General features: G+C 39.1%; 2 protein-coding genes across 2 annotated transcripts; both read right to left on the bottom strand.

Annotated features, from left to right (window-relative positions):
* Window positions 1-9516: 9516 nt before the first annotated feature.
* Window positions 9517-82380, bottom strand: fbxo41 (F-box protein 41). The gene is made up of 14 exons (XM_084715255.1): window positions 82251-82380; window positions 60251-61049; window positions 57563-57792; window positions 34831-35038; window positions 27835-27908; window positions 21420-21808; window positions 17211-17449; window positions 16968-17083; window positions 14346-14498; window positions 13050-13145; window positions 12810-12928; window positions 12260-12418; window positions 11885-12000; window positions 9517-10213 (listed from the first exon to the last, which is right to left on the bottom strand). Exons 2-14 carry the CDS (start codon window positions 60797-60799, stop codon window positions 10151-10153), a joined length of 2511 nt encoding a protein of 836 aa, XP_084571381.1. The 5' UTR covers window positions 60800-61049; window positions 82251-82380; the 3' UTR covers window positions 9517-10150.
* Window positions 82381-111868: 29488 nt separating this feature from the next.
* On the bottom strand, window positions 111869-114672 carry LOC146329871 (uncharacterized). The gene is made up of 2 exons (XM_084712820.1): window positions 114221-114672; window positions 111869-113987 (listed from the first exon to the last, which is right to left on the bottom strand). Exons 1-2 carry the CDS (start codon window positions 114375-114377, stop codon window positions 112618-112620), a joined length of 1527 nt encoding a protein of 508 aa, XP_084568946.1. The 5' UTR covers window positions 114378-114672; the 3' UTR covers window positions 111869-112617.
* Window positions 114673-127491: the final 12819 nt, after the last annotated feature.

Below are 127491 nucleotides of genomic sequence, written 5' to 3'. Positions count from 1 at the left end.
CAAATAAAATCTTCTGTGACCACTCTGTGGGTCCCGATGCAGTCTTTGGGAATAACTGTTAAAAAAACACATAAACAAAAACAAACAAACAAACAAACAAAAAAGACAAATCAGAACCTGATGGTGCTTTCAGGTGGTCCTTGTCAATTTGCGTTTACCATGAGAAAGTTTCACTCAAACAACCTACAAGAACATTAATAACCTATAATAAACTATACAAATTCTATGATACAATTAAAAAGCTATGTTTTATAACATTTAAGCATCTTTATTATCAATTAAACTTTAGAAGCAATTACCAAAATAACTGAAATTTGTTATTAGCTAAATTTACATATTGACTGCTAATTTATTTGCATCTTTAGTATTGTCTCTTTTCATAGGGATTATTTTTTGTTATACAGTGCCGTGGTTCTGGTGAAAACGGATCAGTGAAATCTATGTATTATCTAGTAATCAGGACAGTATTTCTGAAAAGACCACAAAGCAATACCAAAGGGGAAAAAAATCCCTAATATGCATGTATCTATTTATTTTCAAGTTTTTATTTATTTGGGTCGATATTTAAAAATCTGTCAAAATAAACCAAAGCTATCTGCACAGTTCCATGTGTAGAAAAGAGATAAAATATGTTTAGAATTAGTTAGCCAACGATTTAATGTACTTGATGTTGAAATACACACATTTCTAGTGTAGCTTTTGTGGGGCCTGTGCTAAATGTGACTTGAGCTCCTCATTATTTCCAGTAAGTTGTGAAGCCATGCATGCAACTCTGAGCATGGATGCCAAAACAAACTACCAGCACCTATTCCACAGAAAGCAGGTCAACACTCTGTCACCTTGCTCGCCTGGTTTTGCATCACTGCACTTATGATTTCAGTGCACCGTCGTTCATTATTGTTCTTTTCTCTCAGGTGAGACTGAACGCTCAACACAAACACATACAAACAGGATTCAGGGAAAACACTGTGACTACTGAGCAGTTATGACTTAAATGATTTTAAGATATGTAAGTTTCACACTATTTTTGTGTAGTATGTCTTTCAAGTGTGTGTGCGCATACTTACCATTCATGAAAGATCCCCATTGTTCCACTGTTGGGCAGCAGCGGCGTTACAAGTAGCTGCGTTACTAATTTAACTACATTTCTCAGTAACATGGTCGTAACGTCGCTGTTTTCTTCATCAAATGAAGTTTCTTAGTGATCAAATAACGCGGTAGTGTCCACAGAAGCTACATTTCCCCACGCATGTCTAAACCTTAAATCCGTCGCTTCTATGTGACGTCACGTACCTGCCCTCCTGCTGATGCCCGCCATAAACTGGGTAGAATGCTTATATATTGTCATGTTTCCTTGTATGTCTTCAACATGACAATAACGTTTGTTTAAAAAAAAAAAAAAAAAAAAAAACTGGGTAGAAAAAAATGCCGGGACAAGATGGAGCGCGCGCAGCAGGAGACAGTGTCAGAGGAGGGGACAGAAACGCGTACGCGTCGTGAATCTCCATGGCCAAACCTTAACAAGTTCATGTTACTTATCGAGTCCTCACAGAACAGTTACACGTTCTGGTGTTTACTGTGGAACCACAAAAGGGAGCTCCTGTCAACATCCAAGACGTCCAACACAATTTTAAGGACACACATTCAGGTATTTCCCGAAGTTAACACAACAATCGCTAGCTAAGCTAATCATCACAACTCCGTCAGCAAACACCAACAGCTAACATGGCGCTAGCTAGTAACATGTCCTTTGGCAGCAAAAGAATAAAACGCGTGTGCATGTGTGTGAAGGGAATTTAGGCAGGAAGAGGTAGAAAAAGATGAGAAGACAGGAGAAGCTGAAAAGTATAACTTTAGGTTATGTTACTCAAATATTACTTGTAGTATAGTTGTAAAATAGTTTTTACAAACTTCTCTACAAAACCAAATTGTTGTGGTCAGTTTAAATAAATAATTTGATATTTGTGTACAAAAGGAGGGTAATAAATATACTCCTAAACACACACACAAAATAGATTTGATGTAGTTAAGCTACTTTTGTCATTTTATTGTAGCTTAGCTTGCTACATTTCTCTGGTGGGTAGCTCCATTTAATGTAGAATAACTTGTAGCTTAGCTCACTACATTTTCCAAGTAGCTTGCCCAACACTGGACTTTTCTTTCAGCAATAACATCTTCTTAATGATGCATTAATCAGTTTCTGGCCACTTGGGACAGAGCAACTTCAAATTATCCACAGACACACAGCCCTGATGTGTGTGTTTTAGATTTGTTATGGCTAACATGTTAGCAAAAGATGTTGACACAGGGGGCCTGTGGCTTAAAAATACAATTTGAGTTACTCATTATTTCCAAACTTGAACGCATGTGACTGCAGAGTACTCTGAACAGTGGGTGAGTGCCAGAATAAAGAAAACAGAAATAGATCAATGTTGTGTCACCTTGCCCGCTTGGTGTTTCGCACCACTGCACTCATTATTTCAGTAAAGCGTCCTGCATTTGATCTTTTCTCTCAGGTGAGACTGGACATTCAGTGCTGCCTTCAAGTGCAGATATAAACAAACAGGATACTTGAAAACTAAGCAATGCATGTCTAAGACTGTAACACTGACAACTGAGAACTTGATTTAAACAATTTTAAGATGCAGATAGATTCATGAAGTATGTGTGCAATATTTACATTATATACAGATTTTGTTTTCAGTAGTGAATAACATGCTTGCGTGTTTCTTTACATCTTACTGACAAATCCATCATTATAAACACATTTGAGTTGTTTCACTTCTCTTTTTACACTCCAGCTTCCATTAGTTGCAAACTTTGTTGTGTGATGTTTTATGCATGAAGTGTGTTTTGCACGACTTTTTGTAACGGTTTCCAACAGAGTATGACGAAAGCTGCTGTGAAGATAGAGAAGACCCTTTTCACAGCAATCATTTCCGCTTGACATGGCAGAAAAAGGACAAGTGTAACTGCTAAAAACTGCTGCTTTCTGTTGAAGTGAGCCAGTCACTGTCACGGTTTTTTTGAAACTGAGTTATCAACAAAATTTGTTTCACCCATGCATTTCCTGCTGAGAGAAGCCAAGATGTCATTCATGCCATGTAAAAACAAAACTGAACAGAAACAGAACCCAAAAAGTTGTTGGCTCTGCTGCAGAGCTGAGTAACTATCATTTGTCACTACAGATGTTTCAGTCTATGCCACAATATACAGCACATACCTGTATGAACTCCATGGTTTGAAATGCTCGATGAAGCCTTAATCAGGGAAATGCTTTACACTTAAAGGACCAGTGTGTTGGATTTAGTGGTCTAGCAGTTAGCTGGCAGATTGCTAACATCACCTCCTTTTCATAGCATGAAGAAGAATATATGACGGCTGCAAAAACTGCAAAACATGGTGGTGCAACATGATGGAAGAAGTAGAAGAGACATGGATATAAAGGGCTCATTCTAAGGTAAAAAGTCTTACTTTCAGGTGATTATACACTTACATATTATACACTTACATACAACATATGTATGAATATTATATTGCATTTCTGCACTACTCTGCCAGTAAATCCCTCTAAATCTTAAACACTGAACTTTCAAGTCTTCTGGTATCTATCATATAGTTTTAGTGTCATATACCCAGGTTTTAAACAAGTATAATTCCTTATTTTATCCAACTTTATTGCATTCATTTTCAGTATGTAGGATTGCCTTCCCCATATACTGATGATACTTTTTGGCCTTCTTCCACCTCAACATTGTGTCATTTGTGAAGAGACTTTCTCAGAAGCTGCTGCATTGAAATGTTACATTTAAGGAATTCAACAGCAAAATGTCTTTAAAGACACAATGTCAGACCAGACAGACCTCGCTGTGAACTAGTGTTATTGAAAAAATACAGCACAAAGAAGGAATTTGATCCTTTAAAATGTAGCCGAAAGCACTTGAAAGTACAAACAAATACAATTTAAAGCAATTTTATTGATGACAACAGATGAGTGAAAATGAGTAGTAAAACATTTCCATCTATTGCAGTCATCGTAGAAGGCTGATGATCATCTTTTTGGGAAAGTTTTTTTTTTTTTTTCGGCAACAGAATCCATTGTGTTGTTAGATGAAGTTCATGGATCACAACTGTCGATGGCAGTCAAAAAAATGAGAAAAGTACAAAGACAAACTGCACACTTAATTGCCCAGATAAGTGTTGAGGTAATGTGTAAAATACTATTCAGATGGATGGGCAGAGTACAATCATTCATACGTAAAATATGTACAGAGAGGTACATGAACACTCAGACACTGGTTTTCAAATTGCACAGTATGATACATGGTTGTAACTGCAACAAAAGAGAAAAAAACTTGATTCAAAGTATTAAATCATGAGATAAACGTGGATGAGTAACTTTATAAGTGATGTGTTGGTTTTTTGAACGAAAAACAATAAATTAAAAATTATTCTGCTTTATATTTGAAGAGGCAGAGAATGGAGATGTAAGCCAAAAGTTATTCCGGCGTTACTTGGCACCTCGAATCTGCAGTTTCAGAGCGTACAGGCTCTGTAACATCTTCAGCAGGTCCATTTTCACAATAAAGCAAATTGGTATGAGTGTGAAATCTACAGTAATAATGCAAAGCCAAAACAAAAGACAAGAACAAATGATCATCAAATACAAAGGTGAGCATAAGGTCATATTGGCAATGAACCTAAAAGAAGCACTTCAATCAGTTTCAACCTTTAACTTCCCAACCTATGAGATATGAGAGATGGTGTAAGAGAAAAGAGGCTAACTGTATGTCTGTTCAGACACAGAAGTTCATATGTAATCGCTGTATTTTCCAAAATCTTCTTCCCATGAAATCGAACATGTGAGTCGATTTCATTCCACAACAGAAGACGCCGCCATAAAGGCATCCCGCTGACAGAAGCCAGAGACCAACGGGGCTGATTAAAAGTGTTCAGGAAAAAAAGTGCATCATATTTTGTCAAATACTGAGAAATAGCTGAACATTAAAAACAACACTCTTATAATAAACATCTGAAATATATTTTTTTATGTCTCACTAGTGCAACAACAGACTGGATCAAATAAAGAGAGAAACGTTATTAACCTGCAGGCAATCAAAGCTCTTTAAACATCTAATAATTTTCTCGTCACAGTAGCAGAACAGTTAAGAAGGCAACTTAATGATTGATGCTTGAACACAAACATGCCAACATTATACACATCGCTCTTTTTTATAGAAATAAATAGCTGAATTATCATCTTTAATCCTCTTCTTAAATAATTTCCATCTCTATATGACTCTGATGCACATTTAATATAAAGTATCTAATACACAACTGCAATTTCAACACTACTGTTATACATAATATAATTCTCTATATTTATCTTTCATTCGACTTTGGAGAGAAAATGCTTACAGAATGAAGACCTGTAAACTTCAACTGTTTCCACTCATAAGTATGACCTTAATATTATATAACATCAAATGTTGGTCCTTTTTTTTTCTTGTTTTTGTTGCTGTTTTTCTTACAAACATTATGTACAGAGTAGCTGATAGCGAAGGCAGGATTGTCTAAAACTCAAAATCAACAAGTGCTTTGTGTTTTCTCTAAAAGCTTTGCAGCTTTTCCCGCAGACATGTTTCCCTCAACAGAACCGAGCGGACAATCGGTACCAGTGTAGGAGAATAATATGCAGTAACTGGAAGAACATGAAGAGAAATGGACATCCACGACCTGGAACATCATCACTACAATATGCAGCTACACACGTCCTCAGAAACAGTTTTGACTATGAAGCAGAGACCCAAAAAAAAAAAACACAGCAGCTCTCCTCGTCAGAGTTTCTGAATTTTTACAGAGCCCACATGACACTTTGCTCTGTTACTCACTCGGGCCACAAGTGTTAAGACGTGTGCTAAAGTGTGCCAGGTAAAATGACCAACTCGTTAAGCGACCTGCTGTAAAACATGTCATGAGGGATTAGACATGATGTTCTGTCTGATGTGTGAATCATTATCCAACCTGTTTCAAAACGGTGTGCACGATTTCTTTGAATCAAAGTGATTGTAAATGTTTAATACGAGCTCTGTTTAAAGGGCTACTCCGGTGATTTAGTATTGCACTTTGTTAATGTTTGGAGACTCAGAGATGGATTAAAAATATCAACGCGGCAGAGGCAGAAAAATCCTGATTTTGGTCCCCAGTATGGGTCAAGCTCCAGAAACTGTGCCCAGTTGCATAAACCAGCTTAAGTTTGTTGTAAAATACTTCTCTAAGCTACTGGGTTCATTTAGGAACGTTGCATAAAGCCTCTAAGGTTGTCTCCTTGCCTAAGTGTTGAAGCTAAGGCTTACACAGCAGTTAGTCATAATACAGGACATGGGCATTTCAGTTACCATGGTTATGCTTCACTCACATCATCCTAATAATAATAATAATAATAATGTTACTAGACATCATTATTGTCAGTTATTAGCAAGCTTAGCTAACACACTTAGTCTGTGTTAGCAAGCTTCTCCACAACAAAGAGAAAACAAAAAGACAAAGAAGATGAGAGCATTGTTCTCCTCAGAGAGAATGGAGAGAACGAGCACATAATCCAAAATAAATTTAACCAACCTTAACAAATACACAGAAGCTGAAGATGTGGCAAGAAGTAACTGACAAAAACAATGTGAAAAATCTGCTGTGAAACGAAACTTAGTTGGAGTCATGAAGGAGTATGAAAATATTACTGTGAGGGCAACACAGGAGGAACAAACATCAACAGGAGTCAACAAAAAGTGATGAGTTTCAAAAAAGCGATATTGCTTATGTAAATATATGAGACAGTTGTGTTAACGTTTGGCAAGATAGCTACAAAACTACCAGCGTTAACTCCAAATCTAGAGTAACAAGTTGGATATCACCAGCATTCAGTGGGTTTTCCCTCTCCTGTGAAACACATCTCAGAAGCTCCTCCTCCTCTTCAATCACTGTGAATTCAGCCAGTCTTATGTTCCAGAAATTATTTCTCTTTTAAGAGATTGTTATAGGTCCCTTAAAATGTTCTGAGTTACTATGACTCTTCTTTCTTCTCATAAGTGAAAACAGCTGAGGGCAAATATACTAAGGAAACCCTTAGGGTGATCTTATGCAACTCATTTTTCTTAATACATCCTTAGTGAAAATTTGAGGGAAAGTAAATTCCTAAATTCTTTTATGCAACTGGGTACTGGATCCTGTCCTTCCCATAAATAGTTGTTTCTGAAGACCCTCATTTTGAATAGTTTTGTATCGTATTCCTGCACCTGCCAGGGCGCCATCATGATAAGAGTAGACACACTAATATGTTAATTCCAGTGTAGGACAGACTTTGATGTTCTTTGCAATCAGGTGTAAATAATATGTGCATATATCAGTATTGGCATTGATCAAAATGAGTTGGAAAATTTCAGATATCTGCAAAAATCTGCAAATCTGCAAAAATCCAATATTGTGCATCTCTCGTCATTTCCAAACTTAACAATGCTTTTGCTGAGCTAACAGTTTTCATAGGCTGAGTAGTGCTCCTTATGAATTATACATTGATCTGAATGAGTAAAATTTCTGAAAACCCTCCTTTCAGTTATCTGCAGCACAGAAGAGTATTGCTACTTATACTTCTTAAGAATCTCTGCAGTGTACACTAAGCTAAACTGTGGCCGTAAATGCACCAAATCAAATACCTAATTTAAATATGACAGTGATGACCTGATCCCTCGGCTTTAGGACTGGGTATCGTTATTATACTAGTACCAATACCTGTACCCTTAAAGTAATACAGATACAAATAGAGAACTTCATTTCATACCTTTTTTGCCTGCTTCATTCTGTACCCATCACATGAGTTGAAGCATTCAGTTGTGTAAAATGCTGCATTTTATTCATTTGTTTTTTATCAGACCCCGCAGGTGTGTAGTATAGCCCTATTTTAGAAAGTTATAGTGTCATCTTGGCATGCTGGACAGTCAGCTCAGTCAAATACACCATGCTCAACTTTACCACATCACAAACTGTATGGGCCGTAGCTGCTGTGGTAGTGGACAAATCACGTGTTGTATTAAATCGAAGAATGCTTACATGCACACTCATTTTCTACTCTCATTCAAATATGACACTATTCTGAATTTGTTACAGGTCATGTAAAATGCATATTCTGTTTGGATATTTTGAGTATTCTTTGGACATGTATACAGTTTGGTCAAAATATGCATCAAAATTGGGTTTTTTGCTGTTTTTTACCGGCTGCTTGCCTGTCAGCTCTGTGCAATGAAAACAAAGCAGCTAGTAAACCATTTGCAAGGCTGGGTCAGAGATGTATGCACAAAAGAAAAGCCCACATTTCTGGTTGGAGGGAGAAACACGCCTACTTTTAAACATTATGAAAGACTTGAATATTAACAGGTTTTTGGATATGCACAAATATCGCAACGCCAACCTTTTCAAGGAGGCAGCTGAACATGTGTCCTTCACTGGAGTATGGACAGATGCATGTAAATAGGAATATCAGTGGGATATTCTTTTTCATTAGCCATGTAAATAGCTCAGGAGAAATACTGTCTTTTTATAAAAAGGGCAAAAAAAAAAATCTGTATTTTGTGCATGTAAGTGTAACCAGTGATTGGCTGTGAACAAAACCACACAAATAGTCATTTTCTCTAGATCTGGGTACAAAAAGGATCAAATCCAGGTAGCATTTGACTTGAACAAGTGTCAGTACTGCTCTGGATGAGGTTATTTCAGTCGATACCTTTAAGTACCGATACCCAGCCCTACTTGGCCTTGACTTCTGCAAAACAGTAAAGGTGACACATGCTGCAGAGAGTACAGTGTCACATCACACCAGCTGGTCATGGCTTTGTAAGTGCTTGGAAAAACCAGCAGAGGGAGCCAGAGGACATCAGCTGAGAAATATAAACAAGGGGTTTTCAGGGCCTTAGCCACGACAAGCACTATTAATACTGCAGGAATGGCACAGTTTAGTATGGTAAAGTATGAAACACATGATATATAAACACTAACACGTGTACACACCTGGAGACCATGTTCCATATGAAACACAACACCCTTATCCACCCACAACAAATTCCAAATTTGATTTAAAGAGATTAAACATCTGCCTTACATGGTCCCTCTTTCCTCATTAATGGCACATTGGAGAAAACGCTCACTGAAATGAGGACAGACACTGTTACAAATGGCACCAGTTTGTTTGAGAGAAATGCATTATGGTTGATCTTCCGTCTAGAGATACTACATCGAAAACACTGAGTCCAGGTTTGTGGCACGATGCTGTTGAAGCAGAGGATGGTAGAAGAAGAGACTATATGCATCAATCGCTGCCATGCAGTGGCTAGAAGACTGTCAGGGTGTGTGTGTGTGTGTGTGTGCTGTCCTTGCTCTGTCCACTGTGCCTGGAGCTGGTGCAGCGTGTGTTTCTGTTCAGCGTGGTGGAAGCAGTAAGTGGCGAAAGTTGTCCCGCTTCGACGTGCAGGACTGGCAGGATGAAAAGCATTTGTTCAGTCCTCATAAATAAAGCTCCTGTCAGAAGACTCTTAACCTTGTACTTCTATTGAAAGTATGTATGCTTTATAATGTGCTCCTTCCCACAAGCTTTTAGTGTTGAAGTTAGTCTCAAGTATATGTCAAGCATTATGTGTATGCAGACAGTTAAATACAGCGCTGTCACCTGGCTCCAGGCGTTTCAAGAAAGGGATCTGGCTCTGTGCAACGACATGATCCTTTTAAATGCAAGAGACGACTGAGGGAGAGGAATCTGACAGTTTTCTTGGGTTATTTGAGTCTGTAAAGTTTAAGACAGGCCCTTCATGTGATTTATTGTCCAAATAAGCCTCCTGACTGGTTTCAGTCATAACCAACATGAAGTGGATATTGATTTCCCCCTCTCTGAAGTAGTAAATGAGTTTTTTTTCTGTTTGAAGGTTGTAATTGTGGAGTATGCACTTTGAGCCTCAGCCCTGGTTCATCATGGTGATCTTCAGTTGTTTCTGTCGGTGCTCCACATGTGTTCATCCCCAGTGAGTGGGCTCAAAACAGCTGGGTCTTTTTGATTGACTGGAGCCGAGATGGCGCCTCTCCAAGACTCAAAGAATCTGCACAAAAGATGTTAGCAGAGACTGTCTGCTTTGACGTGGAGGATTTTGGAGAAGCCAGGTCTCTTCTTCAGAGCCTGAAACAAAACGGCAGGAATGCATGTCAGAATGTCACTTCCCCAAAGGCAAGCTCGATGATTTTCTTCTAAATACCTGCTGGTCAAAATTTCCTTCTGTCATCTTCATGGATTAAAGTTTTCTTCCATTAAAGATAGCTTGGATTATTTGAAGTGGGGTTGTATGAGGTGCTTATCCATAGTCAGTGTATTATGTGTATTATCTACAGTAGATGGCAGTCTGCACGCACTCAGTTTGTAGAAGAAGAAGGGGTTCTGGTGTAGGGAGCTAAGAAACATACTGCTGTGGACAGAGTCAACAGCAAAACAAATTTTAGCCACCTAAATAATCAATATCAGTTGAAATGCACACCATATGTAGAATTTAGGGCCTGACCGATATTGGATTTTTGGGGCTAATGATAATTTCAATAGCAGTGCTGCTTCTCCAAACTGTGGTTGTGTTAAGTACCTCATACAACGCCAGTTCAAAAAATCCAAACTGTCCCTTTAACATAAAGTGTGTGCATTGACTGAGGTATGACAGAAAGCTTTAAAAACTGTAAAGCACTGAGGTGCAGCAGGTGATGGATGAGTGTTTTGCTTTATAAGCTTCACCTCTACAGAACTTCCTTCAAAAAAAAAAAAAAAGGATGATTAAACACTGGGGGAGAGCTTCGTCTTCACAGCCAACTTAAAGAGAGAAGGATAAAAATAAATCCTAGCTGTGCAGAGAGGTTACCTAACTGCCGTGAGCAACCCCACCATCTTGAGTGTAATATCCAAGACGAACACACTGTAAACTGACTCATAAAAACAAAACATAAATAAAGCCTGGGATTTCACAGCTTTTCTATCTCTGTTTGTGTGTGGTCAGCTATAAGAATGACCTGAGCCTCAGTGAGTTAGCACCCGCGCTTCCACAACCAGCCATCACCGGGACCTCAAGGACTGACTCATGGTTTAAATGGTGTGTAGTTGTGATAAAAATAAAAATGTGTCTTATCCTCTGAACAAGCATTGGCTGAGCTGTTAGTCATGTGCAAACAGTGGTGAAAAACAAAAAGGACACGATGGCTGAAAAAAGAAACTAGTGCTTAACAGAGAGCAGAACTCCTCTAACGGAGCTAACCTCCCTGTTAGCCATCACCTTCACAAAGTCAACACTGAAGTCAATGGATGGCAGAGAGGTTATACAGTAAAATAGTAAGTGTGTGGCGCCACTGAGGGGAAACTCATCTCCTGTTTCTTCCTGTTGGGACCCTAAATGTTCACATGAAATGTTTTTTTATTATTATTATTATTTATTTATATGATGAGATCTGCTCTGAAAATAAAAAATATGAAGAAGATGAAGACAACAAAGATGATGAAGAAAAGAAGAAAGAGATGATAAAGAAAATAAGATAAAGATGAAGAGGAAAGAGAAGATGATAAAGAAAAAGAAGGTGAAGAAGTTCAGTTGAGTGAAAAAAAGATATAAAGGAGATGGAGATGAAAAAGAAGATGATTAGGATAAAGAAAAAGAAGAAAAGTTTTATTTCTCATGCAGGGTTTCCCCATGTCTGAGTCGTGGGTGAAACCAATTCGCTCCTTGTCTTTATTTTGTCTGTGAGGTGTGTTACTTGTTTCATCAGCTGGTGTGTGGGTTTCACAGGGTCTGCAGATGTGAGACACAGACGTTGCTGTTACCTGCAGCTTGTTCACCATCTCATCAAACAGTTTTCTAGCTTCAGGGCTGTTGGGGTCCTCAAAGTAGTCCTCTATACCGATCTGAACCACGATGGACTTCAGGTTACGGCAAACACCTGGAGGATTTAGGCAGCATTTAATTATCAGTGTGGTCTCATAATAAATCTTTACTAATATCTGTGAAAAGTAAATACGCCATGATTTTGTTTCTCTTTTTCTGATTTATCAATTCTAAATGAACCAGTTATAACTTTTATGTAGTTTAATCTTAACCCTTATTTTAACTCAGAAATACATTAGCCTAGACACAAGAAACACAGCCCTGCACACAGGATTTCAGACAGTAGGCCTGCTGCAGTCGGTGTTCAGACTCACTGTTGAAGTGGAGCAGGGCTTTTGGGGTGACCGGTGTGGAGGTAAGCACCAGCATCTCCAGACCTTTCAGGCCCTCTCTGCAGACCTCTGCTGCCACCTCCTGGTTGATCTCGCTCACATGATCCAGCTCCAGCACCTGCAGGCGCATGCAGTTCCTCGCTGGCGTTCGGGGAGAAGGAAGAAATGCAGAGATGAGGAAGATATGTGGGAGAGTGTCAAGATAACAACAGCGGAGGTTACAGTTGTACATAAAGGCTTGTTTAAGGTCTCAACCAATCGTGTTTAAAATGCATATTATTATAAAGATTTTTCAAAGTGCTAACAATAAGCAGGTTAAATGTAGTATCTGTGCTGTCCTACTTTATACCCTGATATGATAATAATGCTGTTTAATTATCTTACCACCATATTTATGTTTCTGCATAAGTGATCAGGATTATAATTAAAACAGCAGCATGACAGGATCATCATAAATGAATAATGCATATTTTTCATGCTGTAGATAAAATAACTGAAATGAATCAAATTTTAAAAAAGCTGTTTCATTTACCTAGTGAGGCCAGCCCCTGAATGCCACATCCAGCCCCGCCCACACCAAGAGCACGGAGGTGTGGCCAACATCTTCCAATCGTTTGCAGGCATCGGTTACTGAAGCGAGCGGGTTGTTGGCTGAAAGAGACAAAATAATAGTCCCATGGTCATTCATTTAATAACCCACCGCACTGATATCATCACAGATAGAATATTTGGCATTAATCAAAAGTTAAATAAGTGCAGTATGGTTTATTACCATGGGTGTAGTGGCGCCACCTGTAGGGAGATGATGTCTCTGCAACCTGCTCCGAGGGCCCAAATCACCTCCTGGCCAACTGGATCTGTGGCACTCCTGAAGAACCACAGGATGTTAAATACAACAGGAGAACAGATATTATATTTACATACATGTGACACCATACATCTACAGCATACAACTGAATAGAACAGAATAGAATTAATTTATTGTCATTGCACATTCTTCTTCACATTCCACACATGCACAACACACTCATCATTATAGATAAATGATAACAATAATGAAAATATATTAACAATGACAACACTAATAAAAAAGATAAAAAAATAATCAATAAAAAGAGTTGCATAGTAATAAAAGTAATGGAGGTAATAAAAAAGAATAGAAAACAGAAAAGAAACAGACGTAAAACTGAGTGCAGTCTTATGGATGCATTAACCCTTACAGGTCCAATCAAATATAAATATTCTGTGAAATTGATCTTTTGCTCTTTTCTAATATACTGGCTAAAATGACACAAGTTCATGATTTTCAAATTCCACTCTGTTCCTTCATGAGAAATTAGGGTTTACCTTTAACATCTATCCCTTTTTTAATGAAATAGTTCAAAAGTTTAAAACTTTTAAAACATTTTCTGAACAATTAATTAGCTACTTTCTTTAATGTTTTGCATACAAAGTGTCCAAAAAGTGAAAAATAACCCTGAACAATAGTTGTTCACATTGAATAAACAGCGAGCTACTAACATTTATAAACGTAACATTCCTTTGTTATTGTACCGCTTTCCCTGTGGTTCCCCTGCACTATCCTAATCACAGACTTCATTCGCTCTGTCTTAAATTGTAGAAACTGCTGACAGAAATTCCCTGAAAACATGTGTAATGAATATTTCACACCTTTATATGACTGATTATCTGTAGAGTATAGGCTTCAAAACACGAGTATATCTGTGAGTAATTATTCTACTTCATACCCTTATCTGGACAGATACAGACACTCTGGCAGATGATCAAAGGTGTGAAAATGTAATTCATCATTTTTCAGGAACATATAAAATCATTTTTAATAAACACTATTTTCTAAAATAAAATAAAAGCATGGAAAAATTACAACACAGCTCATAGCCAGTGTCTTTGTCCACCTATGCTGCCATTTTGAATTTTGATATAAATGATGAGTATAATTTTAGTAACATGACCCGAGTAGTTGCCTCATCCCCCTTCAGTGTTTCTCATGATATAAAGTCTCTGCACAGTGAACAGGGAGATTTGGGACCTGGGTGTACTGGTGTACCTGTAGGTTACAGCCTGCAGAGCTCGGCAGTAGCAGCTGGCCAGCCAGAGGGAGCGATCGGTCAGCAGGTTGGGGCAGTGTGAAATCTTCAGTATCAGCAGGTTACTTCCTGTGGCCTTTAACAACGCCTCCAGACCTTCCTCCAGACAGCCACTTAGATGGAAACATAACAGAAGATCAACAAAAAAAAGAAAAAAAAAAGAACGACAGACAGAGACAGAGCAGTCAAAGTAATTTGCCTGTCCTTCAGAACAGCACTTCTACCTTTTCTAGCACATAACAAAATGTTCCTGCAATATTTGCAGCAATATATGCAGGAGAGTATGTCTATGCATGGTCTGTACAATTTAAGAGCCGCTTCGAGCTGTAATACACTAACATTTAGACACAAACCACTCATAAAACTTCTATTTGTCTTCTTTCAGGAAATGAGAACTGACATTGTACATTCTGATCATAATCAAACAACATAAAACTGTCAACATTCATCATTTATGTTCCTCTGGTTGGCTTCCTCTAATCCATCACTGTTTGGGGAGTCATTTAGGATGTCAGTCACTTCAATGGTTTGCAAAGCAATCTGCTTATTGAGGCCAAAATAAAACAATGTAGTTAGAAGTACACCAAAGTGACTAGATATTTTTGTGGAAACTGTGTGCAGAAGTAAAATCCTACTGTATGTTTATCAGTCGCTGTATTCAAAAACACCCACTCTACTAGCAGTACATAATGATTTGGCCAATGTGTGGCTTGTAGTATGCAAACAAAAACTAAATCTGCAGTATGCGAAAAAAATACCAAGATCTGATGCTGAGTCCAAAAAATCTCCAGTCTGCGTTGCCTTCTGTATCCCACAATGCAAAGCACTGAAACACTCAAAACAAATGGCCAGGAAGGTTTTTTTTTTATTTTGTATGCTGTTTCATCCCTAAATTCACTTCTGAGAACTTTGAGGCAAGAAATCACGTGTAAAATTTGAATACTCGCCATTTCATGAAAGTTGATGGTCAATTGAAAATGTGTTCCAATGTATTTTAATTTGTAGTTTGTTTGTTTTTTATTCATTTATCCATTTATTCATTTTTTTTAATTCTTAATTTTTGTTTTCATTTCAGTTTAGTTTCCAGAGTGGGTTTGCTTGTTTCAGCTTAGTTTCAGTACTAGTATTAGTTTTTTTTTTAATTATTATACTAAGGGGGTAATTAGTAAGGGGCAAGAATGATTAAGTTTAGAATAGGTATTACAGAATGACTCACAGTCAAGTAGACATCCCAGTCTCATTAAACATTTGACCAAATCAACAAACACTAAAACTGAAGATATTTCCTGTATATCTTTATTTATATTTATTTTATTTAAGTACACAAAATCATTTCATTTAGTTTTTGTTCTTTGTAAAGTCTAACTTTTATTTTTTATTACAGGTTAACTAAAACCCCTAGTTTTAGTTTTTAGTTTAGTTTTAGTTAACTACAATGAGCTTGCAGCGGATGACTTCAGCAACAACAGCAGAGGAAAGTCAGACCCACAACTGTAAGATATTTTTAACTTCTGCATAGCTGTTATTCTGTGATTAATGTTGCAGAACATTTTTCTGTATTTTATTGAAATTATGCAGCTATTGCCAAGTTCACAGTACGACCAACCATGTGGAACAAGAATACCATCAGTCAGCAAGTTTCATGAAAATGCACCCAGTTTGATAAGGATAAAGATAACGGGGACGACATTCTGCTTCCGAAGCATTCAGAAATACCAGGAGAACCAGCTCCAGTACCTGTTACATTTGCGGTGGAATAATGCGACAAAATGCTGGTGAGTCTTTCCGATTACAGCCTGTGTTACCATCTCTCAGGTAAATGTCCATCTTTGGGGAAAACAAGAAAATCCACATTTATAACTTCCTGTTTTTTTTTTTTTTTTAAAGAGTATAAGGGGATGCTACACAGTAGCGGTGGTTTGCCAGTAGGCACACTATTGTTTATTTCCGCTTTTCCAAAACTGGAAACCGACTGGGGCTGTCCTGGCACAGGGCTGTGAATCTCACGGCTCCTCACGATTCCATTCAGTTCCGATGCAGAGGGCTATGATGCAATTATAGACAAACTGCCAGTGCATCTTAATGCATGGAAATGTTTGATTTCTTTACATGATTTATTTTTTCTCACTGTGTGACTACTTGCTATTTTTGAAAGATAAGATATACATGATGATCCATTTAGTTAGTCCACTTAGTTTAGTAGTTGTCATCCATCCTCACTTAAACTCAAGAAGTAGTCTAATTAATAATGTAAACAGGATGCACATGTGTATGTCTGTTACATATCACCATCCAGTTAGTTCAGCTGCAAGGAACGTACAGCCCAGTCTTACAAAATCGATTCAGGTGTTCTTAATGTAGAGAAATGGGTTTTAAATTTCATATTCTTTCAAGTGATAATCACACTGCAGCGAAGAATGATTTTCCCCACTTTCTATCCTGTCATTCTGCAAAATGAATCATTTTAACAGTTTCATACTGCATGCTATCAGAAGCAGTACTCAGTATGTACTATATACTGTATATAGGATGTAGTAAGCTGATCTGAATGTGTTTGTGTTTGTGCTGCTTGTGTGTCTCACCGTGTGCTTTTAAGGTAGTCCTCCTTGGTCTCCTTCTTTCCTCGCTGTCTTGGTTTGAGGTTTTGCAGGATGAGGGAGTGCGTCTGAGTGCACCACTGAGACAATATGCTCAGGAACTAAGACAAAAACATAACCATCAGTGAAACTCTTCATCGTACACAGACAAGCACGATACAGCTAAATGCGCCACCTGCCACGACCAGACTACTGACTGCATACGGTATGTAAATCTTCAGTACGCACCTTGGAAGAAATGCGAGCGTTCTCTAGCAGCACTCTGGTCCACACAGCTGGATGACGAGCCACAAACTTCCAGTCCCGGCAGACCTCAGCAGCTCTCAGCAGGGTTTTAGTGTCCAGGTAGGTGAAGATACAGAAGAGAGCTGCACGCATCTTCAGGATCTCTGGACTGATCACCTCGTTGGATTTGGACGGGCTCTTCTCGTGGCGGCATGGCTTGCTGTAGACCCCGTCAGATCGACCTGTGGGAAGCAAAAACAGGGTCTTTTACGCCTATTAAACCCTTTAATTTTGACATTCTGCATCGTGCATTTTTTTAAAACACTTTCCTGTCTTCTTGATTTGACTTTATTTTAACTTTCTCTTTTGTTGTGCTTTTGTTTAATCTGACTGTTTGGATTCTGTTGTTTTATTGCTTTATGACTATCATGCCTTGCTCTGCCTGTCAAAGCACAAAGTCTGTTTTTAAAAGGTGCTATATAAATAAAGTTATTATTATTATGTTACATAACACAATAAGGGCTGGTCCAAGTTAAACTACAGGGATTATTTTTTATTATTAGACTCTGTGTTGAACTTCAACCTCACTGTTTTTGAGGATTTAAAACAATTTTAGGACGCCAGACAGCTTTGAAGGTAAGAAGGTACCATATTTTTAAGTTTTCAGTATATTTAACCATGTATTGTATTTTGTACCTATTTTCACAGCCATGAGTACCTTCTTAAAATATTCACAATGACAGATTAAAACAAGCATCTAATCTATTGAGACATATAGTATATTCACATAAGTTTTCACAGCACTAGTCTAATGTCCTCCAGGCAGCTGGTAAAAGCTTTAAATGGTGCAAAATTTAAGACTGTGAATATTACACGTTTGAAATCCATGTTATTGGCTCAGACCATCTGGGCCAATAATTGATAATAGCCTCAGTTATGAATTTCGTATAATATTCTTATTAAAAGACTCCAAATCCATCATTCATGCTTTCCTTTCCTTGCACTTGGACTATACTGCAGTGCTCTTTTAACTGGCATAAATCAGAAAACAATCCATAGACTCAAACTGCAGAATGCCCAGCAGCTTCTCAGCTGTGACACTCCTGACAAAAAATAGAAAAGAGAACATAATGTACTCCTCTGTACTCCTCCTCCAAACCCTGGATGCCAGTGTGTTTTAGAATTCATTTTAAGATCCTAATCATTACTTGTAGCACTTTTTCAATCTGTCCCCGAATTACATCTCTTTGTTACATTCTTATCAACCTGCATGTAGTCTGAGGTCCTCATGGCAGGAATGTGTTGGCTCTTTGCATTGGTTTCAGTATAGATTAAAGTGTGCTGTGTTCATTATTTTGAGATATTAAGTTTATTATTTCGAGACAGTTTTTCATTATGACTTTTTTTCATTACATTGGTGGAAATGGACTTCCATAACATTAGCATACATTTAAAAAAGGCTGAATTTAACTCTGTAACTTCAAGCTTGAAGAGATGGGCTTTATTTCACTTCTGTTACTGAGAGGAAAGAAAAAAATCAAGTAAATGCCACTGAATGTAGTTTAATACTGAAGTTCAGGAACTAGACCACGCCACCCTCAGCTGATCAGTATCACCTGCTTCGCTAATTCAAAAAACCCGTATCTCCCATAAATCCAATCACCTTCGTCCTGTGATTACCTATATAATACATCCTACCCTCTCCTGTCCATCTCAGTTCTCACGATCCTCCCCCCCGACCTTGTTTTCTGCCCCAGCAGGTAACACACAGTTGGACAACTAGGACCGTGGTCATCTGACAGTCGGCCACAAGTTCTACCGCACCCAGCTGAGGATCCCTCTACGAGGAGCTGACTCATCCTCCCTACGTCCACCTGTGTCTCCGCCGCACACTCCAGTTCCACTTCAAGACGCGTATGTTCAGCTAATACTTCAGCTATTAGTCATTAACTCGTCTTTCTTTCTCTTTTTCTTCCATAGGAACCAAGGGAGACGATGCCCCAAAGCTCGTCGAGATAGTTCTTTTTCTCGACCCCCCTGGTTCCTAGCTGTTCAGCTCAACAACTGACCTCCCTTCCCCTCAACCCCTATCAACCTGTATCCGTCCCGATTCCCATTGCCGGTCCAAATAAAAGACTCTCATGCTGATCTTATGGTGTGGTCTTGTTGGTGAAAATAATGTTAAAAGATATTCTGTCACATGGTGGCGCCAACCTTCAACAAGCCACTAAATAAGATTACATAATCTTTTTTTCTTCTTTCCATCTTTTCATTCTCTTCATTGCTATCTATTGGCTGATACCATGTGTCCAATCCAAGCCCGTCTTATTCCTCCCAGCTAGATTGCTCCTAGATGACTCATTTCATCTTTGGCCTTGGAAGGCGTCTGCTCGAAACCATCAGGGCTATGAACCATTACTTACACTCTCGCTCTCTCTTCCTCTTTCTCTCTTTCTTTTTCTCTCTCATACACACACCACCTACGCTCAAGACTGCCAAGTGAACTAAAAAAGCCAAGCTGTGTGTTACATGCTGAGAAAAAACTGTGTGCTTGTAGATACATACCATCTGATAAAACCTGGCAGAGACTCTCCCAATAAGGAGAACTACGTCAGAGTAGAGGAATGCCAGTAACATGTTGTGCGTTACGTGAGAGAAATCTTTGAGATAATGTGGCAGGCAGTCATGGTAGTTCACCAATGTGTCACAGGGCTCTGGCCCAGTTCTGCTCCTTCCCAGACCGCCTCAGTGCACCTGGTGTTTAAAAGGAACCCGACAGCAGGTGGAGGACAGAAATGCAGGGCAGCAGCAGTGAGTTTAAGGATCTTGGCAGGGTAGGAAGTTAACAGAGAGATGTACAATCTGTGGTGGATCTGAAGAAATGTGCGGGCATGATTGGCGCTCTGACTTGGCTCAGTCGGAGAAGCAGAGTTTAGCATGAGACAAGGAGCTGAGATGATACAACAGGCAAACAGAGCTCGCGTAAATACAAATATGTTCGATGTCTAGCAAAGACACAGTCACACAGAGACACTGTATAGCAACAAGAGAAATGTACTGTATGTCTTGGTTTGCTCGTTGTCTATAACAGACATACTGGTGGTAAATAAAATAGTGTAAACGCCTCATGATAAAATGACTTTAGCTGAATAAATCAATTGAAATATTTGCAACCAGGATAGATTATATCAGGTTGCATGCGAGCTAGGAGGATTTATATATCCTGAACTGTATTGTTTAAGCAGTGAGAATCACCAGAGACGCCACAATACGATATGATCACAATCCTTAAGACACGAGACAATATTATTGCGATTTTAAACATTTTGAAATATGCTGAGTGTTGCAACATAAATTGCAATATACTGTGATTTATTATCTCTTTTAAAATGCATTTTTTTCATTTATGTTTTCTTTGCCAACATTGGTTTTAAACTGTTCATTTTTATTGCTGCAAAATGGGATTATCAAACAAATTTCAAAAAATGTCAAAAAAAACCTGCCAATCCCGCTGATCGTGACCTCTGCTGACCTCACCAGAAAACAAAACCTCAGCACCATCTAGTGGACTAACACAGCAACTGATTTTTATTATTCTAGTAACAAAAGGTTTAATTCGCTTTTTATTTTTCACTTCTTAGATCGATGTCATTTGGACACATACTTAGAATTTTGGTTTCTTCGGGGCCCTGTTACTTCTCTCACGATGCTTTGAAAATCACTCAAGCGCTGACTGTCTGACCTTTCTCATAGCAGACAATGTTACTAATTGCCATTTGAACTAGTCAAGTCAAGTTCATTTATATCGGCCGACATCATAACTCTGTCTCCAAGGGCTGTGAAGCATAGAGCACCAAGATGTGTACTTGTGTCGGTGTTTGTGAGTATGATGAAGTCACCTTTCAAGTTTTTACATTGTTGTGTCGACACTCTGCAGCAGATCTGGGGCCTCTTTCCTCCCCATATGCTCATGGCTGTCCCATGCTCAGTTTGTAGAGTGAGTTTTGGTCAGTGAAACAGCTCCAGCAACATTACAGTGACTGCAACTCAACCTGACCCAGATCCACATCAGTTACTGCTCTCACAGGAGTCATTTTAGGGCCTTTATCCTGTGAATCCTGCCTCCCAGGTGTCCGAGCTGCTGGCTGCATGTTAAATCGGAGAGTGTGTGACATTTCTAAGAATAAAAACTTCCCAGAGAGCATGTGTTACCTGCGTTGGGGCGATATCCTGCCCTGCCGTGGTGAGGGTAGGGAGCGGCAGACTGCTGCACCTCGGCCACAGCTCTCCTCTCCTGTTCCCACATCTCCACCTCAGACTCGGTGGTCCGGGAGCCCACGTCTGACACGTCTCCTTCCTCGCCTTCGGTGCTGTTCCTGTAAGGTCGCCGCTGCCAGTTCTGGATCGCCTGTTTGCGAAGACCCCAGTTCCTTGATCCACCGCCGCCACATCCGGGGGAGCGCTCATAACCGCCCTCGCCCAGCCGGCACTGCATGTGATAGTACTGAGCCTCGGGACACTCCTCCATGGGATGCATCTCCACGCTGTCACTGTCGTAACCTCCAGAGCCCTGCGAGACGGACTTGATCCGCCCTGACGCTCTGCAGCAAAGGAGAAAGAAGTGTACTATAAATGATGAGCACAGGACCAAACAAATTTCCCCGTGTGAGATAACAACATTGATCTGTTTCTGAATCAGTAACTAAACATAATAAAAACATAATCATCCACATACTTATCAAAACAGTTTAACGAAACAGTAGTTTTAGTCGAGGAGATTGATACCACTCTCGTGTCTATTAAATGTGACACTACAGCCAGCAGCTGTTAGCTTAGCTTAGCACAAACACTGAAAACAGGCAGGAACAGCTGACCTGAAAATGTCCACAAAGTTAACAAAATCTGACCTTTCAAAGTACATCTCGAAACTCATTAATTTACATGTCAAAGACTGAAGTGTAAAAGTGACAGATTGTGGTTTTACCAGGGGTTATGTAAAGGACTATTGGCCAGGCGTTCAGTGACCAGCCACGGGACTCCAAGTCACTGTACCCGGCCGCTGCAGCCAAGAAACAGTCCTTCCTTTAAACTTTGGCAAAACCGCAACCTGTCATTTTTGCACTTGTGTTCTCCTCTCTCTCTCTCTCTCTCTCTCTCTCTCTCTCTCTCTCTCTCTCTCTCTCTATTTTTCACAGATAAAACAAACAAGATATAATGTGTTAATTATGAGCTTGAGAGGCAAGGCACGTTTTATTTGCATAGCATGTCTTAACAAGAAGGCTATTAATTTGAAAAAGCCACATAGATTTTAAGAGTAGAAATTAAAAATAGAACAGTAAAAATTACAGCGCAATTCAAAGCAAGATATGAATAAATAGTCCCAAATATAATTTAATAAATTGCAATAGCAAAACAGAAATTCGTGAGTCTCGATTCTAAAGTACTGAGAAAGGAAAATAAATATTACAGTGCAGATTTAATTCAGTGCAGGATATGAAGGGCAAAGAGGAAATCTGAAGTCTTGACTCAAAAGAAGAGAGTTGAAGACAGCTGAGTTTTCTGGGTATTTGTTTGTTACATGGTGCATCAAAACTGAATGCTGCTGGTAGTAGGTTTTACTTTTGGACAGGGTCAGGCCAGCCGTTTCCCCCTGCTTCCTGTCTCAATGCTAAGCTAAGCAGACCAGCTATGTGGCTATAAAAGAGTTGTATCGATCTCCTCACTTAAGTCTCAGCAAGAACGTGAATAAGGCAAACAAAACGATCCCTTTAATCTGTTCATGATGCACCATCAGCTCTGCCTTTAACCAACAAAATATCACAATCGAACCAAAAGTGGGCGTTTGAAGAGCTCTTGTGGTCTACGAGTAGTATGTTTAATTTAGAAAAGGCAAAACATTTTGTACCACCTCATGAAAGTCAGTTTCTGTGCCATCAGTGCCACATGCTTTCCTCTTTACTATTTCTAATATACTGTATTTACACCACAATTGATTTTAATCATGTCATGTTTTCAGAGAGTTGAATGTTAACTTATCGTGTATGATGCTTGGAGAAGGTAAACCTTATTACCTCACAGCAGATACTGAATTTTAAAGGGATAGTTTGGAGTTTTATTTATAGTTTCCTGAAGTGGGTTGTATGAGATACTTATACATAGTCTTGTACCACCTAGCTCCATTTGTTTGGTTATTTTGGATTCACCAATAACACAAACAATCTCAGCGACCAGCAACCGTGTTCTGTCAGGTAAAATCACTGTTTCTGTCAACTGAGTCTGATGGCTTTGGAGAGAGTGATATTTGGCTTATATAAGGCCATCTGACGGCAAGGTTAAGTGGTAAAAAGACTCTAAATATAGCATACACTTAAATGTATATTGATTTTTTAAGTGGCTGAAATACATTTTGCTGCTGACGCAGGTCTACAGCAGTTCATAGCTTAGCTTCCTACACTGGTACTCCTGCTGCTTCTACAAACCAGGAGTGTGCCGACCTCCATCTACTGACTATGGATAAGTACCTCATACAACCCCCACTTCAAATTATCCAAACTACCCCTTTAAATATGATAAACTAATGGCACACTCACACATGCACACAATACACATAAAAGACTCTCACAAAATAAAAAAAAAAAGCTTCATTACGCCTGCTTTAAATCCTTTGGTGACCTGTTCATTTGATTCTTCTGATTATTCGTCTCTGTGGAGACTTCAAAGTAACATCCATACAGGTCCACTGAGGAAAACGGCAGTATTGGTTTTTAATTTGACAGCAGCGGAGGGACTTCTGGAACCAAAATGAACCACAAATACAGTATGTACTGCATAACTGACATTAACAGCTGCATTTCGGAGGATTTACAGTAGAACGAGGGCAGCTTTTGTACAGACGTACAGCTACAGTCCTTAAAATAACCTTGTAGCCAATACAAGTAATGAGCAGTCACAAATATCAGCCTTTCAAAAAGTAGGACAGTTTTCTCTCTTTTCTCCATTTCTTCCTTCACACTACTCCACTTTCTCACAGCATAATGTGAAGAGTGGAAACATCTGAATACATAATTTCAGGCATTAAAATGAATCGCAGATGACACTGCAGGTACCACTTATCACACTTACAGGGGTAAACGATGCACAGAGGAAGAGATTAATGTTGTGCCACATATATAAATTCAGATTACGTAAAAACCAAAACAGCGCTGTGTGTTCAACGATCTAAACTGGGTCAATGACACAACTGTGATTCAGTGCATCCTAATGAACTGGTTGTAAAGTAGTAACCTGATAAAAAAAAAACTGCTCTAATGTTTTGTCAACAGTAAATCAATAATAAGACATAATGACATGAACTGATCCCAATCATAAGAAGCACATAATTAGCAATTGCTGATGAGTGATTTCAGAGTGTGGATCCAGAATGCAAAGTAGCATCAGAGAGCGAATATAAAACAACTGAATGATCACGGAAAGAAACCCACTCATGTGTCATCTCACCGCTTGTGTTGTTCCCTAATGCAGTCATTCCCAAACACTGGGTCACGACCCACAGGTGGGCCACGGGAGATTTTATTTGGGTCGCCAAATAAATGAAAAGATGACAGAAGGATGTCAGTGGTATCTTAATTATATTGCGATAATTCAGTCGTCTAAAATGTTCGATATCATTTTCCGGATGAGAGGAAATAAAAACAATGAGATGTCCTGTTAACTCAGCCTAAATGCATTTATTTCTCATTGATAAAGTATTTAACATGTGTACATGTTTGTAATAACATGCATCAAGATTAGGGCTGCAAATAATTTATTGCTGATTAATTTGTCCATTATATTCACAATCGATCAGTTGTTGATGAAAAATTGTGAAAAATCGATCTGGCAGTAATTTTTCCACTAATCGATTACTTGTATGGTCCATAAGATTTCAGAAAATATTGATCAGTGTTTCCTATTTTGTTCACAACTTAAAGATCTAATCTACTGTCAGAGAGGAGTAAAGAAACCAGGAAATATTCACATTTAACAAGCTGAAATCATAAAATCTGAACTTTTTTTAATTTAAAAATTACTCCTGATTAATTGATTATGAAAATAGTTGTCATTTTATTCAATTAATAAGGTCTATTGTGGATTGGGTTGTGATGGTGTGTCACTCTTCGAAAGTGGGTCCCCAGGAAAAAATGTACACACCAGAATGAAAATGTGGTTTTATACTTAAAGGTTCCAGTAGTTTTCCAGGGTTTGTAGTCCATATTTTAACTGAGTTTAACCATGATGTTAAAACAGAAAAAAAACAACACAACATTTGGATGGCGGACTGTTTGCAACAGTGCCACACAAGAAGCAACTGGGTAAAAGGAGAAAATATCACAACGCTGTTTTTCTGTATTCATCCTTGTGAATAAATGTTTTGCAGTCTGAATAACGAATACTGGACGCTGAACTGCAAGTGATGTTCTTTTCAAAGCTTTTCCAGAGACCCCAAACTTTTGCTTTTAAAGGTTTGCAGGGGGTGTCAAATGTCAGTCAGGGGGTCTCAGTCCCCCCAAGTATTTCACACCATGAAAACAGGTGAAAAGAAAGTTTTTGTGAGGATCATTTTTAGGTATTTGTTGTTGTAATACTCATTTCAGCCACAAGAGGCTGAAATCCACCACTACCCCATGTTCTAAAAAGAACTGAAGTGTTTTCTTTTAATCTCTTCATGCACTAAACACAAGGTGCATATTGTGTGCAAGCAAGTTATGTAACATTACTGTGATGTCTTTCTTTAGGCAAGGAATGTATTTTAATCTGTGATAATCTGTCAGTAGAATCAAAAAATACATTTCAAGACAAAATAAAGACCTGACAGAGACAAAATTACATCAGTGGTTTCCAGATGGCGTGCTGTGAGGTAAGTGCAGGTGTGCCTTGAGATTTTGTGACATCTATGTGTTATTATTGCAACATACAACATAACAAGTTATGAATTAATTTTTACTTTGTACTTTGTGCTATACCCTAAAATAATCCCACTTTTTGATTATTAGACTGTGACACATCAAAGGCCCTGATTGACCCTGTTTTTTGTTTTTTTTTTCTTCTTTGCATGTGCCCTCTGGGAAGGTTGGTTGGTTATAGATGCTATTTTGCACAGATATGTGTGCCTTGAGATCTTTTCTTGCTCTTCGGTGTGCTTTGGGCACAGAAAGTTTGAAAACCACGGTATTACTTAACTTGGTAACACACAATATATCAACAAATGTAAATGCAAAAGAGAACAAACTGTAGTATTTTGGTGTAAAATTGGCACATATAGACTCATGTTGCATAAATATCTGGTGACATCAACATCAATAGATCACTATCACTGATAAAAATATTTTGAACCCCTGATGAGGAGATATTAATAACCACAAGACAGAAGGCTTGGAGGGATGTTGTTGGGCCACTCTGTGTGTGTGTGTGTGTGTGTGTGTGTGTGTGTGTGTGTGTGTGTGTGTGTGTGTGTGTGTGTGTGTGTGTTGTGCCATCAGTGATTGTGACGTCACATTGGGAAACACAATCACATACCAACTGGGAATGACAGTTGGGTTAGTCACAGTATTATGGCACAGCACAGCCATTGGTCTGAAATCTCCAGCAGGAACCCAGAAATACTTCAGTCACACCTCATGCAGAGAGACGTCCAACCTGCTGAGAGACGTCCAACCTGCACCTCACAAACTATTAAGGAAACCAGAACACTGCTGATACCAAAATCTTGTCCCCAGCCTGATTATTCTGTATTCATATGGAGATATCTGATTATAGAGATATCACAGTGTTCAACAGTATACCACATATTAATCTTAGAATGTGGTTGTTTAAGTGTAACATAACATTATTATCACATCAATTAATTGTTTAGTCAAAATGTGCATCACAAGTCCTCAGAGGTAACAACTTCAGTTTTTGATTGTTTTGTCCACCAAACATATAACCAACAAATAAGCAAATGTTTGGCAATTTTGCTTGAGGATTTCTTTTATGTCATTCAACTAACAAATTAATCTAATAATCTAATCTAATCTTATCTAATCTAATCTTTTAGCCTTAAGTATTGTTGTATAATTTTCTGCACCTGCCGTTCAAGCACATTCACTGTTTTCAGAAACCTTATTTTATATGGTAGAAATTTCTGGATTTTTAAAAAAATGTAACTAATTTGGGGAAGACAAAATAATATGACAGACTGCAACTGTGGCACATTCAACTGTTTTTATTGTTTTTCTGAGGTGGTGTCACCAAACACCCAAAGGCCAGGGGCAGTGAGGGCGGTGGGAGGTGGTTAAAAGCTTTGGGGCTCCAGAGGTTCTGCTATATTTCCACATCACTGTCGGATTGTGTTTCACTACACTGGCTCTCACGAGGTAAGAAAGATGAGGTGTACCAAATTCACTTGACAGCAAAGAGCCACAAAACCTCTAACTGAACCAGAAAAGCGTCTCTCTCTTTCCAAATAAATAAACCGACAGACAGATTGAAGGACAGACAACGTGTCTTCCAGAAAAATAAAATGATGACCATAGACCTTCTAATGGCACAGTGGTGGTTTACATTACATTGCAGAGGTGTGAAATCATCTGTAAATGTGCTGTCTTACCCCGTGCTGGGGGAGGAACGCCGCTCTGACACTTGGTACATGCCTCTTGTGCTCCCGGAGAGACTGGAGTTTCTCTGGAGAGACGCAAACAGATTAGAGGGAAACAAAAAAAAAAAGTGTTACAGTGTTAGTAAAACTTCTCAGTACCCTTAAGCGTCCTCAGAAATCCTCTTGACTCAAATAATGATAATAAAAACAGGAGACTCAAACTAAATCATGAGATCTACAGTATTTCATTTTGAAGTAGTTGGCACAGTAACTTAGCTCTGCTATAAATATGAAATGAGTACAGAAGGCTGTTTAACAAATCCCCTACTGACAAGACAATAAAATCAAACAGTAAATCAACCCTATCTTACTGTTATCCTGGGACTGAAACACAACAAACACAAGCGATTTTCAAATTAAAGATATTTTCTGTGTGGGTTATATTACAGTTTTATCTCACTGTAAGCTGATACAGATTTGAGTGTATGACTGGCGACAGCATCAGGCATAAATCAAGGACATCAACGGACAAATCTTTCCTAACACAGTTAGAACAAATGATGATCAGTCAGACGAGAAGAAGCTTTTTAAGATTGTTCTAATAATTTTGTCCCGAGGATGGCACAAAAATACAGAAGTGAATGTATATTGGAAAGGGTTCATTCACCCGGGAAGCATTAATGAGTAATGATTTTTGTGATATTTCTAAAAAAAAAAAAAAAAAAGGGAAAAAAATGAGCCTATGGTGGCACTGAAAGACTGCTCAGGGGATGCAGGAATTCCCACAGCACATTTTATAGAAATCCAGTTTTTTAAGATCCTTCTTATGAATTAAATGGTTGTTCAACAGTGACACTTTGTCCTGTTGCATCATTAGACATCATCATTTGGGTCCATGAATAACCACAGCAAATTCCACAGAAATCATTATCTTATGTCCAAAGGTGGCAGTACAGGAAGGACTGTCTCAAATGGAAAGGGTTTGTCCTCTATCAAGAAAGAAAATGCTTAATAAATGTAATGCCAAAGTTACACTGAATTTCCATATTTATAAAAATGAAAACTTTTGCCTGATGGTGATGCTACAGGAGGTCAGTACGGCGGCCATGAGAGCTCAATGCACTGCAGCTTAAGAAAACACAAGCAAATTAGGAAAACGTCCTCGCCAGTTTGTGGTCAACACACCCAGACAAAGCTAGGTCATGGTTTTAGCTCCTTTTACAAAACCACTTACAGATACCCAACTTCGACAACTTCATGAGTCACAAACCGTAGCAACAGCAAGTATGTCCTGGCCACGTTCACCCCTTTTTAGCGTCCTCTGAAAACAGTTTCCGCTGTCATCTGCGCTACTTGCAGCGTTTCTGTATTTGGTTGTGTTTTCTTACTAGAGTTTTTTGAGATTTGCTCATCTGGTGCATTAGCCAAAAAGGTTTTCTTCCTGGTTATAAATCCCACTGAACACGCAGCCCGTACTGACTTTACATTGTCAAAGACTTTAGATAAAAAGTTCATGATAGAAGAGAGCTGACCTTGTTTGCACATTTCTCCAGACAAAAATCTTAAGGAAGCATCCACTGGGTGTCATGAATATCCATGACAAACTTCCTGGCAATTTATGTGATCTGACAACACATAAATTCTTCACCTTCCTAAAATATTTGGTTGTAGTTCTGAAAGCATGCAGGTGAGAATTTTCAAGGGTATTTTGTTGTGGGTGTGCAGCCTGACTCTCACTCTCTCTATTTGCCTGAGAGCAAAATCCTCCAAGTCACTCGATATTCATACACCGCTCAAAGCTGCCTGTGCATTGAAGTATGCCGTGTGTAGTGTTTGTACATTTGCGTGTACATCTATGTGTGTGTGAGTGAAGCAGTGCCAGGTGGAACTCTGTGTACCAGCCTGGCGGCGTGCCACAGAGGGAAAATGTGCACAAACACAGACACTGTCGCTCCCTCTCTCCTCTCTTTCTTGTTTCTCAGCTTCTACTCACACAGCGTGTTTCTGGACTAGTGCCACTGAAAATGGACCACGGAGGAAACAGGAAAAACACCATCCATGGCTCTCATTCCTGGCCGGCCGGCAATGAAGGCAGAGTAGGGACGAATCTCCCAGAAATGGATGGAACAAAATGCATTCATCAGAAACTAAAACTCCAATCTGGTGACCTCAGTTTGGTCTTAAAGGGATATTTCTGATTATTTGATGCAGGGTTGCATGAAGTACTATGAGGACAGTGAGAGAAGGGACAGATGACTAGTTTCCTGCTGTATAATGATAATGAATTACCTTGTTACCTTCTTACCTTCCACTTAAACTGGTATTATTTTTTTAGGTGGACTTTGTTTTAGGTGCTAAAATATATTTTTTGCTGATCCTGTCCACAGCAGAACATTGCTTAGCTCCCTACACTAGTACTTCAGCTGCTTCCATAACAGAACAACATGCTATCTACTGTAGGTAATACATTGACTGTGGATAACTACCTCAAATACTACAACCCTACTTAAAATAATCCAAACCATCCCTTTAAACTCAAGTTAAAAGGCCAAAGGTTTATGAAACACTACAGCTCAATTAAAGTATATATTACGTCCGTATCCTGTGAAGAAATGGATTAGATTCAGTTTGGACTGAACAAGACAGAGAGCGGAAACAAGTCATCCATCCCTTCTCTCACTGTCAGTCCCAAAATACCTCTGTGGCTTGAAAACCTGTCTCCTAGGAGACGAGGGCGACCTCGCTGATGCCGTGACAGAAGGATGGAGCACGAGGTCGCGAGGGCGTGTGGCTGGTTTGGTGACATCTCTGGGCTTCCCTTGACAGTGTAACAAGGTGCCAAGCAGTCTGTGGTTCCACACTTGTACTTGTCATGTTGATTATTCACAGTCCCACAATGCACGAGCGTGAAACTGACTGAAGTTTAAGTCCGGAGGGAGTACGTCTAAATATAGGTGGCGGCGTTTCAAGTCAATCACGGGTCAAATTTAGCTCAAGAAAGAAAGAAAGGTATATTTCTTAGCAACCGGTCACTCAGATTGTCGCAAAAGAGGTATCACATACAGTATTTTCTGTACTGAGCCGAGGATGTCAACAATACATGTAATTTTGCACTCAGTGATAGCGACCTGAGGAGATTTTTCACTGAGAATCTTTTCATAATGAGCAAAAATGAAACAGCTACTTTCTCTCAGGCAGATCTGAGCCACATTTCGTGTGATTCAAACTCATGTTGGAACCTTCAGCAAGAGCAAGAACTGGTTTCCATGGCAGCACACAGATTTGTGCAACAACACGGGTCGCCTCTTTTTCCAAGAGGTGTTGCATGATAATTTGAATAAGTGACATTTTTAAGAACATAAAGTGTCCGCTTTTACATGTTTAGCGCCGTGTAATAAGGCAAAGAGGAGAGGGGAAAATGGTACAATGGAAGCTGTGGAGAGCCTGGAGACAAAGAGCTGATCTCCAGTTGCCGGAGCACGAGGCAGCTCTTTATGCGAGTACACTCTCTGGTCAGGATCTCGTCTGCTGCAGAGCTTCACTGTTTCTGCTGTTTTGATGCTGAATGCAAAGCAGATCGAGCCTCTAGTTTCATTTTGCTACAACAATGAGTCCTGACTTTATGATGCTTTGGTGTAGGGCTGCACCGAGTAGTTAGGAGCTTAGTTCATAATGTTGACATTTGAATTATACATCGACATTCATGTTTTTGTTTCAGCAGTAACTCTATTTAAATCTCATTTTTCTTCACGGTCACAGATAAAGATTAGGCTACACTCATATTATTATAATTGTTTGTAGAATTAGATTAGAGTGGTGGCTGCGTACGAATGTTTTTGAGTTATCTGAAAGTCCGAAAGTCTAACTTACTGAGAAAAGATAAGATGTAATTTCTTTCCCAAAATTCAAAACATGTTTTTATCTAACAAAAAAACTCTGCTTCGGTACATATTTGATGACATTTAGCCTTTCAAAAACAACACCATGGTCAGAAAACTATTTGCTCTCCTTTTTGCCACGTACAAAAAGAGGTATGGACCTTTAATAGACGATCTAGTAGCAGTCTAACAGCACGATCATTTATATTTCTGTTAAGTTGAGTTTATTAAAGAACCTTAATTCAATTAAAAAAAAAGACTAACTCCTTAAATACAATGTACCACTTTATTCAAATTTTGGATTTTGTATCTAATTAATTATTAATGATTAATCAATTGTCAGCATTTTCAGTCACTAGTTAAGGAAAATGCACAAAATTTGCAAAAGTGACATCAACAGTTAAAAGTAACTAATACTCTGAGTAGATTTTGAGACATATACTTTGTACTTTTACTTAAGTATATTTCTAACACCAGTACTTTTACTTCTGCTAAGTAAACTAAAGCCCTTACTTCCAATTAAAGACAATCTTACAGCATACACTGACATTTAAGGCAATAGTGTGCTACTAACTTTGTACCAACAGTTTGGGAAGACGGTACCTGTTTAAATATGACAGATTTCTTGCCCAGTTCCATAAATAAATGGATTTTCCAGTTTGGGGTAGAAGAACTTGACTGACCTGTTCAGAGCACTGACCTCAACCTCAGCTGACACATCTGGGTTGCAGTAGACACAGCGAGCCAGATCTTATCAAGCAATATCAATGTGGCAATCTCACTGAAGCTCTCATGGCTGAATGGGAGGGAAAGTCCAGCAGCCAGGACCCAAATTCTTTTAAAAAGCTACACCAGACGAGAGCGGTCTGTTATAGCGGCATATTAATATCAAGGGTGTCATATTCGAGTGTCCGCATACTTTAGGCCAGGTAGTGTATTCAGGCAGTTCATCAAAGTTTGAAACTATTTGCACAGGACTAGTATTACCTGGAGATTTGTAATAATTGTGCAGATTTTCTGTGATCTTATTTCTATGGGAATCTGCCATGTCTATAATTTATAAAGTAAAAATTCCACCTGAAATAACCTGCTGCATTTCACCAAACACAGAGGTCACGTGATAATAGTCCTGGGCATCTCTGTGATTCGGGGTAGTTGTGTTTTGAAAGCATTTTTTGCTGCAAATTCAGGATGCTCATCTCGCTACACAGCATGGAGACCCAATCGTAGAAAGAACCAAGCTCAAATCCATCAGAAGAGCAAAATCTTGAAAGATAAGATGGATAACAAACACGGCAGCATGTGAAAATCTGTATTTTTAAAGGCTTTACATCAGACAACAGAGCCTTGACATTATATCCAGGGATAATACCAGTATATTTAAGTAAAATACAGACTTCGTTTATCCCATGTGAATGCAGTGCATGAAACACAGATGTGGGCAGTAATAAATCACTTGAGGTCCCCAGATAATACTAGTCCCATATGATTTGGGCTTAGTAAAGATTTAAAACATTTGAGTACAGCACAGTGTCAGGGATAAAAAACAAAGTTTAAATGCTTCAGAATAATGAATCTTAAGCACATTTCATATCCACACCTTGTAACTTAAAGTCATTTCACAAAAAACATCTCTTTAATTAAATTCATGCTAATACAGTCAATCAGAAGGTAATGACTGACTGATTCCTGGAACAGGAGGCAGAACAAATGAGCTAAATGACTTTCAAGACCTCGAGCACACGTTCACAACACATTTACATAAACACACTAGTGATCTTCTGTTCTACTAACAAACCCTGAGCCTGAAGATTTGATCTAAAATCTCAACTCAAACTGAACACAAACTCATGGTGAGGAAACGTATCCTGCTTGATATTCCTTCTGAACAATCTGCTCATTAGCTCTGTGAGAAAGAGTGTATTTGTTGTATCGGGAATCTGAAAGTCTATTATGGGTTTGACCTGTGGTGCTTTACAGGGAAATTACTCAATATAATCAATGCTCATGCACTATTCAAAGGCAAAAACCTGCTGTGTCAAACACTGTCAGAGATCTGGAAGAAACACAGAGTCATAAAGTGGAGTCTTGTTTGGTAAAACAAAACTTCTGAATACTTCTTAAAGAATTACAGTACTACTTTTTATTTGAATCTAATTTTAATATTCCAAATGTTTTATAATAAATTAGAATATTCTCATACTGTGAACTATGGTAAGAATAACAGGTAAGAAACACAGCATCATTTTAAGATTATTCCCCTCAACTGAAGGATATTTTTTACAGTAACAAATACTTATTTCTAATGTAAAACAGAATCTTTCTGTTTACAAAACATTTCTTATGTTAAGCTCATTTTATAAAAATTCCTTTAGCAAAAATAAAAATAAAATGAAAAGTGGAATTATATTTTATAACTAATTATATAACAAGATTAAATCAATTTGATACTTTAAAGGCACAACTATTGCATTTCCAATGAATTTTAGATTAGAAAATACAAAACTTCTTTCTTGTAAATTTGTCACTTAATCTCAGAATTTTCAAATTTATGACTTCATAATCTCACATAATATAAGATTTTTTCTTATACAGTATGTGTTTTTTATCTTTTTTGTATATTTAAGTTTTTTACCTAGAAAAAAAATAGCTAAATATAGTATGGTTTAATGTGATCAGGATCAATCCAGCATTTAGAACTATGTGGGCAGATTTCTTTATCTATGGCTGAAAAATTCCTGTTTTATAACATCACACAGATGCATATTGTAGTGTGTGCAGAGCAGTAACCCAATGATGCAACAGGTGATATGAGCAGAGCTGTAGATTTTGGGGAGGATGGAGGGGACAGGTCATTTTGATGAGCCACTTGCCTGAGAACCATGGTGCATTATATTCCATTACATTTTGAATTGTCAAATGGCACAAATTGGGCTATATTAATAAAACTTGAGTTGACTTTTCCACCATAAATCAGTGCAGAAAAGGTAAAAAAAAAATTCACCAGAATGCAGGAAATTAACTTGTTGATGCTCAAAATTTCCCAGGGGATTACCCCCGCTTAATATGTTTCCTCCCCAAATGTTAAAACAAAACCCACGCCTCTGGATACAAGTCATGATATCCTCACCTGGCGTCCATTGCCCTTTGAGGCCTGGAGGCTGCAGCGTCCCAGGCTGCCGTTCGGCGTGGTGCCGCAGCTGCTGATGATCTGCAGCTGTTTTTCGGCGCGGTCCGCTCGGTCCAGCAGCTCCTCGATGAACTGCTGCAGCCGTACTTTGGCATTGGCTTCGCGTGCTGCCGTCTCCTGAAGGAACTGGTCAATCTGGGCGACTTCCCTGAGGGCAGAGAACAGAACCGCAATGTCTTTAGACTCGGGGTTCACTCTCCTCTAGCTTATTTGTAAATCCGTCTCATCAGGGGGCAAAGCACAGATCTGCTGAACCTTGCTTTGGGCGAAAAACTAATATGTGCAGCTCAGATGTTTGTGTATTAAACAAATGGACCTTATGAGACTGCCGGACGCATTTTTTAGAAACTTCTGTCACATTCACACCAGCTGCTGTCCTGCCCTTTTTGCATGGAGACTATGCACACCGAGGGTTGGTGACAGAGATAAATATGCTATAAAAACACAAAGGCAGAGAGAGAGGAGTAATAGAGGGTGAGAGAGCAGCTGGATATTTATACAACCGCAGGCACAGCGGGGCCAAGTTCCCGTCATTTTAAGGGACAGTGTGTTACTCAGACGCAGAGGCAAACAAACCAGGAATTCAGACAGTGTGTTAGTAGTTGTCTGCAGTCTGCTCGGCATACTGTGTATTTCTAGCATTCCCTGCAGTGATTTGGTTCAGTGTCATCCGATCTGATCGTCTGGTGATAAAAATTCCTAGACATTCAGACGTGATTAGTCAGATCATATTAGGTTAAGCTTGGATTATGAATTATATAAGCAGTCCCGAATGTCCAGTGCCGATGAGCGGTTTCTGCACTGATGGAAACCAGCTTTGACTTGGTCAAATTAGCCACAGGGGAAGTTAAAACAAAAAATCCTATTGACTGAAAATGTTACTGATAATCTTATCAACAGCTAGCATAATGAAAAAACAAAAAGATATTTAAATTGAACAGATGAACACCTGACTAATGCCACTTCTGTCCTCATACAATTCTGTTCATTCTTTAAACCTGCAGTAACTATTTTTCTGGCCTCTCGGGGGCTGCAGAAACAAGTTGTGAACACAACATACGACATGCAATCACCTTTTAAGTTGCTTATTTACCGAGCAGCAACCTCCAGGGCAGGAAAATGAAGTCGACTCCGAGGTGCCAAAAACTGCAGAGGCTGCCTCCAAAAGCAAGTGAATCCTCATAGACCCAGATGTTAAAATGCCCAACTTTACAGCAGAAAAAAAAAAACATGTTTACAGCCTGATACAAAAACAGTTTTGGTCTCTATAGATAATTTCCCTGTTCAACTGTACAGGAGGTGAATTTTTATATAACTCACCCAGCGTATATTTAGGCTTTAAGTTGTGCATTATTAAAGGCGTGCTCACTTTGAGCAGCGGGTCGGTCCATCACAGGTATCCAGCCACTGCTTCGTTTGGCTGCCTCACCTTCATCCATGCTGCACTCTTTGCTCGTTTTTGTTTTATCCAGGAATTAAACTGAATCGGGCCCTCCTAACATGACAACCACACTGAGAACTTCAGAAGCCTATGGGTGATGTTACAGAGACTACGCCCGTGTTTAATACAGTTATGTTATGTTATCTACTTATCCAGCAGCTAGAGAGTAACATTATCATTCATTTGTAGTCATGTTTCTGGCCACCTGATTAACATAAGTCTAATACTGATCCTCCTTTTAGCTCTATTTTTGATCTCTAGTATCTCCCGAGGGAAATATCTGGCTCTTTAGCTGCTAAACGCTCCACTATTTTCACCACCTGGTCTCTAACTGTGTCTATCTATCGTTTGGTGCTGAGGGCGTAGTGTACACTGGGATTTTTAGAAAACTTCTGCTTGCTGTGGCCAAAAACAACTCTGAGAGAGGGATGAGACTGAAACGAGGCAGCTAACCCATATCAAACCCATAAGGATAAACTTCACTAAATGTTCATATCTTTTATCTGAAACTTGTAATTAATACAGTATATATAACAGACATGCCAGATACAAGAGCTTTAGTAAATTAGTGTGAAGCTTGTATACTTGTATAATATGGGATCTGTAAGTACCATGACAGTAAATCCATATACAATATCCTTAGTAAATATGTGCAATATCAAAATTCAAATTGTTTAAATATTTAAAGGTGCAGGTCTCAGCTCGACCTGTGCAACCCAAAGCATCAAGGAATGAGACTCAACAACTATTATTCTCCAGAATCACTTACAGCACCTAAAAACTACGAATATGGGTCACCCTGGTATCTAGCCTGGTATAATTAGCCATGCACTTTACTAATAAACGACATACATTACTTGAGTCATACTTAATTCTTATAATAATGTTATATGAAAAAAAAGTAAATAGTACTGCGAGATCTTTAAGTTTTATAATACATTAAATAAGACAGGTCACGGGACACATATGGGTAATGAGCTATACAGATCTGTAAAGCCAGGGGGAGGTGCAGATTCAGGTGAATTATGCCAATGTTTATGTCCGAGCTTCAACTGCTTTGGTCCAACCAACAGTCCAAAACCCCACAGATCACAGATATCCACTGCTTGTATCACTTGGCATGATATAAAGAGAGAAAAGCATGATGATGAAGCTCTGATGAGCTGTAAACAGTAAATGTTTAGCATTATTATCCTAATTATTATTGATTATTCCGTTGACCAACTGACTGTTTTCGCACCTTTCACATCCTGACAAATTCTAACTTAATTAGAGCTTTAATCAGGCTTGAATAGTTGAGCCCGACAAGGCCCGAGCCGTCTAAAACCAACCAGAACCAGACCCTCATGAGAATATTCCTGCACTGATGACCTGATAATAATTATACAGCCAGAACCCATGAAATATGTGAGCGATAAGGTCTGACCAACCTGAACCCATCAAGTCCCGTTGAGTTCAGGCACAGCTCTGATCTGAATATCTTGCCATCTGACCCAACATCCCTCATCTCCCCTTTAAAGAACTTGAAGCTGCAGACATCCTCCAGTCCTCTAGTCTTCTTTTTTTTTTTTCTTTATATATCTCTGTTTGTGTCCTCATAAACAGTCTGGGTCTCTATTGTCTAAACAATGCAGTCAGGAAAGGTTAACAAGAGAATTCAGACGTCTGACCTTGACAAAACCAAAGGAACCATTAAAAGGTTCAGACCGTCGGTGCAGACAGGCAATGAGGCCATAAAAATCTGTGTCCCTCCAGTTTAAATAGGTTTGTGCTCATGAAATAAACCAAGCTGCCCATCAGGATGAACGCTTTCACATCGAACTAATGTCAAACATCCACTACTCCTAACCAACACACAGTCCAGAATCTGTCCCGGAGGACTAACAGTAAATTGTCTTGAAACGAGGGCATCCTGAGATAAAAATAGTTTGTCGTCTGGCACAGTTTACTCCAAAATTAGTCAAGGTGTTCGACCGTAGGGGAGAAATGAAAGCACACGCACTCCCTGTGAGTCTGTGAGTAAACAATCAGTGAATCAGTAAACAACATCATAAATTAAGTGGCTATAACTTCTCTTCTGTGATCTATCTGATTTAGAGTTTGCCTTTAATTGCTCATAATGTGAGATAACATGATTTCTATCGGCTTTGGGCTAAATACAATCAGTTGTAAAGTGGTTGAAAGAGGCCGCACACTGTACTCTGTCTCCACTTCTGGAGATTACGCCGCTTAGAGTGGAAATTTACAGAGAAAACATGAAGACTGCAGTGTGTTTATGTGTGAGACATTAAGTGTCTCAGCTCTGAGCTCTTCCATCCATCTCGTCCTAATCAAACTGTAAATTCTCCTCTGTACTTCTGGAAGAGGAAAAGGGAATTTCAACATCAGAAAGAGTGTTTCAACAGGGATCTCTCAGGGACAAACTGGAGATACAAGCCGTGAACACGTAAACACTGAGATATTATCACCATATAAAGTTGTTATGGTGAAGATACTCGCAAATAGTTACATATTTACACATCCAGCAGACACAGAGCAACAAGGACATCCATTTAAAGGCATTTTCATGATCACCTGGTGAATTAAATCCAACATTACCTCTTGTTTATCTCTGTTTTGGTCTCTGCCAACTCCTGAGGAAAATATCTGTCTCTTAAGCTGCTAAAGGCTCCACTAAGATCACCTTTCTCGTCGCTAACTTTGCCTGTCTGCCGTTTCGTGCTGTGTGTAGGTAGAGTATTATGGGTTTGTGGAGCTTTATCTCTTGAAAACAGCTGCCTGCTGTGGCTGGAAACAATACTGATGAGAGCAGTGAGACTGAACCAGAACAGTAAAGTTACGGGCCGTAAAAAATAAACAATGAGCTGCAAAATGCCAAAATGCTTCATCGCGCTGAAAGGAGCTGCAGAGTTGGGTGATAACTGTTCATGGGTTCATCAGTATGAGAGCCCCTTTTCACATTACACATAGTAAGGCCTTTCTCTATCACTATATAATCACTTGACTGCAATTACTTGAGCTGACTGCAATCATTTCCATTATTGTTACAATCATTTCTATTCACCTGCATAAAAACAGCTGGATGAAACAAACAGAAATGTCATATTTCCATCACTATTTTCATGTCAGTTCCTACCATTTGAGGTTTGGCTGGAACCTGAGTAGCTAATTAGTGCCACCAACTATCCTGAGATGCTTAACTTTTAATATACGCATAATGGTAGTGTATGGAAAGGCACATTTTCTGTAACTTTGTTTAAATCTTCTGCTAAATGGTTGTGGAAAACATAAATATCGCCATATTACATTGTTTTTTTGATTATTGGTACCTGTCATTGTCGGTAATTTCCTGTAGATTTCTTTTGATTTATTTAGGCTATGTCATATGATCATATCTGCGCTGAGTAATTTGTATTTACAAAGCCTTAAAGGTAAAATGTATAAGGCTTATACTATAATAGTGGCGAAAACTGAATAGAAAAATACATAATTAATCACAATTATTTCTATGGTGCCTTATCGTCAACTAAAACTTGATGAGTGACAGCCCTAATCATCCTGGTAGTGATCTGTTGTTAATACAAATATATTATGAATCCAGATTGTTATCCATCTCACACTTACATCTTTACTTCTTTTTAAAAGTTTATTTTAAAAATCAAATTTGTGCGTCACTCTATGTGTGCTCTTTGAATTTTCTTTGTATATGAAATGTGCTGTATGAGTAAAATTTCTTTGCCTAAAGGAAGGGAAAGAAGGAAGGATGGCCGAACTATAAGAATATTATATTCTTTGTGCAGTACGGAAAAAAAGATTTTTCTAGTTCAGAGTGAACATCATAACTGACAGAGATGCAGAGATGAGAAATATGAACTTTGCTCTGTCCAATCATGTAACAATCGTCAAGCAGTTTTTGGTGAATAGCTATAGATGATGATGACGATACTTCTGAGACCATTATGCGCATCAAAAAAAGTACGTAGGAGAAGTTAGCCTTCAGGACATTGTGTCAGAAAGCCGAAAAGGCCCTTTCTGTCAGAAAAGGCTGAGTCCAGGTGACATTATATAAAGACCAACAAAGCACACACTGGGACCAGCTTGTGTTGGATGAGTAGTTTAAGCAGAACTTAGGGTTCGACGCCCATGTGAAGCTTGTTGTTGACTTATTATTTTTAGGCTTAATTGACTTTAATATAAGACGTGTTTTTATGTATATATTCTTTATTCTGTCTATTATATTCTGTGTAAAGAATATTGGCCAATATATTGAAAACAGATTTTTTTTTTTCACTCTCTAACATTGGCATCAGTCCCAAAAATCCAGTATTGGTCGAGCCCAAAACAAAGGATCATTGTTTGGGTTAAAAAGAGATCACATTCTAAGAATAGCTTTCTGGCAGAAAGCCCTGAAGGCTAACTTCTCCCATGTGCTTATAAAAATAAACACACCGAATGTGAAAGAAGACAGAAGCTGTGTGGTGAGGAGCTCGTGACAAAATAACACGGATTAACAAACCGCCTCAGCAGATTACACCGTTGATTCATCTGACTGTACATACGATGCATCTCATTACGGTGCACAATTAATGAGCCCAAGTGTCATTTATTCTGATTTAATGATTAGAGCTGCACCTAACGTGATGTACGATTAAACAGCCTGAAGCGAAAGTTTTGCTCTCATTATTCAAGTTAATAAATGGAAAACAATGAGCTGAGCGGTGTTTTCAGTTCAGCCGCCTGTATGATAACACACAGCTATATCACAGCTGCTATTGATAGAGTGGCTGAGCTTGGATTGTATGTATCTTATATTCAGCCATTTCTGTTTTGGCATGCAGACTGTAACGCATCTGTAATTTGTCTTAGTGAATTATTCAACTGTATGAGATTTTTGTTGTTACAGGAGACAGATCCCATGAGGAGGAACATGTTGGAAGCAACACAGGAAAGCCTTTCCTTCTCTTCCTCTGTGTTAGAAAGAAATGCACGGATGCACCAGACTGCCTGGCAGCCCAACCACTCATCCTTATGGGGAAGGATGGGAATCAGGAGTTTGACTGAGAGACTGTGATGGATGTGTCGGAGGCTGGGCAGATGGGGAGAGAGAAGGGAAAAACATATCTTGACTAGATCCCAGGAGACGAGCGAGGAGAAAAGGGTAAGAGCAGAAATAAAGAGGAGAGAAAAAACAGAGTGAAGCTGATAAAAACCCGGAGAAGAAGAGGGGGGACTGGGCGCAAAGACTGCGAGGAGAAAACACTGCAGAGGCTAAAGCAACAGACAGCAAAAAGAAAATCTGCAGTCATGTGGAAGCAGAAAGCACAGGAGGTTTGACAGACGAGGAGAGAGAAATGGGATGTGGCTGCTTCCTGTTGTCAATCCTAATTTCAACACACACGCTCAGATGTACACACACACACACCTCGCTCTGACAGCGTGACTCACTCTGACACCTCAGAAATAAAGTCTCAAGGTGACAAACATGCCCGCGTGTTTACCCGGACGCCGGGGGAGCGAGAAAAAGGCAGACCGCCATCTTTTCTGGGGGATGAACATGCAGGTTGTTAGTCTGGGGGCATGATTCAGACAAAATGACTCGGCGGTGGTTCCGCGCCGGATTGCACCATCCTCATAATGCCGATTCATGTCCGTGGGTGAGGGGAAACCACATATTTATGACCCTCATGCTCACAGTTTGCTGATGGTGCCTCAGAGTTTTGTCTCCTCTCTCTATCTTTGTTTCCATCTCACACACACCCACACACTGAACATCCAGAAACAGACTTAACAATGCTCACACATAACTTTGCTGTGAAGTTGTTCAGAGCCGACGGCACACAAATTATATTTTCCAAAACAAGTCCAGCTTTAAAAAAAGGAAAGGGAGCTTTTTGTAACAGCATGAAATTTAAATTATGGGAAATATGCATATATATATGCAGCATATGGGAAATAATATTTGCCGTCTTGCTGAAATTTAGGTGAGAAGATTGATACCATATTATTGGACAGAGCAGCTGGTTAGCTTAGCTTAGCATAAAGATTGTAAACTGTAAGCCTGGCTCTAGACCAAGGTAACAAAATCCACCCACTAACAATCCTTAAACAATTTAGGGATAAAAATTACACTCTATTTTAGATTAACGCACAGTTATATAGGGTTATTGATTCCTTGCAGATATTAAATGTATTACATTCAAAGAGTTCACAAGTAGCGTAAGAATCTAAAATCTAAAATTTACCTTTACGTCTGTTACACAGGTCATCAAATTTTAAATCATCAGTTTATCAAATTAAATCATAATTGTTCCACCCATCTCACCACACTGTGTTACTGTTTAGAGCTGAAATTCATGGAACTATGCCAAGTGAACTCGTACTTGACTAGGGACTGAGTGTCTGGTATGTAAAAACATTAATCAAATATTGATTAATTAATTAAATCTAATTTACCTCCAACAGACACATGATCACCATGAGTAATTTCACTGATTACCAAAGACTAACTACTGTAACATAACACACAGATTGATAAATCATCTAAGCTCATATAACAGCTGATTTCAGACACATCAGATACTGCAGATATGTCGGTACTGCCAAATATATATTTTAAATAATTTAGAAACGGTGTTGGCATTACAAAAGTAAAATTTCCAGCTCAGTGCATGTCTTCTTTTTTAAAGGAGTCTTTCTCAGAAATGTTTACTGATGTTACCTTCTACATTAATTCTACTCTTTAAAGTGGCTCTAACTGATATTCTTAAAGTAACAATGTATCAAATGGCATCTGGAATTAAAGTCTGCAGCTCCTTGGCAACGCAACTTTAAAGGGATAATTCACCCAAAACATGAAAATTCAGTCATTATCTACTCACCCTCATGCTGACACAGTTTTCTTGTGAAACCGCGGCACTGTTTTGAGGACAAACAAAATAAACCTGACCCTTAAGCAGCATGAGGGTGAGTAGACAATGACTGGATTTTCATTTTTGGATGAACTATCCCTTTAAAGCAAATTTCAGCTTTTTTGTTTAAATTCCTGATTTGTAGCTTCACTGTTTTGGCTCTCTCTCATTACTCTCATAAACTTGTTTACAGCAACATGCAGCGGGCAGCTGTTTTCAGCCAAAAGGGTCTAAAAGCCCACTGTCCAAAACCCCATCTGCCAATCTGAGCCAATGTCAGAACCCACTGGCTGTTGTTTGATCGTGATTTAGCCTCTGGGGGTAACTGCCAATATTTCGGGGGCCTCCGGTGTAGCCAGCTCATATCCAGATAACAGACGATGGATATCTGAGCCAGGACTTCCTCTTCACCTGTCATTGTTTACAGTCTGATTGGCAACCTGAGACATAACAATAGAGTTGGAGGCTCATGAATGCAAAAACATTTTTAAAAACCTAATAAAATGCTTAATTGTTGTCAGACAATAGCCATCAGGTTCTGGGATTGCATTTCAGCCAGTGTGTTTCACTTTATTTGCTCTCCACAAGGACTGTTTACCTGGATGCAGCTTAGGCCCACTCACTTGTGATTGGTCATACTTAGACAACAAATGGACTACACACAGAAACCAGAACATTTCTGATACAAATTCTGCATTCATATGAAGATATCTGTTACTAGAAATTACCAAATGTCAAGAGACAGACAAAGTTAGTGAATAACTGGTGATGCCAGTGGGCGATTTAGCAACTAAAATACCACATATTTCCCTCAGGAGTTGGTGGAGGCCAAAAACAGAGCTAAAAAAGAAGAATGTACGTTGGATTAATCAGGAATGCAGAAACACGATTCTAAATTAATGATGACGCTCTGTCACTGCTGGTTGCATAAATAAGCAACTGCTTACTAACAAGTTATATCAACTTAAAAGGTGATGATGTCTGTTAGCAATAAAGTCACTTGTTAGAGGTTTAAATATCACTGTATTTTGACTCGTCCAGGACGTTCAGGAGTTTCCGGCCTCCACCTCCTGGCTTCTCTCGACCAGTATCAACACTCCCAGGGGATCCTGTCGTATCTCTTTTCTTTATATTGTTACACACTTCCATTGATCTGTCTGTATTGAATTATATACACAAGCTAAGCTCTGATGCAAACAATGTACCTCGCTAAATCATAACATGAAAACACAACAGTTGAGATACAATCAATACGACTGATTAAAAAGAATAAGGTCATGTAGTTTCACCTCAAATTCCCTCTCAGCGCCCAAACAACAAATACTGGTCCTGATCTCTGCTGCTTTCACCCATGAGACTGGAATAAGTGGCTTGTTTGCCTGATTTGCATTTAAATTCTGAAGCCTTCCTCTCCTGTTAAGCTCTTGGAAATAAAAATATACTCCAGTCTTGCTAAATTTAGGCCTTGACAGCTCGCAAACAATCTAAGATAATATTTTTTTTTTAAATCAAATGAATGAAAATGGGGCTTTGAAGACGTTAATAAATGCCCAGTGCTACTGCACGCGCTCAGAGAAATAATGAATGGCTAAGTCAGCCATGTTTCATTTCCCTTCCACTTAACAGCCATAACAAATAGTCCAGTGTAGCAAAGACATCCAGCTGTAGCCGACATGATTAATAAGGAATGATCTTCTGAAGGATTCTGTTTAAATGTTAATTACAATCACTGGTCAGCCTCCTTTCACAGTTGTCATCATCTCTGGCCATTAATTCAAAATTATGCCTCATTAATATTAAAGAGCAGCGATGATTGACTGAAAGGCTCACATGAAGAAGATGAGGCTGTTGTATGAAGACGAGCTTTCTCTGCTGTAACAAAGGACAGCTGCCCGTGTGTCATCCTGTTTTGACGCCTGGACCAGATAGTGCGTGCGTGTGTGTTTTTTTTTTTTTTAAGACAGATTCAGTAGGCTACATTGTGTCCTCGTGTCATAATGTCAGACATTTGTATGTATTACACACAAACACACAAAGAGGAAGGCAGCGTGAGGAGGTGTGCGGGGAGTTTGGCTACATGAGAGGAGATGACGAGGATGAAAGGGTGAGAGAAAAGGAATGATGAAAGAGACGCAAGATGAAAAGTTCTGTTTTCAAAGCCTCTCATAAAGAAAAAAAAAAAGCATGACTGGTTTCCCAAGAACCCACTAATCCAGGACTCAGCTCTGATCAATCAGGGGAAAGTAAATATTTCAACCGCTGCTCGACCACTCCTCCCAAAATCTAAACTCCAATTACAAATGGAGGTGGAGGTACGCAGGTGGCTGAGTCACCCGCAGATCAAACAGACAGACGATGATGTAGAACATCTCAACATGCGTGACGTGAAATGGACTCATTACTGGAGAAAAGGCCACCTGAAATTCAGCTGTCAGGTTTTCAGACGCAGAAAATGAATTTGTCCTTAGCGTTTGTTTGCAGCGATGACAGGCATGTTTTGTCCTTATTTTCTGAACGACATAAATGCAACTGAAAAATGAGAGATATATGTATTGAAATGTGCAGAATGGGGTTCAATTAGTCAGAAGCATTTTACAGTACAGCTTGGTAAAAATATGGTAATAGTGGAGTTATATTTGATTTATAGATATACAGATCTTTTTTTAAGAAGAATTTGAAAATGTAAATGACAGTGGTCAGGGCATAAAAACAATGGTCTACTGATCTTTGATCTACAAATCAAGACTCCATCGTCTCACAGTGCCATAGCCATCAGTGTTAAAATAGTTTAAATCAAATAAATGAATCAAATCATGATCTTAAAATCAAAAGTCAAAATGAATCATGGATTTGGAGAACTGTGACACCCCTAGTAACAAGGCAAAACTGACAGCATAGTAATATTTTGGTTACAATATGGTAACCTGCTAACAATAAAATATTTATATACAAATGTCTGGATTAAAACATTTTACTATGATGCTATTAATGAGGTAATAACCTGATAATAAGGTAATTTAGGTTGATGTTTTCACAGTATTGTAGCCTACTGTCTGCGCAATTTCTTCAAACTGAAATTAAAAGTCTTTAGTCTTTAGTAACAACCATAATATAATGCTGAAATTCATCCTTCCTAATAATCAAAACATTACCTTTTGTTTCAAGGTAATACTGCAAAAATGATGTGTTTAATGCTGTGACTTGTTACCTGCAGCGCTTGTGGTAGTTTCTGTGCAACAGCCATGAATGTGTGCATCAAAATGCTAAACAACCTGTTTCAATTTCATGGTAATATTACTAATTATTACGTCTTTATCATCAGCGATTAACCCTCTAGTACGTGTCAATGCCAAGCCGTCATGTAAAGCGCTACCAATTAGTACTTAAGTACATTCAGTGTCAGAAAATAGTCACAAAAACGTCCATCATAAGTCTCCAGAGCTCAAGGTAATGTCCTCAAAGTGCTTTTTGTCTGACCAACAGTCCAAAACTCAAAGATATTCAGTCCACAGCAATATAAAGCTGACTAACCACATTTGAGAAGATGGTAGCAGAGAAGTCCTTGTATTTGTGCTTTTAGATTACATACATAATTCATAAATCAATATCAAAATAGTTTCAGATTAGGTTTCTGGCCATCGACTAAAGAATGAATCAGCTTAACATTTCAGCTCTAGCATAGACGTTTGTTTGGCATACAGGCATTTCATCCTATGGACAGCAGCAGCACTCATTCAGCTCTATGACAGCCAGACAGCTCAACAGAGAAAAAAATCATGACAGCATTGTCTCAATATCAGGCTTCCACCGAGGAACCACACACATACTGACAGTATATCCTCCAAGCGTCTTGCACTCTTATAATCAGAGTCCCTCTGCTGACAGTATAACACGCAGTGGTTACTTCAACCTTTAATGTCAGTCTTAACAAAATAAGAGAACAGAAGACAGACGTGTCCACGCTGAAAGGCTGGTTGCAACATCCTTCCTGTTTCCTCTGTGTTCAAAGCGTTTCATACAGCCTCAAGGACACACACGTCAGCTTCTTCCATTTAATGACAGACATGAACAGCCCTACGCTCATAAATCCTGCTCTAACTGAGGGCTTACATCCATACACTACAATCTGTCCTGTATGAGACACTTCCTCATTATAAGCCACTTCATATCGCTGCAGGAAATCTGACTTTAGTCTACGTATGTACGTTAGGTATACAAAGAACATAATTCCCTCTAGGCTGGTCTTATTAGAACTGCATTGTACATTACAGCCTTCATAACTGCAGACATTCAATCAGAAAATGAGCTCTCTAAGTATGTAACAATGCGGATGGGACATTTGAGTATTAACTGCGTAACACTTTATTTGAAGGGATGTGCATAAGGCTGACATAACCCGTCATAACCATGACACAACATCTGTCATGAACATGAAGGAGTCTTTATGAATGTTTTTGTCCTTTAAGTGTCATTCAGTCAATTATACAATTTTGAATGCAAAGTTGACATTGTTAAAGATGTCTTTGTTGACAGGTTATGTCATCGTGGTTCATGTCAAGTTGTCATATCAAAATCATGGACAGGTTATGATACACTGGTTAATGTCAAGTTGTCATAACAAAGACACAGATGGGTAACGTTATCTTGGTTAATGTCAAAACAAAGACATCTCAGACAACGCAAAGTTTGCAATAAAAATTACATGATTACACAAACGTTCATAAAGATGCCTTCATGCTAATGATAGGTGTCATGCCATGGTTATAAAGGTGTCATGTCATTCTTATGCACACCACTTAAAGTGTTACCAATAACTGTGCGGAATTCCAGGAAACTTCTTGTTTATAAACACATTTCACATAAATTCTGTACAATTTATTCTCTGCACGTATTTGTGTGAAAGTGTTTGTGAAAGCATCAGCTCTGCAGTGTTTCTCCGTCATCCAAACAATTAACTGGCTCACATGACATCTGTACCTCCGGGGTTTGGACAAATTATTCTTCTGTCTTGTGCTTTGACATATTTTGAGTCACACTGCTGTAGCATTTCTATTAAAACACAGACACTTGATTACAGCAATATTTATAGCAGATTTCAGACTAAATTTCAAGTCCAAACCCTCCACATTCTTAGCTGTACTGCAGGTCACGTTCTTACTCTGATTCCTTTTCATTAGAAAGCCTTCAGAAGTCTTGCCTGGCTAATACTACATGCTGCTCTCTCTCAGACACTGCCGTTAATGAGGCGAGCTCTCTCTCTCTGCCCCCGTGACAGCTTCACTTTGCATTCAAGATTGCTGCTCGGTGAAAAACGAGCTTGTTTTTTGAGGAAGACACGGTGACAGGAAATAGCAAAGACTCCTCCATGTTCTGTGGTGCCTTCAGAGCTTTCAGCTCTCTCATGCTGCACGGGGCATTCTGGCTTTATCATAGCTGGTTGTAGGAATAAATCAAGCCTCGGGGTTGAGGCCTACTGCAGCAACTGTGTGTGTGTGCTGAATATGATATGAAAACCTGACAGCACAGTTTTCTCTGTACCACTCTACTCCCTTTTCATATACAGAGATCATGAAAACCTGCTCAATCTATACAAACAACTACTTGTACAGTATATGAGGAACAACATTATACAACAGGACACAGCAATGCCAAAACGTACAGCTACAAAATTACCATAATGATCACCTTTCTAACACAGTCTCAACCGAAATGGAACATTATAAGCTTCACAAAGCAAGTTTGTTGCAGCACTGCGACTAATAATTATTTAAATCATCTCCTACTTTGCTGATTATTTTCTCAGTTAATTGTTTTGTGGTTTTGTCAGTAAAATGTCAGACAATTGTGGAAAGTACCCATCAAAATGTCCAAAAGCCAAAGGTGATGTCTTCAAACGTGCGCAAAAGAGCAAACTTCCGACACTCGTGTGTAGAGGAGCAGGAGTACAGTATGGGTTTTGATTAAAGTTCATGACAATTAAAAAAAAGAGCAGTTTTGACCTTGGCAGGCCTTCATCAAGGTTTCAAATGAACCTGGTGGGAGATAATGAGCATAACTCTGAGATTACTTACCCAAGATTTTACAAAACAAAAAATGATTTATATACATATTGTTCTGTATGTGATTTCTATGTTTGTCTTCTGCTTTGCATGTTTCGATTAATGTCTAATAATAGAGCATAATGTTGGCTTGTTTCATTTTTTTCATCGCTCCTAATTCCGTTGCTATGCTTGTCTTGTTTTATGTGCTTTGAACAAATCAATGACGGGATGTGCCAAAGTGTTCTCCAGTTAAAAATGGGGTAGGTAATGTGCAAGTATTTAAGGAGTATTTTTGTTTTATGTGTTGATATTCTCTTCACATCCTGACAGCCACAAGGTTTGGCAGATGTATTGCTAAAGATAGTTTTAAAAAGAAAAAACTCAAAAGATTGTCTTTGGGCAGAAAGAAGAATGATTAAAAGTAAGTTCTCAGCCTCAGTTGCTGACATTAAAGACCACAAACCAGGCCAAAATATGATGGAACTAAATTTTAACATCCGCATTTAGACAATAAAAAAAATCTGCCTATCAGAATATAACAGAAATGAACAGACTTAGAGCAGGAGAGGGGACCACATTCACTTCAGGTGTCAGATCTTCACACTGGTTTGTCAAAATGTTGATTTTAAAATACAGTTGCTTAATAAATCACTGAATGGTTTAGGGCTAAAATATACTTATGTTCTGCTGCTATGTTACGGATCTGGACCTCTCAGATCATCTGAGACTGGTCTTTTTAACGTCCCCAGAGTCAAAACTAAACATGGAGAAGCACTGAAGCAGTTTGCACCTGGAAGAAACCTGTGATTTCCTCCGTCTCTCAGTTCTTTTCAAAGTCTTAAGGCCACTGCTACATTTCAGACTATTTATTCATATCTTGCTGCACTGTAGCCAAATTTTATTCTATTGGTTGACCTGTTTTATTCTATTTTACTCTGTTGTTGAAAGGTGCTATACAGTACAAATAAATTTGGCACACCTATACTTGTGTGTTGAATGTTCTAAATAGTATCTGACAATTTACTACAATGTCCTGTATGATATTTATTAATATTATATTCTACATTAACATTTTATTATTGCTCTGCATGCTAATAAATAAATGATCTGAATAACTTTAATATAATATTCTTTTTTAGGGTGACTTCGTAACATCTGTACAAGGAGTACAGGTAAAAAATAGCCTCTTGCATAACTGTGGCACATTTACAGCAATGTTTATTAGTGTGCACTGCCCCAATAAATAAAGAATTATAAACAACTTCTTACACAATCATTGCTGTAGTCTGCTTCCTTAATTATGTCATCAAATTGCTTGTTTTGCCTGACTAACATGCCAAAAGTAAAAAAAAATAAAATTCACATAAAATCGCAGAAAATTAAGAAAAGCAGAAAATATAAATGTTTTTGAAGATGGGACATGGACACGTTTGTTACTTTAGCTTGAAAAATGTCTTAAATTTTGCATAATATTCTTTTGTCGATTGACTAATTTATTTATCGTTTTAACTCAGGGTAGTTTCTGGGCTGGAGAGCAGGACTGCACATATTACCCTTGTGTAAATGATACTGCATCAACCCCCCCGTTCATCTCATACCAGCTTTCCCCACGAGAGGAGAAACAATTAATATTAAAAGAACAGCGGCTGATAATCTGTCTGCCACTGGAGGACACAGTCTCATGTCCTCCTGCAGGAGCACGCAGTGAAGCCAGCCATCATTTCACTACACTGAAAATGATCTTCTGAAAAACTTAACCACTGAAACAATAATAAGACTATTGGCATATTAGTGATTATAATAATTTTACAGCAGCTCCTAAATAAAGCTTTGCTGCATGTCATCAAGCAATCATTAAAGGTCGGAAAGATTGCGACAATATTCAACATATTTCTGCGACAGACACAAAATGAGGCCGTTTTCCTAATGCAAGTGAATCTGTAGTGTGCTGAAATGATGAAGATAACCGTCCCACCATTCTTCATTTCTCCTCAGGCTCCAGTTTTCTGCTGATTACAGCTGCTCTCATTTATTCCAGCTGCTATATTAAACCACTTAACAACCATGCTTGAGGAACTCTGTTATTCATTCAGTTCTGACTGCTACACTGTAGCGTGATGTTTATCGTTATGTATTTTCTATGACTGTTACAGAGCATGGAGTGTGTTTTTGTGTTTGCTTGTGAATGAATTCTGCTGCAAACTCAAACTGCATGCCGAGATTAAAAAGAAGACCAACTGTACCTGAGGCGCTCTGTGTGCTTTTCATAATTATTTACAGCATCTTTGACTGCAGAATAAATTATTAGGTCGGTGTCATATTTTTATGCATAGCACTGCTAAGGCAGCAGAAGCCAGTTCGTAGGAGTTCCCTCTGGTTGCATAGCAACACACAGTGAGGTGACTCGCCTCTTTAGCATTTGATACCGCTGATGTACATCGTGTTGCTCCTTGAAAGAGTTTCAGAGTCTCCAAAGTCACTGGTGAGTATCAAAGAGTGTATAAGGTTGTTAGGCCACCATGTTTAAGCCAATAAGCTGCTCTGTGTCTGTTAACAACTGCTTAGTCATCAACGCTGCTGAACATTCACTGACTGTGATGCTCTTTTTCCACCTCAGAGCGACTCTGTGTTTTAGAGTCTGAATGAGCTTACTGTTTGACTGCCAGCTTCTCCTCAGAGACACAGACAGAAAAAGTGTGTGTGTGTGTGTGTGAGAGAGAGAGAGAGAGACAGAGAGAGAGAGAGAGAGAGGTAGAGAGAGGTAGACTGAGCTACTGGCATGACTCTGAGGCAGTCACACAACCCAGGCAGGGGATTTTAAGAGTGACCTTCCCAGTCTGACGCTGCCAGGTTTGGGCGAACATGAACACAGCTTCTGTAACCTTTACAACAGGGAGGGGGGACTAAAAAGAAGAAAAGCACACTTGTCTTCTGCTTGTTCAACCCAGTGAAACACTGTTTTGTGTCATTCTATCACATGATCAGCAAAGTCTATTTCTATTACAAGTTTAACTGTCTCTGTCTGACTATGAAAAGGAAAATACAGTAATTTTTTAATGTTAACACCTTCAGCAACCCAGATGACTTATGGGATATGTACATATTCATTGTAATTTAGAAATTACATTAACTGTTCAATTTGCTGTTTGATTGTTCAAAGTCCTGCTTTGTTTTCTACTGTCCTTTTGTTTCACTAAGAAGTGCATAGCACTTTGTTTAGCAAGATAGCAAGAGATATTCATTTTGTAAATATAGATGATGCACAAAGATTGATATTCACATTTGAATCCTTTTGACTAGCTAGTTACTTAGAGAAAGCATGGGAGATGAGAATACAGTTTATTTCAAATTTATTTCAAATAAAAAATAAAAGACTAGAGCAGACAGTTTCTGAATAAATTGCAGGTGTGAATGCTGGCTATCGAAAAGCTGATGTAACCTTCCGTCAACCGTCTTGACACATTGAATAATAATGTTCGAATGATGTGGAATATTTTAATGTTTTTTGAAAGGCTGATGCTAAACTGAATTGCTATTGAATTATACCAATAAGGAGTTGGCTAGTTACTTGGTGAACGCATTGGGGAAATTTTATCTCAGTGAAGTGTATGTAACAGTTCTTTTCAGTGCAAACCATAAGGGGCATGATAGCAGACAACAGGTCAGTTTCAGCTCCACTTTTGATACAAAACTTTATGCTGTTTACAAAATTCATTATTATAAAGCAGGTCAGTGCAATATAAATTAGAATACCCTCTTCTCCCGGCAGATTTTCAAGTGGACAGGCTGTTGAACCAAACTCCATTCTACAAAGAAGTGTTTTGTGATGGGGCCATATTTCTTCACAGTAAAATCTTTAGTTACATCATCACTGAGACTCTTTTCTGATTCACTTAAATCTATTTTACTCAGCAACATCATTAACTAACGTGGTGTTTGCCAAAGACACACAAATATTGACCGTCCCAGCACTACAGAGGTTGTTTTCACAGGTAAGTGACATATGTGCAAATTATTTAAAAAGTGGAGTCAGCTTTAATGACATAATTTACTTGATTTGATTTATTATTTATTTGCATAATTTATTGGAGGAAACAATAACAAGAAGTTGGGGTGGACCCCTCCATCCCCACTGGGATCTGCGCCCAAGTTTATAAATGTATTACCAGAAAATGTGTTTTGTTTATTTTCTAACAGAGACTTGAAATCCCATGTGGGATGGGCCAGACGTTTGGCATGACACAGAAATGAAAAATAAACTAAACTGCAGAAGTTCACAGCACTGAAACTCAACAGACGACAACTAGTTGACTAATGGATTAGTTAATTTCTTCATTTTGCTTGATAAAAGCTTCTCTATTTTTTTTTTTCATTTTATATGACTGGAAATTGAAGGTTTTTGGAGTGCTGGCTGAACAAAACAAGCACTTTACTGTGAAGAATGCTACATCAGTGAAGCAGCAAGGACCCTGAACAAGAGACTGAATGAACACTTGAAACAAACAACATGAACACCAGAACCGAAAACCAAGCCCTCGACTGAGAGGGGGTCAAAGTCATTGACCAGGCGTCAGAGGACAACCAGCAAAAGATCGAGTACATTCACGTCCACCACCAAAGTCATCCTTGAACAAAGACATGGGTTATAATTTTCCCTTGTTTAAAGTATAACCTGTTAACAAGTAACCATCTGCATGACAACTGAGCAAATTCATCTGCTAATGAAGGCCATGAGGTGTGACTGAAAGTTTGGGGAAAAACCAAGTAAGTGGACCAAGTGATAAGAGTTTTCTGTTAAATTTGGTATTTGGGAAAATTATTACCTGTATTTTTACTATCCTCTGACATTTTAAATATTAAACTAGTAACTGAAATTAAACAACAGATTAATGGATAATGATATTGGTTGTTATTTGCAGCCATAAGTGCCCGAAAAGCCTTGAAATAGATATGCAGATTACCTTTGTGACATCGGTGGCTTAACTAAGAATCCATAAAAGGCGCATTCAGAGACACACATACATACAATGAGGTGACATGTGCAGTGTTTGTGGCGAGATTAGAGGCGCCTTTCTGTCTCTGACCTTCTGTTGACACCGGCCTGATAAAGAAACCGAAGACAAGTGATAAAAAGCAAGAGGAAGATAGAAAGACGAGGCTGGCTGTCCCACCAGATAAAGACACAGTACGGGCACCAGATGACTTTAATATGAGCCTTGAATGACACTTATCAGCACTTGCTGTTCACTTTAACAAAGAAAATAGATGCAAAAAGCAAAGCAGCAAAGAGGTTGCATTTGTGGTTGCAGAGGCTTTGAGAAGACTACACCTTAATCTTTACAAGTGGACAGAAATAAATGTTACGATATTTTTACCCTAAATCTTTAAGCACAGGTGGAGCCCTCTACTGGACATTATGGGTAATAGCTCTCTCCAAGCACATACACACTCTCCAATGTGTGTGTGACACAGCAGCATCCTCACTGCATCTACATCTTCATCTAACAGTGTCTATGCCTGCCACTGGACAAAGTCTTTGACACAGCTACACTGCCTGTAAAGTGTACCACAATGGGAGTGTCTTCTCGCCCGTCTATAGGTTTGGGAGATTAATTCACAAATCCGCCTCACCAGACAGTTTTTTGTGTCCATGCCAATGGGCCAGTTTGCCGTTAGGGACAGTGGGGACAGTTCCTTACACACTGTGGCACTCAGGTATTGGTAGCAACATCCTGATTAGCAAGCAATGAATATGAAAATTATTAGTGGGGAAGTACGTGCATGAGGTTTGAGAGCGCTATTACCCATAGAGTCTAGTAGAGCCTCTGTGAGATACAACTCAGTTTTTTAAGACATTTACTTTGCTCTCTGAAAATGAAATGCTTTATTTCACACAAAATGACAAATCTATTTTTTCTGTTTCCAGAGCCTTCTTTTGCCGTTAGATTTTGCTTCATAATTTCCCTTTGTAAACAGTCATAATTAATAATGAATGAGAAATGCTGTGACTCTTTGACATTGATAGAATATGTTTATGGAAATTTCAGGCCATGCATCTTTAAAAACCTAATCAGTGAAGAGAGGAAAAAGGGCATATCGTTTTGACTCATCTTCAGTGACAACAACATATCTTATGCGTTGAAACTAGCCAGTAAAACTAAAAATAGAACTAATGTTTGAAGCGCACAGTAAATTACTCTGGGATTCATTTCAATAAAAGCTCTGAAAATCAGAAAAACAAAGCCTGGTCACTCTGTGTGCCATGTTGTGGGAGAGCTCCAAATCATGTTCAGTGCCAGCTATAACTTGCAACCCCACGCTCTGATTTATATCCAAGCGCTCCTTCTATTTACAGCAGCCGTGCTTTTAATTAGTCCATGAAGCAACATGGCAGCTTTACGGAGGGACCGGCCTGAGAGGGAGGTGGGGGGGCAGGGGGTCGTGAGAGCAACTAGACTCCTCTGCTGCCGACCCAGCTGCTCCCGTCCAACTCTCCATTCAGCATGAGCAGCTAAGCAGCCCTGCAGGGCATCGGTATATGGAGACAGCAGTGGGACAGATGCTGACCACATCTGGTGGGCGGATATGACTGAGAATTACACCATCAACGCAGAGGCAGAGGTGAAGGAGAGGAGTGCGTGTGTGAATGTTTCTATGCATGACAATGTGTTTTATAAAAATGTGAGGAGAGAGTAGTTAAGAGCTGCCTGTGCTGAGATCAAGGGCGGAGAAATTTGTATTCAGTGGTGTTCATTGTTTTACTTCTTCACTGCTACTACTTTTCATTCTATTCTACCACAGGCCATGTGGACTATAACCTCTGTATAAACAAGAGAGATGGATAGATCGATAGACCAACAAGATGATGTAACTCATCATAAAAGCAGCCGTAAATCTGTGAGTTTTCACTTTTATTCTTTGGACGCACAATGAAAATCAGGGCTGTAACTGTGGCCCTGTTCAGACCTGGTATTAACATGCATCCTGGGTGATACGATCACAAACGGACAGCTGTGAGTACAGGTGTGGACGCCCCCAGGATCAGAACCGATCGCTCAGACCACGCTTGGAGGTGGTCTGCGCCACATTCTTTCAGAATTCTTGTAAATTCGGCATTGAAATCGCGTCTTTCCTTGTAAAACACATCGTGTTGCTGAGCAGAGCAGAAAGGAGAGAGGCGCGCTGGGACACACACTTCTACTTTCTCTGACTGTGTCAATAATGACTTTGTCAACCGTGGTGTGAAAACATCCCATTTCCACACAGTCAGAAAAAGTTTAAGTGTGTGTACTGCAAATAGCTCAGGTATAAAATCCCAGCGCACCACCGAACCCTCCTGCTGACAGCGCAGGTGTAATATATCATCTGACTGTGAGCTGATAGAGGAGTTTAGTGCAGCGTTGAACTAAAAATAAAAGTAACTAATGGTCAAATCTTCATATTGAATTGTTAAATGGACAGTAACAGTCATTCAACTGACAAATCAGCCAAACTGTTTATTTGCATATAAAATGGGGAAATGAGATCCGATCACAAGTGATCACTCAAGCTCACTCAAAATATTGTAAGCCAATAAGCTTCAAGCTTGCTTATAAAAGAAAGCTTAAAACATAGCTCTTCAATTTAGCCCTTAACTAGCTATGAAACTTTTTTTTACACTTTGCTTCATTATTATGCACTGCTGCACTTCTTTTAAAATGTTGCATTTTACTTAATTTTATGCATACATTTTATTTTATTTCTATCCTTATTTTAATGCAAATGCTAAATTATGTCTATTTTCATGTGGAGATTTATTCTATTCTCATCTTTATCTGAATTTTCCTGTAATTATCAAGTGTTTATTTCCTTCTTATTTTACATTCATTATGGAATTATATCCCTGTTTTTATGTTAATCCTATGTTTTTTTATGTGAAGTACTTGGTGCATGTAATTTCTTTTCAGTTTGCACTGCATTTCTTGTATGAAAGGTGTAATACAAATAAAGTTAATTATTAATTATTATTATCATCATACATTAAGGTAAAATTGCTTGTTTGTTGTAAACAGTTAAAACCAAAAGGTATTTAATCTACTGTAGTAGAAGACAAAGAAAACAAGCTGCAGCCAGTGTATTTTTCCCATTTTTGCTTGATAAATGAAAAATTGCAATAAATAATCTCTTAATGAAGCAACTGATTAATCAACAATCATTTAAGCTTTAATGAAACCATATGTCTTCACGTTCTCATCAAAAGGCCAGCCATAGCTCAGAGCCAACAGACACAGCGTATCACTTACTGTTGTTTGTGATTGAGCTCCTCCTCCTTGTTCACCAGGTCCTGTTTGAGGTTGGCTAACATTTCCACAGAGACGTCCACCTGCCGGGACAGCTCGGAGGCCTTGTCCTCCAGGTCCTGTTTCTCCTGGCTCAGCCGCTCGCTCTCCTGCTTGGCCCGCTCCAGCTCAGAGCTCTTCCTCTCCAGCTCCGCCTGAAGACGACCTACACGGGCCGCTATTTTCTGCTCCACCTACAAGACAAGACACGCTTCAGCTGCCACATGGCCCACTATAATCACAACATTGTATGAAACATATCTGGTTATGCTAATGAGGTCATTAACTAAGTAATTAACACATTCATCAGCAAAGACTTCTGTCACAAATAACTTCACATAGTCACATTTTGTACATGCATCTTAAAGCATCAGTTTAAAGAAAATAATTTATTCATAAATGTGAAATTAGATTGAAAAGTGCTCAAAGCCAAAATGCACTGATGAAAACTTCATTATGAGAACATTACAAATGAATCAAAACAAATCGGAAATTGTTATTGTGGCCCCGACCAGCGTTGTGCGTGAACACGCTAAAAGTGTGGCATTTATTGAACGTGCTCATATTTTTTGTGACTGGCTAACGGAACAGATCAGTTTGCAATTAATGAATGTGAACGTGAGCGACATTCACTTCCGAGAGGGATAACAGCGCTCACATCATCAGCTGATAAAAAAAAAGCCTGTGCACCACTTACTATGAGATCATTAATAAGACTTCAGTGTCCCTGATAGAAGGAGATTTCAGATTCAGATAGTTCAGATTTCAAAATTGTGAACTACAAATGTGAATTAGTTCATTTTAATGTGCGTGAACCGAACTTTGGGCTCTTTCTAACTGTGAACTTGCACAACACTGGCTTTGACAATATACTTGTACTAAAAGTGCTCAAATTATAAAACAGCGTGTTTTTTGTCCAAAGATGTGACTTTTGTTTGAGTGTGAAAAAGCAGTCCAGTCATGCCTTTAACCACCTTTAAAAACAAAACAAAACAAGACATTTATGGGCTAAAAGCTTGGACACTGTTATTAAAGTCTTTTTCCTTCATTCCTTGATTGATATTGTGCACCATGCACTCATTTAGGTCAGCAAAGAACTTCCTGATTACAATTATGCAGCTGCTAAGCTCCTTACAGGCAACATGGTACTCCTACTTTAGCTCCATTGGTTACTGATAAAATGTGGGAATGATTTTTACAAGGAACTGATCAGATTCGGAGCATGCCTGTGACGACCTCATTAATTTTCTCTCTGCTGCCGAGCTCAAATTTCTCGAAGCAGACTGAGAACACCAGGAAGAGAACTGTGGGCAGTTTAATGTCCAAGCAAAAAGTGATTCTCCTTCAGGGCCTCTTGGCCTGTGCAATAACCCACCTGCAAAAATCAAAACTGGAAACCAGGAGCAAAAAACACACTTTTACGATCCTGAAATGCTATCTAGGCCACCCATCCATTTCAGGGATTAAGAGAGCTGAAAATATAAATATCTGAAATACAGGTTTCCTTATGTACAAGTTCCCTCTGTTGATATTGTTTTCTCTACATTCACAAAAGCAACTGTGTACAATTTATATGTGATTATAACATCTGGGAAATCATTCTCAAAAATGTCTTGAAAAATGTTAACTGTTTTTATCTTATTCATTCTCAATGGGTACATCCCAAGCCTCTTATTTGTTGTTTTGTTGAGGAGCGAGGAGCAAGGAGGGATCTTGGAGGAGCAATGAGCAAAAATACATGAGACAAGTCTTCATGGAAGACTTTTAACCAGCCGACATGCTTCCTTTTTGGGCATCATTTACTTATTGAACGCTGCAGTTAATCTGACTGATCTTTTTATACCGGAGTTGAGACAAATAACAGATTAAACTTAGATGTATCAGTCCCAAGTTTCATATTTTATTTACTTCCTGATATACCATCATCCAGTTAAAAATCTGTGTTCATTGCAGGTCTGTGGTGGTTGCTTCTCTAATCATTAAAATAAATCATTAAAATAAATACAGACTTAAGTACAACACAAAGAAGAAAAAAAAAATCACCTTGAGACTTGAGAAAATAATGGTTCAGGTGGAGGTGGGTGGAGGAGTTCTTCACACAGGAGGATTCAGATGAAATGAAATGAGCTGATTCACTCTTCACTAAAAAATCACCACAAAGGACCTTCTTCGTTTATTAGAAATAATTTTCTTTTCCTGATTTTCCCAGTTATTTTTTCCTTTACTTAGATTATAATTAAAGTCAGAGAGACGTGGGAAGTCTGTGTGTAACCACATGTTAGAAAAGGCTTTCTGGCAGAAAACCCTGGAGTCTAACTTCTCTCATGTGCTATACAACAGGCCTGTGAAGATTCTCAGTCATCCAGGCCATGGTATTTGTAGAAAGGGTTGACGTAGGCAACTGGACAACTACCAGTCCAGTTGCTTACGACAACCCAACAGAGTTAAGTTGTCATTGGTAAAATCATTCTTGAACTTCCCTTTACCACCACCCTGTATATACAACACATAATAACATGGCCACTACGTATACAGATAGTTTGCATCCAGTTTTTGCCTGTGTGATAGTTATGTGTTCAAGTTGTTTATTTAGAGCTAAATAAATGTTTAATCCAGCTCTGTATGTCTGTATAATGATATTGTTGTATTTACCTCTTCAGAAAGCTTCTCCAGCCTTTCGTCCAGCTCCAGCCGCTCAAACGCCCGTGCCTTCAGCCTGGCCAGGCCTTCCTCGTAGGCCGCCTCCACTGCACTGGCCGCTACATTAGCTGCCACTGCTACAGCTGTGCTGGGGTTTCCATGGGGACCTGGGTCTGCGGATGTCATGGCTTTCTTCATAAAAATCTCCCCCAGGGGAAACTCCACATTGGGAATGTACCTGGCTGCAGTGTTGGAGTTAGCCGGGGTCAAACTCAGGTCGTCCGCACAAGGAAGCTCACGGCAAGGGAAGCGGCGCTCCTTTAACGCTGAGGGCCGGAGAGGCTCGAAGGGGTCGTTGTTGTTGGCGGGTGTGAGGAGAGCTCCCTCGGCCACTAGTGGCAGCAGAGCAGCGGCATCACACACACTATTGGACTTGGACAGGACGTAGAGGGTCTCGTACGTGTGGTTGTACTCCAGGTGGGCACGTAGGGACGACAGGCTTCGGAAGCGCTTGTGCTCCCCGCAGCGAGGACAGCGGTATGGCAGGTCCAGAGAGGCCATGCCGTGCAGTAACTGCCGGAGGAGAGGGGGGCGCTCACGCGGCACAACAGCGGTGCCAGTATGAGGGCACAGAGGTCAAACACCTGACAGATCCTCTCATGGTGAAAACGGGGCGGCTAGAGCGAGTCAGTAAGAAGAAGAGAGATCCCATGTGCAGAGGAGGAGCCCAGCTCAGTCACAAGACCACACATAGTGGCAACATTCAACTGGTCTCTTCATTTCATCCTTCATGGTTCCCCTGCCTGAGTTCCTAGAAACAGAGCAAGAAAGATACGTGAGTGAGTGTATCTTTTGGTGTAACATCAGCTGAGAATGAGAATCAAAAGGACAACTGGAACGTGATCAAGTTAAAAAAAAAATGCTGACATAAAGTTGATGACAAAGGTCAAAGTCTTTACTATCCCCGAGGGGCAATTTGTTGCACAGCCAGCAGCAAACATCACACCTTTTTAAGACAATAATTGGCACACAAAAACACAGAATATTTGGTAATGCTTTATTTGAAGGGGTGTGCATAAAACTGTCATTACACTGTCATATGCGGCTGGTTTTGACACTGGCTGTCATGAGACCATTATAAGTGTATTAAGAATATTTTCCCTGACCTCAATGGAAGTGGTACATTTTAGACCTCTTGAAGATGTCATTGAGTTTTATTACAATGTCACATGTTTTTGTGATGATGTGAATAACTTCCTGGACTTAAAGTAAAGTGGTACCATTTGGACTTGCCATAAGATGTCATTAAATGTTATAAGGCCAGTTTGTTAACAGTAGAGTGCAGTACCAAGATGATTTAGCTGACAAAGCTAGCTGATGAACAGACAGTGGTTTGCTAGTTCAGAGCTAAACCATTAAACAGTTTATTTAAATTTGATTATGTCAAGTTGTCATAACAAAGACCTTATTGTCTTGGTTAAGGTCAAATTGTCACAATAAATACATCTCAAACAATGTCAACTTTGCACTGAAATGACAATTAGCTGAATGACACTTAATGACAGCAATCATAAACATTCATAAAGGCTCCTTCATGGGTCATGACAGGTGTCATGACAGTGTAATGCCAGTCTTATGCATGCTCCTTCAAATAGTGTTACAAAATATTTAATCTAAACAGCATAGATTAATTCACACACAGAATAAACACAGAATTATATAATGCAGAATCATGTAACAGTGAGTGTCGTTCCTGCATCTTGGCAGAATATATCTGAAACAACCTGAACTCACTGAACAAAAGGTGACTTCTAAGGTCGGCACAGATTGTCTGGGCCTCCTTTGTGGCTCTGACTTTATACACATGGGAAAGGTCCCATTGATTTGTGCAAGCAACGTCCCTGTGCTTTCCAACGATTCCATCTAACTTGTTCCTGTTTTATAGGATAAGTGACCCAAACCAGCAAATAAAAGAGAAGGTTAGAACCGATTCAATACAACAAGAAGATAACATTCTCATAAATATGGTGTCAACATTAAAAAATCTGAGCTTTACATGCGCTGAAGGGCCTTTGCATAAACAACATCAGTATTTGTTTCAAAGGTTAACTTGTTGTCATTATTGTCCCCAGATAGTCGTACCGTTGACCAACTTCAACATTCTGGCCATGAATAACAGCAGGAAGAAGAGAATAAGTCTTCTTCCTGAAGTCAATTACCATTTTCTTTGTTTTGGGCACATTTATGTCCAAAACAAAATGTTCATCCACCGCTGAACCACGGTCAGTTTCATAATTGCTGAGCAGGGAACACAATAACAAAATCATCCACAAACTAAAACAGGTTAGAAACCAACAGAGCTTCACACATGCACAACCGCTGCTGTCACCATTAGTCTAGCACAATCCTGTATATCTCAGTGCAACTGCAAAACGAAGTACTCCACAGCCTTTTTCTACAAATATGTCCAGCGTTTTCCTGCAACGAGGCCAAGTAAGTCCTGTTACTTTAACTTTTACAGACTCATATGATTAAAACTTTTTGCTTTTCTGCTCTAAGTTATAAAAAAAAGTCAAAGAAGTGCAGAGAACCATTAGTCGGTTGTAGACGAAGAATGAAATCAGACACATTCGCACATTTGTGTGTAATTGCCATCCAACAGTGAAAAGAAATCTGTCATTAAGTGACCCGCATGATATTAGCATTTCAACACAACTTTGTAAAAAATGATTATTGACAGTCCATCTCAATATTTGCTACTGCAGCCGTCTGGACACAGCAGACATCACAACCCGCTGCGTCTGAACTCTCTAAGTAGGAATATTGATCTTAAAGTTTAGTGGTCAAGAAACATGAAACCTAAGTTTACCTAAGGGTTAAAAAGCCAACTCCTGCACTTGTACCCTGAAATACTCAGAGGAAGACTTGGGGAACGGAAATGGTTCCATTAGTGAGAGTGCTTGTTAGCGCCAACATCCATCTTCTAGTCTGAAGTCTCCGAGGTCAGCTGGACAATACTCTTAAGTCCTTGAGAAGAGGATCCGGGAACTTGAAGAACTCTGCTATCTGTTATCTGAGTTGTGTCCTCTTTATCCAGCCATTACCTCGGCAGTTTCTTGCAAGCCTAAAATGCTGCCTTACATTTTCATAATACCCCAGTAAAATGTGAAGAAATAATTCAACATTATTTCTGAACAATGATGAATAATGCATTCATGAGACTGGTGCTTGGCGGTAAAATATTTTAAGATATTTCTAATCACTTAAATCATCATATCATTTATCATTTCTATCTGCTACATACATGCTGAGCAGAGTCAAGTCAAGTCAAAGTCAAGAACATTGCATCACTGTGTTTATCCAATTATCCAGCACTTGAAGCCCCTGGTGAAATACAAATTCGGCATGGTAGCCTCCGTTAATTCCCTTGCATCAGTTCCTCTAATTAGAGTGCAATTCTCTGATCAAGGACTGTACTGTACTGAAAAATATTCTGCTAGGTCTTCAGTCAGTGTCAAAAAGCAATTCACTGAAAACTGATAAAAATCTAGTGCATTTTTTGACTATGAAATGGAAACGAGGTCTTGTCTTTACATTACATAATCATAAGCTTTGGGCTGAAAAGCTTTTTATATCAAGATTTCTATTTTCAGGGTATAAACTTAGCTGGATAAAGTTTCCCTATTACCAGCAGAAACAACAAACATTACTACTCGACTTTCAGTGCAACATCTCATGTTTTATCACATTATATTGGACAGCAAATTTCTTTTCTAATTTTAAAAAAGCCACTTTTCAGTCTATGTTCTTCATACAATTTTACCATTTTAGAAACCATATGGGCTGCTGTCACATGAAATATGTTATTATATGTGTTAATGTCATGTAAAGGACCCGTTATAATACATACGCGGAGGGTATCTGTTAGCAGCTTAAAGTGACACACCAGGCTTTTCAAATTACTTCAGTGTAAATCCATCTGAAGCTGTATAAGACGCCTTTGGTTGTTGATGTAGTATAAAGAGATAGAGAGTCTGTACATAGAGGAGGCGTGGTGGATCAAACAAACACAGGACTTTCACCCAGGACACCAGCGTTCATGTACCACGTGAAACCAACGTATTAAAATTTGTAAGGAACATAATGTTGCGTGTGTCATGATTTTCATCATCATGTTAAAAATAGCTTTTCTGTCAGATACAGCCTCCAAAAAGAACCTTTCCAGATGGTAAAATTCTGACGATCTATCATTATTATTATTAGTCATAGCAGTATTATGAATGATAATAATAATGATAATAAAATTCAGGTATTAGATCAGAACTAAAAAAAAGAAAAATGTGGATTGGTGCATCTCTGTTTAGAATTTGATGCCAGTGTTATGAATGAAGCTTCAGAACTTCTATTAAGATACAGCCCTACTGTCAAGTACTGCTGAATATTGAACATACCTCTTCCAATAAAAAGATGACCGACTGAATGGATATATTAAAGCCCCGAATTTGAACAGTCCAATGCCACATGGTCTGCGTATCAAGTGCCGTCTATGCAGTAGAGTGGGCACAGTCTGTGTTTGAACAAGGACCATTTGGACTCTTACAGCTGTGGTGTTGTCCAATAATCCAAGACTGAAGCTCGAACCAGAACAAACCCCCTCTCAGAACTTTCTACAGCCATGATTAATGAGAGGAGCAGCAGGCACAGACACAGGCGGTGTAATCACAAATCTGAGATGCAGGCTGTTCCTCACAGAGGGCTTATACACTGGAAATCCCCAGAAGTCACTGAGACTGTTATTAGACGTCTGGTGAAGCTGGAACAGGGAGTGCACTGGCAAGCCGTGCCCACTTATTAAAGGAGGAGGATCTCACAGGCGCAGTCACTACACTGCAGACAGCAGGCGTTCCCATCTGCTTAAAATTACCCAGTGAGGTATTTAACCAGGCAGGAAATGGAAGGAAGTGAGGCTGTTTGGTAGCCACATGTCACATCCTGCCAATGGAGCTCAGCTGAGATGTCTCAGAGGACGGCCTTTAATGTTTTATTCTGATCAGTGAATACTGGACGTGCGTGTAGCACTTAAAGACACACAAATATTCACGGCCTTCGGATCTCCTCATTTCTACCAGCATCAAAGAGTGCCAGGAAATTTCATCTTAGGAGTTTATATGTTCAATCTTAATTTTGAACGCTTAGAAACAAAAAATATTACAAAATCACTTTACAAAAAGATCATCTGCCGTGCAACCAGCTGTAACTGTGGTTTTATATTGACATCATCCATTGTGATGGCTGACAGTCATCAACCACCGAACCTCCTACCATCTTACCATCATCTTTTAAAAGGCTTGTTGTTGTCGAAGATCCATATTGACGTGTGAGTGAGACAATAAAAAGAAGTTGTTCTGCTGGTCACTGCACTAATGTTACATCTCCATCTCCTGTTTATTATTTTCTTATTAAATCTGCCCAGTTAGGTGAACTCAGGACGCTCAGTTACTTTGGTGGCAACTCTGTTTTGTTTTTCTGCGAGCTGCTGTTGGTGTGTTTCTTCCCATCATGCCTTTTTTATGTGCACTATTGTTGTCTTAGCTTAGCTACACCAGCCAGCTAACTTTGTTTCAAGATTCAGAGGCCGTACACAACTAAGTTACAGACATGTTTTGCAGAGGCAAAGACCCTCGTAAACCCTGCGTGGGGATATATGTCAGACACTCACCTGGCAGGGATGTCAGAGTTGATCTAATTGCTGGTGATGGGAGGTTTCCCATCTGACTGAGACAGGTGGGTGCTGCCGTCAGAGCAACAAAAACATTATTGTCCATCAGCAGCGTTTCTCTGTGGACAGTCATTTGCCAAAATGGCAGACATCACCAAACCCTACTCTCAGCACTGAATATGTATTAGAGATTTGGTCATGGACCTTTGTCAGGCATTGAATTCACATTATGAACTGGAGCTGCAACTAAGAATTATTTCATCATCATTCAAATGGAAGATTATTTTTTAAACATTAGATGGATAAAGCAAAACAAGATCCACTCCGCCATACTGAGACTGAGCGGGACTCTGCAGATCGAACAGTTATGTAACTTGTTGGACACTACAAAAGGGAAGAGTCTAGCTAGCGCCCTCGGGTCCTGTTGTGGTGGTTGAATCAGGCACCTTTCACTGGCAAAGCACAGCGAGCAGGAGGGAAGTGTAGACCTCAGTGAGGGAGTTAAGGTAGGTGGGAGCTGTTTTTTAGTTGCTGTTTTGTAGGCAAGGGTCAGGGTTTTGAATTTGATTCAGGCAGCAATGGGAAGCCAGGGGAGCGATCTGAACGGCGGGGTTACGTGCTGTTTTGGGCTGGTTGAAAACCAGACGTGCCGCCGCATTCTGGATCATCTGCAGAGGTTTGACCGTACATGCAGGGAGGCCTGCCAGTAAGGAGTTGCAGTCGTCAATGCGTGATAACACGAGAGCTTGTACCAGGAGTACTGCATGCTGCTGCAGGTAGGGTCTGATCTTCCTGATGTGGCAAAAGGAAAATTGACACGAGCGAGCAATCGGGGCCACATGGACCTTGAAGGTTAGTTGGTTATCAATCATGACGCTCAAGTTTCGGGCAGACATGCTAGGAGTGAACTTGGGTGATTCGAGCTGATTTCCTGTTGTGTGGAGGGACTGGAGGTTAATCAGCATTATTAACTCAGTTGGCAAGGGCTTAACTGTAACAGACATTCACCTGTAAAAGTCTCAACCTGCACCTTAATATATAGACGGTGGCAGATCAGCCAGTGGCCAGTCTTATTCTCATACACAACATTAGACAACACTAGAGACTGTTTCAAATCAATCTCCTCTTACATGTAAAAACCATGAACAACCAAAAAAACAACCAAACCAGCTGTGAAATCTGCACCCAGGGTACAGTAGTCTCTACCTTATAATAGCCATCTGACAGGCTGTGTGACTCAACACCGATGAGACATACAAAAGCTCCTTTAAATGAAGGCAGATGGATTGGAAACAGAAAACTCTCAGTGCTTCTGATCAGAAGCACATCTGCCTCAATCTCAAGGCCACATTTTGTGTCTCTGCACTATTTTAGGACACAACTGTGCACAGAAAGCCTCTGTAATAATGACTCTACAGAGCAGCCACCTGGTGCTACGGCAAAATACTACAGAGGTTGGCATAATATTCAGGATTTACTGATAGTGTTTAAAACATTTGTAATTCTGGTAACACTTTATATTAACATGCTTGTTATAAGTGTTAGTTATGAGGTGCTTATAACATGCTTAGTAACATTAATCTGAGTTTATAAGTCTATATGGATGTTAATAATAGCATAATAATAATAATTTAATGAGTGCACAATAAAGAATGAATTAACCTTAATAAGCATTGTTATTAAGTTTTTCTTCATAAGCGAGTGTTTATAAATGTCTGATAATGCTTATTATGTTATTATTAACACTTTTGAAGTCATATTAACACAGTAATGTTAAAAAGCATTTTATAGGAGCAGTTATTACCTATTAACTAACACTTATTGCAAGCACCTTACTACAAAGTGTTACAGTAATTCTTAATATGAACATTAAGAAAATACTGTATGAGTACTGATCCTAAATACTATGTTAATCTTTTTAATGAGCTTGTATGTATTGTTGGGGACTTTTAATGTGTATCTGCTGTGTTTAGTTTGTCTCTGACTGATGTAAGTCCAGGCCTGATGGACACAGTCATTACTAAAGAATACCATTTCATTCTGCTATAGACCACTTTCCTGACTGACATGACAGGCCATTAGAAATATCACACTAATTGGTTATTTTATTTCTGTTTCTCTTGAGGTAACCGTAATGTACAGACTTTTGATGGAAAACTACTTTTTAAAGGCTCTTTGCTGGCAAACAATCTCATTTTTACTGTCTGTCAATCCCATTCCAAGCTTTCAGACAGTCAAACAAAGCATTAAAGTCAGTCCAACATGAGCTTCAATTTGACCGCGGTTCTTTACAACAAGGTCATGACTGAGAGTGAGCGCAACAGGACTAAAAGGCTCTTTATATATTGCTGTTTGCATGTTTACAGGGCAGTAACCCAAAGTCAAAGGGTTTTTAAAAACAGAGTCCAATCTTTAGAGGCTGCCAGTCTATTTCTATCGCAGAGAAAAAAGGTTTCTGAGTATAAAGTCAGGAGTTATTCACAGGAGACTATTCTCAAGTAGACAGAGGGAATGAAGATGGAGAAAGGTGATGATAAAGAGAGAAGAGAAGGAGACAGGCAGTGGGAGCAGAGGTGTGGGTGTGAGGAAGTTGCATGAATGGGAAAGACAGAGACAGTCAAAGTGTTTCTCAGGGTTGAACAGATACTGCAGGGGTTTTAGACATGATAAAGAAGTCATGAAGGGCATATACAATATAAAATAAGTTGAAAACTCTATGAGGTTGTTTGTATTTTGCTCTTAAAGAGTAGAGCTGGGAAATAATACAATGTTTATTAAATGTTTGTTTACTAAAGGCACCCTGTGGAATTTTCAACCACTAGCAGCATCGTGTGTTTTTAGGAGTGGACGCCTGGTTTGTTAGCATCTCCCAAATGTAATAATATAATAGTAATACAGCTGGGCTCAAGAAACCCAACAGCCACCTTACAAATAACTTTTTAACTATAAAAAAACAAAAAAAAAACAAAATGACAATCACCAGTGTAAAACCACAATATTCTGAAAGGAAACTAAAAGTAACATTTACATTTTGGAACATAAAACATCAAATTTAACTAAGTACTCAGTCAAGAATGAAAAGGCATGATGGGACATGTGGGCTTTTGCTATAATACTCTGAACACTAACAGCAGCACATGCAGCAGAGAACATACCGCAGCTGCACAGACGGTGGTGCGGAGTCACGTGGTGTCATCACAGAAAGTTGCTAACTAGATTGTGAAAGATTGTTGTTAAGTTAATGAAAAAAGATCCAAACAATTTCCCTTTTCATTATAACTGTGTTATGTTAGCGAAGTATAGTTTAGTCCTACAGTCAGTGCAGGTCAGTAACATAGTCAACTGAAAGGTAAGTACATACTTATGTATGTAAGTGAATTTTGATCTGTTCTGCTCTGTTTAAGTTTCTGCATTATGCTGTTACTACAAACTTAACAACTGTACACCATCTGTTTCAATTTACATTTCAGTGGACAGAAACCCTTCATCTGTTATCAAGTCTTTTATTGTAAAACATTGCAGGAACATGTTGTAGAGAACCCATTAACATGCAACTGTACTCTCATTATGCTCCACTGATCCTCAGTTGGTGGCCAAAAAATGCAGCGATGCAAATGCAAGCAAGATAAAGACTGCTAGCAAGCAAACATGATTTTAAACAATAAAGGTTTGAAATTCTTCCTCTGCAAATGTTTAATGACAAAGGGAATGCATTCAAACGATACATAATGCGTTTTGATGAGTAAGACTGAATTTAAACATATCTTTGTCTGTTGACAAGCAAACCTCCGTGGCGTACCTTTAACTTTCAGTGTAAGTGTGTTGTGATCATCGTCCAAAAGCCTGTTTCCAAGCACCTTTCATTGCAGACAGTGTATGCACTGATGAATGAGACATTATAAAGTGCTGTAGTGTAAAAAGCACTACAGTATGTAAATGCAGTCCATTTACTATCTGATTACATCCATCGTCCAGCCCTGCCCAAGAATGAATAAGCACTGAATCATAATTTTGAGACATTAATATGTTAATATTGCTTCCACAGATTTTTTACCGCAGCTATTTTGACATAAAATAGTAAACACAGGTGTCATGAATTATACTAATTATGAGTCCATTCCATTCAGGTCAAACAAAGTCAGGGGGCTGTTATTGTGTACACTGGCCCACTGGAAAGGCTCTGCTACACTAAATGGAACAAGACTTAGCATATCATATCAATATGGTTCTCACATTAAAGTGAAGTCAGGTATTAACTCAGGCATAATACGATGCTTTTTCTTATCCTAAATCAATACATACAAACATCTACAGTCATTTTCTCCCTCTCCCTCTGTAACTGCATCTTTTAATCTTAACCACTGCAGGTATGTGGTCACTGGCTAACAGTTTGTGTACACAGCGGTAGTTAAGCACTTTTAATTAGGAGGTCTGGGACACTCAATTGCAGCTCTGCTACAAACACCCTCGTTGTGCCTGCTGTGCTACTGTGTCCAGCATGGCAGCATTTATCTGCTAAAGAGAAAAAGACAGAGGCTAACACCAGTCACATCTGGTTCAAACCACGAGCTTTGCACATTTATGGTGCCAGATATTTGAATATTTTATCGCAACGCTCACTGAGAACTCAACCATCCCAGTGGGTGATCTCTCTCTGACTCAGCCAGCCCAAGGTCACTCTCTTTTTTTAACTTTCTTTCTAATCTGTACAGACTTCTTCTTCTTAAAGTCTTAAAAGTTTTTCTCCAACCACCCACTGGTAAAACGTGGAGAGTGTTTGTAATCTACAGGCAATCTCTCTGTGTTAATTTTGGCACTTTGTGATACATTCTTGATTTATTAGATCTAAGCAGGGTTTTCATTCTCTGTAACATCCTTACTTATCTAAAAGGGCCATATAAGTAAACTGACTTGGATGTTCTGGATGCTTTGCACAGCTGTTGGCACTACAAACAGCCCTTGAGATTTTTGTTTATATGTTTGTCTTTGGATTGTGTTGCATCTGCTTGTTTCTCAAATCATTGTAAAGGCAGTTTCATCTAGTTTTCACAAAGCAATGTCTATTGAATAGAATGAGATGATTACTGAAAGTAGTTCAGTTCAGTCTGGCTCCACACTTGCAAATTCTGCTATAAGGAGAAAAAAGCCCCACCTTGTTTGCATTTCGTTAAACCAAGCACAAATGTCCTGGGATGGATGCAGTGATGGTGCTGCAAAATAGTGTCGAGGAGGAACCTGTTTTGGTGGAACATTTGCACATCGGGAGGTGAGCTCTGGCATTAAAAAGACCACATCACTGCAAAAGAAAAGATAACAGTTGTCACCCTGTTTATTTGTTTGTACCATTAGCATCTCAGGTGCTGATTTGCTGTTTTCAGCATTTAGGGTGCAGGTCAGTGGTTTTTCTTGTTTCCTGGGGACTTTGAAAATGTAGATAGCAGATACCATGATAGCACTGCTGTGTGCATCCAGGGAGTCAGACTACTTAACTAGAAATAAAACTACTGGACTCAAAACATACTCAGGTAAAAGAAAAAAGCATTCTGCTAAAAAAACTACTCAAGAGTATTAGTATCTTTAAATGTTGCATTTTAATGCATTATGAATAGCAGGTATTCATTTAAAAGGGGTTTCTGTTTCTCTAAAACTAGGTCTCTTAGTCTTATTTAACTTCTGCCAGCTCCTGCTCAGTTCTGCTCAGTGGTTACGGTCACCTCTCAAAACCTGCATGTTATGATTTTCATTGGCCCATCTGTGATCAAATTATGCCTGGGCGATAAAACAATAGTGATAGCTAGTGGTGATAAGACATCTCATCAATAGCAATAAGAAAGTAGCTTGATAAAATGTTCAATAGTTTCATTTAAATACACTGAATGCAAACCGCCATGAAAGCACAAGACAACTACGCCCTGCTCATAGACAGCCTGTCCTATCTCTTGATAACGGAGCATGCTACGAGTGACAGACAAACAAACAGCCAATCATTTAACAGACAGACCTCACTTGTGCACCCTTCTGGCTTACTCTCAGCCTATCATATCCCAAGGTGCTACAGTGACATACGAACAGCCAATCATTTCACCGGTATGTTTTACAGTTGCCCCACTGACACGTAAGAAACATCGCAGAGTTACATGTGAGACAACAAACAGCATGAGTGACACGTAAGAAAATGAGTGCAGATGATTTTTTTAAGTCTGACAGCAATTATCAGAGGGTGAGAGGCTTGTTCATACAGAGGGAGCCCGGAGTAGAACCGCAGGACCTTCGCGTAGAAAGCAGCCAACTGAGATGGAGGAGGAGAGGGTCGTCATGCGCAACCTACTGCCATTGCGACCCAACCGCTGATAAGCAGAAGAAAATGGACAGATGGATCAACAACTATCAGACCAAAGACCAGGCCCAATAGAGACCAAGACCAAGACCAATAAACTTCTTTATGACTTCAGCTGCTAACAACCTTCAGAGAACACAACAGGTCATCAGTCACAAGCTTCATGGTCGATATCAATATCTACCGATATGAAACTTAACTATTGTAACATACTTTTTGGCTATATCACCCAGGCCTTAATAGAATACCTTTATTGACTATAAATAAAAACAAAATTGTAGGCCTACTCAGCATTTAATAATGACTTTAAAGTAACTACATAGATTATATAGTGACATAGACTTAAAAAAAATCATAAAAGCACCAAAAAATTACATTTGGTAGGTGAAATCCACACAAAGTCCACACAAAGATGTTATTTCATCACATTTAAGGTCTCATATAAAGTATCATAAATATGAACTCTGTAACAGCTGTGTTCCAGGATACTGTAATGACATGAATGCACAAGTAATTAAGTGTATTGGTTTTAGCTTTGACTCCTCCGAGGATATATGCACCAGGACTTGCTGTTAAAGGCAGGAAGGTGTGGTGGATAAATGAGTCAAACGCAGGCCTTTCTTCTAGAACAGCAGCATTCAAGTCCTGTTTGAGTTTTTTTCTGACGTTCAACTGAGAAACCTGTACGTAGTTTAGACTCCAAACATACAACAAGCTATTATTTGCGCAGCGTAGAGGATAAACAGAACGTGAAATATGGTCTAAATGTAAACATTCAAGCAACATCTTCAAATAGTCTTTGAAAAAAAAACACTCAATCTTGAACCAGTTCTGACCGCTTTTCACCAGTGACCATGGTCATTTTCAAAACATCTTTTCAGCAGAGAAATGTTCTCTGGATTAGTTCAGGCACTGCACTGAGGTCACAGCTGAATTACCTGAATGGCGTCAGCTTCTTCATTCATGCTTCACCATCACTGGCTTATTCCCAGCTGCGTGACCATCAGCTGACTACTAACACCTAGTCAAAGTCATGCAGGTGTGCAATACAGCGCTTCTCACCACTACCCTGCCGATCCGCTCATTCCAACGCTGTTTGCTGCTCCAGCTCCTTCAGCACCCCCTAATTTTAACTAAGATTCATGTGTTTATTCAGAGGGGTTTAGTTCTCCCGGCAGAATCCTGGTTGTTGATCAGATTCTCTATGAACACCCTCAAAGAGCAGAGCATTTTTCACCAAATCTAACTGCAGCCGTTTGCCATAAATGGTCAATTCTTTGAAAATCATGAGAATCAGCTGACATTACCAGAGGCACAGAAGCACAATAACCCGAGTTGCAATAATAACTTATTTATTCCAAACCCCCTCCATTATGTGTATGAGGATACTGTGGCTTGTGCTGCAGCCACTGCAACAGAATTTTTAAACTCTGCACCATTGTGCATAAAACATCAGCTGGCCCTCAGGCTACACTAATGACGTGACTGTTAAAAGTTCAGCTCTAAAGGATGAACACCAACTGATCAAATTGGTCTGAATTCATTCATAAATAATACAAGGCACCGGCTACAAGCAAAATGTCACCCGGCTTCATGGAATTTGGGTTCAGCAGAGCGGCTCAGGAGCTCTCTCTCTCTCTCTCTCACAGTCAGGTGAGATTTATTCCTGTGTGCCTGTGCTCTCTGATAAAGATTTGTTTTGCTTGGAGGTGTGAGGAGGAGCAGAGTGAGTCAAGGTGTATCACAGCAGTCATGCCAGTCCTCTGCAAAGCTTCACCCCGAGATGCAGCAGCACCGAACTCGAACGAGCAGTTAGCATACTGTACTTAAAACTGGAGGTGCCAAGACTGTATGAGAGGTGCGGCACGAGGATCAACCTACACCTCAACAATGGCGATGTTTTCCCAGCTGGTATGAATGTGCTCCTCCCACTCTCACATATCATTTTCACAGTCAATGTCATCATAAAACCGAAACATCCAAGTAAATGAAGAGAAAATGACTGCAGGCGTTGTCACAGCAGCCAACATGGACAAGAACCCTGCAGAGATTCGACACATTCCCCAGTCGGGCTGCATTATAATATATAGACTCCTTTATAAACTGAACAGGAGGGTTAGTGAAAGCTCTTGATGCCTTCTACAGTAGGCTCCTATGAGCATGTCAAAGTGTGATAGTCCTGACTGAGTAATCCACGGGACTTAAGTTGTTCTTTGATGGTTCTCAGGCTGACTTGTAGGCTGGACATCTTCTAACATGAGATTCTGTGACTCTGTATTTCCTGGCAGCTTGGCAGATTTGTAACTTAGCTTAAACTTATTTGCAGATGCTTTCCACTCTTTGGGCCTCAACATGAGCGCAAAGGTAACTGCTGTGGTTTTTCAACATTTTCAGGCTTGTCTAACCTTAGCAGACACAATGGAGAGGGATGTGTTGAAACCAACTTAAACTTGCTCGCCTAGCAACATTAAGGCAACAAACAACCTACGATGCAACACTAAACTACTGACGCTAAACTATTTTCATCCTCCTAATGCTTCCCCCTATAATCACCCAAACTTTTTTACATTTATTTGTTAGTTGCATACAAAAAAATCCTCAAACTCCAATTGGGAGCTGCACCTTGTCATTTTACACCTGGGATGAAAGTATCAGGGGTTTGTCGCAACATTGACCATTTCTCTTGTAACATGGAAATCACTAACAATATGAGGAACTTGCACTTAACTGAGCCAGCGGAGCATCGATGTTTGTTTACAGCACAAGCACAGGAGCTTTGAACCACTGTGCGGATGAGGTTTTCAGGCCCAAGGAGGAGGAAACCACGTGGGGGATTCTGGACAAGAGCGTTGCTGAAATGAGCACCAGTACCAGAGCTGGGGAAGCAGCCAAATGATACCACTGCTGCTAATAACTGTCCAGTAGCTGCAATTAGCTAGTGAGCTCAGTTAGCAGTCCTATTAGACTGGGAAACTCAAAGACGGCCGGAGGCCAGATTGACAAGAGGGAATACAGTAGCAAGGTGCTTTACAGCAGCTCGTTTTAAAGAGGAAGCTCTAAAAAACCCAATGACAACCTCTTACTCAGCACAAAACAGTAAGCAGACACCATTAGTGATTAGTTCTTGAACAAAGTCGGGATGTCGAATCGGTGGACCAAAAACAGATAAAAGAGAGCTACTAAAAGAAGAACTGATATTGTACTTGGACTATTAAATGTTGTTGACTAATGTATGGTAACTATGTTGTTTTAACCATTATTTAATTAATAAAAGGAGAGACACTGAGCCAGGCAGCACCCACTGAAGCAGCATTAACATTCAGATGCCACACTGAGACTGAACACAAACAGAAAGCTAAAGCTGCACAGCTCTCGCTGCAGTGACACTGAAATGAGTGTCATTATTGGAGCTCAGGCCAGGATGAGGCTGGGATCGTGAGTGAATGAGATGGATGGACTCTCACAATGTGAGCCGATAGACGGACCCGATCCCCGCCTCACCACTGTCTACTATTGATCCACACGGCTGTTCACAGAAACACTTATCCTCCAGTATACATACATCAACAATGTATACTGGGAGGATGTTGCTAAACAGCACTGACTCCTGTTGTGATCACTATGTATGCAGGTCCACTGCTGATCAAACTAATTGACAGCTAACAGTTTTCTCAACAGGTAATAAGATCAATTAATAGTTCATACTGTGTGTGTACCTAGTGGCACTAATCTAATCTACTGGCATCTATGCAGGGAGCCCTCTCACATGTGTTCGACACATTTGTCATCTCCACTGAGCAATTTCTTATCCAATCAGAAGTGGATAAGATACTGTAGTTCTTCAGTATCTCATATCCTCTTAAAAGAACACAAGTAAGCTTCTTATGTACGTACGTTAAGCCCCACGTGCTAGCCAAAACAAGACAGGGGACGGAGCTTCCATAGAGGACGTCTGTGGGAAATGATGCAGAAAATGGCCTCTGTGATTTGTGGCCGCATTTTGAATGTCTCAGAGGTCTTCTTATACTCATTAATCCTGAGCCTGTGTTGAAATGATATTCGAGTTTCTGTTAGAGTAGTGAGAAAATCAGTGCAGATTAAACATTTCCTATTAAGGCTGGGCGGGCATATAGCGCTCTGTCTAACGAGACTCCACATGAGAGACCGTTTAATAAAATTTGATAGCATGTCAATCATGAGGCAGATGTCGTTATCCGATGGTTTGAAAAACAATAAAGAAGAAATAGTCTAAGGCAGTGGTGCCCAACCCTGGTCCTCAGGGCCCACTGTCCTGCATGTTTTAGATGTTTCCCTGCTCCAACACACCTGATTCAAATGATCAGCTCATCATCAAGCCTCTGCAGAAGCCTGACAACAGCCTGATCATTTGAATCAGGTGTGTTGGAGCAGGGAAACATCTAAAACATGCAGGACAGTGGGCCCTGAGGACCAGGGTTGGGCACCACTGGTCTAAGGGATAGTTCAGATTATTTGAAGTGGGGTCGTAGGAGATATGAGGTAGATATTCACTGTATTACCTACAGTGTCTGGTTAGTTTGGAGACAGTGATATTTGGCTTGTGTAACAGAAGGTTCCTGTTGGAAAAGGCTGTCTGATGGCAAAGGTAAAGTGATGAAAAAACATTTAAAGTAATACAGATTTTTGTTGCTGACCCTGTCCACAGCAGGACATTGCTTGGCTTCCCACACTGGTACTCCTGCTGCTTCTCCTTCTACTGTAGGTAATACACTCACTATCAATAAGTACCAGTTCTGGGCAGTAATAAATTACTCAGCCATACATTACTGTGATATCAGTACTTTACCAAGTGATATGTGGTGTTATGGGGCAGCAGTAGCTCAGTCCATAAGGACAAATTTAATTTCCCCCCATGTGAGACTAATAAAGGACATTCTACAATTTCCAAAACAGTAATAATATTACAGTAACTCTGAGGTGCTGAGTTAGTTCTGGTGACTTGTATGTGTGGGAGGTCAGGGCAGGTCACTACAGCTGTTCACCAAAAAACTAAGGAAAGGCTGGAGAGAGAGAAGTATACTTTCACAGGTTAAAGCCAATATTTAGACAGCTAACAACCAAAGTTTCTGGGTGGTAACAGTTTAACTTATTACTTAATATAATGAGTAATGAAACGTATTACTTTTGATACCAAGTTATTAGTAAAGTAATATTATATTATATTAAAAGGAGTAATAAATAAAAAGCAGCTTAGTACACTTCCCAAGTAACTTGCCCAACACTGATAAGTACCACCATAAAACCCTGGACTAATTTGCACATTAAGGCCTTTCAGTATTTTTCCACTGCCAGTCTCTGGCTGTCATTGGCTGTCAGAAAAGTTTAAATGCCCTAAAGCCAGAATCATGAGTCTGATCCCTGATCTCTAAGTGATGGTTGGATGAACACCATTTTACTACAACAATAACAGAACGGCCCGGAGATGCCTGAGCCAGCTGGGCATGGGCACAACACACACACACACACACACACACACACACACACACAGCCTCGTTAAAACAGAAGTGAATACCGAGACAGTCATAAATTAATGATTAGCTAAAGGGAAAAACAGTCTGATCACAAGAGAATGAACACGAAACTTGATAACGATGAAATAACAACTTTCAAATTAGGAACAAAACTGGAGACTAGTGCAGAGGAGAGAGTGCCTTGTTTGTTTTGAAGGATAAGGCTGGTGATATATTTCACTTTAGAGCTGAAGTGATTAATGGATCGACAGAGTATTAATTAGTAACTATTATGATGTTTGATTAGGTCTTTGAGTCATTTGAGAAAAACTGCAAATATTTAATGGTTTCATCTCCAGTCTGAAGATTTGTTGCTTTTCTCTGTTTTACATCAGGTTCTCTTTGGATTTTGGATTGTTGGTCAGACAAAACAAAACTTTTAAAGATCTTTCTGATATTTTACTTACAAAATATGAATCAATACATGGAAAAAATAATCGGTGGATTAATCAGTAAGGAAAATAATTGTTCATAGCAGCCTTATGTTTGTTATTGTCAGCAAATTCTATAAGAAGACCAAAACCTCCATTATATTACTAAAAAGTTTTGACTTTGCATCCAGAGTCTGGTTTAGTTTATTACAGTTTTCTCATTTGCTTTGGTCCAATTCTTTATGAGAGTGACAAGTTCAAATCTCTGGACAATTAGTTTGTTGTTCACAGCAGATTGGAATTTCTCATTCGACATTTTGACCAGTACAAAACAATTTTTCATTTTGTTGGCAGTGGCCAATTTACTGACACAATAACTTGGCTTTGAAACATGAATGAAATGTTTTGGGTGATTTACTACCTTTTGAAAACATGCAATAGAGTTTTGATGCCCCATGAAACAGTTGTGACAGTTTAGAGACTGTTAAGACTGTTTTGAGAAATGAGCCAAAAAGAAATCCTGTAAATATCTGCAGGATATGTGCATCCCTGTCTGATCTATGAACCTCACACCAAGACATCCAGAGAAGTAACCGTCAATCACTCAGTCAACAGACAGACAGACAGACAGACAGACAGATAGATAGATAGATAGATAGATAAAAAAAAAAAAACATATATTGTGTGACAAAAGAGACACTCTTCAGAATCAGTATGTAAACAAAAATTTCCTTACTGTCCCAAAATGGCACGAAGACAATATTGTAAACAGACACTCATACAGTATGTCTGTTTGGAGGATTGGAGGATTTCTAGCTGCTGTGGGATTATGGGTAATGAATATGCGATTCACTGTCACAGTTCTAAGAGCCATGCACACATGCATACTGAATACAAACACACAAACACAAAGTAACATAACCATACACACACACACACACACAGCAGTAGGAATATGCGATGCTAAGCACTGCACAATAAAAATATTCTGCATCAGGATGAATTTCTGCCTCACATGTGATCATTTGGGAAACCATTTGCCTGCAGTGACATTTTCAGAACAGGCCTGCTGGAAACTGCAGGTGTGCTATCAGGCAGTCTTTGACCAGTGAGTGACAAAGCTGTCAGGTCTGCACACAAGCATGTAGCATGTTGTATACTGCTGCAGTGCAGGCACAGAGGCCAGTTGTACAAAACACCTTGAGTTGAGATTTTCCTTTAAGTCCATGTTAAAATGACAAACAAAACAAAAACACCCTAAAGTCTTCTCCTAAAGCAGCCATTCCCAAACTGAAGAATGCCATGACCTTTAATCACCGCTCTGATCACATGAGAGTAACCGTGCCAAAGATGAGATCTAAGATAAGATGTTCCAGGGTTAATGTGACGGGTCACCAAATAACAACACCTGTTACCCTAGAATGAAGAATAACATGTGATTTATATCCCATGGTTTTGTTTTATTCGTTCTGAATATTTTCTTTAGTTAATCAGAAATATTTCATGGTAATTTCAAACTTAAAAATTTGAAACTTAAAAACGTTTTTTTCACATATTTTTCATTACCTCTCAAGGCCCACCTACAGAGCCTTCACACTTTGACCCGCCCTTTAGGAATCAGCGTTCTAAAGGTTTCTTCTTTCAGGTTTCTAAAGGCCTATACCTACAGAATCCCTTAAACTTAGTTTAACTGTTGGACCAAAGAGCAACCAAAGTAAGGATAAAAAGGTCACGTACGGTAAGGCTCTTACTATTTTAACTGCAACATGGCCATGTTTATGGGAATAAATGAATAATGTATGGAATAAATTCTGTTAAACACTGATTTTTATTGCACATTAGGTTACCATGTAATTGAGAATGCTAGTTATATGATTGAGCCTACTTCATGTTAGCTGGCTAGGCTACAATGTTACCTAAAGTAACCATCACGGTCTAGTTCATAGCTATAGCTTAAATGCTTTAATGTGAAATGAAATTTAAAAGATAAATAAATACCTGGTTAAAGAAGATGTCATCTTTATGTTGCACGACTTTTGTCAAGAGATTACTTTCACTGTCAGCTGTGCAGACTAACAGTTGGTCTAACCTTAACAGTTACTTTAAAGGTAAAATCAACCTTAACAACCTTTAAAGGTAAAATCAATGTTTTTTTTTTTTCCTGAGTTGTTTGTAAACGCACCAGAAATATAGTTTATTGTGGAGTCTCATTCTCCGGGCAGCGTTTAGGGTTGGTAAAACATGCCAAGCATTGCAAAATGATGAGAAATACAGGCAGAGGGTAGGATCTGCAATTACAGAGACCACCACACACTCATCATCATAAGTGATGATGCAGAGGAATTATATTTATATGAGCCCATACATTTTCTTCTAGAAAAAAGTTGCATATTATGTCTTCAAGTAACCTTAAAGTTAACTTTAACTTATTCTTACTAGTTTTGTTGGCTTTCTTCCTGTAATTAGACATATTTTTTGGACTTCTCTGACGGAGCTGGTTACAGGTAAAACAAGCATCAGTGCAAGAAAACAAATGGTTTCCATGGAAACTGCAGAACTTTACTGCTGTAAAATCTTTTTCAATGCAGGAAATGATTTTAAGTTTTTCTTTAACCAAAGAAGCCTTTTAAGGGAGGCTGTGCAACACCTTTACATGAGTCCCTCAGCTAAGTAGAAATGAAGCCCTCAGTGTCATACTTAAGGAGAAAAGAGCAAAAGTCTTAATATAACTTTTGACAATCACTAGGATTTGTCTGAGCTGTTCATAGATGCACCAGAAAGAGTCGATTGTTGAGTTTCATTCCCTGGACATCAAATACTGACATTTTGGGCTGGTAAAGTGTCCAGAGTACAGCAAAATAATGGGAAATTACAGGTAGAGGGCAGGGTCACTACAGATAGAACACTACAGATGTACACTAATTTTTTTGGGGGGGAAATGCTGCATATTATGCCTTTAAAATGCCCTATAAGAAATCCATAAAACATGTTCATGTTCCGCTTCTCCTCTTGCAGTTATTCCTCCTCTTTTCTGCATGACTGCTCCAACTCTCGCTCACATCTGACACAAACACAGCAGCAGCATATAGGCTCAGGCCCACTGACTCTCTGAGTCACATTTCTCATCATGAACTGTAGTCACATGACAGTTTCCCAAACTCCAGCAGCAGTCCTGGCTGTTTGTCACTTCAGCAGAGTGCTGCTGCCTCAGGATATGTGGCACACACCAGGAGAGTTTTTGAGGCATCCCGTGGGAATATTATTATTAGAGTGTGAATATTACAGAGTCATGATGATCCAGTTGGACACTTTAATCTTGAATTCAAGTGTGCTCAGAGGAATATTAAAAAACTACAAGATGCATGAAGACTCCAGTCTGCAAACATGACTGCAAGAAGATGATAAATGCATGTGTGTAAATGGAATAATGGCGCATTCATACACTAAAAGAGGCTGTGTGAGCACTATAAGCAGACACATGTAACTTGCACTACAGCACATATAAACACAGCAATAGCAGGTACATCCAGGCCAAACAGGCCGATCAAAGCTCATTCTCGATGTGACAGAAAACATTGGCACAATCAGCGCTGAAACACACCGCTGATCCTCATATCTGCACTGCACATGGATCAATCGCACGCAGCATATCATGTGGGTGTGGACGAGCGGCATCACCAAATGTCATCATGGAGCAATGAACGCCTTAATAACGACTTTCAAAAGCACGACCAGGCCCGGAGTGAGGTTAATTCACACGGATGCTGATGGCAGCAGCTGTGTCCCCCTCAGAGGACAGGGAGACAGGCTGGCATGGACCCGATTTTCTCCTGTTTTCCCAGCAGCAGCAGCAGCACTGGCTCATCGCTGGACTGGACTCCCCGACGTTGCGTAAATGTGTTGCACAGGAGCAGCGATGAAGCGATCATTGTAAACACACTCATACACACGCACACTCACACACGGCGACGCAAATGCGATCAGAAGCAGAGTGGGGTTAAGAAAAAAATGAGAGAAATGTGCGGCTCGCACTCACCTCGCAGTCTTCTCAGTCCCATTTTTTTTTTCTCCTCCGCTCCTCCAACCAAGAACCGCTCGAGCCTTCACTGACGTCACGCAGCCCGTCTCTGCAGCAGAGAGCAGCAGGCCTGCAGAGGACGACCAGGAGACAGAGAGACAGACAGAGAGGAGGAGAGACAGAGAGGAGGAGGGAGGAGAGAGAAGGCTTGAACAGATGCAAACACATGAATCATAAAACACACCCTCCCATCTTCTGATGAAGGAGAGAGGAGACTGTACCTGTGAGGAGGCTGAGGGTGTGGAGAGAGATGACGGACAGGACACACGAGAGGAGGGACAGACAGACACACAGCATGTCCCATTCATCCAACATACAAGCTTTTAAGACAATTTGGTGCTGCCAGCTGCTTCTTTGCTTTGTGAATTAATCGGCATCAAGTAAACAGGGATGTCAGAGGCTTTACTGTTTATTGTTCCGTCAATCACCCAAACAAAATGCTTCTCAGGCAGTCTTCATACAAAGGGGGACACGAGGAGTCATTCAATTCATGGACCACCAGCTGTGTTTATTCCTGGATGGCCTCCACAGAATAAAAGGTGGCTGAGGAGGCTGCTGTTTGTGATTTAGTTTGTCTTGAATGAGCAGGGAGTGGATACTTTAACACCTGACTATAAAACTTTTGCCAGAGGTGTGGCCACGAGTCACACGACTCTCCAGGACACTTGCTGTTTGTTCCAGCACCTACACTACATAGTATGTCAAGCATGCCAAAAATACCAGGATGCCCTACTGTATCTGGTCACATTTTGCAGTATGCATCACCAGCTTTTCTGTCTATTGGACCCACAATCCTTTGCACAGCGGAAAATACATCCCATTGAATGAGCCGCCCAAAAAGCACAAACAGATGACAGCTACAGATTGCGACAGGTGTATGAGTAGGAGGGATAGCTCAAGAAGAAGTAGTATGTCACAATTGTATGGATACTGGATGCAACAGTAGGCTATGTACTTTGTAAGTGAAGCTGCTGCATATAAAAGTAAAAAACAAAACAAAAAAAATGGAATGCAGCCTTGACCTCAGTTCATTTCCATTAATTTACTGAATAAACAAACATTAACATTGGATTCCCTACAATTCCCATATCCACTGTTTCGAACCAATCGTGTTGCTGCTGGAAAAAAATATACCAACGATAATTTTGTTTGTTTACAAAAACTGCAAAAACTAAACTGTAGTAAACTGTAAAATATGTGCATGGAAAATTATAAGTTGAGGCGAAAATAGGTCAACTTTAAAGTTGAAATCCACTTTTAGGCCGACCTACCTATCCATGTGAGACTGAAACCGAAAGTTAAGGACTCGTGACTTGTCTTAGGTCTTTTCAGTCTTCACTTGGGACTTAACGTGTGACTTAGCCAAAGTAAAAAGACTTGAGACTGATTTGCAAGTTGCAAAACATTGATTTGGTCCCACCTCTGGGTTTTACCATTTATCATCCTGTCAGTCATCCAAACAGTCTCTCAGTCAGTCTTAATACAAAGGGGGTTGTGAGGATTTGTGTAATTCAATGACCACCAGCTGTGTTTGTTCTTGGAGGTCCTCGGAAAAATAAAAGGTGGTCTTTGTTGTGTTTGGGATTAACAGAATTAAAATAATTAAGAAAAATCAAGTTTATTGTTCACTTACACAATCATACCCAGTACAGTGTAGTCAGTCCCTGCTTTTAAAGGGACGGTTCAACTCCAAATCCAATACATACTTTTCCTCCCACCTGCAATACTATCTATGTATCTAGATTGTTTTGGCGTGAGTTGCAGAGTTTTGGAGATATCTGTCATAGAGATGTCTGCCTTTTCTCAAATTGAATAGAATTAGATGGCACTCTTGTGGTGCTCAAAATGTCAAAAAAACATTTGAAACACTCAACTTCAGTGGCCCTTTGCAGGAATGATGTCCTGATCACTCAAAATAATCCGCAGACCTTGTTGTGAGCAGTTTTGTGTAGGAACTATTTTCTTTCCACTGTCCACCAACAAAGAATGCATCTACTCGTGGATGACAAGCTATAGCTGCTGAAGAGGACAGCTTTCACATCCCGCGCTGTCCTGAGCACGAGCCTCGGCACGCTTCCTGCTTTGTGATGATACAGTTGGCAGCTGTAGTTCGATAGAAAGACAATAGTTCTTGAAATAATCCAGCGGGCATTTTTCCAGTGAAATGACATGTAACAAAACAAGTACTGTCACTGGTGAAAAGGCGTTCGAAACAGATTCAAAAGGGAACATTTTTTTCACCGTCTATTTGAAGATGTTGATTGAACGATCACATTTAAACCATATTTCACCAGGATTTGCAGCCGTTAAAATTTTCATCGTCTACAATGTGCAAATAACAGCCTGTGATCACTTTGGTCCCTCAAAAAGAAAGTACATAAAAATTTCTCAGCTGAAAGGCAGAAAAAACAACAAAAACACACAGTACTCCAACCTCAATCTCCTGCATTAAGTCCTGTGTTTAACCCACTCATCCACTATATATTCCTGATCATTTAACCTTCTTTGTCACCATTTATACTATACGTCCCAGTGCATAAGTCCTGGAGTCATCAAGTCTATAATCAATACGCTTAAATACTTGTTAGTGTCAGGCTGCAAGAAGTGCAGTTTCTTTATTTTACATTATGAACCTCTCCCATTATGATGTTTTGGAAGCTTCCTGTTGGCCGCACACAGTCTCTATAGTTTGTATTTATGATATTTTATATAAAAAATTCTTTCTTTGTGTAGACCACATTTCACCAACCAGTGAAATATGGTTTTGGAGAAAAAAAACTTAATTTAGTTTCTCTTTCAACCTACAGCTTGTGTTTCGTGACTTGTTTATGTTGTAAAGGCATGTCAGCTGATTAAAAGAGGGTGAAAAGAGGTCTTAGACATTCAGACTGAATATCAACCAGTTTTCAACAAGAAATCAGCTTTTCAGTCTCACTGAGAACGGTCAAAACTGCTGTATCAATCCAAATTAACTGTAGGTAACCTCCTTCCTTTACTATCTGCTGACTAATCAGCCTCTTCATCTGACTTCTCGCTATAAAAAAGAAAATATTTTTTTTTTACAATTTGCCAACAATAAAATGAATCCACAATAATAAAATTTGCTATAATGACTTTGGCTCTTACAAAACCAGCTCGCAACAAGGTCTGTGGATTATGTTGAGTAACCAGGTCATGATTTCTGGACAGACATCACTGTTGAGGTTTTCAAATGATTTTTTTTGCTGCTTTGAGCACCACAAGCTTTGTACCATCCAGTTCTGTTATATTCAAGGGAAGACAGATGTCTCTTCGTCCATATCTCCAAAACTCAACAGTTCCCACCATTAATGTGTGATGCATGCTTGACTGGTGGGAGGAACATTCATAAATATGTTAAGAGTTCTGTATAAGTTAGAATGTAATCGGTGACCTAGTTTAGATTTAAAAGAAATAAATGATAAGAACTGATAAATTATTATGTCATGATCAATGAGATGAATGAATATGAGAACTTTTCACAAACCCCTGGGAATCCCCACTAGTTTAAGTCATATAACCAGGATTTCCTGCTTTTCTCTGTACTTGGTCTGTACTTTTGGTAATTTACTTTCCTGCAGATTTGTTTTTGGACTTCTCACAACTAAAACACAATATAAACTGTCCTTCCTTATTCATTAGTCCTGTGGTCCAGTTTAGTAGAAAAGCCATGTTTCAAAATGTAGTTCCGACCCCTGTATTACTTCATATTGTATTTTGATTATATTACATGGTGCATTTTACCCAGTATAATGAAATAATAATAATTCAGTGTAATTCACAAACCGATATTTTGGTGAGTCTCCGTGGGAAATAGTGTGCACTGAAAAAACTGGAGTCAACAAAGACCATTAAAAATGAAACAGGTTAATTTTCTGCCATTTAATAGAATCATTAAAAAGAATGAAGACAATAATTACTAGATTTTTTTTTTTTTAGTAAATCATTACATTTGACTGTTTTAGTCCCAAAACAAAATCTGTATGAAGTGTGTTAAAGGAGTGTTTGTAAAATCCTGACTGTGTACCTAATAAAGTCTAGAGATTACCATAAAGTACCTAATCCATAGGTCTATGTGAAAAGTAAAGACTGGTTATTGTGTTATATCTTGTTAGATTTCCAGTTTGGTTCACCTGCTATTTAATCATTGCTTTTCCTGTAATTACTACTTGTAGTCATGAGAAGTTCAAAACTCTTGCCAGATGTGATATCAGCAGCATATTTTTTGGTGCGCGACTTCACAAAGGTTGAGAACTCTGCAGATTTTTGTTCGCAGGGTGTAAGTGTGGCGGTCATAACTCTTACATCTAATCATAGGTTATGTTAAGTTGCTATGTGGCAACAGAAAAGAGAAGAAAATAGAAACAAATTACACAACTATAAATCTGCTCCCAGTGCTTCAATCTCCAGCTGATGTTTTTTGGTCCCATGCATCACAGCCCGGGGATATTTTCTGTAGCAGTGATTAAAAATAGTTGTGTATTTACAGCAACTACTATTTGTCTTTGTCATGCATTTTATAGCATTTATCACTTTCAGTTATCACACATATTCATCTGACTGGATGATTGTCCTATAGGTGACGCTCACCTGATGCTATATAGGAATGAACTAGTGAAACAACCAGCCTCCCAATAGACTTAATATGGGACGTATAGTGTGTATGCAAAGAAGACCGAGTTGCTTTTTAAATATGTGTGAACCAAACAAGAATATATTTATACAATGAAGCGACATGCTACAAAAACAAACACAGTGCTTATTGAGATTGTAAAATCATAAATCTCATGTAATCTGAGTTTATTTTGTCAGATTGGGCTCCTGTTGTCAAATACTTCGTCACACATGTAAATTTGTCCGCTCAAATGACGTCGTACAATATTTGGATAAGCATATCTTATCTGAGGAGGAACAAGAGTGTGACAACAGCATACTAAAAGGGTGTGTTTAAATCATTGCACTGCAACTTCTGTCTTTTTTTTGACATATAAATGTCTGAATTCATATAAATTAAGGTGGAATTAAGGTTTAACTTTGACAAGATGATAGAAACTAATGAGTTAAATCTAAGGATTAATGGCCAATGTACAGGTTAAAAGAGTTTATAAAGAGTTGTTTAAAGGATCCCATTAGCAGATGCCATGGAAATCAGTTAATCCTAACATACATAGTGAACATTCAGGACATTAATAAAGCTTACATGAAAACACATCAGTATACATCAATGCATTAAAGCCAGTCAAACACTGTACATGCATTTAAGTAAAAATACAAATTAAATATCAATATATAAACTATTAAGACTGTTAAAAAGATTGAGAATTACTCCTGATTTAGTTTATCTGCACTGGTTAGGCTGTTGTTTTTAATGCTACACTGTTAAACATTGCTAAAGTTATTATCATTAAATTTATTATTATTATCATCATTATCATTATCATTATCATTATTATTATTAATACACAGCTCATTTGAAGCGAAATATTGTGAACTGGCACAGAGTGATACCTCCTACTATTTAGTCTGTCATCTGCATGCCAATAAATGCCTCTTCATATTCTTTTTAAAGGATAAATAAAGGCTCAAATTTTTTATTAGGCGGATATTAAGGGGTAAATTATTCCAAATTGTTATGGCTCTGTTTTAAACATTTGAAAAGCACACGGGACTGGTGAGCAAGCTTGCAAAAGCAAACTCACATACATTTTGAGACTGAAATCTGTGATCTTTTAAAATTTAAGTTATTGTGTAACCTCTTGTTCACAAGCACCATCTACAACAACCAACTCTTTTAATTGAGCAATTAAATGTTTGGACAGGAAGCTGTTACGATCATATCATTGCCATACTCTTAAGAAGTTAAATATATGTTTTGATCATGGGCAGCGTGGTGTGTGTAGTGGTTAGCACTGTTACCTCACAGCAACAACGTACTGAGTGGCTGGGGTGCTGGGGAGCTGGTGTAATAGATTAATTGCTGAGTCTGAATTTCCCGTAACTGTAAACGTGAGAGTCTGTCTCTGTGTGTCAGCCCTGTGATGAACTGGCGTCTTGTCCAGGGTGTACCCCGCCTCTTGCTCAGTGTCAGCTGGGATAGGCTCCAGTCCTCCACAACGCTTCAAGGATATGGATAATGAATGAAAGTTTTGATCATTTTATTAACTTTGTTCCTGTTAAACTCATCTATAAATGCTTGCATCATCAGGCTCCTCAGGTGCCCGGTGACCTTGTGGTTCCACATGAAGCTTCAGTAACAAGAGGACCGTCCAGCGGGAATTGTAAGGTGTCTTTACAAAAATCCTCATTTGAACAAACAGCTTTTTTCTGTCAGTTTTGATTTTACCGTACCTTAGACATGAATTCAGGCCAAAACCAGAAGGTCTGTGTGATGTGTGTGTGTTTGTGTGTGTGTGAGAGAGAGAGAATGTAAGAGAATTGTAGGAGCCCCAGAAATCTCATTTAGGAGCTCAAGCACCACTTACTGGTCAAATAAGAGAAGTACACCATGCACAGGCTGCCATTTGAAAATCTTGTCATGGTACATTTCACAATTCAACAGCTGAAAATATGACCACACTTAAAATCAGTAACAGTGGTCCTGTCAGCTCTCTGTAATGTTCATGGTACATGTGATGAATTGTATGAAGTACATACGTCATAATTTCACACCATGCAACACACAACTCCTTCAACTAAGAGTAATGGCATTTATTTAGGATTAATTAGTGGCTTTGAAACACACAGCTGTTAGTTATAAAGCACTTGTTCTTTAGCACATTTTGTTTAAATTAAGTGTGACATCAATTATGTTGTAAGAGACACAAAAATCATTATAGAGAACAAACTCAAAGCATTAGTCATGTCATAAATCAGATTTAAAAAAAACCCTCTTTGCATCATTACCACTGCAACACATGACAAAGTTAGTCGTTATCAGACAATAACCCTTTATATTGTGGTGTTCTATATCACGGTCTTCAGCTTTTCAGATGAAGTCTGAAGTCCTTTTTTCCACAGCGATGTCTAAAATGTATGAAGCCTGGCTTAATTTTGAAGCTGCAATTAAAAAGTCTAAGTAAGAATTCATTTAGGCCACTCAACTTTAGATTATTCTGAGCAGGTACACAGAACATTAAAGTGTCAAATGGGCCATAATTCATCACACTCCTGCGTCTGTCAAATTATTCATGCCAAATGTCAACATTTCCCTCACTGATTTTCTCAGTAAAACTTGCAGGATATTAAAGATACAGTGTGTTCTTTATGGCCAGTTAGTATTCATTTTAAAGCTTTCCTTACTGTGGTAAATACAGTACTACTGTCATGCAGTTTGTAGCAAGCTGATGTTATAGAAAGGTGATGTTTTGCTCTAAAATTACTCTTTTTAAATGTTAATATCTCTGCATGGAAAACACACAGACAAAAAATGACAGAGATTGTCAAAGAATTAGAACTCTGGCATTTTGAGAACGCTGTTATCTTCACCTACAAGTTACTTCACTTTTCACAGTTAGTTTGGTACATTTTGCTAATAGCATGCCTATTTATCATGCCTTTCATAAAGGCTACAGTGTTTTTCAGCATTTCCTGCACCTCAGTGTATTATATAATTGTTAGAAACATTAGCTAGCTAGTTAGCATCATCATCTTCATTCAAACTCAACAGACACAAAATAAAACTTGAAATAAAACATCTTGGTTCATCTTTCAACTTTTCTAACAAACATCAGCTCCGGTTTGGTTTAAATAAACCCTTAATTCACCAAGTTAGATAAGAAAATACTTGGAGAGGAGACAGGGGGAGGCTGGACATCAGAGAATCAGAGGGGAGAAATGGTGTGTATGCTCAGATTATTTTCACATCTACCTTTATTTTATTTTGTGAAAAGACGCAGCTGTCCCAAAGCTGCAGTTTTGTATAATAAACATGTTGCATTGCATATTGTTAGATTCTTCAAGATATATAGAGATTAAATAGAACTTTTAATGTCTGCACATTGTCTCAAGGTAGGTCTATGGTAAATGCATAATACTACATTAGTTTTTAAAACAATGCATATTTTCTGAATATTAGCTTATTGATACTAAAAGCAAAAGTTAATTAGTGAAATTTGATGTGTTGCAATTGCCCCTAGGGTTGGGGTGAGCTGCAACATCTGACTTCTTCTATTCAAATAAAAATTGTGAACAATATGTCATAGACAATCATTGTCAATTAGCAGATGGATGTAAATTTAATATATAAAGATTTGGCTGGTCTAGTCAAAATAGTGTCGGAAAAATTGAGAGAAACACAAAAAGTGTTGCAACCATCCCCAGTCTCCCCTACATCACACTATGCTGTGCAAGACGAATGGTGCTTATAGTTCACTATCTGATCAGATTAGGGGCCAGTGAGCCACTGGTCATCACAGCTGACAAAATATATTAATTAAGTATTTAATACCTTAATAACCTTTGTGTAGGTGACAAACGAGCTCAATAGTGCACATGATAATAATAATAATTTAATATAATATCATTAACAATGATTAAGCACATGAAGTTTGATAAGATATTTGGATGTTTTTCTATTTTTTTGTATTTTTTTAACAAACCATAACAGCACGAACCCCTCCAGTAGTGCATTTTAGTCATTGTTTTGTTAATTTGAAACAACTGTACAACACTGCCTATGATCAAGCCTACTTTGGCACTGTGAGTACTCTCCATGGATGCTTAGTGACAAATATGCAGCGGTTTAAGTGATGATTTTCATCATTCATATCCTAGATGTGTCTCTTTTTCATGTCTGCTATATCCTTGAGATTTTCCTGCATTTCACAGTAACAGCTGGCACCTTTAAAGAAAAAAAGCAAAAACCCAAACCTGTTACATCAATCTCTACCCCTCTACGCCCTCTACATGCCGCACTCATCCAGTCATGACAGGGAAAGACTGACACACAAAAGCTTAAAAACTCTCTCCCTCAGGAGATTTTGATAGGATGAATATGATGCTGGACCGTTTTCTCGTTCTCACGTCAAAAATCGTGGCAAATTTAGACCGAACACCTTTATCCATCCCTCCTTATTCATATTTATGAGCAGTGACTGACAAACTCATTGTCTGGTAATTACAGTGTGGTGAACCTTCATTGTCTTTAGATTGGTGGAGACTGAGACATGCTGTGCTTTGGCTTGCTGCACTAATGCAAACCTCTTCCATGTAGATATTATTAGTCGCTGTTTGCTTAGCAACCACAACACATGTCTGACATTTTTGTACAATGAAAATGTTTTGCCCAGAGTTTATTTTATTTTGGCTGGTAAGGATTTTAAAAAAGGGTGGAAAGAAGAAGAGGACTGAAAGGACATAGGCGAGGTCTGTTATTATTAATATGTATGATGCTGAAAATGATGTATGTTTAAGTTATTTTTGACTCATATTTTTTAAGTTATCTTGATGCCAAATGTGAAATCAAAGGAAGAGAAAGACATCTAGAAGCAACCGTGGTGATCACATGCTTAAATAATCATAAAGGGAGGCCTAAAATTATATTTCTGGGACAATAATTACCGCCATGTAGGCAGTTATTATCATATCCGCCAAAGGAACGATCCTGTCTATCTGACCTTAAGATCAATTTCATTCAATAGATCATGTTAGGCCAAATAACCCACTGTTACACACATCAATAATCCATGTAGCAACAGAAAGTCAAGAAAAAGAGAGAGGAAACAGATAAAGGTTTGAACAGCAGGGGGCACCAGTAATATGCCAGGATTAACTGATAAACATTATAACAGCCACTGAGAGAAATATAGCAACACTTTTCAGTCATCAGAACAAGATCAAATCAAATATTTGATATGTCTGTAACTGCTTGTGCAGACATTATGTCGTGATGGATGGTTTTATTTAAGAAGGGCAAAGCACGTTATTTAATATGAGCTCTTGGGGACATCGAGTCAATCTACAATACCTTCTACTCAACAAACTGCCACCTTATACCTCACATAGGTAGTGTTCTATACCATGTGATTTATGTTTTTGTAATGACTTAATTATTTATTTCAAATTATCTACATATTTATACATTTATCTCACCGACCTTGTTCAATATTTTTTATTTTATAGCTTTTATTATTGTGTTTTGGTGTATAACTGTACTACCTTATGATACTGTCTTCTTGTCTTATTCTATTTTAGATGTGCCAGATTTAACCAAAAATCTGCCATCCTGCCATCACTGGCAGATTGAAGGCATATAAAAACATTAAAAGAAAGCATACAGGAGCACAAAAGCGCAGACAAATAGTAAAACATTGACATAACCACTATTCCAGATGTTTTATTGCCCAGTAACCACAGATTTATAGATTCAGAGAGAGAATTGAGGGACGTGATGTTCCTCAGTTCTGTGGGTACACTGCTCAGGGTATTTTCCTATAATATGGTATTTTAAAATACCATCTGATAGGTAAGACTTAATTTTGTTTAATGAATTATTTGAACTTGTCTATATTTTTCTTATTTAAGTCATATATAATGCTCAAAAATGAGCAATAGCTAATATGTCTGATATGTACAAACTTAAAGATGTAACGCATACATAGGATTTGACTGCCATCAAATCTTCTGTAAACAGAACAGAAACCTCACACAGCTTTCTACTCACTAATCAGAGACCAGAGTGCAGACTAAACCTGTGTAAAATCCTCAAAGGAGGAGGAATTCTTGCTACATCACTGAGTCAAATGGGCTTTGGTCGGTCTGTTAACACTCAGGGCGACACAATAGAACAACATACAAGCCTGTGGGAGCTCAGTCGATATCAATACATCACCTCAAGTGCCACTTACTCTCATTAAAGGCATAAAATGTGATGAAACTGCAGGCTAACAGCTTGAAAATCATTATCACATTCACTGCACGACAATGCAACTGTAAGTGTACAGTTTATTCTCGAGCAGCCCAACTATGAAAATCAGTGCGTGTCTGTGTGTGTGCGTGTGTGTGTGCACAGACACTCTGGGGCAAGAGGCCAAATAATTGGTAAATATAAAACGTTTGGACATCACTCAAAGAGGTATTCAAGTAATTTTGGCAAACAGTGCTGCTATTAGTTACAGTTGGCGCTTAACAAATTGATCAGTATTCTGCAGAGATGTTATAACCGCAAAGCTGGTTTACTGAGGAGTTATTATCTCGATTTCTTCACTTGTACAAATTTACAAATGTTTTTCAGTGGTGTGGTTTGTTCCACAGACCCATTAAATGTTTTCAGAGTGTTGTAGCTTTAATTTTCTCTAAAGCATCGAAATTTTAATGATAAATTTAGTAATTTATTGGTCAAAAAATGCAATCAAACATGAGCAAATAAAATGCTGTGCAATTAGGAGTTCTTTGGATTTTTTTTTTTTTTTGCAGCAATATGCACACTAATACACCTGCAAACACTTCTCTATTTAAGGGTAGAATATGCAGGATTTGTCAGTTGCTTTTGTAAACACACCAGAAAGACAGCTGATTATTTAGTGTCATTCCCAGGTCATCAAAAATCTACGTGTTAGGTCAGTAGAGTGCCTGAGCACAGAAAACTAATGAAAAAATAAGAAAATACAGGCAGAATGCAGGCTGTCTGCAGATACACACCACCACACACTTCTAGTGGGTCATAAGTGATGACTGAGAGAGATTATTTTTATGAGTCTATACATATCTCTTTTTTAGGAGAATTCTAGACAGTATGCTTTTAATAAAGTACATGCATATACAGTCAGTTTATACATCCAACCCACTAATTTAATTTCAACAAGATATCCAACAAATGTCTTGTCAGAAAAAAAACAACAACTTAAAAACAGAATATATTTAAGATGATTCTGCATTTATGCATACTGCCACATTATTACCATTTTTAACTGGTCCAATACGGCACATGTCTGTACAGGAGGGAGTCTAGAGTATTAATCCTGAACACTGAGACGTAATGATGGACAGAGTCTTTTGTGTTGCAGGCAGCTCGGTGCATGCATTGCCATTGTTGAGACGATTTCTGAATGGAAACTGATCTTGCTGACTGCAAATGCATTAATGTCCCAATATAGTAATACACGGGTCTTATAGCAAAAGCCCCCTGTATCACAATGACAATGATTATCCAGATCTCTGCATTCTTAGCTTGAGCCATGGATGTTGCCATAGTAACACGAGTATGTCTTATCAAGTACGGCCCTTGTGATTTTTCACTGCAACTTATTTAGGCTGTTCACTGTAGGTATGACAACAGGCTATTGAGTTGTTGCATTCATTTCCATGTTAATGGAGTTAACAGCCATTGTGTGTTAGCTTAACCTTTGATCTTGCCTTGTCAAATTGTTGTCAGCTAATATTAAATTAGGCTAGTAATAGAGGCTTTTTATGTAAATGATGTAAAACTGCTTCAAAACTATAAATAGGCATAATTCAGCTGAGAGCTAATATGATGATGGTCACTGTGATATCAAAACATTGTTGCTGCTGCGCTTTAATGATCAGATTGTGAAATCCATTTATGATGCAGGATATTCACAGGTACTGATGTTGAATGTTAATCTTATCCGTCATAATCACAGTATATTTTTGATTTAACACTTCTATGGCTCAGCATGCATAAAGAAGATTGAACATTAGATGTCCCGATTTCACACAATTTCCCCAAAAATTTTATGTAAATAGTGAAAACTAGTGACTTAAAGCCCCATGTCACTCGTCTGGAGAAACACTTTAATCTCTGCAGCATTTTGCTTGCATAGTATAACCACAAAGTGCAGATTTTATTTGAACTTGGTAGTCACTTTGTAGCTCCAACTCGTCACACACTTTGCGCTTCCTCCCTCGATGAAAATAATGAGGCTGTTTGATGTGAGACCACTATGGGCCGTAATGAGAGGAGTAGACTGTTCAGGACACATGAAAGCTCTTCAGTCCATTTGGACCATGAGCGGCCATTACAGCGCTGGGACCGAGACACCGTGGAGGTCTGCTGACTTTATGAAGGGGTACAGGATTTAATGATGGAGGCAACAGCTAAATCTGTCACCCTTTTAACTCCTCATGGAAGGAGGGAGAAAATATTTCAGAGGTGTTAAACTCGGGGAGACCTACAACATTCAAGGGCACGGTGAATGGGCCGTACGAACCGAAACACGCTCACATTAAAAATGACTGCACAGGTGCGGCGGGAGATCACAAATGAAGAGAATCTGCTACATAAATTAAAGTCCTTGATTGTGCCGGCTCTGCGACTGTTTAAGTGATTGTTCAACTTCAATCATACTTCTGGATTCGTTCATAATGATAATTTCTTTGAGGGTTATTCTTCACTCTTAGAAACAAAGGTGCTAACCAGAACCATAAAGGGTTCTTCAGCCTGTCCCATAAGTTTCTAGTTGAACTTTTTCTAATGATACCTCTTGAACCCTTTCAGAGATTTCTACCTAAGACTTGACGTAAAGAGCTATACATCTGTGAAAGAGTTCATCCAGAACGCCCTGTGAAAAATTAAAATTAAAAATATCTCTGTTCAAGATTCTTAGAACCTTGGTGTTATCTAGAGAACCAGCCTGCGTTTGCCTCAGTTTTGAGCAGAACGATTGTAATTAAGGATGTTGAACAACAACCTGCAGAATATTACTAAAAATTTTAAATCCAGCTGGGTACCAACTTTTCTGGTTTTGAGTCAGTTTATTTTTCATGGAAATGTTCAGAATGGGTCAAAATTAGTTGCTTGAACTGGAACAAGGTTCTGTGGAAAGAGCGTACTAGCGGTTCTTCCAAGAACCCTTTTATATTATGGTACAAAGAACCCTTGACAAAGCCTTGATGAAAGAGTTTGTCAAGGATCTCAGCCATTCCTGAAGAGGTCTTCCTTCCAAAAAAAGGTTCTTTGGGTGAACCTTACAAAGCAGGACTGAACAATCAAGAAGGCTTGCTTGCCCAGGGCAAGTAAAATGTAATGTTGGGCTAGTAGTTCTAGAAAGTCATTTGCCTGGCTGGGCAAATTGTGGAAAAGAAATAAACTATTTTGATTATCTATTAATTGTTTAAGTATTTTTTATGCAAATATGGCAGCAAATTCTGTTTTTAGCCTCTCAAATCCAACATTTTCACATTTTGAATGTCACACTTTATTATATTAAACAGAATATCTTTTGTTTTTGGACTGACAAACAAGAAATTTAAAGACATCAACATTTTGCTTACTTGCATTTTGCTTGCTTATGAACAAAAAACAATTTGTGCAAGGGGCAAGTAAAAATTGACAAACTGGCTTTGGGATTTCTGACCCTACTGTCCAACCAGGCAAGTGCAAAAAGAAAACATTAACACTGAAATCTGCAAAGAGCCCTTGACGATTCTTCAGAACCAAATAATTCTGCGTAGAACCTCAGCCTTTCAGGAAGAACCCTTTTGGAACTCTTATTTCTAAGAGTGTTTGTTAGAAAAAAAAAAAAAAAGAACACTGTTTTCACGACCCGCAAAGTGATGAGTCCATAAATTATCTTTTCTCTCGTCCAGAGGCAGGAAGCAGCACATCTACCTCTCATCATATCAATCTCTTCCTCCTTCACAAGACGCCACTGTCAGTGGTGCCAGCAGAGACACAAACACAGAGAGTGGATGAGTAGGAGGAAGGACAAGCTGATGGTGATGGAAGGATCAGCATCTCTTCATTTATCTGCAGGACGATGGAGGAAGAGCCCCAGCTGAGACGGGGTTAATATTTCCCCAGCCTAAAGTTCTGATGTGTCACATCAGTAGTGCCAAGAATCTAGTTAATGTTTAGACACAGCATCCTGCCACTGGGCACCATTTTGGCTCCATAACAAAGGAAGGCCTGCCTCAGCCGCAGAGTGTACTGGGGAAGACCGGGGACCCCTGTCTCTGTCTGTCTCCCCAAAGACGTCAGTTCCTCATGAGTTAATAGTTAACAGACACATGGATGCATCAATCCTGAGGAGTGACAACGAGTATAAATGCACAAATACACAGACGGTGGGAGCCCAATGCTGATGCTGTAAACATATCTTGTTAACAGGAAGCAGACCCTATGCCGCCACAGCATTGAGTGACAGGATCACGGATGACTAACAACAACAGAGCAGACTCTTTTTTTCTCTCTCTCTCTCTCTTCTGTGTCCTCATGAAGCATTTGTGCTGCTAATTTATCTCAAAGCTGAATGTAGCATCTTTGCAGGAAACTTGATTAAGGAAAATGGCTTCTAGGGAACCAAATTATATGATTTGCACCTTTGACTGAAAGTAGTATTGCCTCTGACACAGCTTAAAATGTGAGTGTGTGTCTTATGCACCAGTCCAATATCATGTAATTTATTAGCTCTGAAACAAGGAATTTAACAATACTAAAAACTTAAGGCACAATAATATCATGTTAAAAGTCGATGATAAGATATTTATCGCAATATTTAAGAAAATTAAAATAAAAAATAAAGACTTGAAAATACGTCCTTTGTTAAATGTTAAATCTGGTGTGTGTACAAAATTGTTTGTTCATTTAAAATTTGTTGTTCCTTTTAACTTAAACCCATTACAACGAGGATTAACTGGTAACAAAATAGTCTCAGTTTAATACTGATGCCTCTATATGACCTTTGTAAGCAAACAAGACCATCAGTGAAAAGACTGATTATTAGTTACAGTGAGGAGGAAAAATATTTTTTCTCTTTAGATTTGGATTAGAATTTCATTTTTGATGTTATATTGTGTGGTTATGGCAGAGGAAACATTACTTGAAGTACTGTCCTTCTTTAACGTCATAGTCATAAGCAGTCCGTCTATAAAATAAAACAAAATCGCAGTATTCGATATGTTGTTACATATTGTTTTAACATTTGGTACTCACTATCAGCCGATACGCAAAGTTTCGGTATCAGAATCATTACTGGGAAGGAAAAATGCATTTATGCTGTAATGCCTGAAAAGGAGGTTTGTGAAAGAATACGAACAGAAATATACTTTCGAACGCCACAAAAGCAATTACAAAAACTACAACCTGAATCATATTGTTAATTCACATGCTGATTGCTTACAACGCAAGACAAGAGACTTTGGGGCCTGCAGTGAGAAAAAGTGTTTTGATTTTTAAATGTGTACTGCTGATCTGACTCATCCATATGAAAGGCCCCATTTAAAGCGGCAAGACTCACAGGAGGGGGACGAAACACGTCTCTTTAGGTTTCCTACACTCTACAGGTTTGAGATCAGAGGCAGCTTCTGCCTGATATATGGCCGGGGCTTTTAGGCTTGGGAAACATACTGTACCACCTTATACGCCCCTGTGTGACCCCAGCATGGCTCCTATACACTCAGACAGGGAGAGACGTCACTCTCTGTGCACTCCCCCCTGTGAAAGTGACAGTCCGTCACCAGCTAAAAGCCACTGGGGGGGCAGAGCCGGCCATTATGCACCACTGAGGGGGCACAGTGAGGAATAAGGAGGGGAGGGGACCGTGCAATGCCACAGCTTTGCTCTGCTGCTAACAAGAGACCCCCCTCTGCAGCAAGTACAAACAGACAGAGGTGGAACAAGTATTCTGATCCTATCCTAAAGTAAAAGTGGCATACATCAATGTATAAATACACTATTCAAATCCAAATCCAAGCACAAAAGTAATATCAGCAAAGTGGATACTTAGTATCAAAGGTAAAACTACACATAATGCAGCAGAATCACTGTTGTTTATTATTATGTATAGTATAAGATTATTATTAGCGATGGAAAAACACATGGGTTTGAATGCTGTGGAGAGTCAGGTCAGATATTTTGTATTTGAAATCAGCAAAATAACTATGACTGTCAATTTAGCATATTGCAGTAAAATCTAAAAAAGTAAAGTATTTTCCTATAGTGGAGTAGAGGTATGAAGTAGCAGAGAATGGAAATACTTAAGTAAAGTACATGTACCCCAAAATGGTATGCAAGTATAGTACTTGAGTAAATATTAGTTACTTCCTACAACTGCAAGCAGGGGCCTGTAGCATAGTACTTTTAAATGCATTCAGCAGTGTTACAGGATGCCCTTACTGATCCACATGGAAACAAACAGTGGAAAAAAAAAAAACTCCCTACATCAGTGGAGCTGAGGAGGAGCAGTTTTAGATTCTTGGGAATCGGCATCACAGAGAATCTGTCATCAGACATCTCCACCCTGGTTTAGGCAGGAAACTCAAGAAGGCAAAGTTTCAGTGCAGAGTTCTTGTTGAGGAGCAACTGAAAACATCCTGACTATTAAACATCACAAAATGGCATGGGGTGTTCACGGCCCAGGACGGGAGGACTCTATAGCTGGTCAGTAAAACTACCACAAAACATCATTCGAGCATCAAGCATCAGTGATATCAGAGAGAGAAGGTCCCTGCACAGAGCAAAAAGGGTACTTAAAGATAATACCCACCCCAGCCACACTCTGCTGCCATCAGACAGGAGGTACAGAAGTATTCACTGCTGTACCATCAGAGTGAAGAACAGCTTCTTCCCTCAGGATGTGAGACGGCTTAATTCATCCTCAGAACTGCTCCATGTAAACAAGCTTGTTTAATTACCTATTCTGTGTATAATTTATTTTTTATGAGTAGCAAAAAGGAAATTACATTTTAATCTCATTACACAAATACTGTTGACTAATGATAAATAATAATAATAATGATGAACTTGAATCTTGTAATAGAATAGAACAGAACAGAATAGGATGTAGCAAAATAGTACAGAACAAAATAGAACAGAGCAAAATAAAATAGAACAGAACAGAACAGAACAGAATGGCTGGGTGGGCAGTTCCATAATAAAGTGCTATTTAGTACACTAAAACAGTATGTTAGATTTTGTTTAGTATGTCTGAGACAGCAAGGTGCATACAATGTCCCCACTACTCTGTCATAAATAACCCACAATGCAATGCCGGAGTGACAAGAACAGCCACATAACAGACAAAGGCAGAGAGCAACCAAGGCTGTTATGGCTTAATGTCAAGGTTTCCCTTTGTTAGGCTTAATGTATTTTGTTAGTTTATTATTGGCACAGATTACTGCGGTTACATTTCTCTAACCGACAAGGACGTCTCTGAAAGTGACGTTTTGGCCAGACACAGGCCAGTGCATCCGTAATGATACATACTATAATTATTCACACACAAATATGCTAAACTATAGTAAACAGAACAAAACAAAGCAAAATAACATAACATCACATGTAACATAATACAGTAATGTAATAACAACATAATAACAATGTAATAACATAACATGATGTAACAGAACAGAACAGAACAGAACAGAATAGAATAGAGTAGCACAAAAAGAAACAGAACAGAATATGTCTACTGGTTCTAAATTAAATCTTAATCCTTATTAAACAGCCACTGTCTGACTCAGTCTATATGATTTGGGTCACTCATGTTTCAGTCCAGACAATAATGAGCCTCTGTGTTCTCTTTCTTTTTTACTAATGGCTCCAATTCACAACTATCAGAATTCAGCGAGCATTAAAACAACTGTTGCAGCGGCGGAGAGCTGAAGTAGCTACATTTTGCATACATTTCATGGAGCTCCGAGGAGAAACGCTTGATTTGGATGGTTAATTTAGATGCAGAATACATACTGTAGTTGGCGTCGAGGCTGGTGTGCACATGCAAATCGTCGCCCTGCTCGACGGGAGGGTGCACTGTATGAGCCGAGCATGTTCAGCCCACTCATTTTTATACTACTAGTCTTTATGTCCCAGCCCAGCCTCCTCTCTCTCTCAGTCTCTGATTCCATCTTGGCAATGACAGACATGCATATACACACACACACACACACACACAAACACGCACATACTAATACACTCCACATGCACTCTCAATCGGCCTCCCTCGCTCACTTCTATCTCACACATGCGCGCAGTTTTCCTCAGACTTCGACACATTCTCTTTGCCTCTCTATGGGTGAGCCATCATTATCTGGAGAGAGTGCCAGTGTTTGGCCACAGTATGCCTCCTTCCCAGCGTTGAACTGAACAGCCGAGACATAGGCTGCTGCTAGTGACACAGCTGTCACAGACATGCCTCATTACTGCTGTTGCAAATGTCAAAGCACTAAAGTAATCACTCACAGCTCGACTGGACACATGGTCACGCCGTAATTTATTTTATGGGGAGAGGGGTTAACAGTTGTGTGTATATGGTGATGTTGCACAGATGAGTGGATTTTAGACGTTTCTTTTTTATTTGAGATGCTGCATGCTAATGTGACAGCAGGCTTCTATATATTTGCAACAGGTAATAGCATGATAGACGGTTTTTTTCTCACAAGCACAAACTTCCTTCAGAGTCATTACTGTCAATCCAGGAAGCCTCCGGCTATGTGGACCTGATGATGTCTACGCACCCGAGGCTTCTTTCCTCCACGTATGTCGAAGTATTTGCGCTGGCCATTTCATTGTTAACAGGTTTCCTCCCAGCTTTGTGTGAAGTGATGAGAGCACGCATCGCCTCTGACATGCATCATGACTGATTTGACTGATCATTCACTGGGAGAGGAAGCTGTAGTACTCTGCCACCAGCTGATCGGGTTAATGGTTAACATTTCATCCTGTTGTCACTACAAGCTGCTGTCACAGCCGTCCAAACTATCCAGGACCAGAGTCAGTCAGTCAGTGTGCTATTGTTATGATTTGTTATATAAGTTGCCTCACAGTGTTGCCGTGGGTATTTTAAGGAAAATTATAAACAAAAATGGTAGGAAGAAATATCAGTCAAACCAAAACTCTGAACAGGGCTTAGAGGTCTATTTGTTGTCAGTTAAAGGGATATTTCAGATTTTTTGAAGTGGGTTTGTATGAGGTACTTATCCTTAGTCAGTGTATTACCTGCAGTAGTTTAGAGAAGCAGCAGGAGTACTGGTGTAAGAAGCTAACCTATGCATTGTTGTGGACACGGTCAGCAGCTCAACACATTATAGCTATTTAAAAGAGGTCCACCTAAAAAAAATCATATCAGTTTAAGTGTATGCTATATCTAGAATAATTTCACCGCTTTACCTTGCTGTCTTTTCCAATGAAAAACTGCCATTATTTGAGCCAAATGTCACTCTCTCTCTCTCTCTCTCTCTCTCTCTCTCTCTCTCTCTCTCTCTCTCTCTCTCTCTCTCTATCTCTCTCTCTCGCACTCAACCAAAATCCTTTTGTAAAATCAGCCAGTTTGCCTCAAAGAACACAGGAGTTTCTGATCTACCCATACACTGATTGGTTGGTGTGTTTGTGTTACTTTGTCTCTTCGGTAAATCTAAACTTTCCTTTAAAACACCAAAGTCACATAATACCGCGAAAAAAAATTACAGTTCTGAAGTTCAGTTCAGTTCTACAAGGTAAATTGAGATTTTTGCTCAAAAACAGCTGTTTATTGACAAGGTAAAGCAGTGAAAATATTCTAAATATAGTACACACTTTAAATGATATTGATTTTTTTAGGTGGCTAATATACTTTTTCCCGCTGACCTTGTCAGCAGTTCATTGGTACTCCTGCTGCTTCTCCAAACTCGGGGTGTGCTGCTGTAGGTAATACGCTGATTTTGGGTAATTATCTCATACAACCCTACTTCAAAAATGTCTAACTATCCCTTTAAGATCTTCCTGCTTTTGGCTGTGGAAACTGGACGCTTCTATTCAGTCCCAGGAAGACAGAAAGTGTCACCTGTGTGATTTAGATAATGGTAAAGATGAAATGCATTTTATATTCTTCTGTACTTTTTTAGCATGATCTTCGAGTTAAGCTTTTTCGGCAAAAAAAACCCACAAACACACTACAATCCATTTGATATGACAGATTTACAGACAAGCTATTTTGACACAGTTAACTTTTTGTGAAGTTTTCTCAGCGTATGAGAGCATGTGTTTCATTTCTTTATTTCTGATATAATGAATTGTTTCTTTTTGTTTTCTTGTCTCTGACGGTAATGCAACTAGTGACTTGTAAGCCCATGTGGGCTGGGTATAAATATTCATTCAGTCATTCATTCATATTCATTCATTTGCTATGGAAGAAGAGGGACAGAAGGTAATCAGGTCTGTGCTCTTCTAAGTAGTGATGTTACGTTCACGAACAATCTCACCACAATCTTGATGAGAGCCATTCTTGTCATCATTGTCCTCAAATTTCACTGCCTAACATAAATCCACTGCCCTTAACATGTCCAGTGAGAACCAGTCAGGAGGTAGACTCATTCAAGACAAGGCAACTTTAAAACACATTTGATACAGAGGGTGAATTCACTGACAAAGCAAAGTGGTATGACATTACCTTGTGTAATGTTTACAGTGTAGATCATTGACAATAGCTTTTAGTGCTACTAAAACCAGTCTGCAAAATTTAAATCATATTGGCGCAGTGTCTAAGTTTAAATATGACCAGATCTTACCCTATCATTATCCTTGTGATTATTTTACAAATAAACCTAGTAATCCCCACCCAATAAAGAAATATTAAAAATAACGATGGGCAGTTCAGAAATGAAGAGAGCCATCAGATCCAGCTTCCTTCAAAGAGCCATAATTCCCATCAGAACATGAGCAGATTGTCTCAGTTTCCTTTTAACTCTAAAAGTTCAATTTGTCCTGAAATTGATTACTTTGAGTGAAATATTTGGCTCTTTAGCTGCTAAATGCTCCTCTATGTTCAACAGCTAGCTAGCTTGCATAGCTTTTTTTTTTTTTTTTTTTTTTTTTTTTACAATAACTGCTTTTGTTGGACAATATATTGACACAGAGGTAATTCTAATAAACAATATTATAGTCAGGGAAACCCTGCTGTCTATTCTATCATCATGTTGACTAAAATAATAAGACATTCTTATGTAAACACACATGCATGAAAGCATAATATCATATATGTGAACATGACCTTGAAAAGTCCACAAAGGAATTATGAATTGAAGGAGCAACATGTAAGACCCTAGTGTTCGAAAATGAGAACTGCAGTCTAAATGGCGAATTGAAGCCACAGATGACATTTTAATTTTGGTTGAATTCTTATTTAATATATGATCTACAGTTAAGAGGTTTTGAATTTTCAAAGGAGAAAATGTTGACTGCAGTATGTTACCTTGATCTATGATGACATATTATAATCATTTTTTGATTTAGTACAGTAAATATATTACACAAGCAACAAGCATCCAACAAGCATCCAACCACTGGGATCTCAGAGCAACAGGTTATAAAGCTGTGGGATGATTATTTCCATTGATTCCTGGAAGCTGCCACAGTACAAACACACACACACACTGAGCTACATCACAGCGCTGCTGTATTATTGCAAGGTCTCCAACCTGGAATGTTCCAAGGGCAGCTGTAAATTTTCCTGAGTAGCTGAATTGCTATGAAGTCATTCAGCTAGCAATGATATGTTCACTGCTTTCTGTACACTTTAGGTGTGGTATATACTGTAAGTCCTTTGAACCAGTTACCATAGAGATGTTGGGTCCTGGACAAACGTGGCAGCCTGTACTCCTTGACCCTTGAATTGACTTGTAGTTTATGAGGGAGCACGGAAAAAGTTCTCCTCTCAGTCTTTAGCTTCGCCTGGTTAGTAATACAAATGAAGAATTTGGGAGCCAGAACAATGGAAAGAATTAGGCACTTTAAAATGTTTGCATAACGAGCTCCTTCTCGCCGCAATGGTTCTCTTCTTTTTAATCACCTGCACTCTCCAGACCACCTACACCCTTCTTCATGATCAGATACAGGACCGACGGGCTGATGTATGATCCGAGGAATTAATCTGCTAAGCCTGATTGCCATTACCGCCATGCGATTATGCACCTTGATTACTGAGCCCACCCCAAGGACCATGACGTGCCCCGGTGCACATTTTAAAGGTGCGCATAAAATTATGTGGTGATTACCCCACAATAGATCAATCCACAAGCAAATGAGACTGTGTGGCCATATAGACCGTCTCAAGTAGGACTGTGATTATTAATAGGTACTTGAGGTGACCTGATACCTGAAGCTTGAACCACGGAAACTGCCTCACATCCTTCATATAAGCAAATAAATTCATTTTCATACATTCTGAAAGTCATTATTGGATTATTGTTGTAGAGGTAGGATTGTTTGGAGTTCAAGCATGGATAAAAGGGATGTTGGGCTCTTCAGAGACAACTGGGGCTGTACTTGTCCCTCTTAAGACAGACTTCAGATATTTAATGGCAGCACAGATGTGGATGGGCTTGATACTGAGGAGGGTGGCATGCTCCAGCATTCAGCCTATATGACTGAAGTATGTTTAGTTTTTTTTTTGTATTTCCATCTTTGCACAAAGATGCATTTATTTAGAGTGACCAGATCTCATTGTGAACAACATCAGTGACAGACTGTGAGCAAAAAAATGGCCCTGATATTTGCAACAGACTGGAAATCTTGTCAAACCTAAAACAGAAAGCAGAAATGCACAAAACAGAACATACATGTATGCAGGCATGACTTAAAACGATTTGAGAGCGGCAGTGAGCCAGGTGCTACATAATACACTCCAACAAAGGCATGTTCGGCACAAATATTGTTCATAGGCTCAACATTAAGACACTATACATAATAATACAATAGCTCAAACCAAAAAAAGAGCACTGCGCAGCCACAGTATATATTGATTAAAATTAAAAAATCCTACCTTCATGTATTTAGCTACAGAGCTTGATTTTATCTTTAGGGTCTCTTTAAGCCTGGTGACACTGGCACAACATTAAATGTCATACCCACACCATTTCAGGTTTCCATCATCACTTTACCTTTTCACTCGCTACACTGAGGGGATCATGGGAGAATGTGTCTGCAAGAATGACCCATTCTCAGCAGCCCATGCAGCCCATAGCCAGGTGGCCCTTCTGGCCCAATTTCCAATGCCCAGTCCGTCAGTGAACAACACACATATCCTCTAACAATACCAAACATTTTTTAAATTTCAGATAAATGAGTTGGACACAGTCAGACCCGAAATTGATGCTCTCCATTGTGACTTTTGCCCATCTCTGCTTATCTTGTCGGGACAAAAATAATGGCTGGATAAATCAACTACAAAACAAGACATTATTTAATATTTCTGCCTCGTCTAAATGCTTTTCAGAAACATATTTTGGTGCAAGGTTTACCTGTAATGGGAGATATATTGTGTTGCAACTTTTCTGTTTTTATATCGATTTCAGGTTGCTAACTTTACATCTGACCAAGGATTATGGATGAAAAGTAGACTAATTCTGGCATATTTACAGTCAAGTTTATTAATATGTACCGTCCCTGAGAAATAAATAAATAAACAAATTAACCAAGTGGCTGCAATTTTGGTTCTGGTTTCCCACAGAGACTCCTGGAAATGAGATGAAACTGTCAAACTAGACAGTGATAAATTGGTTTCAGAAACATATTTTAGTGTTCTGTTTTAACTAAAATTCAAGACAGTTGCATGAACATGCATGACAGCCATCACAGATAAACAGAAAAACTTCAATAACAACACGTATACAGATGGAGTGTGACGTCATTCTCTGCTCAGGATGCCTTAAATCTACTAAATCTTTATATAGCAAATAACTGTTTGTGACGTCTGGTGTAGCTGAATTGTATATTGCACCTTTAATAACAGCTGAAGAAAAGTAACACTGTTAATTTTGTCACTCCTCTGTCCATGTCAGTTTTACCCTGGCTAGCGCCAAAGATAGGCCAGCATGATAAATTAAACCTATTACTTAGCTTATGGATTGATAGAACATATGATATACATTTCAACAAATAAACATTAGCTTACAAAAAGAAAACACTTCCATTTTGCATTTTTATTTACAAGTAAAAGGTTTCTTTTTTCCTGCTGTAACACAACTGATCAGATTGGGCTGATTTCAGCTGTGGATGGGGTGTTCTGTGTGTGGACTTCACAGCGTGTTCCTGACGTGCACATTGCAAGAGAAAAGTCTGTGTTACAGCAATCCCCTCTGTACTTTCATCCCCGCACTCCCCTACTCAGTGTTACAAGGTCAGTGTTTGCTTGTGTATGACGCAAAAGAAATTGAAAAATAGATTATGCGGAAAAAAACAAACTTTTGTGTGCCAATCAGAGGAAACAGAAAGCTTGTGCTCACAAGTAATGAACATGTTAGTACATATCATTCTGCAGTGACACTTATCCTCAGAATTTGGGCCCATCTAAGCCTTCACTGTCATTTTTTAAGGATTTTTTATTTAATCCTGAGCCAAAGTACTCATTTGGTGCCGCAGATAAATAGCCCCATTGACTTATCCAGGAGCAATCCCACATCAAGCGATTAATTGGATGAGACAATGAAGAAGTGAAATCGCATCTGTTCATGGTTTTACATATGGAATATGTTAGTCACACACAGAGACCTTGGATAAACCCCCCAAATGCAACAGTCCTAATGTTAACATATTTGCATTAGTAATATCCTGGCAAGGATTTAATGGACTTGATGTGCTACCATTCACAGCAGAGGTCCACATTCTGAGAAAGCATGGTTCTCAGTGGCGGTCATGTGCCCTCCCTGCACAATTACTTAATGGCTGCAGCAATTACACACATCTAGAGGAGTAAAAAACATAAATGTCAGACAGAGGAAAAGAACTGATTTATGTCTTTTGTCTGTATCAAAGCATGAGTTAGTTAGGGAGGTTTATGACATTGTAAACGTATTCGATAAAGACGACACGGCTGAAACCGTACGCACATGCTGTAGATATATCAAGGACCATTTACAGTATGCAAATGTGAGTTTGAGCTTCCAAATGTACAAATGCAGAAATTCCATCAGTGGCCAGAGTTCAATAACTCTTCAGTCTTCAAGTGTCTGGATAATGGTCACTGTGACTGCACATCGCTGCAATTCAAAAACCTCAACTATCCATCACTGGACAATGTTTGCTACTAAAACAACATGGATAGGGGGGAGTGTGTGTTGATGCTGCTTGGGCTCTGTGCTATTGTAAGTGATGATGAGTGATGGACAGGAGAGGATGGGTACATACTATTCACAGTGCTCCATGTGGCAGCTTGCATTTTCACACTGGTACAGTATGTTTGTCAGCTACAGACAACGCAGGCACTTACGCACTGCCGTGGGCAAGCGAAGTAGTGTTCTGCCAGCCAACTGCGTCATGGGCACATGCATGTCCTACGTACCACCACGGAGTCCCTGGTAAGACATGCCTGCATGGCTTGCAATGACAGATTGCAAGATCTTGGCATCCTTGAAAGATGCACAGAGGACAAAGCATCTTGAGATCCCATTTTAAGTACAGACACAACAGGGTTCTCCCCCAAAATATCTTGCATGTACACTTTGTACTGTAAATGAGCCACATTTGCTGACTTAAAGGCCATAGTATGAAGGATATTCCTTAAAAACAATATAGACTCATATAAAAATAATCCCACTATATGGCCCACTAAGAAGTGTGTGGTGGTGTCTGTATCTCAGAGACCCTACTCTCTGCCTGTATTTTTTTTTTTATTCCCCCATTCTTTTGCTGTGTTTGAGACGCTTAACCAACCCAAAAAGACAGTATTTGATAACCTGGAAGTCTGGCTCAGGGAGAACCAGATTACAAGCAGCAGGATTACATAATTCGGATACCAGAAAATGCAACTGTATACCGTAATAGTTACAGGGAAAAAAAGATGTGATCAAATTGCAGATACATTTTGTAAAAATGAGGATTATTCGTAGGATTTCAAATTTAAAATACGCTTTAAAATACAGAGCAATATACTACCATGAGTCTCACAACACCACTCTGATCTCGAGCGAGACCTTTGCTCATTTTACAGTTGCCAATTTATTCTCATGGCCTCAGTGAAAAATGCTTTCATTGTCAATCAGAGAGGGAGAACAGCATCACAGTGCGGTGCAACTTTTACCAGTTACACTTTATTTTACAGGATGGTATATTGGAGGATAATTGGGAACACCTTACAAGAGAACTGCACTGTAAACTAAAGTGAAATCTCTTAACTGCTACTCCGTTGGGTTAGTTTACAGTACACTTCTCTTATAATGTGTCCCTAATTACCCTCTACATAAGGGTCTAACAGTGGAAAATAATACACTTCAGCTCTGTTGTAATGTGCCCCCTCTAATAAAGTCTAATAAGGGTCTAATATTGTCTAATAAAGAACATATTTGTAGTTTTAATATAGTTTGACACAAAGTACGCCTTGTTATGGCTTATAAGTGTACCATCGTGTTTGGTGTCCAATTAGGTTAGGAACATATTATTTCTATGTTTTTGTCTGATTTAATAGAAAGTACAGCTTGTCACAGCCTATTTGTGTACTGTAAAATAAAGTGTGACCATTATACCGTCCAGCTGTGAAAATGCTTTCATCATCCAAGAATTATACATCTAATGTAAATAAACATTTAAAGGTAAGACCAAACGCTAACTGCTAACACAGAAATCCAATTATGTAGCTAACCTATCAATACTACTGCTACTACTACTATTAGTACTACTGCTACTGGAAAATATTTTGGGACTGGAGGTGGCGATACTGGTGACTGGATGGTGTGTGGGTAGAAACAAAAGCCCCAAAAGAAATTTATGGCAGTTCACTTGGCACTTAAGTGTGAAGTGTGAATGTTATATCTACAAAGTACATTTAAAAGCACATTATTACTGCTATTAATCTAAATGTGTATCTGCACCTAACAAAGGATGAAATAGCTGGACAAACAATAAATAAATCTAACAATAAACATAAAAGATGTTTGGCAGAACGAGTTCACCATATTTGGTGTTTAGGTAATCCAAAATGAATGGAAAGTTATCCATTTTATGTACTAAAGTTATGCTACTTTAAAATTGTGATACTTGGACCAGGGTATTGACTACATTTTTTAACAGACAATAACTGTATCAGACTACATTTTTAAAGTAACCCTGCCGACCGTGCTGGGAATGAGATTCTACAATCAACTGTCTTTCTGGTGCGTTTACAGCAACTAAAAAATCCTGCATATTCTGCCTTTTAACATTACCTGAGCTATGCTTTTCAGAGTTCAGTGTCACTTTACGTGAAAATGCTGGTCCGTTTGGGTCTTTTCTTTGCATGTAGTAACATACAAATTTTGTATCCTCTCCTTATTACAAAAATAACCAATGGCTCGCACTGTTTTTTTTTTTCTCTCTCTAATTTTTTATTCTAGTGGAGAGGTTTTAAGGCACAGAGACCATTAACTGCATTTACAAGAATGCACAGGCAGTTTTGACAAGAGGAGACTTCAGTACCACCATTCTGTGAGAGAAAAAAAATACATGATAATAGACCGTAATCGTGTTCAGCAATTGAGTGGAAATTAATATCCTTTTATTGCAGAAATGGATGAGTGAACGAACAAAAGGGATGAATGAACTGAGAGCATCGGATCATGTCACTGACATGGCAAGAAAATGTCCTGTTTAACAGGTTTCCTGTAGCGATTACCATGGCGCCCATGGTGTTCATCTCTGCATTTACAACGCGAGAAAAGTGATCTTTGAAGTCGAGGGGATTCAGAATCACAGCACTGTGAGTAATATGGTATTCACTTTAATGTGTTTGAGTCACAGGGCAGAGCTGTGATGTCTAATGTTAGGGCTGCAGTGTGGTGCCACAGGTGGACTGCTAGAATGTATATTTTGGGAAGAGATACACTCATCTGAATGCTCTGATGGGGGGTCTGAATGCTGCATGAAACAGATTGGGCAATGTGAGAATGAGAAAAATAGTCATTTTGATCACTCTGAACCATGCACAAGAAACTTGCTGTTTCCAGAAAATGTTTATTTTGTTCATAAACTTTTCATAAAAATAACAACATCAATATTAATTTAAAGTATTGTAGAAACTGTGTATGTACAAAATCTTTACTTGAACAGTTAATATAACTTAAGGCGAGTTAAATTACTTTTTTGCAGTACCCTGTTGGTGACAATCTCACCAAACTCTCAACATTGTTTTTGATTTTTTTTCTTTTTTTTTCTTTTTCTTTTTCTTTTTCTTTTTTTTTTTTTTTGCTAAAGTGAACAGTTCAGCATACAGTATCTCCAACAAAAAGATACCAGGAGTCCAAACCTCTTTCATCACCAAGGTAAAGTCCACAGAAACTCGCAGCAATGTGTGCTACCTGATTACTCAAAAGCAATGTTTATATGATTTGCTAGTCAATTTCTAGCTCGATTAAACATACTTCTGTACATACTGTAAAATCATTTTTGTTGAAAAGCCGTACCAGAACTAGTTAACATACTGGTCCCTTTTAAATCTAAGATCAGCAGTTCAATGAAATAACTCTTTATCATACCAACAATGGGATGAAGTGCGAAAATGTTTCTGATATCAAATTGTAACATTTAAAATATTGTGTTACTAAACAATAGCCCTCGAAAAACCAAGACATTATTAATGATTTAGAGTACATTTCACCTCGATAAATGACGCTCAAATGTGATAAATGTAAAATATACAGTTAGCTATAAAAATACAAAGAAGTACAGTAATACAAATATATTTATTTCCCATTTATGATATATCTTTCACAATTGTAATAATCCAAACAATTGTTAACACAACACAAAGACCAATGACAAAAAACACTGACAGCCAAATGATAAGAAGTTAAACAAACACTAAATTTGATCAAAGATGGACAGCTTTATGGTCAGAGCCATAAATATGTTAGCCTACATTCATGTCAATAACCCCCCTCACTCACTGTGGAGTGAAGCAGTACCTTGACAGTGGTTGGATATTCCAGTTAAAGGAAAATAAAACATTGACATAAACATGCATTTTTAAGAAACATAGTCCAAACCATTGCTCTAAGAATGCTAAAAGCAGAAAATAAGAATCTTAAATGGAGATATTAATAATCTGTTAAGTGCAATCCATCCAGGCTCAGAGGCTCCAGGGTGGAGGTTGGTTGGAGCTGTCCAGATGAAGAGGTGCTGAACAGCAGTCATGCAATGCCGCAGCAGAGGTAACAGCAACAAGTCACTGTTGATCTGTTTACCGACTTTTACAACTTATGCATATTTTTTGCATAAAGTCAGCAGCATCAGCAGCAGGCAGTAAGGCCGAAGCAGTCCTCTTTTCTCCCTTTAAAACAAACTGCAAAACCTCAGTGTGGCTTGCCAGTCAAACCAACTCAGACATCAACCTGTAGTCAGCTGGCTTTATCTTCCAAGACGGAAAGATCCTAATACTGTATGTGTGTGAGAGGACACATGGCCCCCTTGTCTTCAAATCCCCTCGGGAAGAGTGAACGGCCATGCGCCGGTGCTCACCTGTGGCTTTATTTCCATTTTCTCCTTCTGTTTCAGGTGTACGCGTCCGTGCCGTTTCCGCTCGTCGCTGCGGGCGAACCGTTTGCCGCACACGTCGCAGGAGAACGGCTTCTCCCCGGTGTGAGTCCTGGTGTGGGTGGTGAGGTGGTCGCTACGGCTGAAACTGCGCAAACAGATGCGGCACTGGAAAGGTTTGTGGCCCGTGTGGATGCGGATGTGCCGGTTGAGCTCGTCCGAGCGGGAGAAGCGCCGGTCGCAGCTCTCCATGGGGCAGGCGAAGGGTTTCTCTTTGGCGGGGCCGTGGGAGGCCGCGGGGCTCTTTCTGGCCCTGGGGGGCTTCGACGCCCGGGTGGTGGTGGTGTAACTTTGGGCAAAAGAATCTGGCAACAAGGAAGAGTAGAGGATGGAGTCTATGGTGCTCGGTAAAGCTGGTGATGTGTATAAGGAATCACACTGGTTGGATGGCTGTGGGGGCTCGGGGAAGGGTTTCAGGTTGGAGGAGAGGCCCATGGGAGGTGGAGGGAGGTAATTATTGTACATGGGGCTGGAGTAGCTCTGAGAACAGGTGTCAGAGAAACATGGCTCCTGTTTGATACCACCCTCCACCTTAAACTCCATCTCCGGGTTGGGACAAAGGGGGGGAAACGTGTCTAAAAGTTCCTTAACATCCATTTGCTGGTCGGGGGGGAAGTCGCTCGACATGGGGAAGGTTTCAGTCTGGAAACTCGTCTCCAAACAGTCAGACTTGTTAAAGGTTCCCCACTCGTAGCAGCTGCTCTCAAACTCATTCTTGACCACGACGGGGAAAGACGCGGCCTCTGACTTTGGTTCATCCTTCTTATTCTGGGCCGGAGCTCGGGAGGAAGAGGAGGAGGAGGAGGAAGAGGAGGCGAAGCTCAGCTGGGAGGTGGACGGGTCTTGGGCCTGGCTGCCCGGCTGATCGTCCGTGGCGTACCTCGGGCACGTCTGGTCTGGAGAGTACACAGGAGGAGAGGGTCCGGAGGAGCAGGTGTACGGTTGCCTCTTGACGTCTCCAAAATTGCCGCTGCTGCTGCTGCTGTCCATGGGCGCAGGCGAGGGATAAGTTCCCCGACTGCTGCCGCTGTGTTGCACTTCTGAAAGTGGCAGCGTGGATATCCCCACGATCTCGGTGATCATGTTGAGGAGTGTTTCGGTGCTGCACGGCGCTCCCTGAGATGCCTCAACATAGAAACTGCCAGAGTAGGCGAGCGAGGAGGGGGTGTAGGTGTCTTTTGGGCACTCGCATGGGTTAAAAGCAAATTCCGAGTTGGAAGCCTCGGTTTTGAGGGTTGCAGGGGTTCCTTCTGTTGAATTAGAAAGAGAGGAAACTTTATTTTTTGTCTATTTGGGAATTAAACGAGGGATAAAATCTGCGTTACATAAACACCCGTGCGTATTTTGGCACGGGATTGCCTTGATAAGACGCCTTGATTTTGGCTACACGACTGCACGAAAAGAGTTATTTATCTTATTAAAAACATTTAAATCCACATGCATGCACATTTCATCGACCATGCAGGCAAAGATGCGAACTCACCGTGGCCAAACTGGGCAGGTACCCCCCGCTCTGCATCGACATACACCTCCTGGTTGTCTTTCCGCACGCTGTTTTCCATTCCCAGGGAAGAACTGTTGCAATTCTCAAACTGCGGGTAAAAAGAATCTTTCGCATTCAAATCCATATTGTTCAACATAATGATTCACTTAGAAGTCCGTCTCTCTCCAAGGGAAAAGGGTAAAAAAAAAGAGGGGGGGTGAAACGTAAAAAACAAATTATGCAGATGACTGCTTTCTTTCAACCCCCCTTTTGATGATGGTTTTTCAACAAATGATCCAAAGTGGTCTGTGTCAAAAGGTGTAAAAAGCAAATTATTCCTTTTTCGTCTCTCTCTGTGCTCCTCGGTTGGTAGGTATTTGCTTGCTGTGGATTTCACATCAGCGACTTCCCTTCTCTCTCCTTATATACACTTTGGCAGCTCCCTCGGCCCTCCTCCCCATTCATCAGCTCCAGTGAGAGGATTCCCCGCTGCGTGTAAACTTCATGCCCATATATGGACAGAGGATGTGACGGAGCACCCCCGATGCCTCCTCCCTCCTCTAATCCTCCCTCCCTCCTATACTGGAAGAGATGGAGTCTGACGTTGCAACAAGTGGCGACCAGTGCTGGGTGGTTAAACCGTTGTAATGATGGTGTTTCTCTCCACAATGTTGATTTATCATTTTTCAATTAACGGAATATCACAGTAAAGCCAGTCTATAACATGGAGTCTGCTGGTAGAACCTGTCAGGCCAAACTGAGGGTGAAATACACCACATTCACCTATTTAACCGACTTGGTCACTCCAAAGGGGGGATACTCCAGTTTTTGGAGGTAAGAAGACAAATTCAAAGGTGTGTAATGAGGGTAAAGTAACAGGTAACGTTTGTCTTTAGTGCTTAAGTGTGAAAATAAAATGAGGTAAATCAGAAATAGAGGCTGACAGATATATTGGTCAGCCAATATTATCTGCTGATATTGTCCTGTCAGATCTATATTGCTATATATCAGTATCAGCTGATGTGCCAAAATGAAAACTTATTTTCTGACAAAACATAATAGATTGTTATTATTATTATTATTTTAGTTTTTTGTTTGTTTGTTTGTTTGTTTTATAGACAATTTTATGTATATTTTATCCTTTTTCTTAATTCAAGTTCAGATTTGGAAGGGTTACTTTAAAAAATATATTCTGATACAATTACTATTTACCTGTTAAAAAAAATGCAGTAAGTAACCTAATCCAGTTGTCACAATATTCGCTTAATGTAACTTCATTACTTTCTGTTACTTTTTGATTATCCCAATACCAAATATGGTGAAATTGATCAACCTTGTATAATGTTTTCTGTTCAAGGTTTATCAATTATTTGTCTAGATATTCCTTCCTTTGTTATGTGTAAATGTGAGTTCCTTAGTAGTATTCGTTGTAGTATTGACAACTACTAGCTGGCTGAAGGTTAGCCAGCTAACTGGACTTCTGTGTAGCTAACATTAACGGCTGTAGCTAATGTTAGCAGTTGGTCTGTGTAGCAAATGTTAGCTAGATTATTAGCAGTTGGTCTATGTAACTAACATTAGTGGTCAGTGTGTGTAGCTAACGTTAGCAGTAAGTCTGTGTAGCCAATGTTAGGGGTTAGTCTGTATAGCTAATGTAAGCAGTTGGTCTGTGTTGCTAACATTAGCGGTTGATCTGTGTAGCTAATGTTATTGGTTGGTCTGTGTAGCTAGTGTTAGCAGTTGGTCTGTGTATCAAATATTAGCTAGACTAGTTAGTATTTGGTGTATGTCGCTTTGGTTGGTGTGTGTAGCTAACATTAGCAGTTAGTCTGTGTGGCTAATCTTAGCCATTGGTCTGTTTAGCTAATGTTAAGCATTGGTCTGTGTAGCCAGTGTTAGCCATTGGCCTGTGTAGCTAATGTTAGCATTTGGTCTTACCTGTCAATGTTAATTTCAACTGAGTTGAATTCTTGGATGATGACAGTATTTGCTAAGCTGAAGGCAGTACTGTCACTGTACTGGGATTGTTTTGATTGTTGTATTGTTTCTGTTTTCTGATTTAAAGACAAAATAATGTTGAAATGTCCACTAGTGAGAATGTTTTTCCTCCAGGGGCCATCATGAACAGTGGTTTGGTGAAATTTGTGGAGTATTGTTATACCGTAGCAAAGCATTTTTTTTATTTTAAAATTAATTTTAAAATTGTAATCCTGCTAATAATCTCCTTTTTTTTTTTTTACCTATCTGTGACCTGATTACATTGAATATAGCAGATTCTTGCCAATACACAGCCCTATATAGTGTATATTTCTTTATTTGTGTTGTGTTTTGTACATATAGTTATTTCGAACTATTAAAAATACCAGTAAAATTTGCTGTTTACTTATGTAATTTTGGACAATTAAGTTTATTGTACTGTGAAATATCCTGCCTTCATTACAAAGCTTTGTCAGATGTATTTGAGAAGCACATTTGCGGGATTGTCCAGTGTATCGATATCGGAATCCAGTGTATTCCATGAATTGCATAGACCAACATATAGCCTTCACGTTATAGGTACAACACACTTTTTTGGAAATCACTTCGCAAAACAGCAAAATATTTGCTTCAGGTTTGTTCCATGTTCAATCACTGAGGCTAGAGACGCTTAAACAGTATGAAAATGTTAATTTTTGTTATTCTTAATTAGCAAAAAAAAAAACAAAAAGCATTATTATAGTCTGTCTATAACATATAGCTGTATAGACCAGTATAACTGTGATAGACCAGTATGGGCTGACTGATATATCTGTCAGCTAAGGTACACACAAGGGCAGGGTTATTCAGATATTGTAATAAATATAAATAAATGTGCAAGGCCGTAATGTCAGTTTCAGTTTCAGGCTGTCATATCTTTTTTTTTATTGTTGTTCCTTTAAGGCCTGTATTCATTGTCAGTAGTGTTCAGTATGGAGTTCAAGTTCAAACTCAAACCAAAGCCACACACATCATAAAACTACAGAAGACGGACACATTTCAAAGAGGTTTTCATCTGACAGGTTGAACTTTCTCTTTGTAGACCTGAGAGCTGACATTGTTGATCTATTTGACTCAAGGACATGCCATGCTAAAGCAAATGTAAATGTAACAACTGTCAAGAGTTTAAAGCAAAAAGCAAGAATACTAAAGGATGATTGTTTAAAGATAAGATTTCAGGCAAAGCTCTGAGAACCTGAACAGAAATTGAGATCTACTCGTACAAGTCTGTGGCCTAAACAGACTTTTTTTTGTTTGTTTGTGTTTAAGACAAACACACGAACGACCTGCAGCCCAGTTGAACTCATTTTCTACACCAGACTGCCTGGCCTAGATATTATCTCGCAGTTCAACTGAACAACTCCTCCTGGCAGTCCACAGCTTAGATTTACTTTAACAGATCCTCTCCCTCTCGTGTGGTCCCTGGAAATTGTGGTCGCTTTACACCATCAGGGCGAATAACAGCAAAGCCCGGTCTAAACGAACCCTTGGCCTTTAAAAGCATTGAAGGGAGTCGATAACACCCCTGAGGTGTTCAGTGGTTGAACCCAACTGTTCACATGACATTTCAACCCCCAAAGCATTTTTTTTCTGTTTCGCATCTGTTGCTGGGTGCACTCCGTGGTCACACTTCCTATTACAAAAAGTCGATACTCTTTCATAGGACGTGGCGGGCTGCAGCAGACCTCTGCCACCGGCTGGAGGTTCAGGACCACGGATAGCGACGGAGCCGCATTCAGCCGTGTAATAACACATGAACCGGCAGCACATAAACACTTTACTCTTCTCTTTAACACCCAGTGCCTCCTGTGGTTCTCTATTCATATGAATGGCGTTCTTTTGCATAAAATCAACCAAATCACACCCCAGACGACTGTGGGAAATTATAAGTCACTACTAACACATTGATTTGGCATTAATCCTGTGGTGCTTTTCTTTCTACAGGAAAAAAAAATGGTCAACAGGATCGACTTTTTTTTAAAAGATGCAAGCCACATACAGCTCATAAAAAACTATATTTTAGCGATGATACACTAACCTTATCTTGTATAATAGTGGTTCCCAGTGGTGGAACATAACTTAAAAGTATATCCACACTTATTTGTTACTTTATACTTCTATTCCACTACATTTCTGAGGGAAATAATGTACTGCTACCACTATAATAAATTACTTATGAATGGTTTATTTTTAACTGGGTTGTAAATATTTCATAAATCATTAATTAGCTGTTATATAACATTAAACAAACTAGAAAAAATTATGCACTGCTTAGATGTTAATGTGAGAAATCTAATCATAATATAATGGTATAACACTGACAGGAGTCATTTTGCATAATGCATAGGTTTATGCATTATTATTTGAATTCTGGACTTTAACGTGACTTTACTTTTATTTGAGTAATTGATCTGAATACTTCATCCACCAGCTGGGATAAGACATTGAACACAAAAAATATATATTAAATATACTGATATATATCATTAAATATATATATTACCAGAATGTGGTGGATTTTATTGTTGAATATTGTTAGTTAGCTTGTCAGTCTTGACAGATTTTGTGCCTAAACTTGCTACCATATCATATCATATTATTACATGACTAAGTGAATTGTGATACTAAATGATATCAATATAAGTAAAAAATACAAAAGAAAAAAATACTTTTGATTGAGTGGTTTTAAAATAGTTTATTTATAATTTGTTTTGTGGAATAAGCATTTAATTTTGTAATAGATTGCTAATAACTGAAAAAAAAAAACATGATGAAGATGGGTTTGCCTTTTTGAAGGCTCAGATAGAAAAGACAACACGTCTTCTTTGAACACAGGCGTATTTCTGAGGTGGCAATCTGAATCACTCACAAGGGCCCGTTTTCCATTCCAACACATTGTTGGAGGGCCTGCTCTGTCTGTGCCCCTCCACCCCATGGGCTGTCTGTATTTACACGCCTGGAAATGACTGCATCCCCAATGGTTTAAAGAACAACTGTTATTTATTTGCATAGAATTTTTGTCAAAGCAACAGGGACGCATGTTGCATGCGGCTCTGGAGCTGCAGGTTCCTGTTGGAGAACGCATGACGGCAGCAAAACACGTTGAAAATGTTCTTAGTTATTGTAGAAACATGGCGGTGCAACATGGCAGACTTGATGGAAGAGGACTTTAACCGTCGGCAGATATAAACGGCTCATTCTAAGGTAATGAAAACACAACAGCTCTTATTTTCAGGTTTTCAGAACTTACTTGCCAAGAACCACTGACAAGGGACTGCAAGTGCACATGGCTGCACACAAGCAAGAGTATTTGAAACCACAGGTGCATAAGATAAATGGCTATAGCAGAAAATCATCCTTCACACCACTACAGACAGCATTTTAACAATAACCATAGGATTTTTTTTCCTACTTTAATGAAAGGGCTCCTGTGAGCTCAGAGCTCAGGCTGTTTGAATAGCATCCGAGTGCGCTTTGCTACAGACAAGATTAACCGAAGATAAAAAAGCTTGTGGGCAACATGGAATAAAATATATTGTGTCTACTTCGGCACAAATGCAAAGAGACTATTAGGCATAATACACAGCCTGCTTATTCTAGACTACTACTCAAATTTGATGTTATCTCCCTCAGTACTGAGCAGTGGAAAATGTATCAAAGGATCTCTGAGTCGCTGCCCTGTCATCTTTTTAAGGTAGTGTATGATAATAGCGTATAAGCTCTTTCATTGCAGCAGTGACATTCTCCTGAACAAATCGTTTTCACCTCAGATGTGCACTCTAATTCTAGGCACAGAGATGTTTAGCTTTGAGGAACTGCCTCCAAGTAATCCAGAGTCTATTAAAACCAATCTGATCACACAGAGTTCAGATCACGGGATGCTGTTATGATAACTGCAGTGTGGCTAACCTCTCTCCTCCATAAAATGCCACAGCACAGGGACTAAGTAATGGATTTATGTAATGTTAGCACTTACTGACATTATAGCGCAGGGGTAACTCCATACCTGTGAAAGTTAAATGAAAGCCTTTGTCTTATTCTCTCGCATCTGAGCACTGTGAGACAAAATGCTCCTGTTTCTTTGGGAACAAATGGTGCGGTGGGTTGACGAAGAATATAGAGAACAAAGTGGCTCCCATGTTTTAACAAGGATATTGACTTCAAAAAGAGGTTCAAAGTACTGGCTATGGAAAGAAGATGAAACATTTCTTTAATGAAAGGATATCTTGACACATCTACTGAGTGTGCCATTTCAGTAAAACACAAGTGTAACATGCTTTAATATAGTTCTGACCTAAAATACGCTCAACTTGTAATGGCTGATTTAGCTGGTGTATCAATTTGTCTGTCTCATAAGTTATAAGTAATCTATATCTACTATATTAGTTATTTACTTAGTTATTTTATTAACAAAGTGCCACCAGAATAATAGAAGCTTCCAAATAAATTAGCCATACTCATATGACATTTACATTTTAATTCATAATTAAACAAGATCCATTCCATGTTGGTGTGCATGTTTACTGGAAACTTGCTGCTACACCAAATTTATTCTTTATTCTCTCAGTGTTCATTTCTACAGTTGGTTGGCATATGTACACTGATCAGGCATAACATTATGACCACCTGCCTAATATTGTGTTGGTCCCCCTTTTGCCGCCAAAACAGCCGTGACCCGTCGAGGCATGGACTCCACTAGACCCCTGAAGGTGTGCTGTGATATGTGGCACCGAGATGTTAGCAGCAGATCCTTTAAGTCCTGTAAGTTGTGAGGTGTCCAGCACATCCCACAGATGCTCGATTGGATTGAATTTAGAGGCCAAGTCAACACCTCAAACTCGTTGTTGTGCTCCTCAAACCATTCCTGAACCATTTTTGCTTTGTGGCACGGCGCATTATCCTGCTGAAAGAGGCCACAGCCATCAGGGAATACTGTTTCCATGAAAGGGTGTACATGGTCTGCAACAATGCTTAGGTAGGTGGTATGTGTCAAAGTAACATCCACATGGATGGCAGGACCCAAGGTTTCCCAGCAGATAATTGCCCAAAGTATCACACTGCCTCCGCTGGCTTGCCTTCTTCTCATAGTGCATCCTGGTGTCATGTGTTCCCCAGGTAAGCGATGCACACACACTCAGCCATCCACATGATGTAAAAGAAAATGTGATTCATCAGACCAGGCCACCTTCTTCCATTGCTCCGTGGTCCAGTTCTGATGCTCGTGTGCCATTTGTTGGCGCTTTCGGCGGTGCACAGGGGTCAGCATGGGCACCCTGACTGGTCTGCAGCTGTGCGGCTCCATACGCAACAAACTGCGATGCCCTGTGTGTTCTGAAACCTTTCTATCAGAACCAGCCGTCACAATTTGGCCCTTGTCAAACTCGCACAAATCCTTACACTTGCCCATTTTTCCTGCTTCTAACACATCAACTTTGAGGACAAAATGTTCACTTGCTGCCTAATATATCCCACTGACTAACAGGTGCCATGATGAAGAGATAATCAGTGTTATTCACTTCACCTGTCAGTGGTCATAATGTTATGCCTGATCGGTTCATATGTTAAATTATTTAGCATGTTAAATAAATATGACATTCTTAAATAAAATAAAGTTATTAAAAACAGCTTTCTGACTACCTTTGTGTAGTCATATTGGTGCAAAACATTGCACAATCCACATAGGAAAGGTCTATTTTTATTCCAGCTCAAAAATTCACCATATCAGCCACCATATTGGTAATCTGTGAAATTTTCCTTTCTAAAATCAGTATCTGTCTCAAAAGTCCCATATTGGTTAGGCTCTACTTCCCATGGTACATTCCATCACTGACTTCATGGCACTCCATCCTACACTCGAGACTTTTCACTCAAAACCACAAATGTCACAACAATGACGCTAGAATAAAAGTTAGAGGATCACCAAAGTCTTTAAGATCCATCATCTGGGAACCATTAATATATGTACAGAAGTTTGTGCCAATCCATCCTGTAGGTGTTTTATATTTCATCAGATAAGTAAAAAGAGGATTATAAAGTCAGTATGCTTCATCCTCTGGGTGCCATGGATGTCTGCACAAAATTTCATGGTAATTGATTCAATAGTTGTTATATATCTTATTCTGTATATTGATCTAATATTTCAGTCTGGAACAAAGTGGAGGAGTAACCAACCAACAGACCAACATTACTATCCCTAGAGCCACACCCCTAGCACAGTTAAAAAATGCTCCTGTGGAGAAAAAGCACATCTCATTTGACATAAAATCCTGTATTTTGCAGAGTGCAGTTGTTTAATCTCTGCATGCTTAAAAATGTCAACGTCCTGACGAGTGCAGACCAACTCTGACTTGCATTTAAACTGTCAAACAGAATGATTTTCAGTCTCTGTTGATTAAATTGTTGATTACATTACTCCAGCTTTATTGATTGTGTGTGTGATGCCTAATATTACTTTCATAAGCGAAGTGAAAGCTCTGTGCCCTAGGGAAAGGTAAATACTTTTCTGTATACTGTATATGTAACCCCCAGGCCGTGTTATTTTCAGGTTCTCTCCTGGACAGGGTGTGGGAGTTTTTGCTTGCAGGTGGGTGCCTGATAGAGTTGAAGAGGCAGTGAGGAGTGACTGCCCTCTGAGATCGCTGCCTGCAAGATGAAGAATAGAGTGGACAGTAATGTCTGTTCTACATTTTTTATTTTATTTTGACTTGCAATATCACTCTTCAGTGTTCAGTAGTGTTGTAATCAGAAAAAAACAGCCATACTGACAACACTAAGCTAAGCTAACAGCAGTATAGACAAACCCAGTTGTCTCTTGAGATATTGAGCTTTTATCAAAGATAATCACAAACTTGTGCAGCAGTCAAGCTATTGGCAAAAGCTAAAGGCACATCAATGGATTATATTGCATCTAATTTGGGTTCTGTTCATGTTTTTTTTGTATGTGTGTGTGCAGATTTTAGATTTTGTCCATGAGCATGAGACCTCAAATCTTAGCCAGGGACCAGGGGTGAGCAATAATGCCAGCAGAATCACTGTTATCATTCATTATTCTTATTGATATCATTATTGCTTTTGTTCTGAAAACACAGTGCAATCCTGGTGTGAACCAAATCAGATATTATTGAAAATCAGTTGCCAGTTTCTGTTCATCTATGGATTTGTGAAGGGAATTCTAAATTTAGTGGGCAGTACAGCTCCAACATTTTTTTTCTATTTTTTCAGGCCTTAACAATTTAAAAGGACAGTCCACTGCAAAATCAAAAATACATATTTTTGATATTGGGGGCACTGAAGATGTCTTCTTTCTCTTGAATATAATGGAACTAGATGGCACTCTGCTTGATGCTCAAAGCACTGAAAAAATTCATTTGTAAAACTCAACAGAAGGGTCTTTTTCCAGAGACCATGACCCGTTTACTCAAGATAATCCATAGACCTTGTTGTGAGCAGTTTCATATGGGAACTACTTTGTCTCTACTGAATGCCAACCGTATCACCGCGCAGCAGGAAGCGTCGTTCTAATCATGGAGAAGAACCTTGTGTTGTGACAGCAGTGTGGGATGTAAACATTAATGGACATATATAGAAATGGACAACATGAGGACACTGCAAAAGGAAAACAAAAACATCTGCACCGCTCTCTGGGTCGTAAAACCAGCTGCCTCCATTTTAATAGATATGGCATGGACCACACTAAAACATCAAACTGCAAGTCAAATAAATTTTTTCCAAAGATAGTTTCTGTCCTTTTAGGTAGCTCTTATCACGCTGATGTTTGCACATGTATAAAAACAGGGTTCCATGCCATGAGTGACAGCTGAACCCTATTCATTGAGTCACCCGGCTTTGTGGGCGAGAACCCAAAAGTGCAGCTCCAGCGTAGATCACTATTGCACAGACTCTGGCTCCAAATGACATCGCCAGAGCAAGCGCTCGTATCCACAATATTTTGGCTTCAGTTTTGTACAGTGGAAGGAAGTGGAGAAGCACATATTTATTTATGTCAGTGCTCACAAAAAGGTCTGTGGATTATTTTGAGTAACCGGGTCACAATTTTTGGAAAGAAACATTGCTATTGAGTTTTTCAAATGTATTTTTTTTTTTTTTTGCCATTTAGTTCCATTATATTAGAGAAGGCAGACATCTCTACAGCCGATATCTCCAAATTTCAGCAATTCACACCAAAACAGTTGAGATGGATAAATGGCACTACAGGACGAAATAAAAACATGCTTTTTGATTTTGGAGTGAAATGTCCCTTTAAAACCCAGCCTCAGTTTTGTCCAGGTTGGGCATTGAGAACTAATTAAATTAAACTGCAAACACCACATATTGACATGGCTCTCTGTCTTCACCTATAGAAATATGAGTTGAATACAAGCATATCCTCTTGTCTCATGATGCATTTGTCTTATTAAATTGAGTCTGGCATGATTGTCAGTTACTTAGCTGTTGATAAGCTAATAGACTAGCAGAATAGCACATATTGTGTGATTCTTGCAACAATGACTTCAATTTAGCATATGCTATGCTACAAAACACGTTTCAAGGATGGTATACTCCTCTATGGTTATAGTAAAGTAGCCTAAGTAAACCCAAAATATTCCAAAAAACAGAAAACAGACCACCGTTGTTACAGCTATGCTTCTAACATTTATACGTGGTAATTAGCGTTTTACATAACCCTGTTGGGAAGAGCACAGGAGGACACTCAAAGAATCATGATTGTTAAGAACTGAAATCAATAAGCAGAATCTGAATCAGTGAAATCCAAACAGTATCCAAAGTTAGTTTTGCCACAATAAGAATTAACAGGAAAATTCACCCCAAAATCAACAAAATACATATTTTTCCTCTTGCCTATAGTGCTATTTATTCATCCAGAGAGTGTTGAGTTGTTGAGTTTTGGAGATATCTGCTGTAGAATGACAGCCTTCTCTACAATATAATAGGACTGAATGGCACTTGGCTTGTGGTGCTCAAAGTGCCAAAAAAAAAAATATATATTTTTTTTTAACCACTCAACAACAATGTCTCTTTCTAAAAATCATGACCCGGTTACTCAAGATAATCCACAGACCTTGTTGTGATCAGTTTCATGTAGGAACTACTTTCTCATATATTCTGATGCAGAAAGAACTTTCCAACATGAAACAGCTCACAACAAGGTCTGTTGATTATCTTGAGAAACCCTGAACACAAAGACTACCATCTTATTCATTATATTGGACTGAAGGTCAAAACTTGGCAATTCACACCAAAAAAAAAAAAAAAAAAATTCTAGATAGATATATAGCACTACAGGCAAGACGAAAAATATTAATTTTTGATTTGTGGGGTGAAATGTCCCTTTAAAGTGTTGATCCTGGTGTCACATCCACATGACTACTTAAAAAAAAAGAAAGGAAAACCATTATGGCCTCTAATTCTTACTTCAAAATAAAATATATCTCACTTGATGTACAGTAGCTCCTCAAAGTCTCAATGCCTTGGCATTCTGTCAACCAACTATGCAGCCCACACGGTTTGAGAGTAAATAATAGAAGAACCTGATCCATACCAGGAAATCCACTGAGATGCAGAGGCTGCCATTGCTATTTGAAACAAAAAAGCACTTAAAAACCAGCCATGATCTGGAGAGGTTATGCAGGAAATACTGTACTGGATCTACAAGGCAAAATGCAAAAAAACCCCTAAGATTTAAAAAAAAAAAAAAACACAAGGTAGGGTACAGCTTTGCCTGCATCCATATAGTAATGAAATGCATATATCATACAGTACATACATTTACATTCAGCCTCAAGTGCTGTGTTGTACTTTCGACTAGTTTGTGGATGCAAAGCAGATTTTTTTTTTTGAGCAATCCTGCGAAAGCTAGGGTTGCACAAGAGCAGGAGAAATCCATCTGCCTCCCCCAAATCACATTCTGACATGTCTCACAGTCAAATCTCCCCCCAAGGCGCTAGATGAGGGAACATCTTCAATCTAAACCTGGATACAATAGGGCCTGTAAGACACCGCAAAAATGGATTGGGAGTGCTAAAACCACAGAAAACCTCTGCCGGAAACACGACTTTCTATAAATACAAGATACTCGCCTCAGCTGCCAAGTTCGTTATTTTCTCTCCCTCTCTCCCTCTCTGTCATGTTGGGCTCTGCATAGTTATATATACTACATCATCATTCAAACACTGGGCAATTGAAAGAAAAATAGCACAAATAAGAAAAATAAAAGCAGCGGAAGCGTGGTTCTTCTTTTGAAGGAACATCTCTCTCCTGCTCTTCCTCTGAGAGTGGGAGTGGGTTAGGGAAGCCCGGTACCAGGCCCCGATGCTGCTGCTGCTGTTGGTGTGGCAGGTTTCCCGTGCGATCCAAAAATACTTTTCGCACTCGCCCACTTTGGTCCCCAGCCGCCTGTACTCTTTGGTTCTACAACAGGGATGGGTGAGAATCATATTCAGCTCTCCAATCGTGATTGCGGAATGCCCCAGTGTTTCTTTAACCATGCCCCCAGACTCCTCCACACACATTGCACTCGCATGGCTCCCACCTTGCCCTCTTCTCTGCTGGATCCATGCTCGCAGCACTCTGACAGACCAGTTCTTGGGCCTGATCCAGCTACTGTACCTGCTGTTACCTAACTGCTTGGAGAAATCCATGCAATAGAACAGTGGATTTTCATATTTTCTTTGAATTACACATCTCTACAACGGATTAAAAAATGTTAGATTCAAATTCAAGCATGCTTTCACCCTCTGATAACTAATAATGTTAGATAATAGTAGATCAAACACAAATATCCAGGTTATTTGCTTTACTAGATACAACAACCCCCTTAGACTGAAGCTCAATAACATCCACTACACTAAATCATTATCATGCAACATGGGGACTAATTGCATGTACTTTTTGACCAACACAAGTTAATATGTCTACATATTCTAGTCTCTGACTCATCTGCACCCACACTGATTTCTATTTGTTGCTCTTTCCCCCAATCCACTGCCACCACAACATGTATGAAACAATATGAATGTTAAAAATTAAGGCAGCATTGTTTCCATCGATGCACGCACAGTCATTATGGGGGGACATGCAATGCAAACAGATTCAAACAAATAGCTAACAGCAGACATGTGAGGAAACAGATGAAGAATGTTAAGAGCTTGCAGCTAACAAAAGTAACTATGGAAACGGCCAGCTCTACATTGCACTAGCTTCCACAGCTCTCTCCAGAAATAAAAACTGTTGGGCTA

This window comes from Lutjanus erythropterus, chromosome 3, assembly GCF_056507025.1.
Source record: "Lutjanus erythropterus isolate fLutEry1 chromosome 3, fLutEry1.hap2, whole genome shotgun sequence".
Lineage (NCBI taxonomy): Eukaryota > Metazoa > Chordata > Actinopteri > Lutjaniformes > Lutjanidae > Lutjanus > Lutjanus erythropterus.
This window is presented reverse-complemented; position numbering and strand designations above follow the sequence as displayed.

Coding starts and splice junctions, on each gene's coding strand:
- fbxo41 (XM_084715255.1), bottom strand. CDS start 60,799: ATGGCCTCTCTGGACCTGCCATACCGCTGTCCTCGCTGCGGGGAGCAC. Junction 14,499..16,967: donor GACTACCTTAAAAGCACACG/GTGAGACACACA, acceptor TTTCCATCTAAG/TGGCTGTCTGGAGGAAGGTC. Junction 12,001..12,259: donor AGCCCTGCTCCACTTCAACA/GTGAGTCTGAAC, acceptor TAAATCCTCCAG/GTGTTTGCCGTAACCTGAAG.
- LOC146329871 (XM_084712820.1), bottom strand. CDS start 114,377: ATGTTGAACAATATGGATTTGAATGCGAAAGATTCTTTTTACCCGCAG. Junction 113,988..114,220: donor ACCTGCCCAGTTTGGCCACG/GTGAGTTCGCAT, acceptor CTAATTCAACAG/AAGGAACCCCTGCAACCCTC.